The sequence below is a fragment of the Grammomys surdaster genome, unplaced genomic scaffold (assembly GCF_004785775.1).
Source record: "Grammomys surdaster isolate TR1022 unplaced genomic scaffold, NIH_TR_1.0 205, whole genome shotgun sequence".
NCBI classification, from domain to species: Eukaryota; Metazoa; Chordata; class Mammalia; order Rodentia; family Muridae; genus Grammomys; species Grammomys surdaster.
Window position 1 is genome coordinate 5348907 of NW_021604650.1, and position 125027 is coordinate 5473933.

Sequence of the window (125027 nt, forward strand, 5' to 3'; positions counted from 1 at the left end):
TGGCTTGCTCCCCGTGTTTTGCTGGGCTTATATCTTCTATAACCCAGGACCACCTACCCAGGGATGGCTCCTTCCACAGTGAGCTGGGCCCTTTCACATTTCACAGTTCTCTATCAAGAAAATGCCTCGTATGAAGAGGTGGCTCAGCAGTTAAGAGCACCAGGTGTTCTTCCAAGGGACCTGGGTTCAATTCCCGCATCCATGTGGCAGCTCACAACCATCTGTCACCCCAGTCCCAAGAGATCCAAAGTCTTCTTCTGGATGCTCTGAGCACCAGGTACTCACAAGCTGCACAGGCTTACACTCAAGAAAGACACTCAAATACATTAGATAAAATAACTTTTAAAAATTTTTATGAAACAAAGAAAATATCCTTCAGGCTTGCCTACAGGCCTGTCTGGTGAAGGCGTTTTCTCATTTAAGGGTCCCTCTTACCGGATGACTGTAGGCTTTGTTAAATTGGCAGACAACTACCCAGAACAGATTAGGATTAGTGAGCTTCTAGACAGTGGTTCTCGACCTTCCTAATGCTGAATGCAACCCTTTAATACAGTTCCTCATGTGATGACGCCAACCACAAAATTATCTTATTTCTATAAATATAGTTATTATTTCATAACTGTAATTTTGGTACTGTTAGAATTGTAATGTAAATCTCTAATAAGTAGGATATCTGATATGTGGTCCCCCCCCCCATGGAGTCGTGACCCACAGGTTGAGGACTGCTGCTTTGGGCTAAGGGACAGCACAGCAGGCAGGGCTGTAGTGACTGACACTGACAGCTCTGCCCATCCCAGCAGGCATACATTGCCCTAGCCACAACAAGCCCATAGCATCTTAAATGGCTGGTCACTGACTTCCACAGCCAAGCTGGAGACAGGCAAGCAAGAGGGTTTCTAGCCATGCCACAGTTCAAAGCTGGGGCCACAGCTAGGAGAGTCACCTTTGAACAAAGGCCAATCACCTGTGCTCAGGTGCCAACAAATGCACTTCAAATGCTGAAAAATTGGTCTTTCTGAGCATTTTCTTGGCAACTTAGTCAGATTCCTCAAGTAAGCCAACAGGGGGCAGTGGAGCACAAGAACCAGCTTCATCCCCAGTTTCTCAAAAAGTAAAAGAAAACCCCAGGTCTCCAGGGGCTGCACCTCCTTGTCCCGTTTATACCTTCTGGGAAACTGAAGCCTAGAGGAATGGGGGTGCACACAGGGACAGAGAGTGGAGGGATGGGCTTTGCCACGTGGAACAGGTAGACAGGAGGTAGTGAGTGTATAGGTGGGGCACACAGGTGAGGATGTGTAAATGAGTACACAGGTGGGGTGCACAGGTGGGAGTACACAGGTGGGGTGCACATGTGGGAGTACACAGGTGGGGTGCACAGGTGAATAGGTATGAGTACACAGGTGGGGTGCACAGGTGAGACAAGTAGGTAAGGGTACATGAGTAGGGTACACAGGTGATGCGGACACTAGGCAGAGGCTAAGGCATTCTCCAGACACCTCCAGCCTTACCCCCAGTCACTGTTCTCCCTGCAGAACCTGGTGATGTTCATGAGTGACTTTGTGGACTGGGTGATCCCTGATATTCCCAAAGACATCAGCCAGCAGATCCACAAGGAGAAGGTTCTCATGGTGGAGTTGTTCATGCGTGAGGAGCAGGGCAAGCAGCAGCTACTGGACACATGGATGGAGAAGGAGAAGCCAAGGGATGTGCCTTGTAACAACCATAGTCCCACAGCCTGCCCAGAGGCCGGTGACAGCAGCCCGGTCCCCAGCTACGAGTACCACGGGGGCGCGCTGTAGCCATGATAGCAGGCCAGCAGGCTTCTGACCATCACCAAGTGACCACTCGGTTTCCTCCAGAGCCAGCACCTTTAGCCCCACCAGGGCCTGTGGCTCTTGAGTCGTCTGGATGTGTGGAGGGCCACTCTGATGCAACAACGGTCTTCTTTCTTCTTTCTGTTTCTTCTCATTTTTGCACAAGGCCATTATGCAGGGAAGTTTTTATCTTTAGTATTCAATGCCAAGGATGGCTGGTGACAGGGACATACAGGGTGAGGCATGTTCCACAGACCTATAGGGGAACATACAGCCCCCTCCCCACAGTGGTAAGGAACCAAGGTCCAGAGACAGCATCCTTAGTCTGAAGGATACCCTGGGATAGGTACAGATGTCCAGGAACTTGCTGTCATTTTGCAGAAAGATGAACAACTCTGACACAGATTCCCAAAGATGTCAACTGCTGTAGTTGGACAAGCTGGAAGACTCCACTGTCTTTCCTTCTGGGAGCTCAGAAGTTCAGACCCAGGGTCAGAAACAGGTGCCTGGCCACCCACATAGCACACACACATGGTGGCTTCACATTGTGCTCCAATAACAGAGGAATACAGGGACCCCCAGTTGACTAGCGTCCTCGGCGTCCCTGGCAGGTTCCACACCAGCCACTCAAGGGCCCCTCACATGAAGCTGATGTCCTTGTGAGACAAGCTGTGGTGACAACAGGCTGGAGGGCTTCACCAAGCCCCGGGACTTCATTGTCTTTGCTTTTTTAGACCATCTATCGGTTTGTCTAAAAATCGATAATGCGATGGATTTGAGGGATTTTCTTTCTGTAGCTCAAGGTGGAAGGAGTTTATTTCATTAGTTAACCAAATACTGAGAGGAAATGAAAATATCATTACTACCAAAGATTTTTCTCAATAAAAGCTTCTATTTTGGTAACACACCTATATTTTCACTCACGGGAATATGAGATCCTCAGCACTTACCATTGTAATAACTTCTAATGCGAGCCTCATGGGTCAGCTCGATGTGCTAGCCAGCTGTGCAAGGCCTCCAGCACCATTGCCAGAAGTGTCCGGCCCAAGCTGGAAAAGGCAACTCCCTACACTCGTCTTAGGGCAAGGCACAGTCCTGTGGTCGGCAGTTGGGGTCCGAGTCTTGGGCTTCAGAGGTTTTCTCTGTTTGCTAAAATCGTGAGACTTGATGCTTCTATTTTCTCTTGTGCAGTGATGTGGTTTCCGATGATGTTTTGTATATAGCTACTGTATCCAAAATTAGATAATTCCAAAAATTCTTTTACAGAAACCATTTTTTAAAAAAAATAAAACAAAACCGAATGTATACACACCCACAGGAGACTGTGGCTGAGCGTTCATCAAAATAAATTTGAATACACAACCCTAGCCTCTCCTGACTGTTCTTCTCCCAACCTGCTCCTGTCCCCAAGATCCCTGATGAGCCCTGTGGTTAATACATCAGATTTGAAAACGACTGTCCTGAGAACATTCAAGAACATTCATTTCTTCTGTGGCAGGTATCTGAATTTTTCTTTTTTTTTTGTTTTTTTGGTTTTGTTTTTTTGTTTTTTGTTTTTTGTTTTTCGAGACAGGGTTTTTCTGTGTAGCCCTGGCTGTCCTGGAACTCACTCTGTAGACCAGGCTAGCCTCGAACTCTCGAACTCAGAAATCCGCCTGCCAAGTACTGGGATTAAAGGCGTGCGCCACCACCGCCCGGCTCTGAATTTTTCTAGATGGTCCTGGGATGCCATCTCCCTGTTCTATGTGTGGGGGCTGTGTGAATGTTTGTGTGTGCCTCTGAACATGTGTATACTCGTGGTGCTCATGTATGCCTGCATGTGTTTGTGTCTCCATGCTCATGTCTGCATATGTACACATGCATATGCGTACCTGTGCATGCACCCAGTATGTGTGCATACCGATATGCTTGAAAATGCCTTGTGTATCACTCGCCTCCATCTGCATGCTTTGGTATGTGGGTGTGTTTATACACACTCCAAACAGGCATTTGTGTGTTTGCATCACGCGTGCATATGCGTGTATCTGTATATGTATGCATTCATGTGTCTGTGTGCAGATGTATGTTTGGGTATGGACAGGTGCACTTGATCCTGCTGTTCGTGAGCTATGCTCCAGTGGAGATTACAGTCGTTCTGTTCTTTAGCCACTTGTCCCACCGCCTCACAGCTAAGGCACCATCCACAACCCAGCACACTGGAATCAGCATCACACATTGTCCCAAAATCCCATGGGGAGTAACTTTGTGGGGCCAGTGTATTTGAGTGAGGACATTAAAGACCTGTCACCCATATTTACCATAATTTCATAAAACAAAAGCTCTTTTCAACACCCCAAATGCCAGTAAAGTAATAAGCCCCTTAGCTGTGGAGTCTGCACACCACCTGGCCCTGGAACCTCCCCAGAGCAGCGGCGGCCTCTGGTGCCCCCTACTGTTGGCACTCCTACACACACCCTGTAGAAAGCTGCAGCTCCTGATCTAACCCTGCCCTAGCCAGTGGGCCTGGTGGCATGTACACCTTTAATCCCAGCTCTCAGAAGACAGTGACAGGTGGACCTCTGTGAGTTCAGGCCATCCAAGCTACATAGTGAGACTCTGCCTTGAAAAAGAAAACTCTGTCTAAGCCCTGGAACACTTCTTCTCGTCTGTAAGATCCAGAGAGGACATCAGCACAGTTAGCATTGCAGGGTCCCTCTTCTGAAGCCCACTAGGGTACAGAGTAAGGGTCTAGAGCTGCACTTCATGCATAAGGTCTCAGGCCCCTTACTAGCTCTGAAGCAGAGGTCTCCTAACAGAGCCTCCTCCCCACCCTGAAGAACTGAAATAGCATTTGCAGGGACAGAGTGGACATGCTCCCTCCCTCTGGATGGCACTACAGAGGGTGTCATGTGTGCTGTCTCAGAAGATGAGACCCACAACCATATAATCCCACAAAGAAGCATGAAATTGTTGGCGGGGGGAGGGGTTGGAAAGGAAGAACATGTGCAAAGGTCCTGAGGTGGCCTTGAGGTGCCTGGTGAGTTCTGGGGTGGGAGAGGCAAGGAGGTGGTAAGTTAGCAGGGAGGACAGAAGACCAGGACTGACCCAAGAAGGGCTCTCTGGCGTCATGGAGACTGAACATGATAGCCTGGGCTATAGGAAGAGGAGGATATAACACATCAGTGGGGTTTGGTTAACATTAGGTATTCATGCAATGGCTGAGGGGGAAAATAGTGAAAGGGACCAAATAGAGGGTTGCAGGCAGGCCTACAATAAGCCTAGCATCAGGTGGATGGAATATGGTTAATATTGCCACAAAAGCCCAGGACCTGGTGACAAAAAAGCACCCCAGACAGCCAGGGGTATTATTTTAGATAAGATTGTAGAGGCTCAGAGAAGGCTGCTTTCACCCATCAAGCTGGCTGGAAGACTATCTCTTCAAACTGGAACCTGGTACCTAGCCTTGGACATTTTTACCATTGTAAGGGCTTCGTGGATGAAGCAGGGTAGGGAAGGCCCTAGGTCTGCAACTTCTGTCTGTTGTTTATATTCTGTCTGTTGATTATATTTTATTTTTAATTGCATATATATATGAGAGAATGTAGGTATATGCACCTTAGTGCAGATAACTTCAGAGGCCAGAAGTGGGTGTCAAGTCCCATGGAGTTGGAGCCTCCTGATGTAAATGCTGTGGTTGATCTTGGGTTCCCCGGAAGAGCAGCAAATGAACCTAACCACTGAGCCAACTCTCTGGTCCCAAGTTCTGCAAGTCATACTAGGTGCATAACGAGTCACATCAAATCACAGGGACGGTGTTTGCGGCCGGCTGCTTCCAAAGGTGGCGTCTGTCCTGGTTATAAGGCAGCTCCACTTGATTTACATCATTGGCTCACTTTTTACCTGCTTCTAAATTTCCCTAAATAAAATGGAAATCTGCATTTAAATGTCCACATTTGTCCAGGCCTGATAATTCATGCCTGTAATCCCAGCACTCAGGTTCACGCTAGGTCTCGGAAGCAGAACACTATGGCTCCTCTGAAGCCTCTATCCCTTCATGTCCCTTCCTCAGCAGCCTCTTCACTGACCAGCATGCTGACGCCAAGCCAAGACAGGCACTGCTGGCCTCTTTCTGTTGGTGGCTGCTGCCCTCTGCTGGCAACTCAGGGATCTGCACTCAGGGAGCATAAACCATATCCTTTGTGCAAACGATGCTGCTAACAGAAGCCACACATTTCCTAAAGCTTCAGATCCCAAGGGGACTCTGTAGACTGAGTTCCAGGTTGGTACAGACACACCCAGTCTGCAAAATCCAAGGCAGAACTGTGGTGCCGGCCTTGACCTCAGCCCTCCTCTTCAGGGCTCCTTAGTTCCTTGAGTGTACTAGCCCAAATGGGTCCTCTGAGGCACACCAGGCAGATCTCCCAACCTGGGACCTTATCTTCACTACATCTACGGAATCCTTTTCACTTAGCAGCCCTCCATGGCCTCCATCCAGGGGCCAGGACTAAGCCTGTGTGTCACAGGTTGAGAATTAAGACCCAGGTGTCAGCTGGGCGGTGGTGGCGCACACCTTTAATCCCAGCACTTGGGAGGCAGAGGCAGGCGGATTTCTGAGTTCAAGAGTTCGAGGCTAGCCTGGTCTACAGCCTGAGTTCCAGGACTGCCAGGACTACATAGAGAAACCCTGTCTCGAAAAACCAAATTAAAAAAAAAAAAAAAAAACAGGTGTCGAAGAGAAGGCCTCTACAACACTTCCCTTCCTGTCAATGGAAGCACCATGTTCCCTGCTGGGCATGGCAGGTGCACACCGTTAGTCCCAGCACTCTAGAGGCAGAGGCAAGTGGGTCTCTGTGAGTACAGGCCACCCAGAGGTACAAAGTGAGACCCAGCCTCAAACAAACAAAACAACAGCAACAACAACAAAAACCTCCACAAGGAAATGACAGAGCTGAGGAAACCTCCCACCTGACATTAGTGGAGCAACAACAACACAAGAGAGAGAAAAAACCAAGAAACTTGGAGACAGACAACCCTAGAGTGGAAGGCAATAACTCTGACCATCGTCAGCACAAACAAGGCTGAGTTTACCTCCATGAAACCAGTAAGGGGTGCTCAAGTCCTTCCTGCTCTCTCTCTCCTTCCTCCTGTTTCTCTCCTCCCTCTCCCTCCCTTTGTTCTTTCTTCCTTCTTTCCTCCTCCTCCCATCCTGCCTCCCATCCACCCCTCTTTTTTTTCAAAGATGCATTTATTTATTTTATGTATGTGAGTACACTGTCGCTGTCTTCAGACACACCAGAAGAGGGCATCAGATCCCATTACAGATGGTTGTGAGCTGCCATGTGGTTGCTGGGAATTGAACTCAGGACCTCTGGAAGAGCAGCTGGTGCTCTCAACTGCTGAGACATCTCTCCAGCCCCACTCCTTTTTCTTTCTCTTCCTTTCTTCTTCTTCTTTTTTTTAACCAGGACTAAATACATGGCCTTTATTTCTTCCAGATCAAAGATTTTGGGTATAATCAGATAAAGATGAACAATCAAGTTTTGCAACCTAAAATATTTACTTCTGAAAACTATATTACTGCTTTAGTAAACTATACAAAAAAGATAAGGAGACAAACATGTACATTTATAGAATGGCATATCAGTCAGGCCAGACCCTGCAGAGGGAATTCCCAGCATGACCTCATTCATCTGTGAGGACACAGAGCAATCCTTGTTTGCACATACACCATCTCCTCCTGCGTGAGCCGCTCTTCACCTCCTGATGACTTCCTCTACGCATGTGTATGTCTAGTTGTCTGCTTCTCAGAGCAGACGTTTACCTTCCTCATCCACCAGCCATCAGAGGAGGGCTGGGGCCACGAAGGTGACTGACCCGACGCATTCTTCGTGGAGGGTTTCCTGGTGGCCCTCTGCCATCATTGTATCTGGAATCAGAGGGGCTCCCGTAGCCTTGTCTTTTCTTCACATCTTGCTGAAGCAGAGTTTTGGAAAAAAAAAAAAACAGGAATTCTGCTATTCCCCAGAAGAAATCTGTTATGAAAGACAGTCTCCATGGAGACTGATTCTGGCTGTCCAACACTTGACCATTCAAGATGTAAACCATCTTCCCTCCGGTTGCCCGCTTCCTAGTGACAGAGAAGACTGGATACCCTGTTGTTGCTGTACCTAGCCTCCCCCCTTTCTTTACTTTTTTTATTTTTTGTTTGTTTGTTTATTTTGGTTTAAACAGGATTTCTCTGTGTAGCCCTGGCTGACCTAGAATTCACTCTGTAGACCAGGCTAGCCTCTGCTTCCTGAATGCTGGGATTAAAGGCATGTACCACCACAGCTGGCTCTCTTCCTTCCTTTTTGTGTCTGCTGGGATGGCCTCCAGCTCATCTTGGTTTAGAAACGTTCAGTGTCCCTTCCTCACGAGGACCTTCTTTCTGGACACCTTGCTCTCCTTGCTGTGGGGGCAGCCGGTGTGGACTACCATTCGTACATGGCCGAAGACTAAGGATTGCATATGCCCTGGGCATTTCACAGCCGTGAGGTGGGGACCTGGCTCTTCAATGCCCTGCTTCTGTTTCCTATTCTCTTCTGTTTTTGTTTTGTTTTGTTTTGTTTTTTCGAGACAGGGTTTCTCTGTGTAGCCCTGGCTGTCCTGGAACTCTGTAGACCAGGCTGGCCTCGAACTCAGAAATCCACCTGCCTCTGCCTCCCAAGTGCTGGGATTAAAAGCATGTGCCATCACTGCCCAGCTCCTATTCTCTTCTGAACAGGAACAGCAAAGGTCCTTTTTGAGAGGCATGCTCTGGTCGCCACCACCAGAAAGGTTCCTCCCTCCTTTATTAGCACAATAAAAAGAAAAACACATGCCCCTGATTTCACCAAAATTATGAACTTTTTGATTGCAGGATCTTATGTGCAGACTGAAAAAGTAGTGCACGTGGTGTGGGGTGTTTACAGAACACATATCTAACGTGAGATTGACACCCAGAACAACGAGTAAACTGGACCTGGTGTACACCTCCAATCCCAGTATCTGGGAGGTGGAGGCAGGAGGATCAGAAGCCTAAGGGCCATCCTGAGCTACATGGTGCAAAGGGGAGTAGTTCCCGAGCAGCCTGAGCAATATGAGCTCCTGTCTCAAAACAAACTACCATAGAGGAAAACCTACAGACTCGACACACTCAATGCAGTGTCTCTCCAGGGAACCCCAGACTTTCAAAAGTGGATTCTGACTGTTGAGGTCTCCAGCTTCCAGGATTAGGAACCTGGTTCTCTGCGTGTACAGGGTGCAGATTCTCAGCCCCTCGAGTAAGTCAGCCCAATAAATCTGTTTCTAATGGTTCTGCTCCTCTAACGAGCCTTCCCCACCTAGTAAAAATATGTTTGTTTGGTTTGTCGTTTGCACATTACTGTAGTGCCCAGCAGAGAGCCTCTGATTCCCATCTGTAGTTACAAACAGTTGTAAGCAGCTCTGAGGTCCAGCGCTCTTAAGCCCTGAGCCACCTTTCCAGCCCCCATTTGTCATTCTATACAGCCTGGGCTACATAGTGAGACCCTGTCTCAAAAAACAACCAAAGCACCAAACTTTAAATGGACGAATTATAAGTCAATTTATAAGAAATGTGAGCCAACTCTGCTGGGTATGTTGTGCACAGTTGGGTCTCACTAACCCAGGAGCTCAGCCACTCAGCTAGAGTCACTGAGCAGCAGGAATCCACCTGTCTCTGCCAGAGTTGAGGTTACAGATGGGCACCACCTTGTGGCTTTTATGTGAACACCAGGATCTGAACTCCAGTCCTCCCTTGTGTAGCAGCTCATACACAGTATTTTTAACTTAGACGAAGTACTTGTGCGTGGCTGTGGAATCACAGTGAATTGTTAATGTAGCATTTCTACAATCCCTGTCACGCATCAACTTTTTCTGATAATAATATTCCAGATCCTCTCTTCTACTGAGTTTAATATACACATTATTGGGCCAGTGAAATGGCTCAGCGGTTAAAAACACTATGTTGCTTCAGGGAGAACCTGGACTCACTCAGAAGCTCACATGCAAACGGAACTCTAGTCCCGGAGGATCACGCTCTTTTCTGTCCTCCATGGGCACTGAACGCCAGTGGGACACTAAACCACCTACTACAACTGCTCATACACGAAAGAAAAGACACGTAATGTGTTTTTTTTATATGTACGAGTATTTTGTCAGCATACCACATGTGTGCTTGACAGAAGAGGGTGTCAAACCCCCTGGAACTGGAATTACAGATGGTTGTAAGCCCTCATATGAGTGCTGGAAATTGCCAGTGCTCTTAACCCCTGAACCGTCTCTCCAGACCATAAGTAAATCTATCTATCTTCCTCCCTCCCTCCCTCCAACCCTCCCTCCCTCTTTCTTTCTTTCTTACTCTCTTCTTTCTCTTTTAATGGTGATAGAACGTTATCTGGCCGCAGTAAGCATCTGCAGCTGCCCTCCCAGCCTCGCACATAGTAGGGAGGCACAGCTCCTCAGAGCCCCAAGAGCATCCACTGTACACTTCTGGCGAACAAGATCTGTTCCGCGCCGGGAGGAGAAACATCACGCGCAAGCGCTGAAGCCAACGCGGCTCAGCGGGCGAAGCTACTGCAACAGCGGATGCCAGCCCTGGCGGAAGAGGGTACGGCCACACCCGAGGCGCATGCGTCGGATTTGGACTTCCCGCGAGACGCTGGGCGGGAAAGCCTAAGGCGATTTCCTATGTGGAATCACTGAGGGGAAGCCCTGAGTACCACTGCCATGGACCCATTCCTGGTGCTGCTGCACTCGCTGTCCGGCAGCCTGTCGGGCAGCGATCTGATGGAGCTCAAGTTCCTGTGCCGCGAGCGCGTGAGCAAACGAAAGCTGGAGCGCGTGCAGAGTGGCCTGGACCTGTTCTCGGTGCTGCTGGAGCAGAAAGACCTGGAGCGCGAGAGCACCGGGCTGCTACGCGAGTTGCTGGCCTCGCTGCGCAGACACGACCTACTGCAGCGCCTGGACGACTTCGAGGCGGGGGCGGCGGCCACTGCAGCCCCGGGGGAGGCAGGTGGGCTGGGGGCGGGAGGAGGCCGGGGAATGGGCGGGGAAACCTGGCCTCAGGGCATCCTCTGCTTGCTCCGATTGGGACGGACTCTAGGGCACGCCCACTTTTTTTTCGGACGTGCGAGCCAGAATTTGGGAGGTGGTGTTTCCTACCTGCAAGTGCGGAGGTTGAACCCAGATTATTGCTCGTGCCAAACAGGCATTCTCCTACTACTTGCCCAACCCCAAGATTAACTCGCATCAAACCTGCAGTGCTTGGTTGGAAAACTCAGCTAAGAAATGGATGTGGTTAAGGGATCACTCACTAGGGTAGCGTTGAAGAGTGGGCAGAGGTCACGTGTGCCTGCTGCTCGGCACCATTTCCGTAGTGGGAGTGTCTGTGTCCAAGTAGTGCCCGCCCTTCCTGACCAAAAGACTGCGTGGCGGTCGAGCTCTCTGGTCCAGAGTGCAGTGTCTGGTTATCTACATTTACTTTTGTTTTACAGAGGAGGCGCTATGCCTTCCCATAACGCACAGTGGATAGCAGCCACAACTGAGCAAGGCCTTGGGGTGTAGATACAGGTTAAGCATATATATTAGACACTTTAAAACTTGTGACAAATACTCGAGACGCCATTTAAAGAGGCAAAGGTTTCTTGGTTTTTTTTTTTTTGTTTGTTTCTTGTTTTTTTTTTTTGGTTTTTTGGTTTTTTGATACAGGGTTTCTCTGTGTAGCCCTGGCTGTCCTGGAACGGACTCTGTAGACCAGGCTGGCCTCGAACTCAGAAATCCGCCTGCCTCTGCCTCCCAAGTGCTGGGATTAAAGGCGTGCGCCACCACCGCCCAGCAGTGGAGCAAAGGTTTCTTTAGCTCCTGCTTGGTTGTCTCTGTAGCTCTTGGTCTGCAGTAAAGCAGGAAATCAAAGCAGCTGGAGGGTATGTGGACCAAAGGTGGTTACCTCATGGCTGTCAGGCTGAGTAGCAAAATTACTGGAGGGAGCTTGGGACAAAATACACTCCCCAGCTTTACAGCCTTTGTACTTCCTTACTACCTCTGAGTAGGCTCTCTTAAGGTTTCCACCACCTCCCAGTAACACTCTCAGATTATGAATCAGTGGGCTGATCCACTGGGGAGTTCAGGGCTATCATGACCCCCTCTCCTTTCTACAGTTGGATCCTCCACTGAGGGGCTAAACCTTCCTCCTTAGGAGCCTTTGGGAAGATACATCATACCATGACCATAGGGGTTGCCATAGTCAAAAGCTCTGCTAAGATCAGACCTCCAGTACTGACACCACATGCTGTGACAGTCTGTTTCAGGCACAGAACTATTTGAAACAGATGTTTCCACTGCCGATGTGTACAAGATACACAAGAAAATGGGTTGTGTATTCACACCCCCACGGCATTCGAGTGTTTGGTATTATTACAGGGATCCAATAAGGAGTTCTGAGCTCCCTACAGAGATGACACCTTGCTTCTGTCTAGCAGGGGCTCCAGAGTATGGCAGGGATAGGCCTTTCATGGTCTCCAGTCAAACCAGCAAAGGTCATAGTGAATGTAGTTTTGGGGACTTTGGCCAACCCACTATTGAGTACGGTGTTAGGGCAACCCTGTGTTTTTCCCTCTGGCACTCCAGCCCTCCTCAGTTTCCAGTCTTCTAAGCCATAGCTCTCTGTGGCCCAGGCTGAAGGAGTGTGGCTGGCAGGTCAGGAGGCCACTGTGGGTCTCTTGAAGTACCTCCTGAGCTACTGGATGTCTCTGCCTGCACAGAACCTGACTGGCTTTAGTGATGTTGCCTTCGAAATGCTCAGGTCCATGCTTAGTGGCCCATGGAGAGACTTGCCCCAGCTCTTCAGTCAAGTCATGCTGCTGTTTTCCTTCCTAGATCTGCGGGTGGCATTTGACATTGTGTGTGACAATGTGGGGAGAGACTGGAAAAGACTGGCCCGCCAGCTGAAGGTGTCTGAGGCCAAGATTGATGGGATTGAGGAGAGGTACCCCCGAAGCCTGAGCGAGCAGGTAAGGGAGGCTCTGAGGGTCTGGAAGAATGCCGAGAGGGAGAATGCCTCGGTGGCCAGACTGGTCAAGGCGCTGCGGGCCTGCAAGCTGAACCTGGTGGCTGACCTGGTGGAGGAAGCACTGATGGCCCAGGGATCTGTGAGCAAGAGCGAGGATATGTCCCCAATGCTGAGGGACTCAACTGTGTCTTCCTCAGAAACACCCTGACAAGCCTGCAGCTCCTCTCAGGAGTCGACTGTGGACTTCATCACACCATGATCTAGTACCAAGTGCCTTTTGTGCCCGGTACCAAGAAGACCTTGCTGATCCAGGCCGAGAGCCCCTCACACCAGCTCCTGAATTATGGAGCCTCTGCCCCCTGGGCTTTGGGGACACATGAAAGTTCTCCTTTGTGTTCTCCACCACTGCTCCTTCCTCCCGAGAGGTCCCTGGTCTTGCGAGGAGGAAGTTAAAGCTAATGGCACATGCGCTGACTGCAGTTTGAGAGCCTTCCTGTTGTTCCTTGGGGGAAGACACCGACTCAGTTCAGAGCACTTGGCTACCTCACAGTTGGCCAAGAGGACATCTGTCTCATATCCTGGGAGGCCATCAGAGAGCAGCTCTTGACCCCCGAACAAGCGCAGGAGCCCTGTGAGGACTGATGGTAAAGTTCACCACCAAAGTCACTGGCTCTGTGAAGGACTGGTTTAAAGGGCAGCACCCTGCCTCCATGGTGCTCTGTAAGCAAGTGCCCTGGACCTAGAGGTAGTGGCTCACTCTGAAGTCCTAGCACTTGAGAGTTGAGAACTGCTGCGCTTTACTGCAGCCTGGGCTACAATGAGACCTTTTCTCAAAAATACAAAAGCAAGTGCCTTTACCTGGAGATAACTGTGTCACCAGGAAATTCCATTATATCAAGGACCCTTCTAATCTCAGAAGTCCCAGCAGGCTGACTACAGAGTGCTTACAGCCCTGGGTCCTACTTGTGAATGGAGTGATGTGATTTCCTGCTTTTCACACCAGCAGGGGCCCTGTCTGCCACACTGGGTACCCAAATAAACCATTCCTTGTCTCAGCTTTCCAACCTTTGGCTGGGTGTGGTTATACAGTCCTTTGATCTTAGCTTTTTAGGAAGGTAGAAGCAGGTGGGTCTCTGTGATCTATGAGTTCAGGGACAGCCTAGCCTACATAGAGAACTACAGGCCAGCTGACACTAAGTAGAAAGACCATATCTCAGATAAATAAAAGTTCATGTCTGGAGAAGAGGATCCTAGTCACAGCTTCTCCTGACACAGTGAAGAGCTGTACCTCATGGTCCTAACCTAGTCTTGGCTTCACAAGTGACCAGCCTGGGGCTTATGCTACTGATCAGTCATTTCCTGGCACTCGGGTTCTATGCCCTCATTTCCTCCTCTCTGCTCTGCCTATGCACCAGACAGCTGACTCCTCAATATACTTGGGCTCTCCTCAACCCCCTTCCCCATTGTTGGTCCCTTCACTCCTGCATTCCTTGGGTTGCACCCTCCGCAGCCTCAAGCCTACCATGTTCTTCAGCCCAGTGTCTACCCATCTGGCTGTTCTGCTCAAATTCTTGGCCATTGAGGCCTCCTGACCCCTCTGGGACTCATCCTGTTTTCTCTGACCGCGGTATTCTTGGCTCCCTAGACTACATGTACGCCTGTATAAGATGTCTGGTGGGTGTCTGCTTTCGTTCTCTGCCCCTCCCCCTTTCCCCATTTTGAAGGGTTTTGATTTAAGACACAGTTTCCTGTAACCCAGGTATAACCTAAGTTGGCCTCAAGCTCACAGTGTAACTGAAGTGAACTTGAGCTCCTTTCTGATCATCCTGCCTCTGCTTCTCAAGTGTTGTGATCACCAGTGTGGCAACTTCACTCAGACCCAAGTCTTCAGAGCTCATGCTCTAGAAAGCCTGGGCAACTGTACTGAAACTCTTGCTGATGCCTTTTTAACCGCCCTGTGGCAAGTCACAGGTCGATGGGCTTACATGGCTCGTTTTTTTTGTACCGCTCAGGAGTCCAAAGTGGCTCTCCAGAGTTCAGCTCAGATATGAGCAAGCTGGTTTCTTTCTAGATTTAAGAGAGTGTTCCTTCATTGTGTCACTTGCTGTATCCCCCTCTTCAAGTGGCAGTACTGAGTCTCAATTACTACTGTTGCAGGGCTTTTAGGCCACCAGAGAAATTTATCCCTTTGTACAAAGTCCTTCTTGCCATATTGGGGATTAAAACAGGGCACATTCAGAATGAGCACCCCACAAATCTCTGCATCTCGCTGAACTTGTGCCCAGTTTTGCCCTGAACACCTCAGCATAAATTCCTCCTGCTGCTAATAATGGCTGCTCAGAGCTCCACACCTCACAGTTGACTCTCCTGGCCACCTTGCCTGCCCTTCACTCCTTAGCTCCCGTCAGGGTCTTGGCTCTGCCTATCCTCCACCAAGGGCTGGAACTGCAGACCCGCCTGTTCCTCGAAGCCAGCCGCCCTGCATATTTTTAGCTTCCTATTTTTGAATTCCACAATCATTTCTGAGTCATTCAACTGACTGCCTTCTGGTCACAAGGCCCCAGTGTGAGCTGTGTTTCAAATCAGACAGTAGAACATGATGTGATGGAATGTGTGATATATCCACCATGGACCATGGCCCTCCAGGAGCTGATGGGAAGCAGTGCTGGTTTGCTGGAAGATGTGGGACACCCACAGAATCTTGAGTCATGTGCCGAGTGGATGCTTGCCTGAGGGATATCTGCCAGCCATGGGACTCATTGTCACCAAGGCATTGCTGAGCCAAAGCCAAATAACAGTGCTGCAGTGTTTTAGGTGTGGCTAGAACAGGGCAGCATGGTAGGCATGCATGTGGAGGTCTACAGCTTTTTGAGGTCCCAAGCCTCGATGGACTATAAAGATGAGGTCTGGTCCCTGTCCATCAAAATAAGATAAGCATATTGGCTCATACCTGTAATCCCAACACTAGAGACTGAGGCAGGAGGGTCACTGCATGTTAAGACCACCCTGGGCTAAATAGGCCTTATCTCAAACAAAAATGGCTGGTGAATCATGGTGTATACACCTGTAATCCCCGCATATGGGAGGGTCTGTTCGAGGCAGTGTCTCTTAGTGATCCAAGTCCGGTCTAAGCTACATAAGACCCTATCTCAACAACACGCCAACCCCACTGCCAAAACAAAAGCCACACTGCATATTTAGGTAGGAACAGGATTCCTGTAGAGTGCAGAAGACAGTCCCTGTGCTCAGTGGTGCCTGTAGCAGATCAACTCCCAACACCTCAAGTTCCTGAACTTGGTGATAAATGTAGGTGCACTCCTAATTACATTGTTAATTTAAATTCTATTACTTTGGCAGGCTTCTTGTTTATTCTTTTATTCTTGGTCACAAGGTCTAGGAGATGATTCTCTGCCCAGTTTTGTATGTGGCAGAGGTCTACTGTTAATAAAAGCCTGGGACAGTGGCACTTTTTCCAGTGGGTCTCCAGGCTAGAGGCAGCAGGACACGGGCAGTGCCCTCCAGGTGAGGTCCTCTCCTTCCCTTGCTTATAGCTAAGCCCCAGCTGAAACTGCCACCAATTTGACCAGACCCACAGCTGGCCTTTACCCTACTACCCTGTGTCCTTGAGAGGCCTACTCAGGCTCTTGTTACCTGAAGTAACTCAACTCAGGGTAGAGTTTTTGTGCTTATAAGCTACCCTGAAAAAGCTTGGGGCTACTCTGGGATTCCAAACACCCAGTGTAGTTACTGGCCAGGTAATAAAGACTCTCTATTGACTTAACCCTGTGTCCTAGTTGTCTTCTCTTGTACATACCCCACACTGATGCTTACCAGTCACTGTAGGCTGTGTGCTTCATTCATTCTCAGCAGTGGGCTTGCTGCTTAGACACTGCCCTCGAGCCTGGGACCCACGCTCAGCAGCCTCAGCTTCCTATTGCAAAGGCCCACCCTCTCAGGACTGCTGTGGCACTAGGTTCCCATACATTTTAAGACTACAGGCAAGCCAGTTGTGATTTGTAGAATCTCAGCACTCAGGAGGTTTAAACAGAAGAATCTAGACCAGCCTGTGGGGTGTGTGAGATCCTGTGTGTGGCTCACACCTGTGACCACAACACCTGGTAGGCTGAGACAGGAGGAGTGATACAAGTTCAGACCTATAAAGACCCTCTTTAAAAAAGGGGGGGGAGGGAGGGAGGCTGGAGAGATGGCTCAGCCGTTAAGAGCACTGATTGCTCTTCCAGAGGTCCTGAGTTCAATTTCCAGCAACCACGTGGTGGCTCACAACCATCTGTAATGGGAATCTGATGCACTCTTCTGGTGTGTCTGAAAACAGCAACAGTGTATTCACATACATAAATAAATCTTTAGAAAATAAGGGCATAGATATAGCTCAGTAAAGTTCTAGCCTAGCATACACAAAGCTCCAGGTTGCAGTCCAAGCACTTCATAAACCAGGCATGGCTTCGCAGTGGCCACAGACTACTTCTGCCTAGCAGCCTTCATTGAGGGAACATGCTGAGACCATGCCAACTCCAGGGGACCATGCTTCTGCACCTAGGAGGCCTTACCCGAGGCACCACTCCAGACAGTATACCCAGCCCAAGCCTGGATGAACTTTCACTTACTGTGGGCATCTTCAGCCCTCGGAAACCTGATTGGTGTGGATACATGCTTCATTTGCATAGTACATTCTTTCCACAGCACGCATCTTTGTTGCTTTTTGGTGTTGCAACATTAGACCCAATAAAAGGCTTTTCCCAGGCAACAGGGGGCCCAGGCAAGAGGCTGGTTACTGCAGGTTCCTGGGAGTTGCCAGTCCTTGAAGGATGTGTGCACCCAGAGTTCAGGAGCTGTATAGAACAGCCACTGTGTATGCTGCTGTTGTGGCTGTAAGCCTGTGTAACCTGTGGCCCTAGGAAGCATGTTCAACTTACAGCCCATGAGGGGCATGCCAAGATGTATTATTGTGTATGTGGGCCTCTCTCTCTCTCTCTCTCTCTCTCTCTCTCTCTCTCTTTAAGATTTATTTATTTTATGTATATGAGTACACGGTCACTGTCTTTTAGACACACCAGAAGAGGTCACCAGACCACATTACAGATGGTTGTGAGCTACCATGTGGTTCCTGGGAATTGAACTCAGGACCTCTGGGAATTGAACTCAGGACCTCTGGAAGAGTAATCGATGCTCTAACTGCTGAGCCATCCCTCCAGCCCATCTACGGACGTTTCTGACCCAGTGCAGATGACGGTTAATGGAGTTTATTTTCTTTTTTCCATCTTTTTATTTGTTCTGGGGATAGTACTCAGGTTGCCATGCTTGCATACATAGCAAGCACCTTTACCGCTGAGCCGTCTCACCTGCCCTGAGGATTATTTTCTTGATTTGTTTTGTTGTTGTTGTTGTTTTTTGTAACTTGATTACAATTTTGAGGTGAACTTTGGAAATAACATCTTCCTTGGACGTCTGAAGGTTGGACATCCACTGTCACTCCTAGCCATCAGTCTCTGTCTCTGAGGCTTGCCATCATCCCTGTCTAGTTCCCAGGGCTTGGAGCTACAAGCCTGTTCTGGTAGCACTGTCCTAGCCTTCAACCCTCTGGACCAGGACTACCAACATCAGAAGGTCTGCTCACCCCACCTGAGCGCTCCATTCTACAGCCTTCTGGCCAGTGAGTCTGCTGGGGAGATCATGCTTGTGTTCTTCAAGTACTTCTCTAGCTTCAGGCTGGGCTTCAGGGAACAAGAGGGGGCATAGAGGCAGTGAGAAGCAACTGTGGTAGCTATGGGGACAGTGGTGGGAGGAGGGCTTAGGCAGTGTGCAGGGATAGCAGCAGGGAGCAGTCTGGGGAGCCTTACAGGCTTGGCACAGGGGTTGGGCACAGAAGGGATGCTAGGCTAGGGATCCAGTGTTCTATAAGAAAGCAGGCTGAGCTGGGTGGTGGTGGCGCACGCCTTTAATCCCAGCACTTGGGAGGCAGAGGCAGGTGGATTTCTGAGTTCGAGATTTCGAGGCTAGCCTGGTCTACAGAGTGAGTTCCAGGACAGCCAGGGATACACAGAGAAACCCTGTCTCGAAAAAAAAAAAAAAAAAAAAAAAAAAAAGAAAGCAGGCTGAACAAGCCATGGAAAGCAAGCCAGTAAGCAGCGCCCCCTTTACGCTTCTGCATCAGCTCCTGCCTCCAGGGTCCTGTCCTGTTTTGAGTTCCTGTCCTGACTTCCTTCAGTGATGAATTATGGTCTGGAAGTGTAAGCAAAAGAAACCATTTACCCCAACTTGCTTTTGGCCATGGTGCTTCATCCTACCAATAGTAACCCTGACTAAGACAGACCCTGACTCCAGAGAAAGAAACATTTTAATAATAATAATATTAATAAATAATAATGCAAAGATCACTTTCTTCATTTTGTTATTTTTTAAAGTTTTTATTACATTTTATTTTTGCGATGGGGTGGGGGCAGACTGACGCATGATGTATGGATGGAGTTCAGAGGAACTTGCAGGAATTGGTTCTCTGCTTCCACCTTGTGTGTCCAACGGATTGAACTTGTGATTTAAGTAATCAAGATAATTACTGATGGGCAGTGGTGGCTCACGCCTTTAATCCCAGCACTTGAGAGGCAGAGGCAGGCGGATTTCTGAGTTCGAGGCCAGCCTGGTCTACAGAGTGAGTTCCAAGACAGCCAGGGCTACACAGAGAAACACTGTCTCGAAAAAACAAACAAAAAAAAAAAGATAATTACCACAGGCTGCTTATACTCCACTTCCCAGTTGATCTGGGATCTGTCAAGTTGACAGTTCACATTAACCATCACAGTTGGATTTCATAAGATTAGCAGAAGTTCTCCAGAAGGCAAACAGTTCAGTCCTAGGAACCAGTGATGGGAAAGGCCAAGGGAGTGAAGCTGGCCTCAGACAGGGGATTGGGAATTGAAGACTAGCCTAGGCCATATCCAAACTACCACCCTCATACACACACCCCACCAAACAAGAAAAAGCTGTGTGGTGGCACACACTGGGGTCAGGAGGTAAAGGCAGGAAGATCAGTGTTCAAGGCCAGTCTCAGCCACCTAGAGTTCCAAGCCAGCATGAACTTCAGGAGACCTTGGCTCAAAGAAACAGGAGCCAGGCGTGGTGGTGCACACCTTTAATCCCAGCACTCAAGAAGCAGAGGCAGGCAGATCGCTGAGTTCTGGAAAGAAAGGACTGGAAAGGAAGAAGAAAGGGAAGGAAGGAAGGGAGGAAAGAGAGGGAAAAGTAAGGGAAGGTAAGAGGAAAGGAGGAAAAATCTGGCTAAACTAAATGAATTCCAGGGTGGTGCCCCATTCCCCAGCTGACTTTAGGGCCATTTGGTGATATCTGTCACCATTTGGGATAGATTGAGGTGTTAGATCCACAAACCACTCTGGCTTCATATGCTGACAAATTCTTTGTTACAAGTTGCTCTGGGTCTCCTGAGCCTGGTTGTATGGAGAGACGGGTTTCATCCTCCCCTTCAGCAAATGAGAGGAAGGGTTTCAGGTTGGCCTAGTTAGGATGGCCTAGGGCGAGTGTGGAGAAACAGTCCAAGTCCTAGACATTCTACCAGCCAGATGAAGTTAACATGACTCACAGAATCTTCTAGTGCCCAGTCAAGTACCACTGACCCAAAAAGAAGTCAAAGTCTTGTGACTGAGCAAAGATTTTGGTTTAAGCCAAACTGACATCACACACACACACACACACACACACACACACCCCTCCACACTTTTGTCTGTATGCTCTGAAAAGTCCTCAATAGACTATAATCATCAGACTATCAAAGAGACCCAGCTGACCTCCCTGTCCACCACCAGTTCCCCTTGTTTGAGCCGATCGGGATCAAGTGGGTAGGCAGATAAAGGAATGGTGGGACCAACTTGGAAAGGACCTAGCATGGCGATTCTTTCCAATTCTACATCCCTGAGGGTAGTAGGTATATATCATGGATCCACCACCCAGGTCAATAAAGCGGAAGCTGAGGACACTGCCTCCAAATGAACTGTCTCCTGAACTATGGACTCATTAAAATTAAGGTTTCATCTGGCTGTTCTGGGCCCTTTCCCTCCCTGCCCGTCCAACCTCCTCCTTAGCCTTGTGTTTTGCCCTGTGGGTATAAGTATAGGGTCATGGTCCAACCCCCACTGTCCTCAGGCCTGGACCAGGGAACTGATACCTGGGAGGTATTAGTTAGCATGAGTACAGCAGACCAGCAACCTGTACTCCACCTTGATCTTTGCTCACTGATGCCCGCTTCAAGTATCTGGTTGAATCGGAGAAAGGGAAGCTGTGGGAGCTCAGTTTTTGATATAGGAGGAATACACAGTTTACAGTTCTGTGCGTCCCCTCTGCCTGGGCACCCTAGTTGCCAATAACAAGGGAGTTCCCATTGCAAAGAGTGGAGTTATGAAACAGAGCCCACATGAATGAAAACGTGTATGGAAGGAAAGAAAGGCCCTCCCAAGGCATATACAATAGGAAAATGCAATTCAATGGCCATAAAATTAGAAGTCTGGAAATGCCTTAAGAAACATTCTGACCTTAGCCAGGCAGTGGTGGCGCATGCCTTTAATCCCAGCACTTGGGAGGCAGAGGCAGGTGGATTTCTGAGTTCCAGGCCAGCCTGGTCTTCAGAGTGAGTGCCAGGACAGCCAGGGCTACACAGAGAAACCCTGTCTCGGGGAAAAAAAAAGAAAGAAAGAAACATTCTGACCTATGGGAAACAGAGAACTTGGAGAATCAGATTCTATCTATACCACAGAAAGAGACCCAAGGGATAGATTCAGTACCCAGAAAACCCTCTACCCCTCTGCCCTCAGACCTTTGGGTCCTAACAAAAATCTCCTACCCATGCCAAACCTCTGACCAACTCTCTCTTCCAAAGACACTTGCTACCTTACCGAACACACCAGGGCCAGAGTCCCACCTTCCGCTGTTCCTTAGCTAATCATTCCCAGCCAGAAATTAGCCAGGATCGCTGGTTATGCTTGGATCCCCAGCCCCCATACTACATAGGGATAGGAACTATCCAGACTGTCAGCCATTGACTGACAAAACTCATTGTGACTAGGGGCAGCCCAAAGTAATGTCAGAGGACCCACAAAGGGCTGCAACTTGTCTAATATCATCTAAAAACCTTTAACTTAGGCACTTGTCTTTATTCTGATGCCTGCTATTCTGCCTTTTGGGTTAACTCATTGGACAACAATAATATTACCAGGCCCATGAGATTACTTAATGAGCCTATACTAATGGTTAAACTATCTGTGCCTTTTCTAGTACTTTCCAAACTAAGAAGCCCATTCTGCCCTAGGCATACCTATATAGTAAGGAGGAAGAGAGAATGTTTTTAAATATGGGCCCTGAATTACAAAGAAAAAAAACATCTGGAGGTGGTGGCATACACCTCTAATCCCAGCACTTGGGAGGCAGAGGCAGGCAGATCTCTGGGTTTAAGGCCAGCCTAATCTACAAAGCAAGTTCCAGCAGTATAGCCCAGACTGTTACACAGAGAACCCCTGTGTAAAAAAAAAGGGGGGGGAGGGGGAAGTGAGGAAAGGAGGGGAGGAGGGAAGGAGGGAAGGGGGGAAGGAAGGAAGGAAGGAAGGAAGGAAAGAAGGAAAGAAGGAAAGAAGGAAGGAAGAGAAAAGGAGCTGTGCCTGTCCTCATCCCGTTCCTGGCTGGAGTAGGCATAGCTGGCTCAGCAGCCATAGGCACATCAGCCTTTATCACAGGGATAGAAACTTTAAAGAACTAAACAGACGGTTTGTTCAGGACCTAGAGGTGTTAGAACAACAGTTAGTTCCCTTGCAGAAACAGTCCTACAAAATCAGAGAGGGACTGAGATGGGGACTGTGTGTAGCTTTGGGAGAAACCTGCTGCTTCTCTGCTAATTGATCGAGAGTAATGAATGGTGTGGTTGGGGAAACCCTCAAAAAAAGAGAAAGGCAAAGACATGAATCAGATCATCATTGCGAGTCTCTGTTCTCTTGGTTCCCCAGCTAACTGTTCTGCTATTAGCACTGACTGGATCTTTAATTCTCATTCTGATTTGATTGATGGTGGGGCCTTTGGTCTTAAACTGAATGGCCAATAATGTAAAACAAAAGAATAATTCATTGAATTAATGGTTTTTAGGACAAACTACACCTCTTTAAAGCAGGATATGGCCACAATCTGATTCATTAAGACCAATGGGAACTGTGACAGAGCAAAGATTCCTCCATCTTGTCTTAGCTGAAGCATCTTTGGTTTAAGCTGAAACTGACTCCTGCTCCCCATTCTACTCCCACTGTGAAAAGTCCCACAGGAAAGTACCCAAACCTGTTTTAGAAACTTGGGTTTGAAATGCCTCTGCTGCCGGGCGGTGGTGGCGCACGCCTTTAATCCCAGCACTTGGGAGGCAGAGGCAGGCGGATTTCTGAGTTCGAGGCCAGCCTGGTCTACAGAGTGAGTTCCAGGACAGCCAGAACAAAAAAAGAAAAACCCGTTTACAAAAAAAAAAAAAAAAAAAAAAAAAAAAAAAAAAAAAAGAAATGCCTCTGCTAACTGCATGTTTTGGGGTACTCTTAAACTACTTCCTTCTTCCTCCTGCAGCTGCCAACCAGGATGTAGTTTTCCTGTGTTCTTTGCCTTTAAAAGTTCCCTGTAAAATGTACCTGAGGCTGCACTGTGAAGCAGTGTTTCTCTCCAGGCAGTCACTGGTGGCTAAGTACAGACTCAACTCTAGTCATGCTGAGTGGTCTTTGGGTGTGTACCCCAAAAGTCCACAGAAGGACACAGTCACCAGCAGTGTGCTGAACCCCAGGGAAGGGCAAACAGGCTGATGTCACCAGGTACTCAAAGATGGTCAGTGTCTGGACTGAGGCAAGAGATTCTTGTTGGGAGGAGGGTAGCGTAAGCCCTAGATCCTGGAAATGCTCCTAGGTTTTGGCAGCTCCACAGCTAAGCCTAAGTTGGCCAGAGCCCAAGGAAGAGAGGGTGGCGATGTCTGGACAGCGTCCCAAACCCTTTCATCATGGCAAAACCAGATGTCCCCCGTGCAGCGGGGAGAGGAAGGGAAGGACATCGTCCCTGAGACGTTGCTTGAGGTTGGGTTCAGAGCAATGAAGGCCCTTCAGTTTACTCATTGTTAATTTAACTCTATATACTTGGGGGATTTTTTTTTTACATTTTATTTTTATTTCATGTGTATGGATGTTTTGTGTACATGTGTGTGTGGACACCACATGTGCCCTTGGAGGTAAGAAGAAGTCAGTTGTGAGCTGCCATATAGACCTGGAAACTGAACCCTGGTCCTCTGTAAGAACAGTTGGTGCTCTTAACCACCGAGCCATCCCTCCAGCCCCTGGGTTGTTTTGGTTTGGTTTTTGCTTTTTACGATAGAGTGTCATGTACACCAGGCTGACCTGAAACTCACTTTGTAGCTGAGGATAACTTGAATTCCAGAAGCTCCTGCCTCCATCTCCCACATGTTGGGACTATAGGTATGTGCCACCACACCCAGTTTTATGTAGAACGGATGGAATGTAACCCCTAGTACCGTGTACACTAGGCAAGCACTCAACCGACTGAGCCACATTGCAGGCCTATTTATTGGGCCCATGCTTTGCTTTGTTTTAGGACAATGTCCCACTCTGTAGCCTAGACTGGTCTAGAAGCATGGCAGTCCTCCTGCCTCAGGCCCCAGAGTGTCCAGATTATAGACATGTGCTATCACCCTAGCTTTTTTTTATCATTCATTTACCCTGTATGCAGGATGCTGTCCTTGGCATCAGGGTTTGGATCATGTATGAGCCTCAACATGCACCTACACAGCTCCAATGTTCTCCCATCCCATAAACGGAGCTGAGATGATGACAGGATTATTGAGCTGAGTGGCCACCCACATACATGCTCTTGGTTCTAGACTGCTAGGTGCTTGTCTTAGTTACCACTGTGATAAAATGCCATAACCAAGACAACTTATAGAAGAAAGAGTTTATTAGGGGCTTACAGTTTTAGAGTGTGAGTCCATGACCATCATGGCAGGGAGCATAGCAGCAGGCAGGCATAGCACTGGAGCAGTAGCTGAGAGTCCCCTTTTTTTTTAAAAAAAAAAAATCACATTGGTGTTTTGTCTCCATGTATGTCTGTGTGAGGATGTCTTATCCCCAGAAACTGGAATTACAGATGGTTGTGAACTGCCATTTGGGTGCTGGAATTTGAACCTGATTCTTTGGAAGAGCAACTAATGCTTTTAACTGCTGAGCCATCTCTTCAACTCAAGAGCTCAGATCTTGAAACAAAGCCACAAGGAGGGAGTGAGGAGATAACAGCATGAACTTTTGAAACCTTAGAGCCCAACCCCAGTGACACAACTACTCCAGCAAGGCCATATCTCTTAATCTTTTCCAAATAGTTCTACAGGCCAGGGACAAAACGTTCAAATATATGAGCCTATGGGTAGCCATTATCACTGAAACCACCACAGCACTCTGTGGTCCTCCAGAACTTCTCATCTTTACAAACTAAAACTCTGCCCTCAGTTGTTTTTGAATGCTATTCTCCAGGCATAACATTGCCTTTGCTGCCCTGAGCAGCTGTCACACAAAACCTTCAAGATGGAGTACCTTGAGTACCTTGTAAAAGGTGAGATGGTGACGGTCTGGTCATCAGATCCTCACCTGAGATTCTAGCCGCACCCTCCTGCTCTTCCTCTCAGCTGTATGGAACCCCAGATTTGAGAGGTCACAGGTTCCAGAGATGGAGAGGACTCCACTATGCAGCTATGCAAGTCACTGAAGCACTGCAAAGTCACCCACACTCCTGTAAGGAGCCCCTCCGCCCATGACAGTGAACTCAACAACGCACTGACTCACCGCACTGGACTTGGGTGGAATGTTCCTTTGGTCTGGAGGTGCCTCTCTGGGGAACATACATCTGCTCATGTCTCTTCAGGAAAGACGTTGTGTAACTGCTGCTGCCTCATCTTGTCTTTCTGTCTCTAAGTTTGATTGCTGGAGGGACCTACTCTGGCTTCGATTTCAGGGTTCACCTGCTGGGGAGGTGTGAGATTTAGGTCACCTCGTTTTACCACAGGCTTCTTGGCAGCTTCTCTATTCTAAAAAGAAATGTCTGGATGGCTCTAGAGCCTTGCTTCCCACCAATCACAGTTACAGGAGGGGATATGCAGAGCCCAGAGGGGCAGGGCAAGCACCCAGGGTGTTTCCCAGGCAGGGCTCTGGGGAATGGCATGTTCACCCTGGAGGCAGGAGATGACTAAGATTGAGGAGGACCAGCAGGTAGGACAAGGTCAGGTGATCTAGGCTGAAGCCTGGTGATCCTGTCTGGCTTCTTTCTGTGCCATCTGCAAGGTGAGCTTCCTGAGTCTCTTCAGCCTCCTGTGCCTTCCTGGCTGTGCCCTCATAGCCGTGGTGGGCTCCACTCCCTAACCTGGTGCTAGAGACTTCCATGCCAGCTTCAGTGTCACCTTCCACTCCCGTAGACTCCTCCCTGGCCATCCAACATGCTTTGACTTCACTGCCTCTGACCTAAATTAGGGAGTGAAGGCATGGGTTTTTGTTGTTGTTGCTGTTGTTTTAGATAAGGAAAGTCTCACTTTATAGCCCTGAACTCACAGAGATCCACCTGCTTCTGCCTTCTGAGTGCTGAAATTAAAGGTGTGCACCTCCAGCCTGGCTGGTTTAGTTTGAGATGGTCTCATTTATCCTAGGTTGGTTTCGGACTAGATATGTACCTGAAGATGACCTTGTACTCCTGATTCTCTTGCCTCCAGATCCTAAGTGCTAGGATTTCATACATGTGTCACCATGCCTTTCTCTTAGCTTTAAACCGTTATTAGAGTTAGCCTGTGAGAGGCCCATTAGGTAAAGGCATCTACTGCCCAGTCTGATGACCTGAGCAGGATCCTGGAGGCCCACATGGAAGGAGAGAATTGACACCTGCAAGTGGTCTTCTGGCCTCCATATATATATCATGGAATATGTCACACACACACACACACCCCAAATAATGTAATTTTAAGATTTATTAAGCCGGGTGGTGGTGGCGCACGCCTTTAATCCCAGCACTCGGGAGACAGAGGCAGGCGGATTTCTGAGTTCGAGGCCAGCCTGGTCTACAGAGTCAGTTCCAGGACAGCCAGGGCTACACAGAGAAACCCTGTCTCGAAAACAAAACAAAACAAAACAAAAAACAAACAAACAAACAAAAACAAAAAATATTTATTAAAATAGTAATTACTAATGAAATGAGCTTTAGGAAAAAGAAGTGCCCTCTCTCTCCATGAGGACTCTGGAGCATTTGGGGAGGAGCAGCAGGCTGGAAGTACTATCTGCTAGACTGGTGTAGGGCTGTGCTGGCCCAGAATGGGAACTATGTAGACTTCCTGTGGTGCTGTGACAAATGGCCACACATGGGTGGTTGAAAACAACAGAAATCCACTTCCATTTTGGAAGATGCATGTCTAAAACCAAGGTGGCAGCAGGGCTGCCAGTGGTACTTGCCAGTGTACTTCAGTAGTACACTGCAGTAGTGCTCTTCAGTGGCTAGAGAGGGCTGCCTGCTGCTCCTGATCCCAGCAACCTGGTGCTTTACAGAGGTTTATGGTACCCCAGCTTATACCATGCTACCCAGTGTCTGCCTCAGTCCCAGCTGAGGGTCTTTTTCCCTCTGGAACTCACTTGGCCCTCTCTTTTAGAGGGATTGCAGTTGCTTGATTAGGACCCAGGGTGTGGCTCTGTGACCTCAACCTGTGAGTTACATCAGCAAAAAGTATTTACAAATAAATTTTTTTTGTAAATTTACAAAAAAAAAAATAAATAAATGTTTGGAATGGAAGACTGCCTGAGCCGATCCACTGTAGGAGAGAGAAGGTTGGGGTGGGACTCTGAACAACCCCAGTGCTATCAGAAGGCAGAGAGTCCCACAGAAGAGCCAGGGGTTATGTCACAGGAGGGCAGGGGAGGAGGAGGAGTCAGTGGGGTGAAGAGCTGTGGGATATCAGCAGACACAGGAAGCCACCATGGTGACACGCTCCTGAAACCCCAGCATGCAGAGGCTGAAGCAGGACTGGGAACTCTCTAAAGTTCATGAACACCATTGCAGTTCGAGCTCCACTGTAAGACCCTGTCTCACAGAGAGAGGGACAGGTGGGTATGCCTAGGCACAACTGCCTACCAGGCTTTGCTGAGAGCCACTCCAGGGACTGCCTGACGAAACCCTACCTACATGGAATTGGGTTTTCCCATTTGAGAGGCTGATGTGAAGATAAGGAAGCCATGGTGTGTGAATTCTAGGATGCAGAAGTCTGGTTAGACCCAGGGGTTTAGACCAGAAACTGCAATGCCTCATGCAGAGCCCAGGGCTTCAGACTGACTGCTAACATTTGTCATGAAGCAGGCTCCAGTGTCTACATCCCTATAGGCCTGTGGGCCTGCTTTTGAGATTCCCACAGATGTCTGGGTCTAATCTTGTCTGGGCCCTGGCTGCATGTGTACTATTCATTTGCTTCCTGGGACACCTGAGCATGTGGGTCGGGGTGCAGGAGATTCCCCCTGAGGTAGCCATCATTTTTCTTATGCAGAGCACAAGATGTCTCCCCAGTAGAGAGGTCTTTCCAGATCTAGGCCCAAATGTAGGTCCCTACATATCTCAGTGGGAAAGGAACTACAGAGCCAGCACCCCGCCCCCCATGGAGAGCCTTCTGCCTTGGCTCTCTTCTAGTTGTTCTTGGAGGTCATTATCTGAAGCCCCATTATCCTTGGGCAAGTCCCTGCCTGGCCAGTGGGTGGGGGTTGCAGGGCTGCCTGCCCCCACACAGCCACATCCTGAGCTTACAAACTGGGGTGGGCGTGGGAAAGCAGAGAGAGAGAGTGTGTGAGCATTCATACCAGCTAGCCAGGGAGAGCTCTCCTCTGCATGTCCCAGATGCTACAAGCTGTCACCAGACAGAAGGAGACAGGATCAGGGACCTTTTTCCTGTGTAACTTCTCATTCTGTAGCAGAACTAATCTAAGGACTCTCCAGATCTCTAGGAAGGGAGAAGGGGCCTCCTGACCTGGGTAGTCACTGCCTCCAACCTTCAAGGTTGTTTGTCCCGATGCCTAGAGCCCTCCATCCCCTACTCATATGACTGACTGATTTATTCATTCATTCTTTTAACCCCCGCACTCACAGAGATCTGCCTACTTCTGTCCTCTGTATTCTTAAAGTTGGTTCTTTTAGACAGTTCTTACACTCAGATCCCAGATGGTGCTTCCTATCACTATGTTTCTAGAACATTCAGTCTCTTTTTTCTTTCTTTCTTTCTTTCTTTCTTTCTTTCTTTCTTTCTTTCTTTCTTCCTTCCTTCCTTCCTTCCTTCCTTCCTTCCTTCCTTCTTTCCTTCTCTCTCTCTCTCTCTCTCTTTCTTTCTTTCTTTTTTTTTTTTTTAGGTTTTTCAAGACAGGGTTTCTCTGTGTAGCCCTGGCTGTTCTGGAACTCACTCTGTAGACCAGGCTGGCCTCGAACTCAAAATCCGCCTGCCTCTGCCTCCCAAGTGCTGGGATAAAAGGAGTGTGCCACCACTGCCCAGCTCTCCTTTTCTTTCTTATAATACAATTTAGCTTCAAAGCCATGTTTACTTGACCACCTGTCTCCTCAGCCCCTGGCAGCACAGATCATTCGAGTGGGCAGTATTGGACAGGAGCCAAATTCACTGCTCACCACTTGCCTAGCCTCACCCACTGCCTAGGGCTCTTGGCTTCTCCTTTCCCCACTGGGAGCAAAGCCAGCCAGGAGCAGGATGAAGCACAGAGAACAGAAGCAGCAATGAAATGGAGTCCTCGACAGGATAGCATCTGGGAGAGGCAAGAACCTAGTCACTGCAGGCCATTGCCCAATGTGAAGGGTGAGGACAAGGTGTTAAGGCATGGAGAACAGGCAGTGCAAAGGCCTGGGACAAGCAAGGGCCACAGAAAAAGGTGGTGTAAGAGTTTTGTCAGAAACCAGGGGTGAGTATGGTCTGACTGTGCCAGCTCTGACAAGAGAGGTCTGCCTGACGCTGGCTGCCTATGAGCTCAGGAGAAAGAACAACTCTCTGGAAGGCTGAAGGCCTCTGGGCCTCCACTGCACTTGGCTGCCTCTCTACCCTGCAGACACTGACCAGAATATGAAAATGCCAAATAGGGTCAGCAGGATGGCTTATCAGGTAGAGGTACTTGCCACCAAGCCTAACAACCTGAGTGTAATCCCAGGGACCCTTACAGGAAAAGGAGAGAATGAACTCCCAGAGGTTGTCCTCTCACCTCCACGTATGCACTAGGGTGTACACATATGTCATGCACACGATAGATAGATAGATAGATAGATAGATAGATAGATAGATAGATAGATATAGACAGACAGAGAACAGATAATTAGGTAGGTAGACAGAAAATAGGTAGATAGATAGACAGACAGTAGACTGCAGAAAAAGTGGCCTGTGCTCAGGGTAGCAAGGCACATCTCATCTTCCAGTTCCTGGGGTAGGATAAGACTGTGAGAAGCTGGTCACAGACTGAGAGAACCTGCTTTTCAAGTGGTGCAGGGGTGTGGGTGGGTGAGCTAGGATGGGGGGGGTGGGGCAAGCTCAGCAGAGCACCTTTGAGTCTGCAGGGCCCTGTGTGCCATTCCTAGCACCACCAAACAGCAACAACCACACCACAGGTGTGGCGCCAGCATCACTAAGGCCATGCTAGGCACGCATTTTCCTACTGAGCTGTAGCTCAGCCCAGCTGCCCACCCTCTTTTCCTCTTTTTTCTTTTTTTCTTCCTCCTCCCCCCCCCACAACAAGGTGTCACTCTGTAACCCAGGGTGACCTTGAACCTTCAATCCTCTTGTCTCAGTCTCCTACATACTATATGACAGGTATGTACCAATAGGTCGGGAAGCAGTGGAGTGTAAAGAAATAAAACCAGGGCTGGAGAGATGGCTCGATGGTTAAGAACACTGACTGCTCTTCCAGAGGTCCTGACTTCAATTCCCAGCAACCACATGGTGGCTCAGGCTCACAACCGTAATGGGATCCGATGCACTCTTTGTGTGTGTCTGAAGACAGCTGCAATGCACTCATATAAATAAAAAAAAAAATCTTTTTTTTTCTTTTTTTTTTTTTTTGGTTTTTCGAGACAGGGTTTCTCTGAGTAGCCCTGGCTGTCCTGGAACTCACTCTGTAGACCAGGCTAGCCTCGAACTCTCGAACTCAGAAATCCGCCTGTCTCTGCCTCCCAAGTGCTGGGATTAAAGGCATGCGCCACCACCGCCCGGCAAAAAATAATTTTTTTTTTTTTTTTTTTGGTTTTTCGAGACAGGATTTCTCTATGTAGCCCTGGCTGTCCTGGAACTCACTCTGTAGACCAGGCTGGCCTCAAACTCAGAAATCCACCTGCCTCTGCCTCCCAAGCGCTGGGATTAAAGGTGTGCGCCACCACTGCCTGGCAAAAAATAAATCTTAAAAAAAAAAAAAAAAAAAAAAACAGATGCAGTGGGAGATATCTGTAATCCCAGCATTAGGGAGGCTGAGGCAGGAGGATTGCAAGTTTGAGGCCAGCCAGGGCTATACACACAGTGCGGTTCAGGTCGCTCTGAAAAATGGAAGTCTCCAAAACCTAATTTAAAAAAGAAAGATACCCACTTGTCCTACGTTTCCCTGCAGGCTATAGCCAGGTCCCTAAATCTGTTCTTTTTTGTTTTGTTTTCTTTTCTTTTGTTTCGTTTTCGAGACAGAGTTTCTCTGTACAGCCCTGGCTGTCCTGGAACTCACTCTGTAGACCAGGCTGGCCTCGAACTCAGAAATCCACCTGCCTCTGTCTCCCAAGTGCTGGGATTACAGGTGTGCGCCACCACCCGGCTCCCTAAATCTGTTCTTTTCTCTGCCCTTCTGATTGTCCACAGGAGGGAAGCAAGGTGCTTGAGCTCAGCCAGGAAAAACATTTACATTTCAGAACCACTTTCTAGCTGACTACAACAGACACACAACAGGGTCTTAAAGTGACAAGAATGAGTTCTCTTTGTCTTGGGGGCCAAAGGTCAACAGTCAGCAGCCTTCAGAATTTGTCAGCAGGGTGACCCTTCCAGAGGTTCCAGGAGAGATCAGTTTCAGGCCTTGGTGTCCCCTGGCTGTGCTGGCTGCATCACTAGGTCTCTTCTCCATCTTTCCACAACTTTTCCCCAGTACCACTGTCCTTTCTTCCGGTCTAAGAACAGTCATTCTCCAATCCACCCCCCCCACCACCACCTCCAGTCCACGAAGGCATTTGCTCTGAAAATCCAAAGTCCCCGAGATTTGAGAGGGTGTTCCGTTCTTTCTGCTCCTTCCCAGGAGACTGCAACTGTCAGTGGGGCAGAGTATCAAGGCTTTGAGATAGAGGAGAAAGTGTCTCTGGGGTATGGGGTGAAGGAAATAGATTTGAAGCAGAGAGGGGAAGGATGGGGTCCCTGAGCCTCAGGATGCAGGAGAAGGGGTCTCTAGGGCTTGCCTGAGACTAGAGGGAGACAGTCCTGTCATTTAGCATGGCCATCTGCAGAACTCACTTCTGTCCCCACCCTCCCCCATCAAACTAGCTTAGAGCTCTCAGGGTGGATTGGATCCTGCCCCTGTCCTGCAAGGCACCTCCCATTTCATAATAGAACAGTTGGTGTCATTATTGCTGTGGACTTACCTCCTACCCTCCTCTAACTGCTGGTACTTCTTTTATAGACCGTAGAAGATGCTGGGTCTAAGTGATAGAAATCCCACCTGGGCCACCTCAACCTGGTCCCAGTGGGATCTAAAGAATTCCCCCCAGAAAGGCTGGGCTGGGTCACAGTGAGGCAACCTGCTTTGGGAGGGAGGAAGGACTCAGGCTAATCTTCCCAGTGGTCTAGTGGTGTAGCCTGCCTCTTTGGTCCCACCTCCTCAACCTTGGGCTGGGAAGGTCTCAAGGGCTGCAAACAAGTAATCCATAGAAGAGGTCAGAACACCTATTATGTGTCTGTCAGTCCACCCTGATGACTGGCACACTGGCCTAGCTCATGGTGGAAGAAGAAAGACTGCTTTCCTACCTCAATGCCACTGTGGGCCTGCCACTGTGAGCCTGTCTCTGTGTGCATGCCTGAGTGAGGCCATTTTGCCATGCCTGGGACCTGTGGGAGCCTTGGTAGGGATCCCAACATTTCCACGGTGCCTCTGGCCTAGCAGCCACTGCTCTAACACAAACAGGCCTGCTATACTTGATGCTTGCTTGGTTTAAGTGCCCTCAGCCTGTGTGCCTCTGTACCTGGCTCACCATAAAATACATGGCTTTTGCAGGGAAGCCAGGTTCCTGGAAGCCCACTGCAGCAGCAGCACCACCTGGCATAGATGTGCTTCCTCCTGCCCAGAGGTTGGCATTCGCTATCTGCTTGACCAGCCACTGCTTAACACCTGTTCCTGAGTCAGGAGGTCATCGCAGATCTGACCCCCACACTCCAGCAGCTCCAGGAGCCCCTGCTCAAAGACTCCTTGCTAAGAGTGGCCTATTTCATAAAAATCAAAAACAAAACCAACCTCCCTGCTCCCACTATGCTTCTCTCTTGTGATCCCACCCAACAAGACTTCTGTACCACCACAGAACAGAGGGGATGGCTTGTTATCCCTCCCCTCTGTCCCCAACCCCACTGTTCCATCTTCGCTGAGCTGGGAGGAGTTCAAGATTGTGTGGAATGAGGCCCAAGGGCTAGGGACAGTGAGTTCCAGCCTGTTGAGAAGAGGAGAGCTGGCCAGCCTACCATCCGACAAGTGTTGTGGAAGAGACATGGTACACTTAAAAGACATGTGCAGATCTATAAAGCATGAGAACATCGCACAGGCACGGGTCTGGCTGGCAGAATTCTTCTGTAACCTCTACACATGTGGTGTGGCACACATAGGTTGCCTTTAATCCCAGCACTCAGGAGGTCAAGGCAGGTGGGTCTCTGAGTTCCAGGATAGCTCTAGCCTATATAGCAAGTGAGACCCTGTCTTTAAAAAAGGCAAATATTCTAGTGATAGAAATATTCAGCTGGGCAGTGGTGGCACACACCTTTAATCCCAGCACTTGGGAGGCAGAGGCAGGCGGATTTCTGAGTTCATGCCAGCCTGGTCTACAGAGTGAGTTCCAGTATAGCCAGGGCTACACAGAGAACCCTGTCTCGAAAAAACAAAACAAAACAAAAAACAAACAAAACAAAACAAAAAGAAATATTCATCAGTAAACTGTTCAATGTACCTTCAAAGTTGGCAACAGAGAGTGTTGGCTGTTTTATTTTTATGTTTTGAGGTGCTGGGCATAGAACCCTGGCCTTTATGTTGTGTTAAGCCAAATACCCTAGTACTGAGAGGCCTCCCCACAAAGCTGCTTTCCTACTGTGATTAAACATAGACACTGCTTAGTGGCATAACCATTTAAAGTGAACAGTTCAGTTGCAGGAAGTACATTCAGGTGTTGCCGACCACCCTTACCATCTTGGCCCTGGGTGAAGCAGGGTTGAGAGTGGGCACAGCCATGCAATTCATAACGCAAGCAAGAGTGCCTGATCCCTCCCACACCATCTGTTTCTCTTAACCCACTGTTTCTCACTGTTGCCCACTGTTTCTCTTAAACTCTTTTTTTTTTTTTTTCGAGACAGGGTTTCTCTGTGTAGTCCTGGTTGTCCTGGAACTCACTCTGTAGACCAGGCTGGCCTCGAACTCAGAAATCCACCTGCCTCTGCCTCCCAAGTGCTGGGATCACAGGCATGTGCCACCACCACCCGGCTTCTCTTAAACTCTTAACTCGATGCCTAGCTGAGAATGACCTCGAATTTTTGATTCTTCTATCTCCACCCATACAGAGTTGAAATTTCAGGTCTTCATTGCCATGGCCCTGCTTTTTTTGTTTGTTTGTTTTTGTTTTTCAAGACAGGGTTTCTCTGTGTAGCTCTGGCTGTCCTGGAACTCACTCTGTAGACCAGGCTGGCCTCGAACTCAGAAATTCACCTGCCTCTGCCTCCCAAGTGCTGGGATTAAAGGTGTGTGCCACCACTGCCCGGCGCGGCCCTGCTTTTTAAAGATTTGTTTTTTTTTTTATTTTACATATATAAGTGTTTGCCTGTGTGTCTATATGAATGCTACATGTATGCAGTACTTTCAGAGGTCAGAGAGGGCGTCAATTCCCCCCCCCACACACACCCGGAACTGGAGCAACATTTGTGAGCTGTCTTGTAAACGGGAATCAAACCTGGTCCTCTGAAAAAAGCAGCCAGTACTCTTAAACACTGATCTGTCTCTCTAATCCCCCTGGTTTCTCTGTTAAAGGTGAGACTAGTTTATCTGTTGATGGTGGCGGTGGCGGCAGCTGCATCAGTGAGCTGCTGCTGCTGCCAACAGCAGCCTACAGTGACTGTTTAGACATAAAAACTTCCTGCCAATGTTCAGCACCCTGTAAGTTTGCTTATCTTTTAGAAACTCACTCCTTGGACACCATAGGGTATGTGTACAGAATCATTAATATTTATTTTATTTTAAGGAATGACTTGCCCCTAGCTGAGGCAGGGTTGAGAGTGGGCACAACCATGCAATTCACAACCTAAACCAGAGTGCCTGGTCCCTCCCACAGGCTTCCACCTTCTCCCTGAGTGCTAGCTTTGCCTGCATGCTAAGGGACAGCAATCTTGCCCTTGGACATGACTCCAGGGTATAATGGGGTTGGAGGTGGTTTTCCACTGGACCAGCAATCTTTCTGTGTAGATTTTAAAAGGATGTTCTATTATATTTATCTCTTGTGTGTATGTGTGCAGGGAGAAGGGCCCTGGTGTGCCTGTGAGGTCAGAGTGGGAGTCAGTTCTCTCTTTCCACTACGTGGGTCCCAGGGATCAAACTCAGGTACTCAGGTTTGGTGGCAAGCTCCTTTACCCACTGAACCTCTTTGCCAGCCCTCCATTTAATAAATTATTAGTTTTAATTCTCCAGGAAAAAAAATGCAGTGTTGTTTTCCTTACTTTCTCAGTTTCTTGCCTAAGTTTTCTTGTTATATGGACAAGAAAAAAAAAAAAAGGAGTGGGAATTTCCTGAGAGACAGCGGAAAGGAATTTTCTGGATAGACAACAAGCAATGCTGCTACTGATTTCTCATCCGGGTTCTTTTCTTCTCTCAGAAATGTGAGGCCAATAACAAGAAGTGCTCATGGAGAGTGAATGAATTTTTATTCTTTGGCCCAGGACAGGAGACGTGGAAGATAAACTCAGCAGCCAAACTCCTGATTTGGGAGTTGGGAGGAGTTGGGAGAGTGTAAGCCTAGCTTTCTGGGCCTCACCTTCAAGTCCTCATGAAATAGAGTAAAAGGAAGGAGAGAAATAGGTCAATGTGGAGGGGGAGAGGGTATGACACAGCATCGTCCACTGCCATGATACTGGGGACACTCACATAACACCTCAAGGACAAGTACAATTAGGGCAGTGAGGGATTAAGGCAAAGTAACAGTATTTTCCTTTTGTTTTCTCAAAATGACTGCCACAGAACAGCCTTCCAGAGCCTGGCTCAAAGAAGGAGGAAAGGGTAGAGCCAAGGGACTTTGCACTACTCTCTTTTATCAGGAAAGAGAATTCCAGACTACTCTGTGTAGTTTACCTCTCATCCCATTGGTGAGAAGCAGATGCCTGGACCAACTCTTAGGCTATGAGGCAAAGGAGAGCAGGATTCTAGCTGACTGGCATCAATCCTCACTCACTTGGGGATGGAGGATTGGCCGGGAGCTCATCGGAGACACCTTTGGCCTCAAGCACTTACTTCGTCTTCCCATCTCAGCTCTCTCAGTCATCTGAGATGGTCACCTCTGTTCTACAGACAAGGAGCTTGAGGTGCTGAGGGGCCAAACAACTTGCCCAAGAGTGCATAGCAAAGAGAAGTAGAGGAGAGATAGAAGCAGGCTATTGACTCCAGCCTTTGCATATAGAACTACCAGATGGGAGGTGGCCAGGCACAGAGCTAGCTGCAAAGGTCACCTTCACTGAATGTCACAATGAGCACCACAGTGTGGGGTTCTAGTGTCATTGTTCCATCTGACGGATGGGGAGACTGGCATTGTGTGCAGGTGAGAGCCTTGCCCCTGGGTCAAGGTAAAGTTATGAACTGGGATAGCTGATGCCCCTAAGAGGCTGGGCTACATCTCTGGTCCCTGTGAGGGGGGCACTTTTATTTGAGGGTTCTGTTGCTGAACACACCAGGTATGCTACACCAGGCTACAGCTCTCTCTCTCTCTCTCTCTCTCTCTCTCTCTCTCTCTCTCTCTCTCTCTCAAGTAAATTTTTATTTAGCTGGGCATGGTGGTATATACCCTTATTCCCACCACGCTGTAGGCAGAGGCAGGCAGATCTCTAAGTTTGAGGCCACCCTGGTCTACATAGCAAGTTCTAAGGCAGCTCAGGCTATACAGAGAGCACCACCTCCACCAATTATTCAGTATGTAGGGTGTTTTGCCTGCATGTATGTCTATGTACCACGTGTGTGCCTGGCGTGCTTGGACGTCAGAATAGGGAATCAAATCCCCTGGAACTGGAGTTATAGATAGTTGGGAGCATCTATGTAGGTGCTGAGAATCCAACCCAGGTCCTCTAGAGGAACAGCTGGTACTTTTAACCTCTGAGCAGTCTCTCCAGCCCCGATGGCTTGCTTTTCTAACATGAAGACACACGTAAGTGAGGTTGGCATGGCCCATGTTGCAGGCTGAACACCCTCTAAACTGTTGTCTTCCCTTCATCTGGCTCTATGCTGGGATGTAGGGATTTTGTCAACTCATGGAGCCTTGAGGGATGATGAGGGTCCTGTTACCCATGCTGTGAGGATTGGAGAACTCTCACTATGCAGCAGCAAGAATGTTGGTCACAGCTGGGTGTGGTGGTACACACCTTTAATCCCAGCATTTGAGAGGCAGAGACAGGCAGATCTCTGTGAGTTCGATGTCAGCCTGGCCTACAGAGTGAGTTCTAGGTCAGCCAGGGCTACATAGTGTCTCTCTCTCTCTCTTTCTCTCTCTCTCTCTCTCTCTCTCTCTCCCTCTCCCTCTCCCTCTCCCCTCCCCCTCTCCCTCCCCTCCCCCCCCCCTCCCCCCCCCCCCCTCTCTCTCTCTCTCTCTCTCTCTCTCTCTCTCTCTCTCTTTCTCTCTCAAAATAATAATAATAATGTTGGCTGTGGACCTATAATAATAATAATAATAATAATAATAATAATAATAATAATATTAGCTGTGGACCTACAGAACCTAGGTTCAAGTCCTGGATTCTACACTTTATCTGATGTGGAACCATTGTATTCAGTCCCCCCCCCCCACTTTGAGCGCCATGTATCTAGAAGAACATGTATGGAGGTGTGGAGATAGTGGGATTGCAAGGGTGCAGGGGTCTTGGGATGAGGCTCTGCAAATGTGACTTTTATTTGTGTAGACACACATGTATAGGTGTTTTTCTCAGGAAGGCCTTACACCTTGTTCTCTGTGTGGCTAGCTAGTTCCAGAGATCCCTGTGTCTTTATGGCCTCAGGCTGAGATTACACAGATGCATGGCCAAACCCAGGTTTGCTTTTTTGTTTTGTTTTTGATTTTGTCTTCCTTTTGTTTTGATTTTGGCGGGTGCTGGAGACAAAGCTCACGTCCTCACCCTTGCCCAGCAAGCCCGTTACTGAGTTGCCTCTTTAGCCCAAAATTCATTTTTGTTATCACTCATTCCAGATCAACCCAAACAGACCACATTCCCAGCAAGGAAGAACAGGCTTGCCCTTGAGCAAGGTTTCAATACAGAGTCTAACCCAGACAGAAGGAACTGCCTGAGGACTCAAGACAAGCAGGCCTTCACCCTTTTTGTTTCAGTAGCTCATTGGACCTGCCTCCTCAGTTGGGGAATGAGAAGCCACATGACAGGTGTGATGGTGAGTGGTTATCATCACATGCTTGTGAGATTTACCAGGAGGAGTTCCAGGCTAGCTTCTGCTACTTTGTAGCCAGCTTGGGCTATGTGAGACCTCTTCTCAAAAAAAAAAAAAAAAAGGTGGTGGCTGGATGGGATTGGAGAGATGGCTCAGTGGTGAAGAGCACTTGCACTTGCGACTCTTGCAGAAGACTTGCCCGTTTCCATTACCCACACCTGTGTGGCAGCTTGCAACTAAAGGTAGCTCCAGTGCATATCCACACTCCATACAAATACTCAAGGACAGGAATTACAGATAAATAAAAAGAGGGGGCTGTCGTAACGCCGTGTATGATAGCACACACCTTTCATCCTAGCACGTGGATGTCAAGACAGATGTGTAGAGAATTGCACAGTAGCCTGTCTCACAGAGCCCTCTAAAACAAATAAAATGCAGGCCAGTGAGAAGGCTCAGCAGGTAAAATCACTTGCTACCAAGGCAGATGACCTAAGTTTGATCCTTGGGACTCACATGATAGAAAGAGGGAAACGCTTCCTGCATGTTGTCCTCTGGCCTCTACATGCATGTTGTGACATATACATATGCAGACATACACGGACACAGAGACGTAGATAAATACATGTGGTTAAAAAACTAAACCACTGTGAATGTCAGCCACGGTCTCTTTGATCCAGAGGGACAGTGGCCTTGTAGCTTCTGTTCTTCACAGCCATCTCTGCTGATCTGCGGTGTTTGGGAATAGGTGCCAATCAGCAGGAGCCAGGATTTCCACAGCCAGAAAGCCCGGGAAAACCTCTGAGCGTTAGGAACCAGCTGGATGACATCTCTTTTGGTCAGCCCCATCATGCCTCCAAGTCTCTCTGCGGTTCCACCTCCCATTCACACATCCTGCAAAGCAGGTACTGCTGGCTGCAGCAGCTCCGCTTCTCAGCTCGTGGTGGAACTTTGCTGGAGAAGCATTGTTTTCTTTAGCTTTCTGCCATGGACTTCACACATGGGCTGAGTGTGGGAGAGGACCGATGTGGAGTATGCCCTGCTGAGCTGCATTTGGTCCTGGGCCAGTTTCTTAGGAGACGGTTTTATCAGCAGGAACCTCTGGGGAGACATGAGCATTTTCTCAAATCCAAACCTAAGATCAAGGCAACTGAGGACTTGTGTGCGGTGACTGATAGTCCTGGGAGAGCCCCTTAGAGAATTTGCTGCTCCTATTTTACAGTCTGACTTATTTTTTGAGACAAGGTCTCACTGTGTAGACTAGGGTAACCTCAAACTCAGAGATCTGCCTGCGCCTCTGCTTTCTGAGTGTTAGGATTTAAGGTGGGCACTATTGTGCTTGGGTTGTAGTTGTAACTTTACTTTGTAATTAATTACTGACTTCTTGAAACAGGAATCTGGCCATGTAACCCTGACTGTCCTGGTTCTCTATGTAGCCTGCACTAGTTGACAGTATTCTTGCCTTGGCCTTTGGAAATTTTTATTGGCTTTTCAGTTACAGTTGACAAACATTTTGTTTTGGCTTCTGGACTATCTTATTGGCTTTAATTTAGAAAAAAAAGTTTTGAAACAAGGTCTCAGTATGGACCCCTGGCTGTCCTGAAACTCACTATGTAGACCAGGCTAGCTTGAACTCAGAGATCTGCCTGTCTCACAAGTGCTGGGAATAAAGGCATGTAGGACCAAGGCCCGCTGCCTTTTTATTTTTATGTGGTCTGGGAATGGAATTCAGGTTCTCATACTTGCAAGAGTGGCTGAGCCCTTACATTTTGTTTTTGTCGTCGTCTTTACATTTACTCTAGTGTGTGTGTGAATGTGTGTACATGCATGCATGAACCCACACGATAGATGTGTGCAGGTCAGAGGACAACATTCTGGACTATGCAGGTTCCGAGGATCTACTGTAGGTCTTCTGGGTCCCAGGGTTCAAACTCAGTCGTCAGGGTTGATGGCAGTTGCGTTTGTTTGTATTTTACAGTCAGGGTCTCTAACTTGAGGCAATCTTCCTGCCCCTGACATTTGAAGGCTAGCCTAGAGGTGCGAGGCAGGAGGTACTTTGCCCTGCCTGTCAGCACTTTCCGGTTCTGCAGGTGGCCTGACACGACTCCGCAGAGGTCTTGAGTTTTGGGGGGCGAGTACTCGGGTGACGTCGGGGTTTGGGTGTCGTTAACACACGCAGGGGAGTGACAGCACGGAAGCAGGACTGAAACCTGCGCGCACCTGCCAGAGTTCTTTACCTGTGGTTCCACCCGCTGCCCTGTCTCGGCAGGGGGTTGGCCTGCCGGGGAAGGCGTGGGGGCGGAGCTAAAGCGAGCAATAGCCAATTGGAGCTCTGGATGGGCCGCCCGCCCACTACCACGGACCGGGCGCATGCGCATGGCCCCGCGGCGAGCCTCTCCCGCAGGGGGCGGTGCTGACGCTCGCGCCGACGCGCCGGACGTCGGGCACGTTGACGCCGGCGACGCGCCGGGCCCGGTTCTCTGCGCTCGCCAGTGTCCGGCGGCGGCGGGCCGGCCTTCGTGACGAGCGGGGCGGCGGGTCCGGGGGCCGGGCGAGGACGCAGCCGCGGGGCTGCGTGGGTCGGCCCGCAGCCGGCCGCCGCCCAAAGGCCGCCGCATAGCCCCGGAACCGCGCCCGCCGGCCAAGGTGAGGGCGGGCGGAGCGGGCCGCGCAGGGTGGCGGGCCAGGGTCGGCGGGGCCGGGTCGGTGGAGTCAGCCGGCGGAGGTCAGCAGGGTCAGCAGAGTTGCGGTTAGCCTGGCCAAACTGGGTTGATAGCAGTTCGGTCCGAGTCAGCCTAGATTGGCCAGACTCAGTGAGGTTGGGGGCTGTGAGGCTGGGGTCAGCTGAGCCAGGCCAGGTCAGCGGGTCCTGGTCAGATGCACCTGCAGCGCATTCTCTTCATCCCCCACTCTGTGCCCTGACAGCATGCAATCTCTAGTTCCATCTCACTTTTCCCTTCTTTTTTACCTAGCCCTGTTGTCCCGACTTCCTAGATTCTCAGTGTGGTATATTTTCTCTTTCTGTTCTTTTCTCGTCTTTGACTGTGGACTTATGTAAGTTAGGTTGGCTGACCAACCGTTACACAGCAGCAGGCCTTTGCAAAACACTTCTGTCCAGACCTTAAAAAGCAAATCCAGTTGCTTTTTCCGCTGATCACTAAATATCCAGCTCCACAAGCCAGGGAGCCTGGTAGTCCTTCCCAGGAGCTGACTGCACACATTCCTGGAAGATGCTTGGATCCATAGTGCTGGTGTTTGTCAGTTTCCAGTCTTCTTCTGTGGTTGAGGGACTGTTTTGAGTCTTTCTTCCCGGGGACGAGAACAAAATAAGTTAGCAGAAACCCACTGTCTTCAGCTGTTAAGTGTGGATTTTAAACAGACCCCACTGGTTGGAGGTGAGCTTCCCAGCCCCTCTTGTTCCCAGGACTTTCTCTCACAATCTGCTCTTTATATTGCCTGTGCATGCTGCTTCCCAGAGTGTGCAGCCAGAGCGGATGATCGGCTCTGACAGCTTTGGGGCTGCTGACAGCTATGGGGCTGTCAGCCTTTTTCTCAATAGCCACAGGTGGTGCTTAGAAAGCTGCAGGTTTGTGGATACTTGTGTTCTGCACCTACTGACTGTGTTTTGCATCTTTCCTTTTTTAAGATGATGTGCGAGGTGATGCCGACCATTAGTGAAGCAGAAGGCCCCCCAGGAGGAGGTGGGAGCCATGGGTCAGGCTCCCCTTCACAGCCAGACACTGATTCGCATTTTGAGCAGCTCATGGTTTCCATGCTGGAAGAACGAGACCGCCTTCTGGATACACTGAGGGAGACACAAGAAACACTGGCGTTAACCCAGGGGAAATTGCATGAAGTTGGTCATGAAAGAGATTCTTTGCAGAGGCAGCTCAACACTGCACTTCCACAGGTATGCCCCTATCAAACTGAAATCAAGGTGTCTGCTGTTAAATGGCTACAGGATGGTCTTGTTACTGTATCTAGCTGTTTTGTGTAACCACTTGGGAAGTGATGGCTCTCGTGTTTTCTGAGCACTGATAAAATTCTCAGGAATTCAATTTAGGAATAAATGGGTATTCTCCAAAGCCATGTGACCACACCGTTGCACTGTTATGCTTCTTTGGGAAACTGCCTAGATTTGGGAAAGTACTTCAGTGTTTTTGACAGGGGGCTTTGAAGCAGTTGAGCTGTGTTGAGTCTCCCGTTCTGTCTTGACTTGTCCTTGCCTGCTGTGGACCTGTGAGGAGTGGATCTCAGGGGTTGTGTATCTTACCTCTAGTTTCTGTCTCATGGAGTTCCAACTTCCTAGGGAAATCTTGTGGATAAATAGAACTCATTTATGAGTTCTCATAAATTCATTTCACGGGAAAAGTCTATACAGGCTTTCGCCAGAACATCCATAAGCTGTAACTAAACTTTGTTTCAGGGGAGAAAAGATTGAAAATTGAATCCTGAGGCTCTTCTTCCCAGGCAGATGAGACTTTCAGAGTTTGAAATGCCTACTGAGCTTTCAGTATCACAGTTGGACTGGTATGCTAGAACCTCCTCTCTTGGAGTTAAATGCAGAGGCAGTGGTACAGGAAGGAGAAGGCAGTATAGCCAGCGAAGCCCAAGGTGAGAGGCACGTGGAGCAGGGACTGCTTAGATTCCTGCTGACACCCCACTTTACTCGTTCATGATGGGTGTCTCCATGGTGCTCAAGGAATCTGCACTCTGGTGTGTCTGCAGATATCAGTTAGCAAGTCAGTAATGACTGCCTTGATGCAGCTCTCAGCTGTAAAGTCAGTTCTGAGATGGGACTAAATGTTTGAATGTCCTTTTTAGAAACAGTAATTTGGTGTTAGTGTTGTGCGCTGAGGGTTTTTGTTTGGTGGCTAGAGAGTTGTCTTTTCTTCCTGGAGTCTTAGGTTAATTAGGTCAGATCTCATTGCCTCATGCTCAAGAGGCTTTCAGGATGCTGTGAGTCCTACTTGTTCTGCTTTGCACTTGGGTTTGAGGCAGCTCAAGTCTACATCAGTGGTTGGTCAACATTAGGTTTTTGGAAAGAACAGGCAAAGGGGACACAGAGCTAGTGGGTGTTGTGGGCAGTGAGTTTCAGGCAGCAAGAGTTGTCTCACCTGCTGGTAAGCCTGTTGCCAGGTTGTGCTGGCTTCCTGCTCTGCAGTGCCTCATCAAATGTAGGACATGCTTGTGTCCACAGTTACTTCATATCTGACCCAAGTCTGTGTCACAGAGTAAACTTGTTCTACACTATTCGCTTCCTGGAATCAGGATCCTCTGGTGGCTAAAAATGTGACCAGATGAGCATGTGTGTCCACTGGAGTCAGTGTCCTTACGCTGGAGCATGTATGAGGACTGCACAGGCCACAAGTGTATGCCTCAGCCAGCTCTCCAGTTATGCTTGGGGAGCTTGGATCAAGTGGTGGATAGGACCACGCTTCCTATGAAAATCCCCTCTGCTTCCTGCCATCAGTAACTGTTCTCCATTCTAATGTGGTCCAGCTCTTCACTATTGTTTCCTTTGCATATGCTTGACTTTCTGTAGGAAATCAGTGTTTGTCTTTTGACCCTTCCCTGGACACTTGAGAGATACACCTTTACTTGCCCTGCAGCATTCTGTGTCGATGGACCCTACCTGTTCCTTCTGCAGTCAGGGCCCCTGAGGCTGACCCTAGTCTTAATCTTCCAAGGATACTTTTTGCACTTGGGGAGGAGCAGAACTAGATGTGTGTGTTTCTGTTGGAGTGTTCTAAGGAGTGGAATTGTAGTGGATATTAGCCTCAGGAGTTACTGCCAAAAGTGGCTGTGGTGACAGTTGGTACAACCACATGGCCATCAGCAGTGTGAGAAACTGTTATGTGCTGCAAAGCTCCAGGTGGAGAGGTGGCTTCTTGACTGTAACCACCTGCAGTGCAGCACCTTCTCAGTAGGTACATGAGTGCTGAGTGACCTTTTATTTCTTGTTTGTTGATTGGATTATCTGTTTCTGATTTGAAGTTTTTTGTTTGTTTTGTTTTTAAAGATTTATTTATTTATTATGTATACAGTTGTCTGCATGTAAGCCTGCAGGCCAGAAGAGGGCACTAGATCTCATTGTGGATGGTTAATAAACCATGATATGGTTGCTGGGAATTGAACTCAGGACCTCTAGAAGAGCAGCCAGTGCTCTAAACCTCTGAGCCATCTCTCTACCCCCTAATTTGAAGTTCTTTTTTTTTTTTTTTTGGTTTTTCGAGACAGGGTTTCTCTGTGTAGCCCTGGCTGTCCTGGAACTCACTCTGTAGACCAGGCTGGCCTTGAACTCAGAACTCCGCTTGCCTCTGCCTCCCAAGTGCTAGGATTTAAAGGCGTGCGCCACCACCACCCAGCTTTGAAGTTCTTTATACATTCTCTGTACATAGATCTATAGAAGATATTTTTGCTTGGTTGGTTGGTTGGTTGGTTGGTTGATTTTGAGACATGATCTCTCTACATAGCCTTGGCTATTCTTGAATTCCCTAAGTAAGTCAGGCTCGCCCCAAACTCACAGAGATCTACCTGCCTCTGCCTCCTAAGTGCTGAGATTTAAGGTGTGTGCAACCACACCTCAGTAGAAGAACATTTTTATTTTTATTTTTTTTGGTTTTTCGAGACAGGGTTTCTCTTTATAGTCCGGGCTGTCCTGGAACTCACTCTGTAGACCAGGCTGGCCTTGAACTCAGAAATCCGCCTGCCTCTGCCTCCCAAGTGCTGGGATTAAAGGCGTGCGTCACCACCGCCTGGCGAAGAAAATTTTTTAAAAATTTATTTTTGTATGTATGTGTACAGATTCGTATGTGTTCCTGTATGTGCACACATTTGTGTGCAGATGCTCATAGTCATGTGTGCACATCTGTGTGGAAGGTAGAGTTTGATGTTGTGTGTCTTCCTTTTTTTTTTTTTTTTTTTTTTTTGGGGTTTTCGAGACAGGGTTTCTCTATGTAGCCCTGGCTGTCCTGGAACTCACTCTGTAGACCAGGCTAGCCTCGAACTCTTGAACTCAGAAATCCACCTGCCTCTGCCTCCCAAGTGCTGAGATTAAAGGTATGCGCCACCACCGCCCGGCATTGTGTGTCTTCCTTGACTCTACGTTAGTTTTTTAGTATTTATTTTTGTCATATATGTGTATGTGTCTGAGTGTATGTATGTGTACCATGTATGTGTAGGGTACAGGAGCCTATGAAGATAAGAGAAATTGGATTCTCTGGAGCTGGATTTACAGACAGTTGTGAACTGCCATGGAGGTGTTGGAAACTGAACCTGGTCCTGTGCAAGAGCAGCAAGTACTCTTCCTACCCATCTGCTTAGCCATCTGTCTGGTCCCTTATTATTTTGAGACAGACTCTTATTCAACATAGAGCTTGCTGGTTGTCCAGAGTGGCTGACTTGTGAGCCTCTGGGGTTGTCTTGGTTTGGCTTTCCCAGCACTAGCATTACAGGCATTATGGCTGCCACACCTGGCCTTTAATTGGGTGCCGGGCACCAGAACTCAGGCACTTGTACTTTACCCACTGAGCTGTCTCTCCAGCCTGGAAATTTGTTCTTATACTCTTGTGTTTGCCTTTTCTCTCTGTAGTATCTCATATGTAGACATATATGTTTACATACATTCTTATATAAAGGTCTTGCTATGTAACCTAGGGGATAGCTCACATATTTGATAATCTTGCCTCAGCCGCTCAAGTGCTAGAATTCCACATGTGTAACCGCATCCAACTCAGTAATATCCTTTTATGAGGAAAAGTTTTAAATTTTAATGTAATTCAATTGGTTGATTTTGGTTCCTCCTCACCCTCCAAGAATATTTAGTTTTGGTTATGAGCCTAGCCATTAACTACTGAGCCATCTCTCCAGCCCAAGAATATTTAATGTAGGAGCTGGAGAGTTAGCTCAGTGATTAAGAACACTAGCTGATATTCTAGAGGACCTAGGTTTGATTCCCAGCACCCATATGGCAGCTCATAACTTTCTATAACATCCATACACCTAAGTAATTAAAAAACGAATATTTTGTGTAGGCCAGGCTGGTAGTATACATCTTTAATCCCAGCTCCCAGGGTGAGGCCATCCTAATCTATATAGTAAGTTTCAGGCTAGCTAGGACTACAGAGTGAACTGTCTCAAAAAAAAAAAAAAAAATGAATCCCTGTCAGACCCAAAGTAATCTTTACTGTGTCCTGATCTGCTAGTCTTGAGTTAGGGTGTGTCTCAGTGGTAGAGTGATGAAGTGGATGGGTAGCTCTTCTGCTCCAGTGATATCTTTGCCATCTTTGCACAAATGACTGGATGACTTCAGAAGTTGTCTTGAGATCTGATATTTTAAATTCTTCACCTTTGTTTTTAAGATCTTCTAAGTCTGAGGAGAGATGTAGGAGCAATGGAGAGCCACGCAGATATGGAGAGCAGTTGCAGATAACTACTTTTTTTAGGTTAGCTAATTGCGAAACAGCTCTCTTTGTACGGGCATATTGTTATTGAGCTTTACCAAACATATAAAGCCTTTGATTAATTAAAAAAAGAAAAAAGGATTTTCTAAGTCTGGCTCATGAGATCTGCTTGGGTCAAAGAGAGGCTTGGTGAGTTAAAGTGCTTCTTCACAAGCCTGGGAGCTGGGCCTTGGAACTCGTGGAAGGAGAGAAGCAGTTCCTCAAAGTTATGTTTGACCTCTGCATGTGTGCCCCCCCACACACACATACACACACACATATATACACATACACACACATACACATACACACACATACACACACACACACATATACACACACACACACATACACACATACACACACACACACACATACACACATACGCACACACATACACACACACATACACACACACACACACACACACACACACACACGCGCAAGCATACATAGTCACATACAATCAGTTTGCATGACTGGGGTTTTATCTGTGAGGATGCCTAATCTACAGATCTCTATGGGGCCAGTGTCTTTTCAGCATTGCTCTTCGAGTCTACAGATAGAACACAACTATGTAATTATTGTTGGTGTGTTGAGATAGAACTGGCTCATTTAAAAAATACTGTCTTGAACATTTTTTTAGTTTTATGTGTATGGTTATTTTTTCTGCATGGGTATCTGTTTACCACCTGCATGCAGTACCCTTGAAGACCAGAAAAGGTGTTGGATTCCCTGGGATTGGAGTTATGTGTGGTTGTGAGACACCATGTAGGTGCTGGAAATTGAACCCTGGGTCCCCTGGAAGGGTAGCCAGGTGCTCTTAAACTGCTGACCTATATCTCTAGCTCCTAAATAGAACTGGCTTTTGTTTTTTTTTTTTTTTTTGACTTGATCTCTGTTGATCAGGTGAGTTTCAATTTGTGATTTTCCTGCCCCAGACTCCTAAAAGCTGGGATTATAGGTGTGGACCCCATACCCAACAAGAACTGAGTTTTGAGATTAGAGAGTTGCTCTCACATTCCTGCTCTGGATCTCCATTTTATTGATTGATTGATTGATTTTCTTGTGGAGTTATGCTGGCTGAGTTCTTCAGCACGGCTTTTAACTGCCATCCATGGTAGTAGTGGGCCTCATTGTCTTGGTCCTGGAAGCACTGATGAGCATTCATGCTCTGTTTTATCTGCAGTTGCAGTAGTCACTGAAGGGCTTTGGTAAGCATTCTCTGTTAAATGTGACAATTCTGCCGGGCAGTGGTGGTGCACGCCTTTAATCCCAGTACTTGGGAGGCAGAGACAGGCGGATTTCTGAGTTCGAGGCCAGCCTGGTCTACAGAATGAGTTCCAGGACAGCCAGAGCTACACAGAGAAACCCTGTCTCGGAAAAACAAAACAAAACAAAACAAAACAAAACAAAAAAACAACCAAACCAAAAACCAAAACAAATAAATGTGACAATTCTTTTTAAGCTTCCTAAGAGATCCTTCCTTCCTTCCTCCCTCCCTCCCTCCCTCCCTCCCTCCCTCCCTCCCTCCCTTCCTTCCTTCCTTTCTTCCTTCCTTCCTTCCTTTAAATTTGTTAGATTGTTTGTTGAGAAAGATTTTTGCTGTGTAACCCAGATGGTCTCAAATTCAGGATCTTCTTAATGATTTTGAAAAAAACTCATATGTGATATTCCTATGTGGCGGCTCAGTATTAGGAAGGCCAAGGCAGGAAGACTCCTAAGAAGTGTGAGCCCATCCTGGGGTATATAATGCTTTCTAGGTTAGCCTGGATGGACCTGATCAGAAAAAAAAACAAAAAAACCAGAAAAGTATTTATTGAATTCCTTAATTTGTTCTGCATCTTTTGAGGAAGTCATGTGAGTTTTCTGTTTGGTAGTGAACTTTGGAATCCTACAAGTGACTCCTAACTGGATTTTATTTGTTAGTACTGTACTTGAAGGGTAGTAGTCATGAGGAAGGCTGACCTGTGTCATCACCTTCTTGTGCCTTTGGGAGATTGTGGTGTAGAGGTTGGATTGCTCTCATGAACAAGGTGGCCAGTGTTCCTTGGTGTTGTGCTTTGTGGAAGATTTCCTGTGAAGGTGGTGTTTTCCTTCTTGATTGTTAAGAGTTCACTGGCAATACCACACAGTGCAGGATTTTCCTGGGAAGAAAGAAAAACTTCCAGGACAATTTGTGGTAGAAATTAATTTTTTTGATAGGTATGTTTGGGCTTAGTCTTTGCTTCCCGATGACTTGGGGTACATACTTTCCAGTTTTTAAGAGGAGACAAGGCCTTGCCATGTAGCTCTGGCTGCCGTGAACCGTGATCCTCTTGTCTCAGCCTTCTAGGAACAGAGATTACAGGCGTGCATCACCATCCCTCCTGACCTCACTTTTCCTTCCCTTCCCTTTAAGAGAGCATCTTGCTGTGTATTTTTGGCTGTCCTGGAACTCACTATGTAGATTAGGCTGGCCTTGAACTTCTGGAGATCCTCCTGCCTCTGCTTCCTGAGCACTAAAATTAAAGACATGCATCATTGTTGCTGCCCTTCCTCTTCCTCCTCTTAATTTCTTTTTCTCTTCCCCCAACCTCAGTAGGTTTTGCTTATAGCCCAGGGTTGCTTAAAACTAACAATCCTCCTGCCATAGGCTTCTGAGTGCTAGCATTACAGGTATGCGCCACATCCAGCCACAGTTATGTGCTTTATTGCTCTTTACCCCTTGCCTTCCCACGTTTCTGTCAGGGGTTGTCTTCTTTTGCTTAAAGAAATCAATCTTTAAGACCTCCACCTACCATGTGTTTTGTGTGTATATCTGTGCATATTCATGCACAGTCTGTGTGCATGTAGAGGCCCAAGAATAACCTCAGCTATAGTTTCCCAGTCAATATCCACCTTGCTTTTGAGCCAGGGTCTCTCATTGACCTGCAACTTGCCAATTAGGTCAGTTTGGCTGGCTATGGCAGTCCAGAGATACACCTATCTCCATCCCCACATTGTCCCGGCCGGCACTCCCCTCCACAGCCCTCACTACCATGCCTGGCTTTTTTTTTTTTTTAATGTTTTCCATGGGTTTTGGGGCTGGAACTCAGGTCTTTATCCTTGCAAGGGAAGCACTGTACCAACAGCCACTTCCTCAGCCTTCTGGTGGCTGAATCGATGTTTTCTTTGTGCTGGGTAGATGGAGTATTTAGTGAGTTTAGGAAGCCTTTTGTCTTTCAGCTCCTCTGTATTCCTTGTTAGTAGCAGTCAAAGGGCCTGTGCTCACTCACTGTAGATGCCCTAGAGCTTTCACCTATATTCCACCTGTTTACACACCTCTTTCTTTATCTTCACTACTCTCTGTCCTGTCCGGATATTGCTTACTGACCTCACTTTCTCTCATCTCCTGCTGTGTTGAATCTGCTGTTTGAGCTACTATATATAATTTTCAGTTTTAGTGTTTGTGATAGGATTTTTGTTGTGTATGTATTAGGTTGGTGCTGAGAGCTGAGATTACTCATGCATTATTGGGGAGCAGGAGAGCAGATGGTACGTTCTTGCTACCTACAGCAGAGATAGGTCATGGTGAGAATGTCAGTTATCATCTGATACCCCAGCAGGCCTGGGCACTCCATGTTAACTTTCCAGTCAGAACCCGAGGTGCAGGACACTGCCAGTCTGACCACTCAGCTGTGGAAAGAATGCAGACTCCAGTCCCTCAGCTGCTCTGTTGGCTCCCATGCAAGAGGTCTCCATCCTTCCAAGTCTGCCCCCAGGTCAAGTCAGGGGAGGGCTGCATTGGCAGGTCTGGCCTGGACTGAGGAGGTAAGAGGCTGTGTGATGCTCACTCTGTGAATTGATCATATACAGTTTTCTTTGTCAATTAAAAAATGCTGCTTTTAGGTTTTGCTCCAGTTTTAAAGTTTCAGCTGTACTTCAATGTGGGATTTAGTTCATTTTTGCTTTCTCACAAGTGCTCAAAAGTTTTAGTGTAGAGCTGAAAAAAAAATCTCTTGCATAGTTTTAAGATTTTTTTTTTTTTAAAATGTGTATGGCTGTTCTGTCTGCATGTGTCTTTATGCATCACATGTGTGTGTAGTGCTCTCAGGCCAGAAGAGGGTGTTGGAACCTCTGGAGCTGAAGTTAGAGATGGTTGTGAGATATCCTGTGGATGCTGGGAACAGAACCCAGGCCATGTGCTAGTGCAATGAGTGGTCTTAACTGCACCTCTTCAGCCCTGTTTAGTCCTTTAAATAGTCCACCTTGTGTGTTCTAGTCTTTCCACTCCACGGGACCAGGGAGTGTGTAGCAACTCTAGGTCAATGAAGTTGCAGATTCAGTTTCAGGTCCTATAACTGGTCCTGGGCCACCTGATGTGTAGGAGAAACACAGGAATTGTCTTTTTTTTTTTCCTCTGTATAGCCCTGGCTGTCCTGGAACTCACTCTGTAGACCAGGCTGGCCTTGAACTCAGAAATCCACCTGTCTCTGCCTCCCAAGTGCTGGGATTAAAGGCGTGTGCCACCACCGCCCGGCTGGAATTGTCTTTAAACTTTTGATTCAGGGAGTCAGCATGCTTTTTTGGGTTTTTTATGAGGCTGGGCATTACTGGCTAACCCAGGCTAGCCTCAATCTGAGTGCTGGGATTAGAGGCTCACCCCACAGCATTTATCATTACATCCTGTGCAGTGATTTTTGTTGTTGTTGTTGTTTTTGTTTTTTGTTTTTCGAGACAGGGTTTCTCTGTGTAGCCTTGGCTGTCCTGGAACTCACTCGGTAGACCAGGCTGGCCTCAAACTCAGAAATCCGCCTGCCTCTGCCTCCCAAGTGCTGGGATTAAAGGCGTGTGCCACCACTGCCTGGCAACAATGAGATTTCCATCTGGTTTAGAAAGCTTCAAGGGGACATCTGTTCAGGGTAAATTCAGGTAGGGTCCTGATTTTGCCTTTTGTCTCTTGAAATCTGCAGATTTTGATTGAGGCAGTTGTCTGGTAGAGCTGAGAGCACTGTAAGGAAAGGGGTCTTAAAGTTACAGCTCTGTGGACAGGACTTTGGGGTAAGCTGGTGGCAGTGTAGAGTGCTATAGGGCTAGAAAGGATAGGGCCTGGTCAGTAGGTGTTTTGTCTCAGACTTGGATGAGAGAAAGTAGGGCAGTTAGAAAAAAAGCAGTCAATATCACAACCGCTCTAGAGGGGTCACCCTACAGGCTGAAGAGGAGCAGTTGAGCCCAGCCACGGGGAGGGGTTGCTTGCAGCAAGAGAAAAGGATGCTTTGAAACATCCCGAAGTGGAGCTCCCCAAAGCTTAGCTGTCCTTAAGAGTTATACTAATAGGCCTGGGTGTGGAGGCCCAGGAGTTTTTCTGAAGTCTGGTTGAGTTATGAGTTGGCTACAGTGCTGCCAGAGCTTGATGTTGAGCTACCTTGGGGCTCAGGAATAGGGAGAAATACTTGGGGAAGTTGCCTTTGATTAGAACTGAGGTAGTGTCCCACATGTAAGAAATGACACCTGTCAAGTAGGAATGGACAGCCATGGGAGCCACTGGTTAGTCACAGTCCTTTCTACTGCAGCAGACATGTACCTCGGCTCTCCCTCCATAGGGTGGTATCGACTTGGACAGAGTGCATGTACACACAGTGTTTTCCTGTTGCATACAGCTTATGTGTTTACCCAGGTCTAGTTCCAGTGCTAAGTATTGAGTTTACGGAGTGCACCACATTGCTTACCTTACATGGCTTTAGCTGGGTAAAGTGAGGCAAGAGAAACTGTTTGAGTGGGGCTAAAATTCCAAGGAACACAGCCTTGTTCATCTGCGATTTGAGGGGCAGTGTATATGTGGAAGGTGGCTCTCTGGCCTTTCACTGTCATATCTTGGCTCACATGTGGCTTAAGTACTATGTTCTTTTTGTTTTGTTTTGTTTTGTTTTGTCTAAAAGGCAGAGTCTCATGCAGCCCAGATTAGCCTCTAATTCACTAGCTAAGGATCTTAAACTGGGACTACAGGCGTGCTGTCACCACACACTGTTTATGTGCTACACTGTTTATGGGGATCAGACTCAGAGGTTTTGTCCATGCAAGTATTCTACCAAATAAGCCACATCCTCAACCATATGTCATGGTCTCTCTAAATGTCAGCCCCTCAGGTCACGCTAGTTCTCAGGCTAAAGCTGCATCTCAGAGCTGCATGCCACTTTTCCTATGTCTGCTGACTGACTCCCAGTGTGGATCACGCCTGTTGTCTGCCAGCGTGTTGGGGACTGTTGACACCCCTCCCTCCTTCAGGCCTCTCCTGCCCAGGCCACTGCCTGTTATCTGTGAAGAGACAATGCTTTTACTGACTCCAAAGATATTCCAAAATATTGATATTCTGGCTGGAATGCAGCTCAGTGGTAGAGGGCTTTCCTAGCGTGTGTGAGGCTCTAGCTGCCTTCCCCAGCCTACAGAACAAACTAGCAGCAGAAATGCCACATTCTGGCTTTTGCTAAGTTGACAGCTCCTTTTGGTTGAGACAGGGTCTCATGTAGCCTAGGCTGGGCTCAGACTTGTTCAAATCCTCCAGATTGGCCCCTGGGTCCTTCTGCCAAGGCACCATTAGTTTAGAGTGTTAAATTGCTTTCTGGCACAAAATGTGTCCCAGGCTTACTTAGTACTTTCTTTCCTGCCTGGTAGCAGACCTTCCTTTAGAACCCTAGCTCCTTTTGTGGGAAATAATACAAAGTTGCTATCTGGGGGCTGTGCTCCTTGTAATTGGTCACAGTCTAGGGGAAAAAAGCTGGATGCAGTGGCAGATGTCTAATCCCAGCCCGTGGGACTAGAAATGGAAGGGTTCAAAAGTTTAGTCACCTTGGCTACATAGGGAGCTTGGGTCAGCCTTATAGGAGACCCTGTTTAACAAGGGAAGCAAAACAAAAGTAGTATGTACATAAAATAAATAGTTTTACTAATAAAATAATTTAGAAACCTTTTTAATGAAGGTTTTTTTCCCTTTCCTTTGAGATGATCCTCTCTAGCCTACGAACTAAATAGTTAGAAGTTATAGTTATAGAGGTGTCAGTTCCAGCCTCTTGAGCACTGCTAACAGGATTTCTTACCGGTTTTGGGGGAAGTGGCTGAAAATAAATATATATTAAGAATGTGCAGTTAATGCCGGGCAGTGGTGGCGCACGCCTTTAATCCCAGCACTTGGGAGGCAGAGGCAGGTGGATTTCTGAGTTTGAGGCCAGCCTGGTCTACAGAATGAGTTCCAGGACAGCAAGGACTATGCAGAGAAACCCTGTCTCGAAAAACCAAAAAAAAAAAAAAAAAAAAAAAGGAATGTGCAGTTAAAATAATAATTTTTTTTTCAAACCACTACTGGGTTTTAAGTAATTTGATTTAGTATGGCCACACTAACAAAATAATTATATATTTGATACATAGTTAAGTTTATTCATTCCTATTTAAAAATTTTTATAGTTAATGATGGACTAATTGTGTCTGCGAGTAAATCAGAGGACAACTTTCTAGGTTCAGTTCTCTTCACCGTGAGCTCTGTGAATCAAAGTCAGGTTCTCAGGCTGAGCACCAAGTATCCTGAACCATCTCCCCAGCCCCATTTATTAATTTTTTAAAACTTTCTATTGGTTCTTTGTGACTTTCACATCATTTACCCCAATCTCATTCATCTCTCATCCCCACCCCCACCCTTCGCCCTTACAACCTTCCCATCACAGAGAAAAAAAAGTCTCCTTGTGGAAGCTGTAGTGTGTCCCACAGAATACCCTTTTGTCCATACTTCTTTGCTTGCAAATGGTCATTGCAGTGACTCAATGGTCTGTTACTAGGCTTATGGCTTTTGTTACATTTGTTACACTGTCAGTACTGGAACCTCATTGGGACTCCTGTGTCATGGAAATTGTGTAGATTTGGATCTGTAGACTGGCCCCTTCATGCACTTCAGTTCATTGATAGGATCGATATTTTAGTGGGCCAGTTCAAAGCCCTGGCTTTAGGGCTGAGAAGTATCAGAGTTGGTCATTCTGCTGATTCTGCCTCTTTTAGGGAGGGCTCACCAGGGCCAGCTCTACCCTTCTGCCAAGTTGAGGTCCAGGGCCCACTTTCCCACTCTCATGACTTTGTGACCAGCTCTCTTGCCTGCCATTAGGTGGTGAGGGACAAAGGAGGGGAGGAGGGCATCTCACTTTTGTCTGAGCTATTGTACAGCAGACCAGGCAGGACTGTCTTTTTTTTCATACCCAGGGGGCTGACTCACCTGCAACCCTACTTCCAGATCCAGCTCTACTGTGCTGCCTAGGCAAGGTGCAGGCCCTGCTCTCCCTAGTGGTGCAGTAGGTAAGGGTTAGGGCCAGCTTTCCTGCTCTGATGACCTCAGAGCCAGCTCTTCTGCCTGCCGAAGGTGGCAAGGACAAGGTAGGTACATCTCTCCTTCATCCATGTCAAGGCATGGCAGACAAATGGCAGGACCAGCTCTCCCATTCTTGTACCCTCAGGGCTGTCTTGCCCACACCCTTGTCATCAGGGTTAGCTCTGCTATGCAGGGCTTGTTCTCCAAAGTGCTGTAGTTAGTGAGGGATAGGGAACAGCTCTCATGGTCTCATGAGGGATAGGGAACAGCTCTCATGGTCTCATGACCTCTGGACCAGGTCTCCCACCTGCTGCAGGTAGTGAGGGCAAGGGGTGGGGGTGGAGGGTATCTCTCCTTTGTCGCTATTACCACAGGGGAGATGAGTGGCAGGGCCAACTCTCCACACTCATACCTTTAGGGCAGGCTCATCTGCAACTCCTGAAATGTTCAGGGTCAGCTCTCGTGCTGTCAGGTCACTTCCCTGTTGTGAAACTCATGTAGGTTTATACCAGGCTGGCTTCAAAATGCACAGGGATCCACCTGCCTCTGCCTCCTGAGTGCCTGGGTTTAAGATATGCGCTATTGCTCCATTTATTAATTTATGATAGGGTCTATCTTTGCTGCTTAGGGCTGTCTCAAACTTCTGAACTCAAGATTCTACTCTGTCTCCAAAGTGTTGGAACCCCACATGTAGATCAAATCGCTTTGGAACTCACAGAGATCTGTGCCTGTCTCCTTGGTGCTGTGATTAAATTAAGACATGTACCACAACACTGGATTTTTTTTAAATCGTGTATGTGTGTCTGTTGTGTGATTATATACATGTGTGTGCAGGTACTCATGAAGGCCAGAGGAATTGGATCCCTTGGAGCTGGAGTGCCTGGTGTTTGTGAGTTATCTGATGTGGGTGCCAGAAGTTGAATTCTGGTCATCTGGTAGAGCACCGTGTACCTTTAACCATGAAGCCATTTCTCCAGTTCCTGGTTTTGTTTGTTTGTTTGTTTGTTTGTTTGTTGTTTTTGTTTTTTTGTTTTATTTATTTATTTATTTTTGAGACAAGGTCTTTACATAGAGCTCTGACTGTTCTAGAACTCACTATGTAGATGTATAGACAAACTCACAAAGATTGCCTGCCTCTGCCTGCCAAGTGCTGGCCCCACAATTTAATGTTTCTGTGTTCAAAAATCCAGTTACTTCTAGACAAGGCAGTTGTTTAATATGAGCCCTTCTAATAAAATTAAGTGATAAAATAGGTTTCTAGTATGCATCAGTGCAGTGCAAACATTTCTGCTCTAAAAGGAAGGCACAAGGACGACAAAGAAGGACCTGACAGACAAGTGACAGGTTCGGCAGGTCCATGTCTGGCATCTGGGCACTTGGTGGACTTAGGGCATCAGTGGCTTTGGTGATTGCCCCTACTTCTGTCGCCTGTAGCACATGTCTTGGTGTCTTGGTGAGCTGCATGCTGCCTGCAGCTTTTTTCAGCAGATGTCTTTCAATCTTCTGTCTCCAGGAATCTGGGATCTCCACTGCAGTGCAGGTATCATCCTCACAGCTACTCTCTCTCTGTAGGGGAATCTGGCCCTAACACACACTGCCTGGCCTCAGAAGCTTTCTGGAATTTGGTGTAAGCCACTATCTTAATTTGGGCCAAAAGTAACTTGTGGAGGAAAGGGTTTATTTTATCTTACACTTCCAAGTAACAATTGATCATGAAGAAAGAATCATCAGGGCAGGAACTAATGCAGAGACCGAGGTGGGGAATGCTGTTTATTGACTTGCTTCTTATAGATTGCTCGGTCTGCTTGTGCGTGCGCTCTCTCTTGCTCTCTCGCTCTCTCTCTCTCGCTCTCTCCTTGTCTCTCCCTCTCTCTCCCCCCTCCCCATTTCTCCCTCTCTCCCTTTCTTCCCTAGCATAAAGAAATTTTATGGGAAAGGGGTAGGGACAGAGAAGGACAGAGAAGAGAGAGAGGCTGGCTGAGAAAGTGGGAACAGAAAGAAAGAAGATGGAGAGAGAGTGAATAGGAGATGGAGAGAGAGCCATGCTACTTTCTTACAGCATCCAGGACCAGCAGCCCAGGGATGGCACCACCATAGTGGGCTCAGCCCTCCTGCATCCCTCACTATCAATGTCCAACAGGCTTGTCTGCAGCCTGATCTCAGTTAAGGCTCCCTTTTCTAGATGACTCTAGCTTGTATCAGGTTGACAAAAACTAGTCAGCACAGCCTCCATGACTCCTCTTTGTCATGGCATTGTACATGCTTGCAAGACCATATGAGTGATGTTGTGAAGTTGTGCTGCCAGATCTAGACATGGTCTGACCAAGTCATCACAGTTGTGGTGACATCTGTGCACCTTTGTGGCTGAACCTACAGAAACCCTTCTTTGGCCTTGGTTTTGAGCAAGTGATCCCTTCATTTGCTTTTTAAGCAAAAGTTCTGCACTTTCATCTGAATCTTCATGACCTGGAGCCTTCATATGGGTGAAGTCTTGCTTTCAGGACATCCTTGCTGTTGTTCCAGTGTAGTCTGTGAATTCCTCTTCAGTGGTGCTAATCTCTAAAGATGACAGTTGTTTTTTCTGCACCTGTCTTGTCATAAGCTCAATGCCCCCCCACCCCCAAACTTTGTGTTGGCTCTGTACCACAAAGCTAAGTAAGTGAAGTGATCAGCAGGCATTCTTGTACAGCGGAGGACCTGCTGTCTTAGGATTTCCTTATTTTCTGAGCCAGGCCTTCTCTGTGTGTATATGGTTGTTTGTTTGTTTGTTTGTTTTTAGCATTCCAGTCTTTGAAGCTCCTGTCAGAGTGGTCCATTAAGCTCTGTACTACATTCCAGGCTTCTCTAGCCTCTAGCTTTAGTCTTTCCCATGCCTCACACAAACCAGGTTCGGCCTGAGAATCACATGGTCAGGTTAGCAGCAACAGTCTTCTTCATTGGATCCAGTTTTCTTTTTCTTTTTTTGGTTTTTCGAGACAGTGTTTCTCTGTATAGCTCTGGCTGTCCTGGAACTCACTCTCTAGACCAGGCTGGCCTCGAACTCAGAAATCTGCCTGCCTCTGCCTCCCAAGTGCTGGGATTAAAGGCATGCGCCACCACCGCCCGGCGGATCCAATTTTCTGTATTAGTTACTTTCCTTGTTTCTATAAGCAGGTAACTGGCCAGAAGCAACTTAAGGGAGGAATTGTTTATGTTTGGTTTACAGTTTAAGAAGGTTCACTCCATAAAGGCAGGAAGGGTCATGATGAAGCCTTAGGCATCTGGACACATTACACTCATAAGCAGAAAGCAGGAGTTGGTGAATTCAATTCTTCTGGCTTCCTGCTTTTTCCATTTTTATTCAGTATGGGAAAACATTGTACTGGATGGAGCATCTCACATTTGGGACAGGTCTTCCTCCTTAGTTAAACCTCTCAGATGTATGTCTGCTAGCTGACTAAATCCCTTAGAGTTGACAATCAAGACCATCAGAGAGGTACAAGGTAGTATATGTCTAACAAGGCAGAACTGTATGGGAGTGGCGACTGAGCAGCCTCCTCTTACTGTTGGGTGGCTGTGGGTACAGGTTGTGCTGGGTCCTGAGCAGTTAGTGTAATGGGCCCAGTAATGTGGACAAAATTGTTCTCTCTCTCTCTCTCTCTCTCTCTCTCTCTCTCTCTCTCTCTCTCTCTCTCTCTCTCTCTCTCCCTCCCTCTCTCCCCCCCTCTCTCGCTCTCTCCCTCTCTCTCTCTCTCTCTCTCTCTCTCTCTCTGTGTGTGTGTGTGTGTGTGTGTGTGTGTGTGTTTTGTTCTTTTTAACTGTGTCTAAAAGCAAGGGTTTGGCTGGAGCTGGCAGGCTGCTGGGCTGAGGCCCTTTTGCCAGGGGCGGGACTGTGGAGTTTACCCTTTTGCATTTCACAGAGTCTCATTCTTATTCCGAGGAGGAAATTTCATTTTGCTCCAAAAATAAATTTGGAAGCTTGAAGCATATCCTGCATTCCCATGTTTTTCTGCTTTGCAGATGGGCTGACCACCCGCCGTCCTGTGCAGCTTAAACTGTGCCAGGGCTAATGCAGACATAGCTTTCAAGTGGTGGTGGCGGCATGTTGCAGTCCAATCACGCATAGGAAAACTGAAATGCTGCTTGCCAGGAGTTAGTACTCCTAAGCAGTGGATCTCTGGAACTCCCAAGCTCTCTTTTTCCTCCACTTTAGAAAAAGTGGGTCAGATGGTGACAGAGGAAGTCCTCCTGCAGTGCCGAATGCGTTGGAGTATGGGCTTGAGGAGTCTGCTGCTGCATTTCTTTTATGCAAATTAAAATGCAAAGGACTTCAGTTTGGTGACTGAAATGGAGTCCAATTGTTGGAGGGGCCTAAAGGCATTCTGTGTGGCCTTCTACTTTGCTGCTATGTGGCTCTGTCCCATGCCTCTCTACCACAGCATTAAACTTAGGTCAAGAGAGGCCAGGCAAGCTGGTTTCTTGTTTCTTCTGTTGTTTGAAGGCATTTCTTGGTTCTTGTGTTATTTGAAGGCATTATACAAATAGTTAAGTGTGCTTTCTTTTTTATGATGAGTGGAGAGTATTTGGCATGCAAAGTTTAAAAAGTATGCCTTGCCATGTCTCTCACCATTTCTAGTCAGATATATCCCATTCTACTCTTTCCCCCTGTGACAGCCAGGCCAGGGAGGACGAGTGGTAAGGACAAGTGTGTGCTCAGGCAGGAGGATATCTGCCTACTTGTCTCCTATGTTACATCACTCGTTTCTGACCTTTAGGTTCTCTTATTGATGTATCATGGATAGTGGTTTCTGGTTTCCATCTAGCAAGCACTTGTTGCTTGTTTGCCGTGAATTCAGCACACCTTTCTGGGGTCTTTACAGAGAAGACTGACACCCAGGCTCAGGTGAGGTGTGCTGTGAAGGAGTCCTAGGTGCGCCTGTGGAAGTGTGAAAGTGGATGGCTCTAAGCACTCTCTGGCTCAGTGTTTTGTCTGCACAGTCACTGAATTATAGGCAGGGACTGTGTTTCAGAACCTACCACAGAAGGCCGGTGATTAAAGGTGAATTGAAGGTTGGTCAGGCCAGGTTGGAGGTAGGCAGCCTCCTGTAGTGTTGAGGTCTTTCCTCCTGCAGGTAGACAGGGCTGCATCCCTGTCTCTAGTATAGGAAAGAGGCTTTGAGACATAGGAAGTGGAGAAAGTCTTGGTGATTGTGCTGCTTCTATGTTTTATGGAGGATTGCATGCTAGTGCTTGACTTTGAGGTTTTAAGAGTGTGTGGGTCTGGGATGTTGCTCTATTTTTGCTCTTTGCTGATGCTTATGAAGGAAGGCTGTGAGCCATGTGGCCCTTTCTCTCTGTGAAGGGTCTGTAGAAGGTGCTGGTCTGGAGCCTGAGCCCTGTGTTGCCAGTGACACTGCTGGGTTCATGGGTTCAGTGGCTGCCTCTATAGGTGCCTTCTTTCCCTTCAGCAGTGATGGTGACCAGCCTTTGCTGCAGATAGTACATGGTTGGAGTAGTAGCTATTCCTCAGGGTACATACTACTCCTTGGGGGTAGACCATACATAGAAAGGGGTCTCAGATGCTGCATGCCAAAACACAGCACACAGAAGCACCCTAGCTGAACTGTGACAGGCCTGCACATTCTGTGGAGAGCGAATCAGTATACCTCATGGCAGTAAACCCCACTTCCTCACTGAGATTGTCAGGAAACTTGCCAGGGGACACTGTCGCCAGTGGACTGCTATCTTTCCCAGAGTTCCATCACTGCCCTTGTTACTTTCACTCTGATCTCTGATGGTCTTCTCTATGCAGACAAGCGTGGACATCTGTGTGGCCATATTGGTAGTGACTAGAATACAGGCAATAGACCAGAGAGAGTCTACACTGTACTTTTTTTTTCTTGTGCAAATCATAGAAATACTTGTTTCAAGAAAGCTGAGCAGTGAATAAAGAGCCTGCTGGGAAGCACATTCTTGTTGGCAGCCCTGCATGCTTCCCATCTGTACGCCTGTGCTTCCCTCTATGGAGCTGCAGTTCCTCTGTGCAGGACCATCTGGGAAGAGCTAGATGCTGGTATAAGCTAACTATCCTAATGTGTACCTGTCCTACCTGGACAGTAGACATCAGAATGGTTGATGACCCTGGCCTGGACATTGCTAGTGCAAGGCAGAGCCTCTGGGATATAGGCAGACAGCTTGCTATCTTTATGTAGAGACCATACTTTTCTGTGCTTTGAGACCATCATAGTCCTTAGTTGTAACGTTTGTTTGTTTGTTTGTTTGTTTGGAGACAGGGTTTCTCTGTGTAGCCCTGGCTGTCCTGGAACTCATTCTGTAGACCAGACTGGCCTTGAAGTCAGAAATTCGCCTGCCTTTGCCTCCCAAGTGCTGGGATTAAAGGCATGCGCCACCACTGCCCAGCTTTTTTATTGTTTTGTTTTTGGTTTTTTTTTTTTCCTTAGTTGTAACTTAATCCTGGAGAGTCTTTCTACTGCATAAGGGGGCAATGACACAGAACAGTGAGGTAGAGACTATCATCTTTTTGAGAATAAGTTAGAGTTGTTCTTTCTAATCGCAACCATCAGTTATACCATTGCTGCTCATTTAAAGATGTGGCCTCACCAGGTAATAGTGGTTCATGCCTTTAATCCCAGCACTCCGGAGACAGAGGCAGGCTGATCTCTGAGTTTGAGGCCTCATAATAAGATAGACAGGAGTAGAGAAGCTTGTGTCTTCCTCAGTGGCTTCCTGCCACAATAGGCTCTGGGGGATCCTCCACTTAAGAAAAACTTCTGTTGAAAGAGTTGAGGGATGTGTTGGGAAAATACCTCAGTTGGTAAAATGTTTGCCTTGAAAGTTTGAGGACCTGAGTTCAGTTCCAAGAACCCATATTAAAAAGTTGGGTGTTGGGCTGGAGAGATGGCTCAGTGGTTAAGAGCACTGACTGCACTTCCAGAGGTCCTGAGTTCAAATCCCAGCAACCACATGGTGGCTCACAACCATCTGTAATGAGATCTGATGCCCTCTTCTGGTGTGTCTGAAGACAGCTACAGTGTATTCATATATAATAAATAAATAAATCTTTGGAAAAAAAAGATTAAAAAAAAAAGTTGGGTGTTGAGCTAGAGAGATCAATTTTTTAGAGGATCCAGGTTCAATTCCTAGCACATTTGGCAGCTTTTAAGAATCTGTATCTCCTGTCCCAGAAGATCTGATGTTTTCCTCTGGACTGTGCACAGACATACATGCAGACAAAACATCCATACATAAATAATGATAATAGAAACAAAAACTGGGTATGCCATTGCTGGGGAGGTGAAGACAGGTGGAACCGTGTGTCTTGCTAGCCAACCAGACTAACCTAAAGTTCCAGGCCAGGAAGAAACACTGTCTTTAAAAACCAAGATGGACAGCTCCTGAGGAATGACACCAAAGGTTGACCCCTGCCCTCCACATCGTGCACACACACGTGAGTACACACCTTCCTATACACACATGCACCCATGTATAAGAACATGAATGTATCTGAAAACAAAAACATTAGAGGCTGGCAAGATGACTCTGGTTAAGAGTACTCTGGCCGTTTGCTTCTGGAGGAACCTGGTTCAATTCCCAGTACCCTCATGTTGGTTCATGATTGTGAGGTATGAGGGATCTGACACCCTTTTGCTTTCACTGACACTTCACACAAGTGATATACAAAACATCCATGCATATAAAGCAGTTAAATGTAGATTTATCTTAATTTTTCTTTTCCTTCCTTTCCTCCTCTTCCTCCTCCCCCTCTTCCTCTTCTTCCTTTTCATCTTCCTCTTCCTTCTTTTTTCCCTTGTTTTTGAAGACAAGGTTTCTCTGTGCAGCCCTGGCTGTCCTGGAACTTACTCTGTACACCAGACTGGCCTTGAACTTACAGAGATCCCCTGTCTCTGCCTCCTGAATGCTTGGATTAAAGGTGTGTACCACCACTACCTGGCTATAATTTTTTATCTTATGGGCACTTAACTTAGTATTTTTGTCCATTTTCTTTTTGCTTAGTAAATTTTAAACTAACAGGGATTGTGTCTATTATCCCAGCTCCCTTCAGGAGCCTGAAGGGAGAGGATCACTGTGTTCCAGACTAATGTAAGGCCCTGTATCAAACCAACAAAAAAGCCAGCCTGCTTGCATGCCTGCCTGCCTACCAGTCTCCCTCCTTCCCTCTCTCTCCATCCCTCCATTTCCTTACCTACCCCCTTTAAAGCAGCGTCCCATGAAGCCCAGGCTAGTCTCAAACCTTGAACTCCTAATCCTTTTACTTCTGCTTCCCCACTGCTGCCACCATGCCTGGTCTCTGTAGTCTTGGAGATGAAGCCAGACTTCAAGGGCAATGGGTAGACTCCCCCAGCTGGGCCATAGGCAGCCTCTCACACTTGAGTTTGTGATTCTGTTGTCTAGCTTAGTGTCACCACAAAGAAGGAAGGAATCTTTAGTATGGTGCCTTTGATTAGATTTGTGCCCTGTTCCTTTGAAGGTACTGCTTGTTAAGTTATGGGGTAAAACTTTGTGATCTTGTGTGCTTGTCAAGCTAGTTTACAAAGCCTAGGCACTCAGAATCCACCTCTGAGGTTCAGGATGAACATCAGCTGTCAGAGGTGAACTTGATGGTCAGCCTCATTCACTGACACTTAAACTTTGCTAGGTGCTTAGCCCAGGCATGGCGATTGACACTACGTTTTTCAGAATGCAGTAAGATGCTAGTGGTGCTACGGTAGCTGCAGGTGAAGCCTATGTCACCTGAGTGCCTCACAGACAGAGGTGGTGGGAAGAGGCAGCAGCAGGGGTGGAGTGGGACCTGGGATCCCTGGTTGGGTACAGGAAGACTGTGAGAGGAGGACTGAGAGAGGGAGGAGCAGCAGAGGCCTGGAGGGCTGGGAGTTCTCTGGAGGCTGGTTACTTACAGGACTTTAGTGGGCCCCTGAGAACTTGTGTGGGAGGGTTGTGATGGGCAGTTTGCATAAGCAGACAGTTGCCCATGTAGGGAAGGGAGATGGGGCGTGTCCAGACTCTTCCTGGGTTGACAATAGCCCTTTCTTCTTATCTTTCCAATCGATCGATTATGTCTTTTTATGTCTTTTCCAGTAGGCAATCATTCTTGCTAGAGAAAACTTCATAAACAAGTATCCAGGGCCTTTCTTTCAAGTTCAGCTGCATTATTTTGTGATCTTGAACAGTGGAGCGTTTGTGTTTCCTGGGCTGTCAGCAGAACATCAGGAAATGCTGTAATGAGCTGGCCATACCAGGGATCACATGTTCCTCAGTGCCAGGAGAACTCTCAAGCAAGATACCTTTCAGTTCTGGTTTTCTACCTAACCATCCATTCATTCTGGAGCAACTCTGACCCATGGCATCCTAAGGCATTTCTGATACAAGCAGAAACGGTGATCTGAAGCTCTTTGGCTTGTGGCCACTGAAGCTGAGGTGTGTGTGCTATCTGTGTCTTGTGCATATGTTACAGCGCTGATCAGTATGTCTCGTATTGTCTCAGGGTTTGAAGTAGCTCTGGATCCCCTCAGATGCAGCATCTGGAGATCCATATGTCAGAATGCTATTCTTTTTTTTTTTTTTTTTTTTTTTTTTTTCTGAGACAAGGTTTCTCTGTGTAGCCCTGGCTGTCCTGGAACTCACTCTGTAGACCAGGCTGGCCTCGAACTCAAAAATCTGCCTGCCTCTGCCTCCCAAGTACTAGGATTAAAGGTGTGCGCCACCACTGTCCAGCTAGAATGCTAGTTTTAAGGGAACTTGGCAGGAAGGTGTCCAGAGTGACTCCTTTAGCAGTGCAATTGCACTGTGTAGGGTGTCAAGTTTGTCTTCAGAGATGCTTGTGTGCACCTCCCCCTGATGAACAGCCTTGGAAAGTAAAGTAGTGTCATGGTGTTCAGTTTTTAGATGTTGCCTGAGATCTGCTGACCTGTAAATACGAAGTGGTTCTCAGTTGATGACAAGTATGAGACTGTGACAAGAATTCTGGGTTTGGTCTTTGCCCTGGTCCATACCTCTTCTCCCTTAAGATTCTTCAGTGTGGTAGGAGCATCCTTTGTGGGGCACAAGTGAATCTGAGTGCCTGTGGTGTCTCAGGTTGGGACTGGGCACCAGGAAGTTCAAGGTAACCCCAAGGACTTGGGGGTCTCAGTCCCATCCCTTCCCTAGCCTCTAGGGAAGGGAGAGCGACTAGAGGCCAGTGATGGCATCAACCTGCCTGGACCTTAAAACCTCAGTAAAAAGTAAAAGAAATGAGATGGACGTGGTGACACACACCTATAGTCCTAGCACTCAGGAGGCAGAATGGGGATCTCCAGGACAGGACAGGCCAGCCAGAGCCCCCACCTGGTGTGGGAAGTGTTGAGTGATATGTGAGAGAGAACAAGAAGAACTCTTTGTCTCAAAAGCAAAAAACCAAAACAAGACAAAAGAGTAAAAGACAGAGTGAGCAAGTATCCAGATGGGTAGTGGGCCTGAAGGGAGTATGGAGGCACCTCCTCCCACGTGCCTTGATCTTGAGGCACACTGGTGTGGTAGCTGTGGTCACCCTTCATCATGGTCTTTACAGTAAAGTAGTGGACAGATGTAAGCCACTACTCCTCAGAGTTCTACGGGCTACTCCAGCAAGTGACACAGACCCAATAAGGGGCCTGCAGGAACCCTAAACATATAGGTCACAACCTGGAGCTGTGATACTACCTTCAGGGGTCTAGCATGTGTACAGTCTTGTGTGGTGGGGCCCAGCTATGGGATCTGATGCTGTGTCTGGTTAGGCCTTGTAGAGTCAGATGGAATTGGGAACCCAGATAGTATGTGCTGGAGGAATGCTTATGTGTGAAGAATACTCCCCCACTGCTGTGGGAAGTGTTGAGTGATGTGTGTGAGAATAGGAAGAACTCCATGTGTTTTCCTATCGTCACTGGCCAGTGAGACTAGTATTATGTTATTTTACTAGAGGAATGGCAAGTTACTCAGGGCCCTATCTCAGGTTGGCAGCCTGTCAGGCCCACAGAGCTCAGACACTCACTGTTACTTCCCACACCTACATGCTGTTTCATGCTTAATGTTCCATTGCTGACAGCACCACAAGACATGGCCACTGTGTTAGGATATGGCAGTAGTTTGTGAGGCACATGCCTAGGGCTGGTGTCCTGCAGGTACAGCAAGACGGTTCCTTTGCAAGATAGAATGTCACAGGATACCCAGATGGCTCACCTAAAGATTGGACTGTCGAGTAGAAAAAACAGTTGTGGTTATTCTGTGGGGAAACTGAAATATATGTGGTAGAGCTATAGGTGATGTGTCTGTATGGAAACAGTGTGCATTTGGAATGTGCTACCTCACCTCTGACTCCCACAGACCTGTGTGTTTCAGTCACAGCCTTGAAAGGCTGAGCTGGAAGCCAGTGCTGGCCATTCAGCGCTGGTCTGTGGTGAGGTGACCAGAGGAGGAGTTTCTTCTCAGACTCCTGCAGTGGGCACTAGCTGTACTGTGCATGTGATGGCTAAGAAGAGTCAACTTTTTATATCAAATATAACTCACTTTAGGCTTATGGTTGTTTGCTGTTCTATAGTAGATAATATTCCATTCTGTCCCTAGTGCTAAAAGAGAGCTTTAAAAAGGCAGGTACTGCAAATCAAGAGAAATTATGCTGGTATTCAAATGAATTAAAGACATTATATGCATGTTTTTAGAAGTAGTGAGGCACCCAGGCATGATGGTGGTGCATGCCTGTGATCCCAGAACTCAGATGGAGGTAGGAGTATCAGGAGTTCAAGGTCATCCTCTACTATAAAGTGAGTTTGATACCACCTTGGACTGTGTGCCATTTGTCTCAGAACCAAAACACACACAAAAAGAAAGGAAAGAGGAAAAAGAGGGTAAGGCAGCTGTGCTGGGGGGTGGGACTAGACCATTGGCCTTCCAACTGAACTAGTGTAGAATACCCTTGCTCACATTTAGGTGAACACTTATGAATATATGTGGCTTTTAACTTTTTCATCAAAGCATAACAAGCCTTTTCTGTAGGTTATAACTGCATTGGAGAGTGACAGACAGTAAAGTTGATATCTTCAGTGATCCATGGCAGTGGCATTGACAGAGCACATGTCCTCTGACTTGTACCATTTCTAGTTGTATGGCATAGTAAAGTATTATTTTAGTAATGTTTGAAGCATGAGTTCTGTTGTCATCAGAGAAGGTGAGCTACACGCATAGTCTTTAAAAATCAGTGCCATGCCATAGCTCTGCTGTAAGATGCAAGGGAATTAGCTGAGGATGACTTCACAGATCCCACATGCTGGCACACAACAGTCACACTAGCTCCTCATTAACCACAGTGCCCTCAGGAACAATAAAAGAGGAAAGATGTTGGCTCATCAGGAATGACCACTTGCCAGGAGTGAGGAAATATCCCAGCTGTTGAGCCCAGGCTGTTGGTTAGCCATAGACAGGCCAAGGCCACACCAAGGCTTTCAGGGCTGGCCTCCCACAGAGCTGTTTCAGGTTAGAAGTCCAGAACACACTCTCCTGAGCTGCTGAGCCACAAGTTGAGAAAGGAGTATGCTCAGCCCTGAGCCCTGTGTTTGAAACTGCTTCCTGGCCCTTCTGTTCCTCTTGGTAATCAACCAGGTCTGACTGGCTGTTATGCTTCTTGTCTTTTGTGTGTAGCTATGCTGAGCTTGAGTCCATATGTGTATGAATGCTTGTATGTATGTAAGTGTACTGCTTGCATGCCTGGTGCCCTCAGAGGCCAGGAGAGGGTGCCAGATACCTTGGAACTGAGAGTTTCTAGGACAGCTATAAGTCATTGTGTGGGTGGGTGCCGAGAACTGACACCAGGTCCCCTAAAAAGCAGCTAGTCCTCTTAACTGCTTAGCCATCTCTAGCCCCCATATTCAGGTTTTGATGGGTCAGTTTAGATCCTAGCAGACTCCTTAGCATGCAGCCAGGATAGAGCTAGCTCCAGAAGACAACCCAGGTCTGTGACCGCTGATGAGCCAGCATCTAGTGCTAGTTGAGAGGAGAGGCTGTGGGTTTTAAAGGGAACCAGACTTTGAGAACAGTTTGTGAGTTGTGAAACCCTGAGTCCAGGCTGTTCTTGAAGACTTTCTTAGCACAGATCAATCATGGCAAGTGCAGGGTAGAGATCCAGGATGTTCCCTGAGTGATGGTAACTGGTGCCACATGTGTCAGGAGACTCTTGTTTGGCAAAAAAGTTGCCACTGCCACAAAGAAGGACCTGACTTCAGTGGCTTCATCTCCATGAATGACAAAGTCAGCTACTGTATCTCCAGCCAGTTACCTGGCTCCCCTCAGGAGTCACAGTGCCACACAAATGGGTGATGGGCCTCCTGTCAAGCTAATGGACTAGCAGTTCCACTGCCTGGCAGTCAAGTGGCACATGTGCATCATTCTCAATGGGATTGTGCAGTCTTGGACCCTGGGTAGAATGAAGAATCTTCACATGTATTCCAAAGGTAAATAAGTATGAAGGAGGAATTGTGTGATGTACCCAAGATCAGAAAGGCCTTTTCCAACATGGGAAGGGAGCTACCTAAGGAAGCTTTCAGAACGAGCCAGGTGCAGCTGTCAGAAGTGTTGACTCAGGAGGGTGAGGCCTAGGAGTTTGCAGGTAGCTTTTCTGAACAAGACATCTCTACTCTGTAGGTCATGTCATGGCACCCGAAACCTAGGGTTGGTGTGATCTGCTGAAACCAGAGCCCAACCAGATGGTATCATGTTTCTTCCAGGCAGCATCTCCTTTGATGGTAGTATCTTTTGTGCCCTCACCATCACTTGGACATTGCACACTGGCTGAGCAGACCTGGTGGTAGATGCTATGTTATGGAACTGAGCTTCTGCCTGCTGGAACACTTAGGCCAGCAGGAAGGTACACAGATCAGGGGCTAAGAGGCTGGCTTTGCTAGCACCCAGCAGGGGAAGTTGAGAAAGAGCTCTGTAGGAAGGGCCCAAAGTTTGAACTGTAGGGTGGCAGCAGCTGCTCTGGAGTAGGTAGATTTGTAAATCCGAGGCAGAGGACCAATACGAGGTGATGTTCAGAAGAAAGGCAATGACAATGTGAAGAATGTGGGCTTTCCTGTGGGCAGCTGGCTGTGAGGCAGGGATTACTGCTGGAGCCACCACTGCTGTGTACTTGGAGGGTTCATGCTACCTGGCACACGTGCTTATTAGGTTCATATTTGATGGCATTGAGGTGTCTGACAAAGGCCATCTAGGAAAGGCTATGGCAAGCAAGCGAATTTCCTGGATATTGCCCACAGTTTTGCATGGCTGCAGTGGGTGCACTCTGGAGAGGCACAGCCCCAGAGACATTGTTCCAGGATTGCTTCTTGCTGCTGATAATGATTCCTGGGCTTTAGCTCACCCTATTGGGTTTTCTTGCAGATCAACATGAAGATGAATTATCATGAATTAATGCTGCTTAGATGAATTAATGACCTTATATAATTTTAGGAAGAAAGTTTAAGGAGATAGTTGTTGTTGTTTTGCCAGAAAGATATAATAAAGTTAGAATCAAGAACAGATTGTGCCCCTCCCTCCTTATAGAATAGTGAGTAAAGACTGAGTAATAAAGAGGACAATGAGCTTGCATAAATTACACTAAGAAGAGAAGTAGGCTTGGGACAGATTCGTGATCAAGGGGAAACATTCATTCTAGGTCAAGTCCGAGGAAGAAGCCACAGGTGTGCACTATGATAAAGCAAGGCCAGGTGAAACTGTTGCTTTGAACTTATAATGAGCTTATAGAATGCAACGCTGCTTTGAACTTATTATGGACATCCTTCTGTTACTTTCCTTTTGTGTAACATTTATCTATGAGGTCATTTTATAAAGAACTTTTTTTTTGTCTAAAAAGGTATAAAAAGGCTAAGAAGAAAAATAAAGTTGGGCTATTGGGACTCTGCTCCATCTCCCAAATGTATATATGTCTGTCTGTCTATATGTATGCACACTTAAGAGTTCAGAGTTTCTTGCTGGGCTCTAGTTAAGTTTTGTTCTGTCAGTAGTGTTGACCTGGTAAATGGCCTGCTGTTGTCAGTGGTGGTGAGTGGTGGTGGTGAATCAGCTGCTATTAACATGACCCAATTGCAACTCCATACCCTGCTAGTTTTCTGTTACCCGGATGCCAGAATAGGCTTTCAGCAGGTGCTATTGCTTCTCACCAGTACAAAGGAGCTTTGGTATTGACCTTATGCCACAGCACCTTTGTGAAGGAATCTAAGTAAAAGAGTCTCAGGTTTTTGTTTCAGAAAAACAGAAGACAGATTTGAAAGCAAGAAGAAGGGGGATCCAGGGAATGAGGCAGCTCTGTAGTGGAACAAGCAGTCATGGTGGCTTGATGAAACAGTTAAGAGCTGGGAAGTAGATGGCTCCAGAAGAGACATGCTGGAGATGCAGTCAGCCATAGGAGTTCCCAGTGGCAGGTGATATAGGGAGTGGAAGGAGGTGACATGCCGCCTGCGTATCAGACCTGTGTGACTGGGTGCTGATGTTCACTGGCTTAGGAGCTGGAGGCAGGGCAGGAAGAAGTGATCATCCCGGTGTGAGAGTATATGGAGCCGTAGGAGGTATCCAAATAGAAACAGGCACAGATGGGCATAGGGCCGGAGGTAGGACAGGCAGTACACCCCAGGGTCACCTATATTCTAAAGTGGCAAAGCAGGAAATGGGGTGCATGGGTGGCTTCTGGCAGCCCTTGCTCTCTAGCAGGCCAGATCAGGAGGGGATGGAAGCTAGCTCCTACCCTCAGTGGAAGCTGTGTTGGCCTGAACTCTTCTGGGGAGGAAGTGGGCCTGAAGCCAGGCTGCACAGATGGTAAGGACAGGAGTAGGGCTTGCAGGCCAGGGAGGAATGTGGGCCATCCCTGAGCAAGTTGGCTCCAAGTGGCCAGTCCTTACGCCCATGCAATTGAGCTTTCACCTTCTTCACAAAGAGTATGTGTATATACACACACATACATGTGCACATGTATGCATGTATGTCCCGTGGCACATGTGTGGAAGTCAGAGGACAACTTTCAGGAGTCAGTTTTATCCTTTCACAGAGTGTTGGGCTTGTGCAGCAAGTGCCTTTACCCACAAGCCATCTTGCTGGCCACTTTTTTCAAGTTTTAATGCTCAACAATCTGTCCTTACGGAGAGATATAAATGGTCACTTTTAGCACCTTCACTGGCTACAGTAGATCACAGCACTAACAGTTCAAATGTATTTTTCTGTAGTTGATCTGTATAAAGAAGAGATGTCCATTTGCTTTTAGCAAAACCAGCCTCCCTGACAGTCATCCTAACCTGGCACATCAGGTCTCTGCAGCTAGGTGCGTCTTCTCCCACAGAGGCCAGACATGACAGCTAAGTTAGGGGAATGGATTCCACAGACAGGCAACAGCTTTAGGGATAGCCTCCCACTCCAGTTGTTTGGGAGCAACACGGAGACCAAGCTGCCCATCTGCTAAGTATGTGCGGAAGTTGTTTATATCTTCTGAGACAGACCCTCTCCACAGTCCAGGCTGGTCTCAAGCTGGTGATCCTCCCTGCTTTTGCCTCCCAACGGCTGGGACCACAGCAATGCAGTGCTGTGCCCAGTGTATTTACCTGCTACTCATAGATAATGTTTAGCTTCTGACAAGCTGTTGCTTCTGTGCTCATGAGGCTCTGGGCGGGTCCCAAGAGGCAGTGAATCATGGGCAAGATTGTCTCTCCAGCCCTTTTCTCCCTTAGCTTGTGTTAGTGTGGACAATGGGTGGGGAGATGAGTGTTGGTGTGACAACGTGTACAGCTCCGCCCACATTGACTGCAAGTGGCCTTAGTTGTGTGAGTTGGCTTTTGTGTTGAGACTCATTTTACTGTTCCTGTTTTTTCTTTATACTCTGTCTTAAAACAAGAATTGACCTTTTTTTTTTTTTGTCTTTAATGAAGGTCCCCCACCATACTCCATTTTGAAGTTTTGTTTTGTTTTTTAATTACATGATGCAGATGAAGACGCTCACCTTTCCCACAGTGTTTCTGCTACTGGGTCTGGCTTATTTCAACAGCACAGTATCCTCAGGCTGTCCCTGACGTGGTGTGTGGCTTAAGTACCCTTTTAATCTGGAATAATCATGGATGTTTTTAGCATAACAACAAAATAAAATTTAAACAGTAAAAGGTGCCATTGATGGTGCTGGCAGAGTCTGGAGTTCGGAACATCACACAAGTGTGGAAGGGGCCAAGCCAAGCATTGTGGACCAAATTTGTGAACTAATTTTAGTGGTTAATATTAGTTCCTTAATGAAACCTGATAATATTAAATGGAAATGGAGATTTATTTCGCTCAGACTTATTTTGGGAGGGGTTAATTTTTATGTGTATGAGTGTTCTTCCTACACGTACATATGTATACCATGTATGTTCTGATGCCCATGAAGGTCATCATGATGTCTGTTAAATATGGCAGTATCAGTTAATAGCCCTGGCTTGCAGAATCCCTAGGCATGGCACCGTGAGTGGTGACTACACAGTCTCAACCTACACATAGTCTTGGTGCCTGCTGTTCTTTTTCATCCACTATATCCTGGGTCTGGAAAGAGAGCTCAGCAGTTAAGAGTACTTGCAGTGCTTATTAGAGGACTCAGGTTCAGTAACCAGCACCCCCAAGGCAACTGACAACAGTTTATAACTCCCGTTCCAGGGGATCTAATGGCCACTACTGGCTTTTAGCCATGTCCTCTGTCTCTCTCGAGCTGCTCCCTAGAGAGAGAGAGAGCTCTTCCAACTGTTGGCTGTTTTCACCCACAGCCTTGGGGCACAGGCAACATTGCTGGGCCAGCCTGATGAAGCCGGAATGGATGACTAGTAGTCAGTTGGCTGAGTGGCAGCACTTCTTGTGGGTAGAATTTGAACACATGGCCTGCTTTTTGTTTGTTTGTTTGCTTTGTTTTTTGCTTAAAAGTAGGGAAGTTCTGTCTCCCGAAACTTGCTCTGTAGACTAGACTGTTCTTGAACTCAGGATCACCTGACTGAATCAAAGACGTGTGCCTGCGTTTTAAAGGAAAATTGCCTACCACTCTTTATACTTTGAATGCGTGATTGGCTTTGTATAAGGTGGGCCACTAGCCCAGAGAAACAGCAGGTGGATCACTTCTGTTTGTTTGTTTGTTTGTTTGTTTGTTTGTTTGTTTTTCGAGACAGGGTTTCTCTGTGTAGCCATGGGTGTCCTGGAACTCACTCTGTAAACCAGGCTGGCCTCGAACTCAGAAATCCACCTGCCTCTGCCGCCCAAGTGCTGGGATTAAAGGCGTGCGCCACCACCGCCCAGCAGTGAATTACTTCTGAGCAATTATTTCCAAGGGCTTGGCCCCATTGAGAAACTGGCAAGAGCTTGTAGACACATGGCTTATACTCAGCTTGTCCTTGGTGTCCTGAACACTTACTTAGTAGACAGTGTAAGAAGTACCCTGGGGCAGCACCATGGTCAGCCCCCAGGAGCTCTCCTCATCATTGCAAAAGGGTTGGTCTTAAGAAAAATCAATTTATTTTTATTTATTTATTTATTGGGTTTTTTTGTTTTGTTTTTTGTTTTTTTGTTTATTGAGACAGGGTTTCTCTGTGTAGCCCTGGCTGTCCTGGAACTCACTCTGTAGACCAGGCTGGCCTCGAACTCAGAAATCCACCTGTCTCTACTTCCCAAGTGCTGGGATTTAAAGGTGTGCGCCACCACTGTCTGGCGAAAAAAACAGTTTTTAAGGTTTGCCTTTGGGGATACTTTCTGCTTAGAAGACTAACCCTGAAATGCCCTAGAAAGAGGAAGTTAGACCAAGCCAGGCTGTAGGGTTTTTTTGTTTTGTTTGTTTTGAGACAGGGTTTCTCTGTGTAGTCCTGGCTGTCCTGGAACTTACTCTGTAGACCATGCTGGCCTCGAACTCACAGACATCCTCCTGTCTCATCCTCCCAAGTGCTAGGATTAAAGGCATGTGGCTACCAGCACGTGGCACCTTGGAGGTTTTTCTTTGCTGTCTCCAGTGGTGCTAAGTCATGTGTTCAGGTTGCTAACAGTGTCTTTACCTGCTCTATTCCTGATCCTCTTAGGTTGCTGACGATGTGGGCTTGGATTGCACCATGCCTACTGGCCATGACTGGGACATAGGAGAGGGAAGGTTGCAGGGCTGGATGAAAGGCCTGGGTTATTAGGGAAGCCTGGAGACAGGTCAGTCAGTCCCCCTTTCTTTGGAAGATCAGAGACACTTTCCAATGCATTTTAATGGAGGCTCTTGGGGTCTTTTCTCAGATTTCTGTTTGTGCATTAATTCATTCAATCTTTCTTGTGCTTGTCACGCTCTAGGAGTTTGCTGCGCTCACGAAGGAACTCAATGTGTGTAGGGAGCAGCTTCTGGAGAGAGAGGAGGAAATCGCCGAGCTGAAGGCAGAGAGGAACAACACTAGGGTCAGTCACTTATGCCCTTCCCACCCTGCAGAGGGGTCATCAGCCCATTGGGCACCTTTGGGACCTTAGCAGGTTTTAATTCAGCCTAGGGGACTTCTCTGCTTGTGCTATGTTGACTTTATCTTCCCTATGAGGCAAGTGCTTTACTGCTGCTGGGCTCTGTTGCAGCTGCTTCTGGAGCATCTGGAGTGCCTCGTCTCCAGGCACGAGCGCTCCCTACGGATGACAGTGGTGAAGAGGCAAGCACAGTCGCCTGCAGGCGTGTCCAGTGAGGTGGAGGTGCTGAAAGCCCTGAAGTCACTGTTTGAGCACCACAAAGCCTTGGATGAGAAGGTACCATCACCACACCGACAGCTATGTGCCCTGTCAGGGGGCCTTCATTGGCACTATGATCATGTTTTGTAACTTTTGGAGCTCCTGTGAAAAACTTGTCTCTGTTAGAAGGTACTGACCTATGGGCTGATGAGCATCTTTGATGTGACTGTCTTAAAATGTTTTATCAATGTGCTAATATGAATTTGGCCCAAGTATGATTCCTAAAGCCTAGCCTTTGAGAGGTAAGGAGGCTTGCTGAGAGATTGAAGTCTGCTCAGCTACATAGATTAGTAGTAGGCTAGCCTGGGCTCTGTGGCAAGTTTCTATCTCAACCTTTTCCTCCCCTCCCTAAAAAGAAAATAATTAGTGGTCTGACTTATTTAGGAACAAGATTTTGTCAAATTAAAAACATGCACACCTGTAGTTCCTGCACTTAGGAGACTGGGCCAGCTGGGGTTCCCAGATTCCAGTCAGGCCGACTCAAAAGTGGCGGTAGAGTGCCAATTGGCTGTATTCCACCAATGCTGTATTGCATTGGGCATATGGCAGGAATCCAGATGCACACTCAGCCCTTCACTTGTAGGTACGGGAGCGACTTCGAGTGGCTCTGGAGAGGTGTAGCTTGTTAGAAGAGGAGCTGGGTGCCACCCACAAAGAGGTAAGAATGGGTTCTGTCATGGGATTGGACCTTACGAGGTTGATTCTTATTACTTACTTTTACAAGTATAAGCCAGTAATAGACACCACAGGTTACTTCTTTTCCTAGGTGTAGATCAACATACTGGGGTCACTGGACTCTGTCTCAGCCCTCAGCCTCTCCCAAGTACCTCTCTCTCTGTGGATGACAGATGGTTTCTAGAGCTCTGCCCTGAGCTCTTGGCTGCACAGCTGTTAGAGCCACTTGTCTCCCAAAGCCACTGGCCACCTTTGCTCATTTCTCTTTCGTAAGATCTCATGCTAGTGAGTTCAACTTTTCTCTTTTAGCTAATGATTCTTAAAGAACAGAATAATCAGAAGAAAACACTGACAGATGGAATGCTTGACGGGAACCATGAACAGGAAAGCGCACCAAGCACCAACGGCAAGGCAAGTCCTTGACTTTTTTTTTTTTCCTGTGGGGTCTCTGGTTTTATTTTGCCATGTGGGGCTGTTGGGGAATAGTGGCAAGGTCTGTGTCCACTGAGGAGCACACAGGATCCTCTGAAGGTCTGTGTTTTCATGGAGGATGCCAAATGGTGCCATAAGGCTGTGCTTTTCAGAGATCTTCTGATGGCTCCTTGAGTCATGAGGATCTTGCCAAAGTGCTGGAGCTGCAGGAAGTCATAGACAGGCAGGCGAGAGAGCAGAGCCAGATGAAGGAGCGCCTGGCCTCTCTGTCCAGTCATGCAGCAGAGCTGGAAGAGGATCTGGACACAGCTCGAAAAGACCTCATCAAGTCTGAAGAGATGAATACGAAACTGCAGCGAGAAGTCCGTGAAGTAAGTGTGGGGTGCACCTGGCTTCCTGCTCTCTTTATCTCTCGCTCTCACAGACTGGGACCTTTAGGATACACACTGGGTGCCCTCTCTCCTGCACCCTTCACTTGAGGGTCACATGCCTCCATGACTGCTGTAGTGTGCTCGCTCTTTCTTTCTTTCTTTCTTTCTTTCTTTCTTTCTTTCTTTCTTTCTTTCTTTCTTTCTTTTTTTGTTTTTTGTTTTTTTTTTTGTTTTTTGTTTTTTTTGAGACAGGGTTTCTCTGTGTAGCCCTGGCTGTCCTGGAACTCACTCTGTAGACCAGGCTGGCCTCGAACTCAGAAATCTGCCTGCCTCTGCCTCCCAGGTGCTGGGATTAAAGGCGTGCGCCACCATTTCCTGGCAAGTGTGCTCTTTCTTATATTCAGTTTCTTCTCACTTGCTCACAGAGCCCACAGACATGATGTTAGTTGTGCTTCTGTAGGGGTGAGAAGAAGTATACCAGCTGTTGTCTGTTGTTTTGTATTGTATGGTGCCGAGAACAGAGGTTGTTCACTCTGATCATCAGGTTCTTTATATATACACTTCATAACCAGTTTTCTTTGGTAAATTACAAGACCCTCTTTAATCATTGGAAAAGAAATGAGGGCTACATGCTTTCTTGTAACACTTTTTCTGGCCCACCTGAACCTGTCTTTTGTTACTCCTGGAGGCCCCCACCTTATAGCATGTGTGAGACCAGGGAGCTTTAGTTGTGGAGATGAATGTGATTTATTGTAAGAATTCAGGTCAAAGGAAACACTACATGTATTAGAGAACTTACTAGGTTGTGCTGTTCTTGGGCCATAGGGAATTATTTCTGTGGTAGAATGTTGAAATGTTCTTTTTTTTTTTTTTTTTTTCGAGATGTTCTTTTAAGACTTGCCTCTTTAAGAAGTATATTAAGGGGGTTAGAAGGATGGCTCAGTGATTAAAAGCAATGAATGCTCTTCTAGATGACTTGGGTTCAATTCCCAGCACTCACATGGCAACTCACAACTGCCTATAATTTAACTATAGTTACAGGAGATCTGACACCCTCACACAGACATACATGCAGGCAAAACATCATTTCAGTGCAATAAAATTATATAGTTGCCAACAGTCGGTTAGGAAATAAGGAAGGATGCTGGGCGGTGGTGATGCATGCCTTTAATCCCAGCACTTGGGAGGCAGAGACAGGCGGGAGGCAGAGACAGGCGGATTTCTGAGTTCAAGGCTAGCCTGGTCTACAGAGTGAGTTCCAGGACAGCCAGGGCTATAAAGAGAAACCCTGCAACAACAACAACAACAACAAAAAAGGAAATAAGAAAGGAGCTAAAAACTGAATTGGGGGATGGAAGACAGAATACCAACTATGCCAAAAGTCAGGTCCTAGGCTCCGTGTTTGGGGTTTGTTGCTTTGGCTTTGCTGCTGATTTCTGTCTCATTTTTCAATATACTTGAGGTTTGTGAGTCCAGCTCTTACCTGAGAAAATGAAGCAGTTCTGCCCACAGTACTCTGTAAGCCTGGTTGTTATTTGAGCAGACACAGGCTACACCTTCACTGCAGGTGCCTTCAGATTCCTAGATGCTTGAAGTGTCGTATGGGGTGTTTTATTAGTCAGGTACATGCTTAGTGACATGAGCAGATTGACCAGGCGAAGCTGTTGATCATGTGGGCAAATATGCCTAAAGTATGTCCATTTTCACTCAGTTTGTAAAACTTACATTGGGGAGCAGTAGTCTCATGCTTGAGATGTTTAGTGGCTTTCTATCTCCTGAGTGTTGTGACGAGTTCTGCATTTATCATCCCCATCTCCCTCTGGAATCTCCAACATAGGCAATGGCCCAGAAGGAGGATATGGAGGAGAGAATCACCACCCTTGAGAAACGCTACCTCGCTGCACAGCGTGAAGCCACGTCTGTGCATGACCTCAATGACAAACTTGAAAATGAAATTGCAAATAAAGACTCCATGCACCGACAGGTACTGGGCTTTGTGGGCCCCTTTCTAGCTTTATCTGTGAAGCTGAAGACCTTTCCTTTGTAAATTGCATATTGGAAATCGCATACTTAAGTCATTTTTCTTTTGACTTACTTCTTAGCAGTTTATAGAACCTTGATTCTTTTATTCCTTTTTTTTTTTGGTATGAGTGTTAATGTGTGCCTGTGCCTGTATGTGTTGTTGTATGCTTACACATTTGCACCTGTATGTGTGTGTGCATGTGGTAGTCAGAGGTCAAAGTCAGGGGTCTTTTCTCCATCACTCTCCACCTTACTTACTTTATTTTAATTTCAGATATATTTTAAAGATTTTTTAAAAAAAATTAAAAAATTTTTAATCTTGTATACTTTTGTGTGGGTACATCTTTGTGTGAGTGCAGGTGCCTGTGGAATTCAGAAGAACATATAGGATCCTCTGGAGCTGAAGTTACATACAGGTGGTTGTAAACCAGTGAATGTAGGTGCTGGAAATCAAATTTGAGCCCTTTGGAAGAGCAGCAAATGCTCTTAACCAAAGAGCTATTTTTCTAGCCTCTTCACTGTAATTTTTTAAGATAGGGTCTCTCACTGAATGTGGAGCTCATGTCTTGTCTTGACTGACAGGGCAGTGAATACCAAGGTTCCTGCTAGGCTGCCTCCACAGTGCTGGGGTTACAAGCATGTGCTGTTGACCCAGCCCTTTTTAAAACTGTGGGTACTGGGGATTGAACTTGGGTTCTCATGCTTGCACAACAGACACTTTGCCCACGGAGCTGTCTCCCCTTTGTTGTGTTTCATTGGAAGCCAGTTGCTTCTTTTCAGTCCTTTCACTAAGTGGAGGTAAGAGCTTGCTGGCAGTGCTGAACAGTGCACTCAACAGCAGCACTAGAAGTCAGAGGTGATAGGAGTTGGCCATCACGCTGTTCGTTGTGTTGTCTCGGGTCATTGAGCTAACCAAAGAAACCTAGTCAGGCTGCTGGAAAGGATTTTATTAAGGGCAAAGAGCATTGCTTGACCAAAAATAAATTAGGCAGCTGTGAAAACTGCTGCCATGAAACAGTGCTTAGAATGAGGAACTAGGGTGAGGCCTAATGTTTGTTGTGGTCACACAGAGCAGGGGGAACAGTGCCCACAGATAGTAGCTCCCCCAGAGCAGGAGAACAGTGCCCATAGACAGTAGCTCATCCAGAGCAGGGGGACAGACAGTGCTCACAGACAGTAGCTCATCCAGAGTAGGGGAACAGTGCCCACAGATAGTACCTCATCCAGATCAGGGGGACAGTGTCCACAAACAGTAGCTTCCCCAGAGCATGGGGACAGTGTCCACAGACAATAGCCCCCGGGTCTCACTCCCAACATGCACAGGTTCTTTCTTGCTTTACTTAGATTTTCTGCAGTGGGTTTCATATCCAAGCATTTTTAGAACAGTTTATCACAGGCTGGGCTTTCAGGCAGCACTCTGGGCAGTGACTCATTCTCTGTCAGAATGAGCAACTCACAGGATTAACTCATTTTTCTTTAAGTATAGGAACCTGTATTTGTTTTGTTTTCTTTGTTTGTTTAAAAAGATAAATCCTTGAAGCCATAAGGTGCTTTGTCAGGTGTCTGAAGCAGCAGCCTGAACTCCCGATTGTGCCCTTTCTAGACAGAGGACAAGAACCGTCAGTTGCAAGAGCGTCTGGAGTTGGCAGAGCAGAAGCTGCAGCAGACCCTGCGCAAAGCTGAGACGCTGCCGGAGGTGGAGGCCGAGCTAGCCCAGAGGGTGGCTGCACTCTCCAAGGTGCGCCTGGGCCATGTGGGCTCACAGGCTAGGCCTTGATGTTCTTGTCTGTGTGCTTGCATCCATGGACTGTCCATGCTGCTGTATGATGGGAATGCTGTTCCTGTGTAGCTCAAGACCTTTATTCCCCACCAGTCCCCAAAACCCTGTCAGGTAAACGCTGCTGTCCTCAGTGTCAGGTCCAAGAATCACAGCTGCTTCGATTATTTCTCTCACCAACTTGAAGAAAGGTTGTCGCTTCTCTCAGATTTCTCAAAGATGACATTAGTCTTTCAAGATAGTCAGTTTTTAAGTAATTTCATTCTTTTGAAATTACTTTAAAAGGTTTATTTGCTTGTTGAAATGGAGTCTCACTATAGCCCAGTGTGGCCCTAAACTCCTCCCTCTAGTGACCCTCCTTCCTCAGCCAGCAAATAGGTGGGACTTGAGGAGCATACTACAATGCTTAAAACTGTGCTTTTAATGCACCGCTCTTGTTTATCATCACTGTTGTTAAGGTGTTGGCTCTCTGGGTCCTCACCATCCAGAGCAGGGTCGGCAGGAATCAGGAGCCTCCAGAGTGATGACTGGGTTTTAGAGGCACAACAGCATGAACAGAGGCTGTGGATGTATCCCTGGCAGGATCCTATACCCCAGGCTTGGTCTTAGTTGCTGGGGAGGGATGGGAGAGGGGCCCAGATGAAAACTGCATTCTATTGATGAATGTGGGCCCTGTCCCCACTCCTGGATCTAGCTCTGGACATCTTATCCTTGTCAGCTGTAACAGTACCTTGGTCCTCCCCTCTGTGGTCCCCTCCTAAAGTCTTGGTTTCTTTTCTCCCTGCTGTCCTTCCTGTCCTGTCGCTTTATAGTCTGGTCCTTTGCCTTCTGGGAGTTCTGCTGCTAAGGAAGCAAAACTGTTGGAGCTTACTTCCAAGCTTAGGAAGGTAGAATTGTGCCCTGTGCTTGTGCTTGCTGCTTCCTGCTCTCCATGCTGACTACCAGAGGCACTCAGCGAATGGGATGGGTTGTCCAAGGCAGGGCAGGGTGGGGGACACAGAAAGGCAGTCACTAGCACCCACCACGCTTCAGGTCAGCACAGATGGATTAGTCGCTTCATGGTGTGCACATTGAAACCACAGAGGAGGCGCTGATGGATATGAAGAAGTGTCCCTTTGCCAGGGTTGACACGGTCCACATAGCATGAGATGCTTGCTGCTGCTACAGTGGTTTGTAGCCAGTGTGATTGGAAATGAGCAGAGGCTCAGCTTCTGTCATCTTTGCCGGCAGGCTGAGGAGAGACATGGCAACATTGAAGAGAGGCTGCGGCAGATGGAGGCACAGCTGGAGGAGAAAAATCAGGAGCTGCAGCGGGTACGGATGGGGCTGAGGCTGGTTTCAACAGGTGGGACACAGGCCACTGTAGGCTTAGGCTTCTCTGCCACAGTTTCCTTCCTTCTATCTGATTCTTGTCCTGTGGACCTGACCATGGTCTTTCTGGAATGCACCACTGTGTTTATTACATACTGGCTGTTGTGTCAGCATCGATGGCAGCAGAGGTGTTCCAGGCAGCAGTACTCAGGTACAGTTAGGCTCTCTGAGTTCCAGAGGACTTCTTGCTTTTTTTATCCCCTTAAGAGAATTGTTGGGTCTCCCTAGAGCAGTGGTGGACCTTTCTAATGCTTTGACCTTTTTTTTTTTTTAAAGATTTATTTATTTATTTATTTTATGTGAGTACATTGTTGCTGTCTTCACACACACCAGAAGAGGGCATCGGATCCCATTACAGATGGTTGTGAGCCACCATGTGGTTGCTGGGAATTGAACTCAGGACCTCTGGAAGAGTAGTCAGTGCTCTTACCCGCTGAGCCATCTCTCTAGCCCCATGCTTCAACCTTTTAATACAGTTTTTCATATTGTAGTGACCCCAATCATACAATTATTTTGTTACTTCTTCATAACTGTAATTTTGCTACTGTTAAGAATTGCAATATAAATATCTGATATGCGATGCCTCTGAAAGGGTTGCTTGAATCTTGAGGGGTCTTGACCCATCATTTGAGAACCTCTGCCCTAGAGTCTGAGTGCTAGCCAGCGAGCCCTGTTAAACTCAGAGCAGAGGCCTGGCTCTTTAGGTTACTGGCCCTGTTTGACATGAGGGATTGAAATCCCATGTTCAGGCCAGAGGACTGATCTGTCCTCAGGTCCTGAATTGCCTCTTAGGATGTGATGGTGTCAGAGGAATTGAGTACTAACACACCATAGCAGCTAGGAGAGCGTTGTTACAGCTGGGTTGTAGGATCTGTCCTGGGAGAGGCAGGCAGAGGCATCCAGACACAGGACAAGTAACAGTCCTGGACCTTAACCTGCCATGGGCCTACTGTGGAGGGAGGAAGCATGGGGGTGTGGCTGTGGAGCCCTTGCACAGCACAGCAGCTAGTGTTTTCTGTCTTATTTAAAGCTGCAGAGAGCCGGGCAGTGGTGGCTCATGCCTTTAATCCCAGCACTTGGGAGGCAGAGGCAGGTGGATTTCTGAGTTCGAGGCCAGCCTGGTCTACAGAGTGAGTTCCAGGACAGCCAGGATGACACAGAGAAACCTTGTCTCGAAAAACAAAACAAAAACAAACAAACAAACAAATAAACAAAAAGCTGCAGAGAATTAGGAGAACTGGGAAGTGATGATTTTAAGCTCCTGTATTAGGTCTTAGGCAACATAGGCTTAGGCACATTGTTAGAGAGCCTATGAGGCTCACAGTAATACTGAACCCTGGAGCAGATAGTCACATTACACTTGAACTTTCAGCTGTTGGCTTTGAGAGTGTTCAGTTTGAACAGAAGCAAGCACACTTTTCAGAGAAAGGCTGTCAGGTGTCTTCCTGGAAAGCCTCCTCCCATGGGGCAGTTATTTTCTGTCAGGCATACTCTGAGGGCCTTGGAAGGTGCTACTACCCATACTTCTCCGTGCAGGGTTTCTGGGCCCGATGCAGCCCTTCCTTGGAAATTCAGTTCTGTCTTGGTGTTGAGAACTGAGTGATGTTGTCTTGAGTGTGTGCTGAGCAGGTGCAGCTCTAGCCTTGTGTTAGCCCATTGCAGACTTACTACAGTGTCATTTGTAGTTTTGACTGTAGGTAGAGATGGCCTGCATCTCTACTGATTAAAAATCAGCTTGTTCAGCCTTCACTTTGTAAAGTTAATTCTTTTCCTCTTAAACCTAGACCCAAGCTTTTATTCACATCCAGAGCAATTCCTGGGTCAATATGCAGATGCACTGATTGCTCAAATTTCTTCTGTCCTCTCATGGAGCTCTGCTAAGTGCACTTGAGAGCTAGAAACTACTGACATTCTTTTTTTGTTTTTGTTTTTTTTTTGTTTGTTTTTGTTTTTTTGTTCGAGACAGGGTTTCTCTGTGTAGCCCTGGCTGTCCTGGAACTCACTCTGTAGACCAGGCTAGCCTCGAACTCTCGAACTCAGAAATCCACCTGCCTCTGCTTCCCAAGTGCTGGGATTAAAGGCGTGCGCCACCACCGCCCGGCAGCTACTGACATTCTTGAGACAGTTGTAGGTCTTGGTTTAGCAAAGGCAGCAGCCTCTCCAGGATTGTCCTGAGTGTTTCATGTCCCAGAGGTAATTGTCACTTGAAAATCCCTTGGGGATGAGAAGATGGGAGCACAGCCTCTGGTGATCATTGGTCCAGTGCTTCTGAAAGGCTGGACGTGAGCTTGAAGTTGGAAGTTTTCCCTTCCTGTTCTAGGCAAGGCAGAGAGAAAAGATGAACGAGGAACATAATAAGCGCCTGTCTGACACTGTGGACAAGCTGCTCTCAGAATCCAATGAGAGGCTGCAGCTGCATCTGAAGGAGAGAATGGCGGCGCTGGAGGACAAGGTGGGCAGAGGAACCACTGAGCTCCCTGGGAGATTAGCTTGGGACATGCTCTCCTGCAGACAGGAAGACATTAGTTAGCTAGTGACTGGCTGTGGTTCTTCCCATTTGAGTGCTGTCTGTGTGTCTATCCTTTCCTTAAATTAATTTATTTTATGTATCTTGGTATTTTGCCTGCATGTACTACTTGCATGCCTGATGTCCAAGGAGGTAAGAAGAGGGCCTTGAATCCCTTGGGACTGGAGTTACAGTTAGCTGCTATGTGGTGCTAGAAATCAAACCAGGGCCCTCTGGAAGAGTAACCAGTCCTCTTAACCAGTGTTGAGTTTGGGGCCATCTTGGATTACCTAGTGTCTTAATGTCACCATTCCTGTGATGAAACTCCATGACCAATGCAACTTGGGGAGGAAAGGGTTTATTTGCCTTATGCTTTCGTAGCACTGTTCATCACTGAAGGAAGTCGGGACAGGGACTCAAGTGAGACCATGAGGAGTGCAGCTTACTGGCTTGCTCCTCATGGCTTGCTCAGTCTGCTTTGTTACAGAACCCAGTGCTACCAGCCCAGGAGTGGCCCCACTCACAATGAGCTGGGTCCTCCCACATAAATCTAATTAAGAAAATGCCCTACAGACTTGCCTATGGCTGGATCTTATGGAGGAATTTTCTTGATTGAGATTCTTCCTCTCTGACAAGGACTTGAGCTGTGTCAATTTGATAACAAAACTAGCCAGCACATTGAAACTTAGTTTTCCCAATTTTTTTTTGACAGAATGAGCTCTAGCTGGCTTAGCCAACTGGCTCCTTATACTAGAGCTTAGCTTTGCCAAACCTCATTCTTAGCTGCACTTTGATTGATAGTCAGTTTCCATTTCCTTACACTTGCTGTGCTTTAAGAGCATGGCCTAACAGAAGGGATGTAATCCATTCAGCGCAGGTACTCCCAGGTTTCAGCAGTTGCCTTTCTTTCTCTTGATTTGGAAGAAGGCTAAGCCTGGCCTCTAGGGCTTGCATTGTGGAGGGCCCCAGATGACTCAGAGTATGTGGAGGTTTAGGTTCTCCACAGCGGGGCCCTGGTGGGCAGCACTTAGGCTCAGACTTCAGACGGCCTGTCCCAGCTGTGCTGCTCTCTCAAGATGCAGCTTAGAGGTATACCGATGACAGTGCTTTCGTGGAGTTGTGCTGGTGGAAACATATGAGTCCTGTGAGAGGATTAGAGGGTGCCATTAGAGACCAAGCAGGATAGTCACTCTGACCTCCTCACCCAAGCATTTTCCTTGGCTATGGATAAGTTTTTAAAGTTCTTTTTTCCTTCTAGATAGTTCTAATTAATAACTCAGACATAATAGCCTTAGTCTAATACTAGCCTTGAACTGCTCCTTTTGCCTTAGTTTTGAGAGTCCTTGGTGTACAAGCATGCAGGGGCCTGGCTTTGGATAGGAGTGTGTTGTCTTTTAACTTTACATGTGAAGCTTAACTTTTTGTTTCCTAAGTGGCCAATGAATACCCAAATCTAAAAGTCACTGTAGACCACTTGCAAGAGGTTATGAAAATAAATCTGAAAGTCAAGTGCAATGGCTCATACTTGTCATCTCAGATGCTAAGGCAGGAGGATTGCTACAGGTCACAGGCTGCTCTGGTCTACAGAACAAGACTGTCTTTTTTTTTTAAAAAAAAAAAAAGCCTAAAAAGCTAAGCAGCATCAGCAAAAGCCCTTGAACCATGAACATGGCACTGTAAGTATGGCAGGCCTACCATAGGAAGGCACAGGTTGTGCACACACAGGGACAGACACACCAGCATCTGACCTCACTCGTGCTTAGTATTGGTTGACTGGGCTGTGGCCCTGTTCTTGGTGCCTCCCATGGCCAGTCCCCTCTTTCAGAGCTGCTCTCTGGTTTAAGCAAGTGTAGCCACTGTATTACATGGAACATTTTGAGGAACCAGCCCTGAAGGACATTTTCTCTTTCAGAATTCTCTACTAAGGGAAGTTGAAAATGCAAAGAAGCAACTAGAAGAGACCCAGCATGATAAGGTACCTCATTCTCTGACTCAATGAGAATTCTGGGAAGAACTGAGTTATTACAGTGACCACAGGTATTTGGAGGGAATTGAGACACACTGTCCTGGGGGCTCTCTTAGTCCTCATCATGTGCAGCTCCTTGGAGAGCATGCTGAATACTTTCTGCACATGTCTGCAACCCTAGGTCCTTGGGGGATTTGTTTGAGACTAATAGCATGGGCCTCTAATAAGAGACAGGACCAGCAGGGATCTGCTGTGTGGGTTGGGATGGGAGACAATAAGAACTGGCAGCCTGTGGGTTAGGACAGGTGGGTCCTTTATACATACAGTCAGTGCATGTTATACTCTGGCATTCCTCCCTTTTAACTTGCCTATCACCAGGAGTACTGCTTTTCATTCATTAGGGCATCCATGGATTTGGAGACCCAAGTTTTGCTTACTCTAGGACTCAAAAGTGTTCTCAGAATTGAAATGTGCCTTATAGGTACCCAAGCCATGTGAGAGAGTTGCCATAGAAGCTGTTTACTGTTTTCTAGGACCAACTTGTCCTGAATATTGAAGCCCTGAAGGCTGAGCTGGAGCAGATGAGACTGAGAGGTCCTTCACTTCTTCATGGGTATGGTGCCACAGATGGGCTAGTTTTCAGCCCTGTGGGTATGTAAGGGCTTGTTGCTGCCTCTGTGGGCAGCAAGTAGAGTTCCAGAAGGCAGGAAGAGGCCTCTTAGTATTTGGATGTGCTGACTGAGGTGCCCTGTGATATGACAGGCGAGAGAACATGATTGGAGTGGAAAGACAGGCCTCATAGAGGAGTCCCACTGCAGGAGGGACTACTGTGGGCAGCTGCTCAGAATCTGTTTCATGGCTTCGGTGCTACATTTGGAACTATCTCATGGAAGGAATGAGCTCCTGACAAGACCACAGTGCTTAGTGCACATCCCTAAAGCACTCTTGTCTTTTTGGTTTTTTGAGACAGGGTTTCTCTGTATAGCCCGGGCTGTCCTGGAACTCACTCGGTAGACCAGGCTGGCCTCGAACTCAGAAATCCACCTGCCTCTGCCTCCCAAGTGCTGGGATTAAAGGCGTGCGCCACCACCGCCCGGCAGCACTCCTGTCTTGTAGAAGCAGTTCTTCTGGGTCTTACTTTTCTGGTTTTTCTTATGAGAGTTGATCTGTAGAATTTACTGAGGTAACACTATTAGATAGCAAACAGATTTCCTCTTGGAGCAGGCAAGGAGACTGGAAGGCCTGTGTTATACAAGCTAGGCCTCCTGTAGCCTCTTCTTACCTGACCTACTGTATACCAGGAGGAGAAGATGCCCTTATAGATCCAGAAACCCTCAGTGCAAAGCCAGAGGGAGAGTCTCGAGGTGGGTCACTACACTGGAAGATAATGACAAGGGCCATGGGACAGAACAGTCATGGCCAAAGTGATGGAGAGACTAATACTATCACTGTGGCAGCAACAGACCTGCTGTTGGAAGCCAGTAAGCAGCGTGTTCTCTTGTGCAAGTGAGTGCACAGTGTCCACAGAAGCGAGTCCACTTTTTTTTTCCCTTCCTTCCTTCCTTCCTTCCTTCCTTCCTTCCTTCCTCCCTCCCTCCCTCCCTCCCTCCCTCCTTCCTTCCTTCCTTCCTTCCTTCTTTCTTTCAATTGAAATAAGGTCTCTTGTTGTAACCCAGACTGGCCTTAAATTCATGACACTCCCACCTTTCCCATATGCCAGGATTCAGGTATGTGCCATCACAGCTGGCTAATGTGTGACTTTTTTCAAAAAGGAGTTTTAGGTGTAAAGGGAGGGAGAGGAGCTGAAGGGGACTTAACATAGAGGAAGTATGCTCATGTTTGGCTAGCCTGCAGAGTGACAGGTCAAGTGATAGGAGGAGGGTGACTGGCTCTGGGAGCCCTACTATCTTCCTCCATGTCCTTGAGATATTGGGTGGAACAGAGAGGGGCTGTCCTGTTTGCAGGGGTGGGGCCCTGCCCTGGGTAGGAGGAATTCAGACACTGAGCAGCTGGTGGGACCGTTGGGTGCTTCCATAAGACTTGACAGTGAATTAAGTCACATTGCTGTGGTCTGCCCCACAGAGTAGAGAGTTGGGCGGTAAGCTTGGAAACAGCATGGGGAGTAGGAGGGCTAGCCGCCCCCAGGTCCCAGAGTTACCTGCAGTTAACATGGAGTTGGGCTCAGCTCCTCAGCTTACAGCTCTGACTGGAATCATGCTGAGGCAGAGTAGGTTCCTGAGGAGTAAGAAGTGGGGTAGTTGGGAGGGAAGTGGAGTTAAAAAGGAAGCCATGAATCTCACATCTTTAAGGCATGGAGAGTGCTGCCAAAGGGATGAGTTGTGAAGTCCCATTGGTCCCCTGTGCAGCTCCAGGGGGAGTTCCCTGAGTTGTCTCTGAAGGAGTTCTGAAGTGAGGGTATCTATCCTTTTTCCCAGGAAGGTTTAGGGCAGTACTGGGAGGAGAGAGAGTGGGTGCTGAGCCCAAGCTTCTGCTCTGCTTCCTCTACATGTTGGCTATAGGAACAGCTAGTGGTCGGATCCTCCTTGGTTGCTCAGCCCTGTTCCTTTTTCTAGAGTTTTCTTCAACCCAGGGTGTTGTCCTGTAACCCTGTATACCACTGTGTTAAGCCCTAGCTTTTACCTACTCCTAGGAATGCTGTGACCACCAGCTTGTACTTGGCACAGCAGAAAAGCCACAGAGCAGGTGATGGCTACAGTTGGCATCCTTGCATGACCTTCCCCTGGAGGAGGTTCTCAAGTGAGCCTCAGATGTTCACACCCATTCCTCCTTCCAGTGTAGTAGCTGGGTGGGTTTTCCTGGCCAGAATTGGGTAGCCAGGAGCTCTCAGACTGGTCTGTGGGGACTCTGTACACAGACCTTTCCAACTTGACACTTTACTTGTCTTCTGATTACCCACCTTTTCCCATGTTTCAGCCGACCACATTTGGGCAGCGTCCCGGACTTCAGGTTCTCTGTGGCAGACGGGCATGTGGATGCTTACAGCACCAGTGCAGTGTTGCGGCGCCCCCAGAAGGGCCGGCTGGCAGCGCTGCGGGACGAGCCCTCCAAGGCAAGGCCTCCGCTTGCGGAACGTCACCTATTCCTCTTGGACAGACTCTCGGTCTCCTTCTTCCCCCATGTTCCTTTCCTTGGCTTTTCTGGCTAAGAGCTTGCTTTTAGGGTATGCTTGCTTTTTGGTTTTAGTTCTCTCTTTAAGAACAGAATTTTTCATAAGATATCCTTTAAGTTGTTGATGCTAATTAGTACGTACTTGAAATAGTAAATAAAAATAAATGATGCCAGATGTGGTGACACAGCACATATCTATAATCCTGGCATTCAGGAAGCTGAGGTAGGAGGATTGCCATGAGGTCAAGAGAAGTGCACAGCTACAGCAGTGAACAACAGTACAGTATGTACCTGGGTAGTGCTCTGTGGCCAGAACCATGAAGTTCTATGCTGATATCATGGCTATATGCACTTCATGGGCCTCAGGAGTCACAGGTAGCACGACTCAGGGACTCAGGTGCTTATAGATGGGGAAGTTTTGGCAGTGTGGATGTAGTGTCCACCAGAGGCCCTTGCTGATGAACCTGCATGGACTTCTCACGAGCTCACATTTGAAGAAAGCCAGGAGGAAGCCCAGGTCCTTCACTACCTGGTTTGAGAAGGTGTCAGGCATATTTTCTCAATTATTGTGAGTCATGGTCTTTCCCCACATGGGACCCATAAGAGTTGTCCTCCAGTTGGAGAGAGGAGTTTGTTTTCAAATTGCTGGAGTCTATGCCAAGGATAAGAAGCAGGAAATGGGTACCATGGACACCTGGACTTTAGAGTAGCCAGGCAGGCACTGTGAGTGTTACAGGCTAGGAGAATGACAAGCTAGGAGGGGTGGGTCCTGGGCTCATATGAGAAGCCTGTCTAGGGAGGACTGCAGCCAAGCCTGTGCCCACGCCTGTGCTTGTGCATGCTAACAGCATGGACAAGCAGGTGAACAAAGGTTAAGACAGTTGGTAAGGGCTGATTGGCACTGCCTTGTAGTAGCTCTTATGGAGGAAGGTGCTCTGCCCTCTTTGAACCCTTGGGAGTGGAGAGGAAGGAACAGAGGTAGATGGGCAGTTGCTGGAGAGGTTTTGCTGGTGGGCAAGGAAGTGGGATGTTGAGCGGGAGGTTGGGGCAGGGTAAGGTTTTCCAGTTTCTGTCTGTTTCAAGATGAGAGATGGGGCCTATGTTCTTATCTTGGGATAAACCAGCTGAGAGAGGGTGCCACAGCGGATGTAGTCTTCTGGAGGAAAGATGAGGGCATCTGGGAGGGGAGGAAAGGGGAAAGCATTCATTGACCACCAGTGGATTTAACACTGGCTGCTGTGGGCAGTGATCACAACAGGGCTCTTCTCTGTACTGCCCTTTTCCCTGGAAACTCCATCATGGCCACTGGCTGTGTCCAGGTGCCTGCTTTGCTTTCCTCCTCTGGCTTTTCTTGGTGCTTATCAGTATACCAGGCTTGGGAAGCTGATACCTAGAGCATCAGTCCATGGCAGTTGAGCACACCCCTTCAATGTGCTATAGGCTTCCTTTTTAATTCGCACTAAAGCAAAGGACCTGAATATAGATGCTGAATATCTGAGGCATTACTATCGTAGGATAAGCACTTGCTTTCTCACTTTGAGACAGGCTCAGCATGTGCCCAGTCTAGTTGCCAAATCTGCACCCACTGCCTTCCAGGTGTTTTGATTATTAGTATGCTCCATAGTGCCCAGCCTTCCTGTCTGTCAGGTGTCTCTTGTTTAGCAGCAGCTGCTCAGGTGCATAGGCATCTTCCCAAAGCCTTGGACTGAATTAAAACATTTACATTTCTGATAGCAGCCTTTCCTGCCTGTAGCGTACTTGCTGTCACTCTTGCCTGCTGAGACATAGTATTCTTGTTGGTAGGTGCAGACCCTCAATGAACAGGACTGGGAACGGGCCCAACAAGCCAGCGTCTTGGCAAATGTGGCACAGGCATTTGAGAGTGATGTCGATGTGTCTGATGGTGAAGATGACCGAGATACTCTGCTCAGCTCAGTTGATTTGCTGTCACCCAGTGGGCAGGCTGATGCCCAGACACTGGCCATGATGCTTCAGGAACAACTGGATGCTATCAACAAAGAGATCAGGTATGTATCTGCATATATAGGAGACACAATGTAGGAAGGATCAGGGTTCGATGGCATATATCTGTCACAGCACTTGGGGGTGGAAGCAGGAGGAATAGTAGTTTAAGGCCAGGCTAGACTATAAGTAATTTTGAGGCCAGCCTGGGCTACATAGAACTCTGTTTCAAAATAAGAGCAGCAAACAAGAAAGTAGAAGGTGGAAGAAGGTGGGGATGAGATTGGAGTGGAAGTTGTGAAGGTGTGAGGGTGGAAGGAAGAAGATTGAGAGGCAGCCAGAGGAGACTGGGGTAGATGCTGTACAGGGGTAGGCATGTTATGATGGGGCCTAGGGTGTTGTACACTTGAAAACCCAGGAGAGGAGTCTTGCAGGAGTTTACTTTCTTGGGAAAGCATGACATACTTGGGCTCAACATCCCCATTACAGCCTCCTACAGCAGAGCAGTTGGGGTTCTGAGATAGCCTTTACCTCTGGTAGCCTACCCCCCTCCCTGCACCATCCTGGGGGAGGTGAAACTCTTCGGTCCTTCCATGCATAGAGAAACAGGGCCGATGTGCCACTGAGAGCTGTTCCTCGATGGACAGACATAGAGCATGCAGGATGCTGGTGTGTGAGCAGAGTGGACCAGAAGGGTTTCCTTCTGTCATCCAGTGCTTAACATACCTTCATCTGTGCTAAGAGCGAGCACAGGAACATTGTAGCTATCAGTGGAGGGAGGCAGTCTGACAATGCTAGGATCGCCAGTGTTCTGTTGTTAGATGCAGGATCTCCTGCTGTAGCCCAGATTGATCTTGAAAGCATTTTTTTCCTGCTGTAGCCTCCAGCTGCTGGGCTCACACACAAGACCCCTACTCCAGCTGGACTTGGCTTGTTCTGTTTACATACACACAGGGCTTCCTGATGAAGTTTGGCCTTGTTTGTATTTTAGGTTGATACAAGAAGAGAAGGAGAATACAGAGCAGCGGGCAGAGGAGATCGAGAGCAGAGTGGGCAGTGGAAGCTTGGACAATCTTGGTCGTTTTAGATCAATGAGCTCCATCCCCCCCTACCCTGCTTCCTCTCTTGCTGGCTCCTCTCCTCCAGGCAGTGGTCGGTCCACACCAAGAAGGGTCCCTCACAGTCCTGCCCGGGAGGTAGACAGGCTGGGTGTCATGACTCTGGTAAGTGGGCCCTTTTTTACTTCAGCCTGCTGGGGAAAGGTTACAAATGGAAATCACATCTTCCTCCAAGAGGTTCCAGATTATAAAAGCTGTAGGAGTAAAGACAGAGGCAGGTGATCTCTGTGCATTTGAGTCTAACCTGTTAAGTGTAGTGAGTTGGGTTAGCCTGGGGTATATCATGAGAACCTGTCTTTTTTTTTTTTTTAAAGTTAACTAGTATTTAGTTATTTAGTAATGTAAATTTGTAAATTAACATATATATATATATATAAATAACAAGTTAATTGTATAAATTATAATATAAAAATCATATAAAATATAATATACAAATATATTATATAGTTTCATATAATACTTCAGTGACCAGGCCAGCACTTAGTTGTGGGATGCTAGACAGGGGTCTGATGCCAGCTAGAAGGGGCTGTGCTGCCTGTTTCCAGCAGAAGTAACTGTGGAGAGGCGTTGCATGTGGGAAGAGGTACGGAAAGCCTGGCATGGAGGCTGGTGGTGGAGGGAGTACTGCTTAGCCTGTGCCAGGCTTGGCTTCCATCCCCAACACATTTTAAAATGTGTAAAGGAGTCCCTTAGCCTTTCACTGGAGGGATATTTCTAAGCCCATAGGCACAAGGGCCACTCAGAAGACCCATTGGCTATGGCACTAGAACAGATGAGCATCTTGGCTGGTCAGTTTGGGACACTTTTGTCACAGAAATTCTGTAACCAGGTGTGTGGATCTCAGGACACCCAGTGACTGTTGAGGGCATGTTTGTGTAGTCCTGAGAGCCTACATATTGACCTCAGACCCACTCTCTGAGCTGCTGCACTTCCTGAGAGCCACCTGCTGTGCTGCACTTGTTTTGCTGCTGCTTTCATTTGCAGTTTCCTGGGCATTGGCAATGGCCATGTAATTAAATGGTAGAATCACTTTAACGGCATGTTCAATAGTATAGGCTGTTGTGTTTTGATGCTCTGTGTAGTAAGTATCATTAGTGCAGTGGGTATGTTACCTTTCATGGCATGGTCTGTGTCTTCATTCTCCTTCCAAACACTTTTTAGGAATAGCTGTGTGTCTTCTTTCAGCTTAGACCTGCTGACTGTCAGTCTGCTTCCATATCATCCTGACCCCAGATTCCTATCTGTCTGCCCATCTAGCACTGTATGCTGGGACAGTCCTCCTCCAGCTCCTGTAGATGACCAGGCACCCAAGTGCACATCTGCTGTAATATGCTGGAAGAATGGATTATTGGGCTTTTTTTTTTAAAGGTGTATTTATTTATGAGTACACTGTAGCTGTCATCAGATACACCAGAAGAGGGCATCAGATCCCATTACAGATGGTTGTGAGCCACCATGTGATTGCTGGGAATTGAACTCAGGACCTCTGGAAGAGCAGTCAGTGCTCTTAACCATTGAGCCATTTCTCCAGCCCCTTTTTTTCTTTTCTTTTTTTTGGGGGGGCTTTTTCATGTTAAGAATTTGTTCTGTTGCTTGTGTATACTGTGTGTATCCACAGGCAGGAAATGGTGTGCGACCTGTGATTCTGCAGGGGAGTGTCCTGTATGAAGAGATGACAAACCTCATGTGCTGATGGGAGCTGTGCACAGGCACAGCCCCTTTTGCTTCTGGTGTCCCATGGGTCTCAGCTACCTGCTGCTGTCTTTGATGAATTCTCATCAATAGCTGTGTATACTGTAAGATGTAGAGGCTCTCTCTGGCACTCCACTATTCCATACATTTTCACACAGGGGAGCCTTTGTTTGCTCTTACTGCTTTAAACAATCAGCAAAGTTTTGAAGAATTGTAAATAAATTTCTAGGTAGGGATTTTACATTAATGTCCAGTAGATAGTTAACTCAAAACAGGTTTGTTTGACTTTATATCAGATAGTGTACCAGCTCCTGGAGGAATTATTACATTCCAGTGTGTTTGTAACTAGCTGCAGAGGCTGGCTCAGTGAAGTCCGCTGGATTTTAATGCATTCCTATGTTCAGACTCAGCCTTAGCCAAGTAATAACTAGTGTTGCCTTCTGGGAAACCTGCATCATTTTTAAACTATCTTGAGAATATTTATTTTCAGTGATGTTTCCTCTCAGTGCTCAACCTGTGTCTGTCCTTTTGACCCTGCTTAGCAATTTGCCTCACTGGTCCTTGAGTCTTTTCCCCAACGTGTGTAGTAAACCTGCTTTCTCTCTCCTTTATTCACACGCATCTGTCAGCCTAGTGACTTAAGGAAGCACCGGAGACAGGTAAATCACTTGCTGACCTTACACACCCTGTGTCTCCATGAGTGGCACACTACTGTGATGTGACAAGAAGTAACTGACATCTCACAGCAGTGTTTAGTCTGACCCTGCATGTCATGATGGTGGTCATGTGGGAAGCCTGTCCCTGAAACACTGAGGCAGAAGCATCTGTTTCTGATCGTTGCATGCTTGTCTGCTGTTCAGAATTGAGACTGAGAGTTCCTGAGGCCGAGCTACAGAGGTGTGCTCTGGGACAGGCTGGGGCTGGCCCACAGGGAGCTCATGCCAGCCATGGGTCTAGTGTGTGGCCAAGGCATTGGTTTTGTTTGGTTGGTTTTTGGTTTTGTTTATTTTGTTTGTTTTTTTTTTAACAATTTTGTTTCTTTGAGAGAAGGTCTTAATTCATGGCTCAGACTATCCTCAAACTCACTGGGTGGCCTAGATCTGCCTTGAATTCATAGCAGTCCTTTTCCCTCAGCCTCTCGAGACTGGAACCAATGTTTTAAACCTTGCATACATCTCTGTGGGATACAGGTCATCATATTTACTCCATTTATCAGTATGAGAGCTGAAGCATCTGTCTCATGGTCTAGGGCACAGACGTGTGTTCAGGTCTGTCTGATTTCAAAAGCTGAGCTGGTAGCCACTTTTTTTTTTTTTTTAAACCCTTGGGCCTTTTGCCAGCTTCCCTGTATCTAGAAGTTGGTGTGAGTACAGCATGCTGGGCACAGTTGGGAAGAGCTGGCAGTAGCTCTTGATGGTTGAGACATTCTACCTCTGATCTTCCATGCTCCAGTCAATGAGCCCTGCCCTGTCTCCAAACTTCCTAGGCAGCGGCTGTAGAGTGGAGTAGTTGTGACTTCCATCCCCACCTGCCACTGATGTTTGCCAGTGAGCATGGCCCTGATGGTGCTGTGGTTTGTTGTCTTTTTGCCTTTTTTCTCTCTCTCTCTCTCTCTCTTTCTTTCTTTCTTTCTTTCTTTCTTTCTTTCTTTCTTTCTTCCTTTCTTTCTTTTTTTCTTTCTTTTTTTTTTTTTGTTGAAAAAAAAGCTATGTATCTGTGCTGTTCAAACAGTGCCCATGCACAACCGGAAGGTCACAAGTTCTAAGACAGTCTGGGATACAAAGCAAGACCACCGTATCCCTACCCCTTGTCTCCAAACAAAGAAACCATGCCACACAAGGTGCCTACAGTGACACAACTTTCCAGTGCCCTGATGGTGATCATCTCAGCCCAACTGGCTTGTGTCAGTGAGGAAACAGTGTGTGAGCCACACTCCACTTGAGCATGGAGACCTGGTCTATAGAGCCAGGCTTGGATTAGATGCTGCACTGTGATGTGCCCCGCCTCTCCTTTGCTATCACTGGCAAGTGAAGGTCACTTCCCTACTTGGTTCATTGAAGAGTCCTAGTGCCACCCCTTCTTCAAAGGGCACAGAGGGCCCACTTGTGAGTCTCCGTCAGGATTTTGGGACCAGCTTGAGAGATGTTGTGGGGTGAGGTTCTGGTCAAGAGTATAACAGTGCACATCTCCATCATACGGATTGCTCCTGCGCTCAGTCTTTTTTTTTTTTTTTTTTTTTTTTTTTTTTGGTTTTTCGAGACAGGGTTTCTCTGTGTAGCCATGGGTGTCCTGGAACTCACTCTGTAGACCAGGCTGGCCTCGAACTCAGAAATCCGCCTGCCTCTGCCTCCCAAGTGCTGAGATTAAAGGTGTGTGCCACCACTGCCCGGCTTCCTGTGCTCATTCTTTGCTTTGTGTTTTAAATATTGATTGCATTTTTAGCTGTTAACATTTCCTCCAAAGTTTCTAGCCATAGTAGCTTTAGGGAGAAGGATGGAATCTTGGCTTTCTGCCTGCTTAGCATGTGCTCTTCAGAGCCTGGCTCAGACTTATGATGTCCGCCGCTGTTTTGAGATCATCTGAGACAGGGAGATGTAGAGTGTATCTGCTACTGGGTAGTGAGTGTCCTGAGCTGAGGCAGCCTGACGCTGAGCAGATGGGCTACGGTGGGACCAGTGCCCTTTAGTGCCATTCCAGCAGTCGGCTGCCAGTCCTCTTGGGCTTCCTGAAACTAGACAGTGCAGGTGGATCCATAGGATCCAAACTGGGTAAATCTGTTCACGGCTGTGGAGCCTCTGTACGTATTCACGGCCATCTTAGTGACATACGCGGGATTATTTTATCAAAACCAAAGGTCTTAAACTACAGCACATATAGCCGTAGTCCAAACACCCAGAAATGCAGCCATGTACATGGATGTGGCTCATGATCTGTGTGTTCCCAAGCCCCAGATAGGAAGCCACTTGCTGGGGAAGAATCTACTTCCTCAGTGTTCCCTCGGAGTGGTCTGTCAGAACTCCTGGTCAGTGACAGCTGATTGCCCTGTTGTGTTGGTTAAAATGAGGTTGATAACTTGAATCAGGTCTTGGCTGCCTTGTTGGGCATTGGCCTCTGATGTCCCCAGACTACCTCAGGGAAGACTTGTCAGTGTCCTATGTCTGCCTGCTCCATACTTTCCCCAGGGAGATAGGCTGTGAGTTACATTGCTTTATGCTGTTTGGTTCCCTTCTGGACAGCAGTCCTCAAGATGGTATGAACTAAAATGCACGGTGGTGTCTCCTGTAACTCAGGCACTGGGGAAGCTGAAGTGGTAATGCTCGCAAGGTCCCACCTCAAAATAAAACTACAAACAAACTGTCCTCTGGTGCTAGCAGAAAGTGGCTTGTAGATGTTTACATTGAGGTTTAGTGCACTGTTCACTGTTCTTGCCCTTATCTTGCCCTCAGTTGCCAGCTTCCAGAGACGAGGTACGAGACGACAAGACAACGATAAAATGTGAAACCTCCCCCCCCTCCTCCCCAAGGCCCCTGCGCTTAGACAGGATGCACAAGGGCGCGCTGCACACCGTCAGCCATGAGGACATCAGGGACTTGAGGAAGTAAGGAGTGGGGCTGAGGACAGCAGCGCCTGTCTGGAGCTGTGCTTGTCTGGGGTTTAAGAATATTAACCATAACCTGGAAAAAAACATAAAAGAGTTTCAGGTTATTCAGTTGAAGTTACTGACATTGCCCCAGGTAGTTTCCAGCAGAAGGTCCTGTCTGGGGACCTGGTGCTCCAGGACCTCACAGCCTTGCTCACAAACAGGTGCCTGTGTGGTTCTGGATGCTGCTGCTCTACTGACAGCCCGAGCCCAGCTTCTCCTGTTCTCTGGCCTTCATGGGTCTCCAACTTGCTGGGCAGTCCATGGTTTCCCCACTTCTTTATTAATGCTTCCTGTCAGGAAAATGGAAGCCGTTTAGTTGCTGAGATAGACAATCATTGCATGGCCTTATGTAGAGTTTCTGTGCTGTCCTGAGTAGGGTTGGGGAGGGCATTTGAATGGTAGCTCTCATCCAGCTATGCAGACAGTAATCATCATTCTTGACTGGCAGTTAATTTCTCTGGTCTTCATGGGCATCTCCTTTCTGCTGCTCCCTCACTTGCTGGCCTGCAAGCAACTCTGTCTGACTGAGTCTAGGCCTCCTTTGTCAGCTAGTTGGAGGCCAGGCCTCCTCTTAAGAGGTATATCAAGTTCTAAAGAAGCTGGGGTTTCAGAACCCACCTTGATTCTAGCCTCTTCAGCAGCCTGTGTCACTGCACAGCATACTGTGAGAGACTAGATGCATCTTAGGAACTTTGAGGAGCAGTTATTAATAATGTAGTGTCTTCTGGGTGTTGTGATTCATGGCTATAAGCTTGGTGATTTCAAGGCTAAGGCAAGGTTGTCATGAGTTCCAGGCTAGCCTAGGCTAGAGTGAACGCCTGTCTTAAAAACAACCCGGGAAAGTATTGCAGTGCTTGTGTTGTGGTACAGACTCCTGTGTTGTGATAACAGCTCCTGGTAAAGTCAATTTTCTTTCCGTAAAGTTCTACAGGCTCTCAGGATGGCCCCGTGAGCAACCCTAGCAGCAGTAACAGTAGCCAGGATTCCCTCCACAAAGCCCCAAAGAAGAAGGGCATCAAATCCTCCATTGGCCGCTTGTTTGGGAAGAAGGAAAAGGGCCGGCCTGGTCCACTGGGCAAGGAGTCACCAGGGCAAGGTTGGTAGGTTTGCAGTAAGCATTTTAACAAGGGTATCCCGGGGTGCTTTTGGGTGCCTTCTGGGTCTGCCTGTCTCCCACATGCCACCATGCTACTGGATGATCTCTAGGGAATGTGGGGCCTCAGAGTCTGCAGATACACGACCCAAACAGCAATGTCTATCAGTTCAGATATACAGTTCAGATATACCAGGTGTCATGTCTTAAGCAGTTTACTGGGTTGTTTGGTCAGAAATAGCTCTTGAGTGTTTAACCTTAACTTGGCCTTTAGAGAGCAGACCTGAACTTAACTCTGCCATATTGATTCACTTTAGTCTGGGGCCTCTGCTTCCTTGTAGCTGGTGTTTCAGAGACAGAAAATTCATCTCAAGATGCCTTGGGACTCAGCAAACTGGGAGGACAAGCTGAGAAAAATCGTAAACTTCAGAAAAAGTAAGCTTCTCATTGTGTCTCCATACAAGGCAGTCTCCTGGGTGAGTGGTATTTAGGTTTCAAATTCTGTACACGGCTGTATGTGTGCACAGCCTTCTGAGGAAGTAACTCCATACCGAGGGGAGGAAAGGTGGAGGCAGGAGGATCCCTGGAGCTTGCTGGCCAGCCAGTCTAACCAAATGGACAAGCTCCAAGTTCAGTGAGATCCCTGTCTCAGAAAGTAGTGTGGAGAACAATAGAGGAAAATGCCCGATGTTTAGCTCTGGCCTCTGCATGTATCTGGAGTGTACCCACATACATGAATATACACATACATACTCACATACCCCCCTTCTAAAACACACACACACACACACACACACACACACACACACAACTACAATCTTTTTTAACCCACACTTCCTGGAACAGAGAATGTTTTTGACACATGGAAGGTATTTGCCTGGATTCCTGCCACTGTAGGAAGTACCTTGGTGAGATGGCATGCTCCAGAACCCTGCTTTGGAGTCTGAATCCTACCCTGCTCAGGTCAGCTCTGTGATTCTGGGGAACCATGTCCTCTGTGCCTATTTTCATCTGTAAGATAAAAGTCACAACAGCTCACCCCGGATAGTTTTTCTGAGTATTAAGTGGGATGGTGGGCATCTTAAAAGAGTAATAACTGTTCTGGGATATGGCTCAGCTATAAAGTGCTAACCTAGAATGCACAAAGTCATGGGCCCTCACCAGCGCAATAGAAACTGGGCATAGTGGTACATGTCAAATCCCAGAGGTAGAGATAGAGGCAGGAGCATCAGAAGTTCAAGGTCATCTTCTGCTACATAGTAAGTACAAGGGCAGCCTGAGCTAAATTTGACCCAGTCTCAAATAAATGGTCTAAGCCCTGCAAATAGTCCAAAACAACTGAGCTGCAGAGGAGTCACAGTTACTGTTTGGGTCCATGTGAATGGCCATCTGTGTTTTCTGGTAGACTGTGCTCTTTTATCACAGACATACTTAAGCATTTGTAATATGGGGCTGGAGAGATTGCTCAGTGGTTAAGAGCACTGACTGCTTTTCCAGAGGTCCTGAGTTCAATTCCCAGCAACCACATGGTGGCTCACAACCATCTGTAATGGAATCCGATGCCCTCTTCTGGTGGGCAGGTGTGCATACAGATAGAGAGCACATATATAAAATGAATAAATAAATCTTGAAAAAAAAAAAGAATTTGTAACATATTAAATATCAGTTCTGTACTAAGTCTTGAAAGACTGGAGGTGTGGCTCAGGGTAAAACAAACACATAGTGTGCAAGGCCTTCGGTTTGCAAAGAACAAAAAAAAAAAGCCAGTAAACTAAATCTCTGAGCTGAAGAGAAGAACTACTGTTTAACTCCAGGGGCACAGAAGTGTGTGGGTTTCCCCTGCAGAGAATTACTGTCTATAAGCTTGCTGCATTCAGAAACAGTGAGGGAGGCAGGCAGATAGATAGGGTGAAACAGTGCATCACAGAATAGGCAGAAGATGTAGACCTGAAGTGACAGCTGAACTCAGAAGGAAAAAGAGGCCTTGAGCCAGGATTGACTGGGTGGCTCTGCAGAGGGTCTGAGTGCTCTAGAGACAGTGCACTGCACCTGGGGTGGTGCTGGCCTTCCTGTTGAGACTGCCAGTCATGAGCTCTGCCTGTCAGTCTGCCAGGTAAGAACCAGGCTCTCTAGGTAAGAACAGCACTAGCAGTGCTGTGGTCTCCCTAACCTTCAGTGTAAATGGAACTTTTTAGAAATCTCTTACCATCTGAATTTGATCTGGAATATTGCTGTCTTTGAGTAAAATGTTTTGAGGCACCTTAGGAGTTGCCATTTGGCAGTATGAAACTTGGTATTAAAACAGCTTCTTGCCTCCTGGAACAACACTGGGAAACTTCTATGCCCCAGATTCCACTGGTGTGTTCCATTTCACATCACACACCATAATGAAAACAGCAAGGCTATGTGTGGCCTGGCAGCTGTGTCACCACATTCTTCTCCTTCTAGAGGTTTTGTATTTCATTTGAGAGAAAATGGTCTAAATTTCCCCAATGTTTCAATTTACTTGTGATTCTGAATGTGAGCATAGGGTGCGGAAGGGCAGACCTGTGATCTGACTTGAGTGTGTATAATGTATGTTGTGAGTGTGTATTGAAGATTCAAACTCATTTCTCAGGAATGCTTCCTGTGGCCAGCCCCTGACTTAAGGATCTCTTTTGCCTGCTGAGTGGATCAGACAGGGGAGAGCTGGCAAGGGCCTGGCAAATTTGCTTAGTACTGCTCTCATGCTTTGGGGAATTGCTGAGCATGTTTAGGGCAGGGGCTTTCCTCACTTCCTCAGTGTCCAAAGCCACAAACTTCAGGACATTCCCAGTTCTGTGTGGTGCTGTGGTGTGCTCACAAGTGGGGAACTGGACTGCATGGACACTCTTGCTGTGGGATGCTTCTAAGGATACCAGGCTTTACCCTCAATGCTCACCTTCTCAGAGGGTCTTTGCCTGTGTCCTTTCCCTGTCAGAATGATGTCACTGATGTCCTTAGGACTCCTAGCTTGCTCATTTGATATAGACATTTGCAGTGGCTATTGTCAGGGAAGAAAGGCCCCTTGGCATTCATTCAGAGCCTCAATGGGACAGTGCTGGCATATTGCAAATAAAAATGGTTGAGTGTGGAGTATGGAGAGCTGCATTGCTTACTGGTATCATGGAGTAGGTAACCAAAAAGCACCAGCTAATCCCCGGGGCCAGTCCTTGTACATGGGCCTTTCCTCATAGAATTGAGTGCATTTTTAAGACTACCAACTTCCTGCCACTGTTTCCTTCCTTTGCCTTTGAAATGCTGAGGATGAAGGCTGAGGTTCAGTTGAATGCTCAGCTAGCACTGTGCTGCAGAGCCACACCCTCAGTTCTTCAGGTCTAGTTGTAAAGACAATGCTTCTGCTGCGTGAGTTTGTGTTACAGCAGCCATTTTACATTTAGGAGCTAGGCATGGTGGCTCTTGTCCACAGTTTCAGTGTTAGGGAGTCAGAGACAGGAGGATTATAGATTTGTACTCCTGTTATATCTCACAGCCAGGAAGAGAAGGCTTAGCAGAACCTCTGCTCCCCTGGTGCCATGTTGGAGATTGTAGTGCCATGTTGGAGATTGTGGGATTGAGGCTGAAAGCAGCACCTGTGGCCCAGGTCAGCACTGTTGCTCTCATGCCTCCAAACAGTCTGACATTCTTGGGTCTTAGACCTGAAGTACAGACAGCTATGTAGGCCTTTTAGAAGAGGGTCTCTTGGGCTGAGGAGATGCCCAGTCTGTAAGTCCCTGTCATGTAACCATGAGGACTTGAGGTTGAATCTCCAGCACTCATGTGAAATCTCTGTGTGGTGGGGACTCAGAGACAGGTGGATGTATCCAGTCTTAGCTACTTTGTTGAGTCTTCTTTTTTTCACCATTTACCTCCTCCCACCCCCATTTCACCCCCTATCACTAGATAGAAGAGAAAGAAGGATAGAGGGGAGAGAGATCCCTGAGTCTACTTTATTTCTTCTTGTTTCTTCTTTGAACACAACTACTAACAAACTGCAAACAACCTCTCTAAATGACCAACCCCACCTATCAGGGAGATTATATATAATCTCCCTGATATATATATCTCCCTTCTGAAAATTTCCTGGGACTCCAAATGTCATTTAATCCCAGAAACTATCTGCAGTTGGCAAAACCATGCCTCTGCTAGAGCACGAGGCAGATCATAGTTGCTACAAAGCAGCCTTACATCCCCACACCTGGGATTAAAATAAAAGCATTTACTTAGAGTATTTCTGTGTTTTTTAAAGTAACCAAAACTCAGAATTGTCAAACTTGTCACTACAGGTGAGTCCTTGGAGCTCGGTGACTAGTCTGTTAGTCTACCCATTCAGTGAGCTCCAGGCTTAGTGAGAGACCTGTTCCAAAAAAGTAAGGTGGAGAGCCACTGAGGAAGACACCTGAAGTCGACTTCTAGGTTCCATATACATACAAACGCACATACATGTACATATGCTACACATATGTACACACACTGCATACAGACACAACCCAAGAAAGAGTTTTTTTTAAAAGATTTTTGTTTTTGTCACTGTTTTAAGGTTTGGGGCCATCGGCTAAAAAAGTTTTTGTTACCTGGAAAATTGACTCGTAAGAAAATAAATGTGGCTAGGTGTGGTGGCTCATGCCTTTAATCCCAGCACCTGGTAAGCAGAGGCTGGTGGATCTCTGTGAGTTCAAGGACAGCCTGGTCTATGGAACAAGTTCTAGGACAGCTGGAGTTAAACTCAGAGAAAGCTGTCTCAAAAAACTCAAAGAGAAAAGAAATGTCAGTGGGGGTTAAATGCCCTCCTTACCTTTTGTGACAGAGTCTTGCTGTGTAGCTTAGGCTGGCTTCAAACTTATGACAATCCTCCAGCCTCAGCTTCCTAAGTGTTGAGATTGTAAGCATGAACTGTCACATCCCTCTTACTACATTTACTTTAGCAGTTGTATGGAGCAGAAAGGCTCAATGGACTGTTGGCAGTCTGAGTCTGCAGAAGTCTACCTGGGAAAACTGGCTGAGTTGGGAGGGTATTGTTATGATCAAGGGGTCAGCCCATTCCCAGATGCAGTGGAGAGGAGGGAGGTAGAACTGTTCTCACAAGATATCTCGGGATTGAATCAGCTAGCCTTGCATGTCTATAGTTCTGACATTATGTTCCATGACACATGATTGGTGAATCTCACCATGTGCACCCCTCAAGAAATCTGAAATTGAAATTAAAGGTGGTGGCGCACACCTTTAATCCCAGGACTTGAGAGGCAGTGGCAGGCGGATTTCTGAGTTCAAGGCCAGTCTGGTCTACAAAGTGAGTTCCAGAACACCCAGGGCTACACAGAGAAACCCTGTCTCGAAAAACCAAAAAGAAAAGAAAAAAGAAAAGAAATCTGAGACTCAAATATGCAAGGTTTGTCATGGCTGTGTTTGGGCTATAAGCTTACAAACTGCCCAATAGGGAAGGCTAAGGAGGCAGAGGGAAGCCAGCTCTAGTCACCTTTTTAGGTCCTGCTTTTTATAATTGGTTGTCCTCAGTGTTGTCTTACTGGTTCCTAATTCATGTCCTACTGCTTCAACACTGTTCCTGCTGTTACACGGCTCTAAGAACCAGCAAAGGCTTTTTCCAATGCTGGAGGGAGTTCAGGGCACCCCAAGGGTGCAGCAGACTCCAGACACCGAGGGCTGCAGTGTGCTTGCTTAGCTAGCTACCCATTCTCTGCTTGGATCTGTTACTGCTGATAGCCAAAGTCTTAGCAAACGTCTCAGTCCTAGTCCATTCAGTGTGAACTTAGCTTAGATACTTTGTGGTCAGGCCACGTACCCAGAATGGTCGCTGCCTTGTGTCCTCAGAGTTTCTATCTTTTGGGGTTGATCTGCAAGGAGTGACTATGCTGCTTCCTGTGGCTTCTCTGCGTGTTCTGATAAGTGATACTAGCTGTCTTTGAGGAGAGTTTGTCTGGAGGAAGCAGAAAGTCCACCAGTCACCAAGTGCTTCAAGACACTAATTCTCTCCCTTGATAGCCAGGGTTGCTGTCAATCCCACAGACCCTCACTTCCTGAGCCCCACATGAGCACTATTTGACTGTCTCTTCTGGTTTTTGAGTAGCCCTGTTCCTCAGATCAGAAGTGCTATTTTGACTCTTCTTGAGACACCAAATAGTGCTGCTGCCCTGAGAATCTGCCTCTAGCCAGAAGCCAGTGACAGAAAGTAGCCATTGGCCATAGGAGCCAACAGTGACTGAAGAAGGCAGGCTTGAAGCTGTCTGTGACATTGTGACTGGAGGGAAAGCCCCTCTCTTGGCAGTTATCATGGAGCCAGGATTTGGGGGTTTGCTTTGATTTGGCAGATCTGCATCTCACATGAAGTATTTGTCTTTAGAAAAAAAAGATTCTGAATTTCTGGCTACTTCACGTACACACAGTGAGAAATACAATTTTGAGAAAGAACCTGTGTGTGGGGATAGAAGCACACCTGGTGTGTGCTAGGATGCAGTTTGCCCACTGTGCTGGCTCCCCAGGGCTTCAAACCATTCTGTTTTGTTTCTTGAGACAGGATCTCTATATGTAGCTCAGGCTGTCTTGGATCTCACTATGTAGACCAGGCTTGCCTTGGACTCACAGAGATCTACCCTCCTCTGCCTCCTGAATGCTGGGATTAAAGATGTGCCCCATTACTTGCAGTTTTGGCGGTACCATTCTTTAGGTGTAAGGACATGCAGCACTAGGTATTCATCTGCCAGCCTACATGTGCTCTCTTTCTAGCCAGGGTGAAGGGTGTGGTGCCTAGGATTTGCCCACATGCTACATGAACTTAGGTTTAAGGGCTACTGGGTGTCTCTCAAGCTGGTGCTCATTCTTTGAGAGAAGGTGGGATTCTCTGGAGATAAAGGCTCAGCCAGCTTGTCATGCAGGCATTCTGTAGTAAACAACAGCTAGTGTGCTATGAGTGGTACCAGTAGCTGGAGACTGGGAGAAAGTGGTGAGCACCTGATGTGTTTAGAAACCTGTCCAAGATGCCTACTTAACTGGTTGTTTTGAATGTGTCTCCCTCCTAGGCATGAGCTGCTGGAGGAGGCCCGCAGGCAAGGCTTGCCTTTCGCACAGTGGGATGGGCCCACAGTGGTGGTGTGGCTGGAGGTGAGTCCTCTTCACTTGCTGCAGTATAGGAGCTCACTAAGACCTCTCACACTTGCCTGATGCTCTGGCCTTCTTGTTCCCATGTCTAGCTCTGGGTTGGGATGCCTGCCTGGTATGTGGCTGCTTGCCGAGCAAATGTCAAGAGTGGTGCCATCATGTCAGCCCTGTCAGACACTGAGATCCAACGGGAGATTGGCATCAGCAACCCCCTGCACAGACTGAAGCTGCGGCTGGCCATCCAAGAGATAATGTCACTGACTAGCCCTTCTGCCCCACCCACATCCAGGACGGTAAGTCTCCAGTTATAAGCTCTTACGCTCAAGGAGGAAGGACTCTCCTGGAAGGCTTCAGACCACTCAACCTGCAACCCCCAGAAGGTCTCATTTAAAACATGGCTGCAGATAACCTTAGAACTTGCTTATAAGAATTGGATGACCCTTGGCCGGGTGGTGGTGGCACATGTCTTTAATCCCAGCACCTGGGAGGCAAAGGCAGGCAGATTTCTGAGTTTGAGGCCAGCCTGGTCTACAGAGTGAGTTCCAGGACAGCCAGGACTACACAGAGAAACCCTGTCTCAAACAACCAAAAACAAAAAAAAAGAATTGGATGACCCAAGACTAGCAAGCATTTTTGGGCTAGGGTATAGCTCTCTGTAGAGTACTTGCTTAGCATGTGAAAGATACTGGGTTCATCCCCGGCATTGGACAAAGGTTTTCATGAAAGTTTGGCTGAAGTTGAGCGTGAGGCCCATTTGATTTTGTGGGAGTATGAGGATCAGAGCTTTGAGTCCAGCAGTGATAACATATTGAGACCCCACTCAAGTTAAAAATGAAAGCTTTTCTAGAAAAAACTCAAGAAGAAAGGTGTTTAAAGGTAGAAATTGATTCTTAAAAAACCTTACTTGTGGGGTTGGAGAGATGGCTCAGCATTTAAGAATACTGGCTATTCTTCCAAAGGAGCTGGGTTCAATTCCCAGCACCACTTGGCAGCTCACAACTGTCTGTAATTCCAGTTCCAAGGGATCTGGCGTCCTCACACAAACATCTATGCAGGCAGAACACATCCTCACACAAACATCCTCACACAGACATCTATGCAGGCAGAACACCAATGCACATAAAAGTAGAAATAAATAATGTAAAAGCAAAACAAACCCTCACATGCATGTATTGTTCCTGTTGTCCTGATGGCTTCTGGGCAGGAACTGAGGAAGTGTACACTCTATACTCGTACTTCCTGCCTTTTGCCTTTCATGCCTGATGACCCCTTACCATGCAGAGTTGGAATTTGCATTCACACAGAATGAGCAACTTGCTGAGCAGGACACACACACACACACACACATACACACACACCCTGTGACTTCTTCACAGTGCAATAGTAGGGATCCAGGCTTTCTGACTTGACAGGGGTGGCTGCTAGTCTGGGCCTGTGGCTGGTCTGTCGCAGAGGTGGGATTGTGCCTCTTTATCTGCAGTACCCCCTCTAGATAGGGTGTGGACAGGAAGAACACTCCCTCCCTGCCATTTGTTGAGCACAAGGGAAGAACACTTAGACTTAGTTTGATGAATTAAAATTCACTTGTGTCCAGCCCCTTTCCTCCTTGTCTGTGAACTCTGTCACTCTGTCCGGCATGGGCTCGGTGGCAACATGTAAGGAATGAGCTGTTCACATTTTCTCTGGAGTGCTAGCTCTGCAGAGCACCTTGGATGGTACTAATGAGGGATAGCTGCTGCCACCCATTGTCCTGGTCACCAGAGAATGTACTTTTTTTTCTACTGGACAGTAATTTTTCTCTGTAAAAGTTAACCAAAAGGGAAAGCCAGACATGGCTGTACACCTGACTTAGCTTTAGTGACTGGAAAAACTCTGAAGTATCTTTGAGACATACTTTTCTGCAACAGCTTAAGGCCACACCCCAACTCAAACTTAAAGTGGTGAAATTTTTCTGTTCTCTGTGGGATGAACTTTGGGTTCTGTCTTCAGCTGTGGCTCAGACCTCTGATCCAGAGAATGGCGTTTGTTGCCACAAACCCTCCTGTTCCCTGGTAGTTTCATGTCAGAAAGGCATGTTCATTGAAGCCCCTCCAAAGTCTTCTTCAGCTTGTATGGGGAGCTACCACCATCTTAGCTTGGAAGTGTTCCCTCTATACTATTGGGTGGCATAGATTCCTCCCTTGAGCTTACAGTAACAAGCATGTAAATTTTAGTCCTGTCTCTAGCTGTGACAAGGAGGCAACCGGGACATGGTATGGTTAATTTTGGCCTGTGTGGGCTAGTCCCCTGGTGTATACCTGCCAGCAGGAAGAGGGGCCTTCTGCTGCTGTTGGATTGAGGCTGCTTGTGGGAGGGATTCCTTTAGGACGTGCTGGAGATAAATGAGACCCAGGGCCTTGCACTGATAGGCAGCTCTGGCACTGAGCCCTACCTCCGGTCCAGTGAGATTGTTGTAAGATAGTGAGCAGAGTTCTGAGAGAGCCAACATTTCTAAAAGTTTAAAATGGGCGTTGTTTTCTTTATTTATATATCCCAGGGGTAGACACAACAGCCCAGCCCTAGAAGCTGTGAGCTCTTCTATGTTGAGCAGTTGCTGGCAGGGTGTAGCTGCCAGCAGTGGGGCTGGGTTGATTGTGGCTTTTTATCATTTTCTGTGAAGAGTGGCCTTTGCCTCAGGCTCCTGTGCCTGAAGTTTATTTGTGTGCCCTCTCCTCTCTGTCATGCTTCCCTGGCCCTGGGATATGGCTGGTGCACTGGGTACCTTAGACCACAGGAAATGTCTGGTTGACACATGAAGAGATGGAAACGCTCACAGCCACACCACAAACGGTTAGTCACTGCAGCCTGCGTTTGCAGGGCACGTGCTGTGTCAGACCAGCTTGGGCTTTGGCCTTTCTGTTGGGAATGAAAGTGTTAATGTTCAGTTGTTTCACAGACATGTCCCCTCTTAGGTTATCAACTAAGTGTACAAACTGGAGTTTGTTTTGCTTTAGTTTTTTCTTCCCAGGATCTTACAGTTGTAGACATGCTTATTTAGATAGAATTGATTTGCCCTGGGGACAGAGCTCAGATTAGCACCTCACTATGATACTGGAACCCAGCTTTTCCCTCTTACTGATATGCTGGCATGGAAAGGGTGTATTTCTTGCATGAAAACCCCAGGCTGCTGGTGCTGCACAGACTGCATGCTGCTGCGATCCCAGCATGCTTACGTGTCTAACCATCCACGTTTGCCTGCTTGCCTTACCATAGCTTACAAACACTAATGGTTTGTTCTTTTGCATTCCTAACCATGTAACATCAGGAAGACGAGGAGGGAAGCTGGGCTCAGGTTGGCGTCTTTCTCTACCTACCTACCTTAACTGTGTGGCAACAGAAAGTGTCTGGGGTGGGGAAGTGTGGAACTTGTCTTTCTGGATGTTCTTAGAATTTCAGTCTGCTCTGTGTGGTTAATGATTTGAAAACTTAGACAAGCCCAGAGCAGGCTTGGCAGCGTCTCATGGACAACTTTGAACATTCTCACAGGAGCCTATGTGGTGGCTCTTCATGAGCACAAGTTTCTGTCAATGTGGGGTCCCGCACACAGGAGCCCACGCCTTTTAAAAGTACGCACAGAATTCCCTGCTGGAGTGACTTTAGTTTCAAGATCTCCTGATAGAAAAAGTATGAAATAATTTGCAAACCTCAAAGACAAGGATGTCTTTCCTGTGTCTCTGTTAGTGTCTTACTGAGTGCTGCCCTAATGCTGCATAGATTTAAAGATCTCACTGAGGAACACTGGGCATTTGCATTTTCCTGCTAAGGTTTTTTTTTTTTTTATTACATTTGGGTATTTGTGTTTATCTATGTCTGTGTGCACATGCCACAGTGAGGTCAAAGAGCAATGCAGGAGTGTTGCTTCTCTTTCTTCCCCATGTGGGTTTCAGGGATGGAACTGTTTTCAGGCTTGTTGGTGAGTGGCTCTGCCCACTGAGCCCTCTTGCTGTATTTGCATTCTCAGTCCCCCCATTCGGGCAGCTCAGATGCATGATAGTTTTTCCATCCTTGGATTTTAGCAGCATTCATTGCTGAGACTGAGCTGCAGACCTGGACAAATAATATTCTTAGTTTTCCCAGCCACAGGCAGCTGCCTCCCTCTATCGGTGTCGCTGTGATCAAAAAAAAAAAAAAAGACACTGGCTCTGGACCACCGGTCTTGCTATGTTCTGCCTCCCTGACGTTACCCAGCCTGGCTAGTAGCTCCTTATAGGCAGCTGGGTAATTTATCATGATCGCAGGGTACCTCACATGTCCATGCAGAGTGATTCCAGTTCGTTGTAGAAATAGATGCATGTTTCAGGCTAGGAAGTGTGAGCAGCATGCTTTGCAGCGGAGTGTGAAAGAAGGGGCTTGTATCTATCACTCTTCCACAATCCTCTTCCCAACTGAGCTGTTAGGCAAAGGCCTCAGCCTGCTCTCCCTCGCAGGATAACGTGTGGACACTGCAGAACCATCAACATGCAGTGTGGCCATGGCCCTGCTTCTTTGTAGCCTAAGTTTGCTGAGTCTGGGTTGTGTCTGCGCTGTGCAGAGTTTTCCTGTCCTAGGGCATCTGGCTCTGTGTGTCCTCTCTTTCCTAGCTTATCTCAGCATCCTAGGAGAAAAGGAGGGCTCCCTGGACTGAGCCCTCTCTGCAGCTGCCACCACAAAGAAGAGATTGGCGTGCATAGGAAGCATTCAGATGGAACAGTGCTGCCTCATTTGGCCCGCCCTTTATAGGATCTTCCTCATTCTACCCTTCAAAGAAGGCAGAGCTAGGCCACAAAATAGCTGAGGGTCCCTGTGCTGGTGGACAATGACATCTTGTGATGATCCAGAGTGCTTAGGGACAGTAATAGAATAGTTCTTTCAGTAGAGCTTCAGTGTCCTTGTTGGGTCTGACTCATTCTTTCTGCCTTAGCTGGAGCAGGTGAACAGTGGAGGGAGGCTGCTTTCATTTCGCAGCATCAAGTCACCCGTTCTCTCTACCTGTTCATCTCCACAGGAGAGACCTGTTGAGTCATTAGAAGTGATGTTTTTAACCTAGGTTTCCAGTTGGTTCTTAGTCTGTAGAAATGGATCCCTCCCTGTTTATACTGCCTAGCACAACCTGTGTCTTGGCCTGGGGGCAGTTGTGCAGCTTCCTGCCTCCGTTGGTCCTGTCCTTTGTGAATGAAAGGACCGACTGACTTCCTTCCCTGCTCACTGGCTCTGTGTGTCTTCTTGCCCCGTGCTGGTGGTTCAGTGCTGGTAGTTAGAGAGGACGCAGCTGCACTTCTTGTGGATGAGCATTCAGTTCAGCCCCTTCTCAGGTGCTCTGTGCTGCTTGGAGGTGCGCTCACTTCATTCCCAGAATGCTGAGTTCTCCACAGTGAAGGGAGAGCCTTTCATGGGTGTTTCTGTATCTTTTGTAGTATTATGCTTTTCCGCTATTCACTTTCCCAAATGTTGATCCAGATTATGCTCCCATGACAATAAGCCTCTCAGTATCAGGTCTTATTTGATGGCATTACAGATTCTTGCACTGTTATTTTGAAAGTGTGTTAATTTACAAATGTTTGGAAGGTATTTTGGTGTTTTTAGCCATTATCCCTTTGAGACAGAGTCTTGTGTTACCAAGGCTAGTTTCTGACTTTTAACTCTAAACAGCCATCCCATCTTGGCCTATTGAATAGGTGGAGGAACTATGGATTTGTGACACTGTATTTGGCCAGTTGCTAGTTTCCTTTTTCTTCCATCTTTTCCACCTATCTTTATAGCTGGATCTTGACCCATAGCCCAGGCCAACCTTCAACTTGCAGAAGTCCTCAGACCTCAGCCTCATAAGTACTGGAATTATAGATTCTGATTTAGTTTTTCGAGTCAGAAAATACTGTGCAGTTTAGCTTCTAAGCATATTGAGAGCTGGGCTGTCGCTCTGTGGCCAAGCTGTACATGAGGCCTGATTCAGTCTGCATCACACCAAGCCAAACACATTCCAGATGTGTTATGAGTCTGTGCGACTGTCAACCATAACTTGTGAGCAGCTCAGAAAGTTGACTGTGATGTGCCATCCTTGAGATAGTGGCCTCCAGGACCACATGAGCTGGTGTGATGGAGTGTGCGGTTCTGCATCTTGTCTTGGACAGTATGGTAGTACCCTCTCAAGAAAAAGAAGGGAAGTGTTCCCGTGTCAGGTGGAGAATCCTGGAGAGCATAAGTAGACCAAGTTAATTGAGAATTGCTGCATTGTGCTGAGTCTTTTCAAGGAAAAGCTGCTTTATAGCACTCCTCTCTTTTGTGCTTTTGGTTGGAAGGAGTATTTATGTCTTGTTTATAGTTGTATATTTTTCTTTTTCTTCACTGAATTCTGTTAGCTATTAAATTTTTTTCTAATCAGCTTTTGCTGCTTTTTAAATAAACATTTTATTTATGAAAAAGTGTTAAAACCAAAGTCAAAACCAGCCAGAGATAATTTTAATGGGTCAAGTTGAACCTGTCCTTCAAACTTGTTCATGAGTCGTGGTCATTCTTAGTTGCTGTTCAGAAGGGGCTCTGCAGTTGGCTGTGGTTTCCTTGTGGCTTGTTTAGATAGGTTAACTCAGCAGTGAGCCCTAGACTTTTCATGACTCCTTTTGTCTGAAGTCTTACTAACTTTTAAGTGATGGGATGGGAGATCGATCACCCAGGAGTTACCAAGTCCAGTGTTGTCATTAGTCTTCAGAAAATGTGGGAGATTCGAAGTCCATAACTAATGTTACCCACTTACTAAAAGCAGACGCTAGCATATGGGGACATGAACCATGAGTGGATCGGTAACGAGTGGCTGCCCAGCCTGGGCCTGCCGCAGTACCGCAGCTACTTCATGGAGTGCCTTGTGGATGCCCGGATGCTGGACCACCTGACTAAGAAAGACCTTCGAGGGCAGCTGAAGATGGTAGACAGCTTCCACAGGCAAGTGGACACTCGCCACACTTCTCTCTGGCTGAGGCTTGCCCTGTTTCGAGCTCCACATAATCTCTTTTTATTGTGTCTCTGTAAACAGAAACAGTTTCCAGTGTGGAATTATGTGCCTGAGAAGGTTGAATTATGACCGAAAAGAACTGGAAAGAAAAAGAGAAGAAAGTCAGAATGAGACAAGAGGTGAGTTCCCTGCCTGGACACTGGTCTCCAGCTTCAGTGGGGTGGAGCACCTGCCAAGCAGCACTAGGAGGAATCTTGAAAGGCTCTAGGTGGAGGCACTGGCCTACCCTGAGGAAGATGGAAAGGAGTGATAGAGAGCTTGCCTGTATAGTCATCAGTACTGGTACTTTTCCTGTGACATTAGTGTGTTGTCATTTGGTTATGTGTGTCCTGTGTGTTGCCATTTAAAACTGAAGAACAGTAGCCGGGCGGTGGTGGCACACGCCTTTAATTCCAGCACTTGGAAGGCAGAGGCAGGCGGATTTCTGAGTTCGAGAGTTCGAGGCCAGCCTGGTCTACAGAGTGAGTTCCAGGACAGCCAGGGCTACACAGAGAAACCCTGTCTCGAAAAACCAAACCAAAAAAAAACAAAAACAAAAACAAAGCAAAACTGCAGAACAGTGGTGAGTGCTGCATACTCTCTGGGATAAGGATGACATGCTTAGCTGTTGGGTACTCAAGAGTCTTGATCCCACAGGAGAGGTAGGAGGCCCCAAGGCTATCCTCAGTCTACTCGTGGAGGGCAGCAGCATGGATGGGGGAGGGCATACAGAAGCAGAACAGGCTGTAGGGTGGCTGCTTTCCTCTAGGGCCTTCTTCCCTGCTGCAGCCCCAGTGATGGAGACAGTTACTTACTTGAAGAGACAGTTTCAGAAGTCAGGAAGTCATTGATGATTTTAGCAATGGTTCTGAACTGAGTGGGCACGAAATGTTTTAGTCTCTGTCACTTAATCTCTTTGCTGCTCACCACACCCCTAGAAATGCTGTTTTTAATAAGAAAAACAAAATATGAAAAAGATGAGAGGTAGCCAGGCAGTAGTGGTGCACACCTTTAATCCCAGCACTCCTGAGTAAGCAGAGGCAGGAGGATCTGTATGTATTTAAGGCCAGCCTGGTCTATAGAGTGAATTCCAAAACGATCAAGGCTGCACAGAAACCCTGTCTCAAACAATAGCAACAACAACAAAAAGAGAAAAGCAGAAACAAACTGCACATTTGAAGGGCAGTTTGTCCTGTGCTGTTACCTGAATCCTGGGAATGGCCTCTTTTTCAGAGCAGCATTTGGGGGGCAGAATGGTGAATCTGCTGCATTGTTCTCTGGGGCCCTCTGGGTTCCTGCACTTGACAGGAACTGTCTTTGGAAGTGCTTGGGCATATTTTTAGACTGACTATTCTTAGCTCTCCATTAGTGCTAATGGAGTACTGTACCTGTCACAAGGTGTAGCCTCCAGAGCCTCTGTGCTAGAGAATGTCTTCCGGTTTCTCTGTGAGTACTGGGCATGGTGACATATGTCTGTGACCCCAGCACTCAGGAAGCTAAGGCAAGAAGAAGGACCATGTTTGTTCAAGGCCAGCTGAAGCTCCAAAGTGAGACCTAGTCTTAAGAAAATAAATGAGAAAAACATTGAAGATATTTGTATCATGTGCTGGCTAGTTGGTTTCATGTCAACTTGACACAATCTAGAGTCATTGGAAAGGAGGGGGCCTCAGTTGAGAAAATGTTCCCATAAGATCCAGCTGTAGGAAGACTTGTAGGGCATTTTCTTAATTAGGATTGATGTGGCAGGACACAGCCCATTTTAGTAGTACTGGATTCTATAAGAAAGCAGACTCCACAAGCCATGGGAGCAAGCCAGTAAGCAGTGTTCTCCATGGCCTCTGCATATTCCTATCCTGCATGAGTTCCTGCTTTTGATCATGAACCATGAGTGAAATAAACCCTTTACTCCCCAGGTTGCTTTTGATTATGGTCATCACAGCAATAGTAACCCTAAATAAATAAGGCACACTATAAAGTAAATTAAAATAAAAATGTTTAACTTGAGCAAAAGTTTGAATACAAGATATGTTGGCTACACAGAAGAAACCCCGGAAGACTAAGGAGCATGGGCTGGATAGTGATGGGAGCTTCCTCGGCCCTGCCCTGCTTCCCTGGGTCACTGCACAGTTCCTGTGGAGGGGGGAGTGGGAGTGCCCAGCATCCCAGCAAACTGTGTTCCATGGATAGCTGCCCGGAACATGCAGGCTGAGCAAGTGTCTAGTCTATGGAGGTGGCTCTGTCTGTGATGGGAAGAATCTGCTTTGATTCTCAGGTTTGTAGGCTGTTGCTCCATTCTGTTCCTGGAAGTGGAATGAGTTCTGTCTCTTTCCCCTGGGTTCCCTGGAGTAGTTCCAGTGGCTTCTTAGAGTGGTGTGGATAGGATTCCTATGTGAGGGCTGTGGTATCTGTGATGCTGGCACCCGGGGGCTTGGGGTCTGTTTCAGGGTTTGTACCAGGAAGGGTATTCATTTGTGCTGCAGGGAGGGTATTGTGAGTGGAGCATTTCTGAGGCTACTATACACTTACTTTACTCTCTTGCAGATGTGCTTGTGTGGAGCAATGACCGGGTGATTCGCTGGATCCTGTCGATTGGCCTTAAAGAGTATGCCAACAACCTAATAGAGAGTGGTGTCCATGGAGCACTTCTGGCCTTGGACGAGACTTTCGATTTCAGTGCCCTGGCACTCTTGTTACAGATTCCAACACAGAATACGCAGGTGACCCCAGAGCTGTCAGGCCTATACCTTGCCAGTATTCCAGAAGTCCTGATTGCACATGCTCACTTGTTCCCTCCAGTTCAGGGACAGTTTAACATTTCGTAGCTAGTGAAGACTTTTTGTAGCTCTATAGTGACGGAATGTCCATAGAGAGTCAACAGAAGCTTAGTGCTATGCTTGTATCTGCTTTCTGTTTCAAGCATACTGCATGGAAGTTTTTATTAATTTAGCTTTTGTGGTCATTGCTTTACTTAATTTTCTTTGCTTCATGAGCATGTTTGAAAATGTAAAATTTCCATTTCTCTACAGAACAGCAACATTAGCTCATACTCCAGCCTCCTGCATAGTACTTGCTATGGCTCCTCCCCCTCAAATACACCCACAGATTAGATGTAATGTTTGGATTCCATCATGGGTCAGAGTGTCCCTGGCAGTGGGCTATAACAGCGTCCTTCTCAGTAATTGATGAAAGCTTTGGTGGCTTTTTTTACTGTTTTAGGCTCGAGCTGTCTTGGAAAGAGAATTCAACAACCTTTTGGTCACAGGAACTGATCGGAGGTTTGATGAGGTGAGCACTCAGCCTGATGGTCTTGTTCTGTTTTGTCTGCTTTTTTTTTCCCTGGTGTTGGGGCTGGAAATTGGTCCCTAAAGCCCAGCCCAGCCCACACGTGTATTCCTAGGTATTGAGTGGGCCCCATTTCAACACATTTAGAACCATATGGGAAATGCTGCTTAAGGAGTGTGGACATCAATTCAAATATATACATACACAGATGCTGGTGTTGAGAGAGCCAGTTGCATTGACAGTCTACTGGTGGGCATGCCCAGCCCAGAAAAGAATGGGTTTCGTTTTGTTTTGCTTGTTTCAAGGTAGGGTTTTTCTGGGTAGCTGTAGTTGTCCTTGAACTCCCTCTATAAGACCAGGTTGGCCTCAAACTCGCAGAGATTTACCTGCCTCTGCCTCCTGAATACTGGGTTTTAAAGGCACACACCACTACCGTCCAGCAAGAATGATTTTAATATTTTTTTTTTCTATTTAGGGTTTTGTTTGTTTTGAGAAAGTGTCTTACTATGTAGCCCAGGCTAGCTTTGAACTTGCAGCATTTTGCCTTAGCCTTCCAAATGATGGGATCGCAATTCCCTCAGCATTCCTGGCTGATTGTTGGCTTTTGATGTCCCACAAATGATTTATCAAGGCATAAAACTCGGTGAAGCCCAGAAGCAGCAACTATTTTATTATATTCTAGGAAGAAATGACCATTCTGCTCCAGCCAAGAGCTCTGTGTCTTGGAGAGAGATGTGTCTGAGAAATATATTTGTTCAAACCTGTTACTTCTTTCCTCTTGAAACCTGTCATCACGTGTAAGGACTGTTATCATTGGGCCTTGAAAAAATTTGACAAAAAGAACAGAGGCTACCTCTGAAGATACAGGTCTTGTTGGCTGTGACCCCGTCTGTGAGGTGGTTTCTGTGTGACAAAGGTCACAGCCCTGGACTGATCTAAGTTCTGCAGGGGTTGCCAGAGGAGTATCTCCACAGCCCTTTTCTGTTGTAGATCTGGACTAGGCAGGCAATTGTGCTGTCATGGTGAAAGTTAGCTACACACATGGCCAGAGCCCTGTGATCCAACAACATTCAAAGAACATGGGCCTGGCTGATTACTGTTAGTTAGTACTTGTCTTCTTGGTTTGCCAGGATGATGACAAAAGCTTCAGGAGGGCACCTTCCTGGAGGAAGAAGTTCAGACCAAAGGACATCCGTGGCTTAGCCTCTGGCTCTGCAGAGACGTTGCCTGCCAACTTCCGAGTCACCTCCTCTATGTCATCTCCCTCTATGCAGCCAAAGAAGGTTCAGATGGATGGTATGTGGTGGGCCCTGTAACCACCACATGTGGGGAGTGGCCACTGACTGCTCCCAGGACACTGGAGTGCAGCTGCATGCTCCTCAGGTGTATTTGTTGTTCAGCTAACCCTAACATTGGATCAACACGATTAACCACCAAAGTAACAGAAACTAAGAAAATTGTTTGATTGAATCTTAACCTGTTTTCCATAGGTTTAATACTGTCTGTTCTTGGGACTAGGTAGAGCCCATGCTGTGAGATCAGAGCTGACAGACAGCACAGGTGTGTCTGCTCTATGTTGCATGCCAAAGCCCTGACCACAACTCGCTCCTAAGACAGGGTCTTACTGTAGTAGCTTAGGTTGTCTTCAGAGTCACAGTAAGCTTCCTGCCTCAGCTTTGTGAATGCTAAAATTACAGGCATAAGCTACAACAACTGGCAAATTGTAAATAATGCAGTTTCCACCTTTTTCTGCTCTGTTAGTCATATGTCCCTGTTAATAGGACAGGGAAGATAGGCTGAACTAGATGGTCCCCAGCCAGAGATGGTGGGGTACAGCTGACAGAGTGGACCCCGGACTTCTGACAAGACAGAAGCCAGAGGTTTGCCTAGAACTTTGCTGCTAGAAGGCACATGACCTTGAGAAGGCATGTTCTTGAGCAAGCCCTCTGGCTATGCCGTATATTCCTAAGGAGGTTTTAATAACTGACAGCCTCATACTGGAAGCAGCCAAACCTGAGTCTTAACAGGCAAGCTCCTCTTTGCCAATGCAGGTGATGGGTTAGCTATGTTCTTTTCGAATTCTTGGTCTCACTGCACAAACCAGAGACATGCAAAGAAGCAGAGCTTTACTGGGCTAGACTCCTCGAGAGCATATCAGGTAGAAAGCTCTGGCTGCTTTGGCCATGGTTCGGTATTGTGTTTCAAGGGAAGGTCCAGTCTGTCTGCTCAGAGCAACTTCGTAAGAACCAGTGTGAGTCTGCTGTGCCAGCCTAGCTCAGGCTGAATGGGTGCATGCAGGCTTTTCCTTGTTATAAGCCACACTTCCTCAGTGAAGCACTAGTGCTCTAAGAATGGGAGTTTAGAGAGAAAGCAGCCTAGAAAGAGGCGTAGGTGTCTAGGTGGAGGTGGCTTCCTCTACTCTCACATATGAGAAGGCATCTGCTGGCCACCAGCTGTGCTGAGAACTTCATCTAAAGGAGGAAGGCTGAGATTCAGTGTTCATGGCAGGCATTCCTTCCACTAAGCCAGCTGTCCCAGTGGCTCTGAGAGTGTGGCTGTGGGAACTTAGCATTCTCCTTGTACACAGGCCCATTCTGTCTCTTAGGCCATGCTGGCTGTTTATTAAATGACAACCAGTATCTCAGTGGTTTCCATGGTATCTGATGGAATCTGAGTCTGGGCATAGGTTTCCTAAGAGAAGCCACTGTCCTGGTCATCCTGCCCTTTACCTCTGCCCCATTTCATGGAGCCCTCCACCTTAGGAGTGTGGCTACAGCCCTTCCCAGAGTCCCTCTTGGGGCTGAGATTTACCTGTGGATGCTTGGAGGTGTAGTATTCTTGTGTAAGGTCTGTGGTGCAGTCTCAGGAGAAACCTGGTGGTCCCTTTCATATTTGTCATTTACATGGGTGCCTGAGATTGTGTTTGTGATGCTTGCTCGTTGCTGCTTCTGAGTTAACTGCCAGTTTCCAGGCTCTCAGAGGGAGCGTCTGAGCTACCATGGTGTTCCTGCCTGGCTCCTTCCCCTCAGCAGGCTATCCTTCCATTACTCCAGAAGTCCCGATAGTGTGGAATATCTTTTTTTGTCTCCTTGTGTGATGTTTAACACTAACTGCACGCTGTGTTTGCATGCTTCCTCCCATGCTTGTGGAGACAGGTAGTGTGTCCGGATCACAGAGGTTGGACTCTGCCACAGTCAGGACTTACTCCTGCTAGAGCCTCCTGCTGGTGAGTAGAGAGCTGCTGCTCCAGACACCCCCAGTAGAGACCAGGTGGGCCACTTCATGTCCACCCGGCGTTGGCAGCTTTGGACCATGAGAGCCAACCTCAGTTATTTGGGAACTGAAAGAATACAGTTCTCCTGACACTTGGTGCCACAGGTGGTGGACAGTGACCACAGAGGGTGAAAATCTTATTTTTTCTCTGTGTGTGTGTCTGTGTGAATGTGTTTGTGAGTGGGTATGTGCATGTGTGAGTGCAGGCGCCAGAAGAGTCCAAGTGACAGTGTCAGATCCCCTAGAGCTAGAGTTATATGCAGCTTTGGGCAGCCTGATGTGGTGCTGGGAACGGAACTCGGGTCTTCTGCAGGAGCAGTCAGTGTCCTTAACTGTTGAGCCATCTCTCTAGACTTTCTAGGTGTTGGCTGATGTCATGGAGGGTGAGGGGTGAGAACAGTCCTCTGCACTGGTGTGACTCTTTCAGCTGTTCAAGTACAGCTCCCCATGTGTGGCTCCTCCTGTGCTGTTTAGTCATCAGGTGGCTGCTGACGTGATACTACCGCCCTCAGTCTAGACAGCTGTTGTTTAAACATCCAGCTAAGGGTGGCTCTCCCAGGCCCAGCCGCCCTCATCCCTCTTTGCTCCTAAGCCCCCTCTTTCTCAGGACTGCTATCCTACTGGGATCAGGACTGGTTTTGTTTGTTTGTTTTTGTTTTCTGCTTTTAATATCTTTAGACATATGCTTGGGGCCTGGTCCTAGGTGACAGGTGGCTATGGGGTGGCCCTGTGTGGGCAGCCTGTTCTGAGAGGAAGTGTCTTTGCTTACTTGCAGTTTACCCACACTACTTCTACAGATGATGCCGCTGAGGCACGGACGGTGCAGAGTTCATGGAGCCCCATCTGGCAACTCTTGCTATGTGGACCCAAGATATTTTATTACAGAGTTTTTAAACTAGTGAAGAAAAAAATCATAAATACCATAGAGAACCTATTTTAGAATTGACTGTTTCTTATATTTATGTAAACTTATACTTCCTCATTTATATAGCTACTTACTCTTTCATGTATATCCAAGCTATAAATATCCTTTGAGTCAATTCATGTTCTTATACCTAATTTTAGTCTTTTAAATGAATGTACTGTAATGCTTGTGTATAAATCTGAGCAAATATAGGGCTTTTGTAAATTATGCATTTACTGTAATTATTCCTGCTTAATTTTTTAATGATGAACCCGACAGAGGAAAGGATTTTGCTACGTTTATAAAGTCATCATGATACAAGCCATGTGCGTTCTCCTCTACCCAGCTCTGCAACAATCATTCTGAAAGAAGCAGACTTTATTTTCTGGTGTTTTCTGTCATATTTTAATGACTTACCTTAACCGTACTTTTTCTAGACAAAATCTTAGCTTCCATTAGGCTTGAGACTGATGGTCAGGATTCTGTGGACAGCCCTTATCCTGACCACATCCCTGGCCCTGCTCTGGACATGGGTGGATTGTCTCCAAAGGCTGAGCAGAGCAGTGAGCTGGGAGCAGCACTCTACAGGGGCAGGGTGGCCTCACCTGCAGACTGAGCAGCTGATGGAGCCTTGCAGCCACCTCCCTCCCTCCACACTCTTCAAGGACCAATCATGGGGCAGGTGCTCATTTCCTGACTGGGGCAGAACAACAGGTGAAAGCAAGAGACCTCAGCGGAGCGGGCAGCCTGCAACTCCAATAAAGGCCTTATTTCTCTTGTGTCAACTGTCTTACATTTATTTGTAACTGTTGTAAGAGTGGACCTGGTTCTCCACTCCGCTGTCTTGGCAGCCTTCTGACTGACTTCAGTGAACTAAGAAGCCACAGGGCTCAGGCACACTTGTGCATATTTATTGTTTAGCTGATGTGGGAGAGGCTTTTATATTTGCTTTCTGCTTTTAATTCATCTGGACAATTGGTTGTTCTGTTTTTCTGTTAATCGTTTGTGACCCTCTGGATTATATAACAAAGTCTGTGCAGTCAACTTCTGAACTGTTTTTATCACAGTGTTATTTATTGCTTTTTTTTTTTTTTTTTCAATAAAGTCCCCAGCATTTTCCACTGCCAGTTAAGAATGCTGTGAACAAGCGTCGGCTGCCTTTTGCTCTGTTGAAGGTGCAGCAAAGTGAGAGAAGCCACAGGGCTGGAATGTCCTGGGGAAACCCCAGGACTGAGGCCAAAGCGTGGCACTAGCGAGAGTGGCCAAAGCAGGCAGTCTCAGAGCCGTTCCCCGTTAAATTCACCTCAGGCCGTGCTAGGGCCACTGCCTATCTGAGTTTCTCTTCTGAAAGTTGTGTCTTCTCAAGACTGACAGCTTTCCCAGGTGATGTCTGAACCCATGTAGATCAGGGTCCTCTTGCCCCTCCCCAGCACAGCTGTGCTTGTGGGCACTGCCTCCTGTTTACAGTATGTCTGCTGACCTGTGTCACAGACCTACAAAACCTTATTTGCTGGAGGTAACTATTGGGGCCAGGGAGATGGCTTTAGTGGGTAAGGTGCTCGCTTGCCTTACAAACAAAAGGACCAGACCCTCCCACGTGGGGTGTGCATGGGTGCCTGCGTGCGTGTGTGTGTGTTTGTGTGTGTGTGTGTGTGTGTGTGTGTGGTGTGCCTCAGTAATTAGGAGCTCACTCCTCTTCCAGAGGACCTGAGTTCAATACCCAGCACCCACATGATAGCTCATGTCTGTTCAACTCTAGTTCTAGGATTTCCGTACCTTGCTTTGGCCTCCTCCAGCACAGATGCGTAAAGTGGTGCATATAACTCACATGTTAAAAAGGTTCCTTGACTCCTTGGTGATAGCAGTAGGTTGAAAATTTTTCAATAGAATGAGCGATCATAGCAGTTATTTTCCAAGAGCACTCTGCTGCATGCTGCTTTGCTCTGTGTCACCTGTGGCAAGAATGGGGATGTAAGCATCCCTGGTTTAATTCTGGTAGAGCCGTACTCATGACCAGTACTGAAGCACCTCTGAACCACCCATAGTGAAGCATACCTGAATACCAGGACTAGGGAAGCAGAGCAGAACTGCGGGCTCAGTGCCAGCCTTGGTGGTACAATAGACACTGTCTCAGAGATTAAACAAGCAGGGCTGAGTAAATGGTCAGTGGGCAGAAGTAGTGATGTAGCTGGGATCCTGATGCAGCTTCATGGGACACGGAAGGATCCCTGAACTCTTACAGGCCTGCTGTAGGTCACGGAGAATAACAAAAGTCCACAGAGACAGAGAATACTCTTGGAAAGAGTATTCTCTAGAATACTCTAGACTAGAGAGAGCTGGCTCAGCAGTTAAGAGGATACAAATTTGGTTCCTAGCACCCACATCAGAAAGCTTACAATCATCTAACCAGCTTCAGGGGCTATGACACCCTCTTCTGGCCTCTGAGAGCATCAGAACACACACATAAAGGGAAAACCTTGGAAAACAGGCAGCTCTGAGATAAAACTACCCACATCTTTCTTAGCCTGTTTTCCAGCATACAGTGCTTTCAAGCTAATTATAGGTTTCGATTTTTTTTTTTTTTTATGTTTTGAGACAAAGTCTCCCTATACACCCTTAGCTGTTCTAGAAATCACTCTGTAGACCAGGCTGACCTTGAACTCAAGAGATCTGTTTGCCTCTGCCTCCTGAGTGCTGGGATTAAAAGTGTGTACCACCATGCCTTGGTTGTGTGTTTAGATTTTTGTTATCAGCTGGGATGATAAAAATGGTAGAATAACCACACAGCATAGGCATAAGGATCTGAGTTCCATCCTCCACAACACATGGGAAGTTGTTTCAGTCTGCTTTCATTGTTTTAAAGATTTATTATCTTTAACTAGGAGAGCGTTGTTACAGCTAGGTTGTAGGATCTGTCCTGGGAGAGGCAGGAAGAGGCATCCAGACACAGGACAAGTAGCAGTCCTGGACCTTAACCCGCCATGGGCCTACTGTGGAGGGAGGAAGCATGGGGGTGTGGCTGTGGAGCCCTTGCACAGCACAGCAGCCAGTGTTTTCTGTCTTATTTAAAGCTGCAGAGAGCCAGGCGGTGGTGGCAAACTCAGAAATCCACCTGCCTCTGCCTCCCAAGTGCTGGGTTTAAAGGCATGCGCCACCACTGCCCGGCTCCAGACAGTTTTCTTAAGTAACCTGTCTGGTCCAGAACTTAGCTAGGTAGTCCAGGCTAGCCTTCGATTTAGAGTTACAAGGTTGGCTACAATGTCAGAGTTGTTTTTGTTTGTTCTGGGACAGAGTCTTGCTTTGTAGCACAGGCTGAGCTTGGATTCTAGGTAATTATCCTTCCTTGGCTTCCTGAATGCTCGGTATATAGACCCAAACAATGAGAACTGGCTTTAAAAGCCACCAATTCCACTCAGGATTGGTTTTCTGGCATAGGAGCTGATACATCCTTCCCAGACTCCCTTGCACTTGAGTGCCACCTTGGATTGGGAGATGTGGATGGCCTGGTGTTTTGGAGTCCCACATGCTTCACCTCCTATTGCCAGGATGGTGGTGGAGGGGCTTTGACTTCTTTTTGCTGCCACAAGAACAAGTCACAGCGAGCCCAGCACTTTGTTGTGTGTGGTTAGTTATTTAGTTAGGTAGGTAGTTTTTTGAGGCATGGTCTTTCTACACAGCCCCAGCTGTCCTAGAACTTGCTATGTGATTAGGCCAGCCTCAACTCACAGAGCTTCACTTCTGCTTCCTTCCCTAATGTGGGAATTGAAGATGTGCACTACTGCTCCTGCCTGGTTTGGTTTGGTTTGGTTTGGTTTTTAAGCAGGACCTGGCTGTAATAACAAAGGCTGGCCTAGAACTGTCATCTTCCTGCCTCAGTCTTCCTAAGGCTGGAATCACAGGCCTGCACCACGAAGCCTGGCTTAACATCTTCACAGCACAATTGGTCCAGAAGCTGACACTAGTGTCCCTAGACTAAGATCCAGGTATCTTTATAGTTGCCTCTTACAGAGGCCCAGGGACCTCTGTGCATTGATGTGAAGTCACACAGTCCTCTGAGGGGGAAGTGAGGCGGATTATAGGGAAGATAGAAAAAAACATGCAAGAGACCAATATGTGAGGGCTGCAGGTCATTACCAGGACAGCAGTGAGAGTGTTTCGCATGGCCTTCTTATACTATATAGTACCATGGGAAGCAAAGCTACAGGCTAACAATTTTGCTGAAATTCACACAAGACATTTTTCTCACCCCAAATCCCCCTATTTCTTCCACCAAGGTCAATAGAATCTTTGCCCCTTGCCTTGAGCCTCAAATGTACCTCCTCTTATCGTTCTATGCCTCAGCAGGCTGGGAAATTTGCTAACGGCTCTCTCTCTCTCTCTCTCTCTCTCTCTCTCTCTCTCTCTC

At 47.4% G+C, this 125027-nt stretch overlaps 3 protein-coding genes and 1 pseudogene across 7 annotated transcripts in view; 3 read left to right on the plus strand and 1 right to left on the minus strand.

Annotated features, from left to right (window-relative positions):
- Window positions 1-3176, plus strand: part of Ano1 (anoctamin 1) — a 92084-nt gene extending 88908 nt beyond the window's left edge. For all 3 annotated transcript variants that reach the window (XM_028770969.1, XM_028770970.1, XM_028770968.1), the window contains one exon: window positions 1533-3176. In XM_028770969.1, coding sequence (XP_028626802.1) covers window positions 1533-1799 — 267 coding nt within the window. In that variant the 3' untranslated portion in view covers window positions 1800-3176. The remainder of the gene's footprint in view (window positions 1-1532) is intronic.
- A 4434-nt stretch (window positions 3177-7610) lies between these two features.
- LOC114624101 lies at window positions 7611-7898 on the minus strand (annotated as a pseudogene).
- A 2606-nt stretch (window positions 7899-10504) lies between these two features.
- On the plus strand, window positions 10505-16621 carry Fadd (Fas associated via death domain). Its single transcript, XM_028771065.1, has 2 exons — window positions 10505-10845; window positions 12708-16621. The coding sequence occupies exons 1-2, from the start codon at window positions 10560-10562 to the stop codon at window positions 13046-13048; spliced, it is 627 nt and encodes a 208-aa protein (XP_028626898.1). The 5' UTR covers window positions 10505-10559; the 3' UTR covers window positions 13049-16621.
- Window positions 16622-41374: 24753 nt separating this feature from the next.
- Window positions 41375-121674, plus strand: Ppfia1 (PTPRF interacting protein alpha 1). Of its 3 annotated transcripts, XM_028771152.1 has the most exons (29): window positions 41375-41417; window positions 42418-42681; window positions 74859-74960; window positions 75129-75293; window positions 75859-75933; window positions 76260-76361; window positions 76535-76753; window positions 78591-78737; window positions 80379-80513; window positions 81783-81866; window positions 84244-84375; window positions 86342-86404; window positions 86929-87008; window positions 89330-89465; window positions 91328-91551; window positions 92478-92709; window positions 97743-97894; window positions 98863-99035; window positions 99374-99467; window positions 106085-106166; window positions 106256-106456; window positions 108930-108992; window positions 112939-113114; window positions 113206-113303; window positions 115705-115880; window positions 116380-116448; window positions 117576-117741; window positions 119601-119671; window positions 120494-121674. In XM_028771152.1, exons 2-28 carry the CDS (start codon window positions 42418-42420, stop codon window positions 119657-119659), a joined length of 3669 nt encoding a protein of 1222 aa, XP_028626985.1. In that variant the 5' UTR covers window positions 41375-41417; the 3' UTR covers window positions 119660-119671; window positions 120494-121674. The 3 variants fall into 3 exon arrangements, with proteins under 3 accessions (XP_028626985.1, XP_028626986.1, XP_028626987.1); XM_028771153.1 differs by lacking the exon at window positions 108930-108992 and having other exon boundaries at window positions 112936-113114; XM_028771154.1 differs by lacking the exon at window positions 108930-108992.
- The last annotated feature ends 3353 nt before the right edge of the window (window positions 121675-125027 follow it).

What these genes read in the sequence shown, in the direction of transcription:
- Ppfia1 (XM_028771152.1), top strand. Translation starts at nt 42,418, where the DNA reads ATGATGTGCGAGGTGATGCCGACCATTAGTGAAGCAGAAGGCCCCCCA. An exon ending in CACCAAGCACCAACGGCAAG is followed by an intron (nt 76,362 to 76,534) that starts GCAAGTCCTTGA and finishes TGTGCTTTTCAG; the next exon opens with AGATCTTCTGATGGCTCCTT. An exon ending in CTGATCGGAGGTTTGATGAG is followed by an intron (nt 116,449 to 117,575) that starts GTGAGCACTCAG and finishes TTGGTTTGCCAG; the next exon opens with GATGATGACAAAAGCTTCAG.
- Fadd (XM_028771065.1), top strand. Translation starts at nt 10,560, where the DNA reads ATGGACCCATTCCTGGTGCTGCTGCACTCGCTGTCCGGCAGCCTGTCG. An exon ending in TGCAGCCCCGGGGGAGGCAG is followed by an intron (nt 10,846 to 12,707) that starts GTGGGCTGGGGG and finishes TTTCCTTCCTAG; the next exon opens with ATCTGCGGGTGGCATTTGAC.